At 49.1% G+C, this 116,101-nt stretch overlaps 3 protein-coding genes across 12 annotated transcripts; 2 read left to right on the top strand and 1 right to left on the bottom strand.

Annotated features, from left to right (window-relative positions):
* The first annotated feature begins 16,509 nt into the window (after positions 1–16,509).
* LOC144726205 (serine/threonine-protein kinase Sgk1-like) lies at positions 16,510–70,513 on the top strand. Of its 10 annotated transcripts, none has more exons than XM_078604703.1 (16): positions 16,510–16,666; positions 25,809–25,892; positions 27,294–27,366; positions 35,504–35,579; positions 40,408–40,495; positions 43,094–43,140; positions 46,467–46,524; positions 47,464–47,547; positions 52,136–52,267; positions 55,198–55,310; positions 56,688–56,724; positions 58,697–58,783; positions 60,204–60,299; positions 63,121–63,276; positions 64,231–64,320; positions 66,026–70,513. In XM_078604703.1, the coding sequence occupies exons 1-16, from the start codon at positions 16,604–16,606 to the stop codon at positions 66,194–66,196; spliced, it is 1,455 nt and encodes a 484-aa protein (XP_078460829.1). In that variant the 5' UTR covers positions 16,510–16,603; the 3' UTR covers positions 66,197–70,513. The 10 variants fall into 10 exon arrangements, with proteins under 10 accessions (XP_078460829.1, XP_078460836.1, XP_078460838.1 ...); XM_078604710.1 differs by lacking the exon at positions 16,510–16,666 and adding an exon at positions 24,262–24,369; XM_078604712.1 differs by lacking the exons at positions 16,510–16,666; positions 25,809–25,892 and adding an exon at positions 26,705–26,760.
* A 3,975-nt stretch (positions 70,514–74,488) lies between these two features.
* LOC144726203 (endoplasmic reticulum-Golgi intermediate compartment protein 3-like) lies at positions 74,489–97,645 on the top strand. Its single transcript, XM_078604701.1, has 13 exons — positions 74,489–74,719; positions 77,095–77,165; positions 79,317–79,404; positions 81,133–81,252; positions 83,498–83,600; positions 84,241–84,406; positions 85,664–85,721; positions 86,959–86,990; positions 88,053–88,149; positions 94,461–94,525; positions 94,991–95,127; positions 95,376–95,431; positions 96,757–97,645. Exons 1-13 carry the CDS (start codon positions 74,638–74,640, stop codon positions 96,834–96,836), a joined length of 1,155 nt encoding a protein of 384 aa, XP_078460827.1. The 5' UTR covers positions 74,489–74,637; the 3' UTR covers positions 96,837–97,645.
* On the bottom strand, positions 97,347–106,482 carry LOC144726204 (fatty acid-binding protein, heart-like). The gene is made up of 4 exons (XM_078604702.1): positions 106,329–106,482; positions 102,383–102,555; positions 99,604–99,708; positions 97,347–98,781 (listed from the first exon to the last, which is right to left on the bottom strand). Exons 1-4 carry the CDS (start codon positions 106,399–106,401, stop codon positions 98,728–98,730), a joined length of 405 nt encoding a protein of 134 aa, XP_078460828.1. The 5' UTR covers positions 106,402–106,482; the 3' UTR covers positions 97,347–98,727.
* Positions 106,483–116,101: the final 9,619 nt, after the last annotated feature.

Below are 116,101 nucleotides of genomic sequence, written 5' to 3'. Positions count from 1 at the left end.
TGGTCAAATATAAGGAATGTGCCTTGTGCCAACGACCATTCACTTCTCCGGCTTCATAATTATCTTGCCCCAGTCCGTTGGTTAGTGTTTTAAGGCTCGTCTGAAAACACATTTATTTTTATCTTACATATCCGTCTGTGTAGGGTTATTTTACTCTTAGTTTTAATGTTAAGGGTTTTTACTGGGATTGTGTTGTAAAGTGCTGTGAGGCCTTGTGTGAGTGGCACTGTATACAACTCAGTTTTAGATATCTACAGTGTGGGTGGTGGCTATTGAAGTCACCCTCGTTACAAGCCAGGTGGGTGGCTGCTGGCAGTGGTAGTGATGGCCATTCCTAATTCGAGGGACTATATACATCATATATTGTCGATGTGTCGTTACTTGTGGTGGATTTGAGAGCATAGTCCTTAATGCCTTGACTGATGAAGGTGGCGAGGCGGCCATGTTTCATGTGGTAGATTGCTGCAACTCATGTGTAACCATTTATGCTGCAACTTGTGATGCGATGACGACGCCAGGGTTATTTCCCTGAGTTTTATGCTCAGGAAGTCACATTTAGGTCTTCATTGTTTAGTTGGTTCACTCGAAAATTTTGTCCAATCAGCTTCTGGCCCTTAAAAGGGTATTTTTTGGCATTTAGCTCTACTGATCAAATCTGAATTCGAATGAACTCATTCTATTTGGCCGAGGTCACGGTATTGGTTGTGTTTCAGGATATACGATACAAAACATTACAGAAGGCACAGATATCAACAACAGCGGGGCATGTTAGTCAAAGCCATTCTGACTTTAAATGGAAAACATAGAGGAAACGTGTAATGGGAAACGTTTAGGGCAATGGTCATTCCTCATGACAGGGTGGAATATCGCAACAAGATGATGCAGATGGCATGTGTGTGAAACTCTTGAAGGAGCTGCCCTACAAATCGGCACCATCGAATGCATCCTACGGACCTTCACGTAAAGTTGGCCTTCCAATCTGCATGTGTTCTCCTCCCAACACGAACATTAACAAACACAGCTGTTCTCCAAAACATCCCAAGTTGATTGAAATGGCTCTTAAAGATGCCTTCCTGGGTCAAGATTCAAATAGCAATTCCATGCGGACTGGCTCAAGGTGGACATGGGGATAATGGAAAGAAGTATGTTCTATTAAATGTGGGGAATCACCTTCCGGCAACAGGTAAACAAATGAGACACACCACTGACATCACCTGGCCCTGGCCAGAACCCGCTGCAGGGAATCACACGGCTCACCCTGTTCGCGACGTCCCTTCTACAGTGTCCCTGGACAATTACACAAAATGAGCACAAATTGAGCATTGCATTAACATTGGAACAATTCATATATAAACCTTGCAACGTAAACAATTAAAGTAAAATAATTATTTTTTATTTTTCTACCTACGTGGCTTTACCGAAAGAACCAAAGAGTATGGATTCATGCAGTCACGAAAGCTTCAAATGAAAATGAAAGTAATTGTTGGCATTTAATAAGTATTACTGGATCAGCAACTGCTGATGACACAGTTTGCTTGTGTGGCATTGGGATGTGTAAAACATGTTTTGTTGTGGAGAGAGATGAGGGAAGGATGCAGGATGTCCGCTTATTTATGTTACTATTTATATTTTCCACAGAGACAGTCGTGACTATTTGTGGAATGCATTATATCGATGTATGTATGTATGTTGAACGTCTTTCACAGCATATGTAGCCAACTGTGCAAATCTATGCCTATAATACAGTATATATTTTCTTCCCACAAACTTAGGTTACCCATTGTAAAATACTGTCTTCAGCTATCTCACTGCAATTATTCAAGCTGTTGCTGTTTTTACATAACAATGCCTTCGAAAGAACAAGAAATGATAGGCAAATATTTAAATAAATAGGAAACCTCTTGTACATTTTTTTTATATTCTTAAAGGCCACTGCCAAAGACAATAGCCGACCCTAAATACGTTTGTGGTAGAGGCGGGTGAATCATCATCATCATCAACATCACGACGGCAGTGTTTTTGTAACGTGTTTGAAAACTGTAACCACCGAGCAGACTGGCTGCGTAAAGATGTCAGTGCAGTATTTGAGGTGGGAGGGGCAGTGTTGAACCAAGCCCTCTAAGCTGAAGGGCATTGGTTTTTTTTTGGCCTGCCTTGTGTTCCAGATGAGTTGCGTAAGAAGCGCTTCTGCCACACGCGCGCACGCCGCCCCGTGCCGACGCGTGCAGCGGTGGGAGCGAGCAGGCACACTCGGGTTCCCCTCGTTCCAATTTGGTCGGGACCAGATGGTGCCAAAACCATCGATGTGCCCACCCACCCACCCACCCGTTGGCCGGCCCCGCATGCCCGCATACCTGCGCCCAGTCAGACGGCCAGCAGCGCCAGCATGCTCGTGACGCTCAAGAGCGGTGCGTTGACCTCTGCCGCGTGCGAATTGGTCTCAGCTGGTTTTTTTTGTTTAATGGGACACGGGATTCCATTCTTAATACAGTAAGTCGACCCCCCCCCCCGTCGCCCTCGTGATCTTCGTAAGAGGCTGTAGAGATGCGACTTATTCAGCGGACGCCCTGCGGCAATTCAAGGAGAAATCCGGCACGGATGGCCACGTACGGTGCGAAAGAAGTTCAACATACAGTGTACATACATAGGTTATGTGATAGGGAGACACCGTTGGTTTCGGTTCGCACGCCGCTGGATTCGCGATCCTGAGTTCGATGTCTGGACTAGGCCGTAGTAACAATCAACACGATTCTCAACGGGAACGTTTCTTAAATCCCTCTTTCTCAGCGGTGTGTCCACCAGTGTAAGTGGGTACACCAGGAGTGGCATAAGGAGTGTGGGGCAGACAGGGGGTGCCTTGCCAAAGCTACGAGTTGGGGCCCCCTTGTCAACCACCATTAGAGATGCTTTCAACAACAGTGTAAAAGAAAAAAATACGTATTTAAGACGCGGTTATTAATTTATTTGCATGAAAATGCTTCATAATGTGATTAGGGAAGAGAAGCCGCGATATCTAATAGACCAGGTGCGACCGTGCGAGACAAATCAAAAAATGGGGCCCCACCTGACCTATTGCCGTACCCCCTGAGCTGATAATGTCGTCACTACGCCAATGGCGGTACACTTCGTTAAGTCGATCGGCCGGCCGTGTGTGGTGGGGTAATGTGTGGGTACGCCCACCTCTTCCAACACGTCTGGTCAGCGTGAAAGAGTACAGCAAAAATACTCTGGAGCTCGTGAATAGCGAAACTTACGTGTGTCTCCAGGAAGTGGCAATCTGGCAGTGCCAATATACAATAATCTTGCTCGGAGATTGTGTGTTTTGCTGACCGTACAGCTCACGGATAATAAAGTTCGCTAAGTTTAGCTCCAATAAAAACCATTACAAGCCTTGCAGCAAAGGTATGTTTTATAGGAGCAAGCCAATCTGGTTTATGATCTTCAAATCACCTTGACACTTTAATTATTCAAAAGCCACTAAATTTATGAGATCAAATGCTGAGGTTTTTTTTTTCTGGGCAAGCAAAACATGTCTTACCTAATGACGTTTTTATACGCCCCATAGAAGAACTCGCTCAGCCAATGTCTTGCTCAACCTCCATAGCTATCGGCCCTGCTGTGTGCCCAAATCCGCATTTACAATCTCTTTGCCAAGGCCGTGGCATGCTATTCAGAGGTAGTATATAGCCACACGGTTCATGACCCAGCTTTCATTTTTCACACAGTTGTGGGGGCGGGGGGCCCCCCAAATCTTCATCCTCTGGCATGGCTCCTGGTGGCACTGCCCACCCACCCACAGGCCCCATGAGCGACACCCCATCTTCCCAGGTACCCGAGAGCTTTGGACCCACTCGGCTGATGAGAGAATACAAATACGTTGGCGTGATTGACACTGAAAAATTTGCACAGGATCAACAGGCAAATGCCCAAACGTGGTGATGACGTGGAGATCGTCGTGCGTAATTTGACACTTGTAACGCGGGTGTTTAAGACTCAGTGACATCATAATCGACGTGATTCCTGTGCAAAGGAGATGCTAAAACAATAACGTGATGTAATTTCAGATAATTTTCTCAAGAGTGGGATATTTCGTGAGTATGGAACCTCGTTGAATAGCCTGGCTGTAGGTTTGAGCCATCAGATACTGGAAGCATGATGAAGAGCCGACACCTCGAGAATGTGCAGACTTCAAAACACTGGGAGGTGTGCTGCTCACAAATGGCAGGAAGTCCCGACTCCCATTCTGCCTTGCATGCGTGTCATGTGACCACCGCATTACATGTACAGCAGTGTCGTGCGTTGAGGTCAATGGCTGGAGAGGCACTGGCTCGTGTCAGAGCCAGATTTACACACGGGGGCGTGGCCTCACGGAGGGGGCGTAGCCACGCTGAGGGGGCATTGCCTCACGGAGGGGGCGTGGCCTCACTGAGGGGGCGTGTTAGACACGTCCCCCTCAGTGAGGCAGATGTGATAGCTGCCTCCCCTGGTGCTTTTTCATTGCAGTTTCATGACGAGACCAGCGAGCCTAAATATCTTTATACACATACGTGAAATAAGTTGCCTAGAGTATGGAAGGCGAGGACATGAAATGAAGGGGTCTACAAACATTACATTGGTGACATACTGAGATAGTTACAGGCACGTGCTTATTGCCCGCGCTCCATTCAGTCACTGAGGGGTTGCGCAATCAGAGGGGAGGCTGAGCTCGTCGCTGCCTCACCTCTCGTCTCTTCCTGTATTTGCAGCGGAGCTCCGCAAATTTGGCGATTTTGACTATAAAAATGATTGGAATCGTACGGCAATGACATTTATAACACAGATCAGTGGGAAAATCTTAATATTTATTTAATTTGATTATTCTTTTTTTTTCGTAACAGCTATTTTCATTGGAGTATGACAGGCGAGGTTCTTCCTCCCCTGCCTCCCCTGACCGCACGTCCCTGATGTACAGGCAATCCTCGACTTACGCACCTTTGTGGTACGCCATTTAGGAATGACACGCGATTTGTATTTAGACCTTTTGTTGACATACGCGAGGCAATTTTGGGAATAACATCATCCGCAGCGTGACACATGCCACCCGAGCCTGGCACCGCGTCTCAATGGCGTTGCCAGCAGCCAGTGCGGTACGATAACTCGCGTGCTATGCTGTACAGCATCGCTTCCCTTTGTCTCGCGTCTCTCATTGTGATCGTGCGCTGTAAAGTTGTCTCGTGTTGTTGTGTACATGTACACGTGTTGCGTGTGTGTGTACACGTGTTCCTTGTGCGTGTGTGTACACGTTTTATCTGTGCGTGTACACATGTACACACACGCAGAACATGTGTACACACACGCGCGGAGCACGTGCACACTCGTGTATTCATAGAGGCTAGGTGAATATAGGCAATTATGTCTGCGAGTCTGAATGAAATCCCCTAACCGCCTCCTTTACCATTATTTCTTATGGGAAAATTGCTTTTGACGTCACGCAATTTTGACATACAAGCACTTTTTCAGGAACGCATCTATCGCTTATGTCGAAGAGTACCTGTACAATGTTCTCAGCCTTGTCCAGACCACCAACTCAATGGAGTTGTACGAGTGGCCCGTCTTGTTGTTTAAGGCCACCAGATAAAAAAAGAGTTGAAAATGTGTCCGTTCCCACAAGCAGCAGTGAAACAGACAACCGTAGACTTAGTTTTACAATCATTAGGCCTCATCACATCACTGCCACTATGCCTATTGAGTGCCCATACATGGAGAGGGCTTACCTCGGACACCCTATAGGAACCCCCCTTAGCACTTATCCAATTGGCAACACTTTCCGCAAATGATGAGAAACTCATGAACACAGGATCACCTCACCCAGCAGTGCCGAGAAATCCCGTAACTCTGTCCGAAGCCGCTCAGCGAGCACACAGCGAGCAGCCCAGATGGAGCCTGGAACTTCGGAAACTCACTGCTGTGCATTGTCCGAGGCGAAGTTGGTGGAGACTGGCAATTACATGCCTGTGTGTTCCACTGGTTGGATAGTTCACTTTGTGCGGGATCCTGCTTGGCAACACATTCATTCACGTGTATGTTTTACTTGTAGGAACCTCCTGGTTCCACCAGCCCACAGGGGATTATTGTGTCCGTCCGTCCGTCGTGCATCCAAACATGGGAGGGGTGGGGCTGGGTGGAGAGGGGAGGGTGTGGAGGGGCTGGGTGGGGAGGGAGGGGCTGGGTGGGGAGGGGAGGATGGGGAGGGGCTGGGTGGGGAGAGTGGGGCTGGGTGGTGGGTGGGAGGGGTGGGGCTGGGTGGGGAGGGGCTGGTCACCCCGTGGTGCCCTTATAAAACTCAACGTTTAACCTACTCACGCCGGCTTGTGCCCACCCTCATAGTCGGGCATTTTTGCGGCATACACCACGCCGCCGTTGACCCTGGCCATTGACCGAGCAACCCAACGTTCGTACCAGCTCCCTCCGCAGGAATGTGTTTTCGAGAGTGGGCTTGTGTGTGTGTGTGTGTGCTTGGTTTCACCAGGCTGGATTGTGTGAGGAGCTCAAAGGTCCTTGAAATATCCGGAAACTGTCTCTCATCGGTGTGCTCTTCTGACAAGCGAGGCTGCGTTGACTGGGTCATGTAGCCCGCATGCCCAGCCACCGCATGCCCAAGCAGCATCTGATTGGCCAGATTGAGGGGGCTAAACGGGTGCGGCACGATCTCGAGAAGAGGTGGGCTTATGTGGTACAAAAGGATGTGGAGATGAGTGGACTTGCTGAAGACTGGTACCAGCGGTGTCAAGATCAGCCTTCATGGATATGGAGGCAGTCGCCCTCTAACAACAGCGGAGGGAAGAGTGCTCACAACAACGAGCAGAGCCCTGGGTGACTAAAGTGCAGCTAATTGGCACAGTAGGGGGCACAGCTGGTGCATCTGCCAATCATCTCAGTCAGTCAATCCATAGGACCTGGGTCTGTCCCATTCCTCTAAATTCAAAATGTAATTCTGTAGAACTGCTTTTTTATCTTTAGTTTGTTGTCCTTCCCCCCTACCTCCGATTAGCATGGTTGGCTACGTACGGTGCTAAAGAAGTTCAACATACGTACATACATTACCTCCAACGAGCAAGGCTTTGACATCATGGGACCTCCTTTGCCAGTACCAAAATATGAGAATAGGTTTTCACCTTTTTTCTGGCAACAAAACAGGTGTTAAGATGTTAAAACACCAAACTGAAACCTTTTACAACGAATCATGTCTGCATTAACCACAATACTTGTGGTCAGAATGCAAACCAAAAACATACTCTGATAATATATGCATTGTCTATTGAAACTGATTGGTCCGCACCAACCTATTGAGACACACTGAGCAAAACCTTGCACATTCCATGGGCCAATAATCAAAACAGGGTGACCTTTGAATTTAGAGAGAAATAAAAAAGAACACGTGACAAAGTCTGTCTCTATGCTGGCGTGAACCTACGGCTGCGCGTGAGCTGTAGAACACAGCGTTTTCTGTAGTGAGCAAATTCTCTCGCATCTGCGGTGGATTCCTGTGGCCCTGGAAACCCCATTTGACCCTTTGGGCTTGCCCACTCTGAAACATTTTTGGATGTTTTTCACTAATGATATCCTAACCGTGTCATCATCGTGATGAGAACAAATACATGTCCTAGAACTCGGCAGAGCATCGCACCATATCAGGGAATGGTCTGGGAAAATAACAACACAAAACTGCCAGTCTCACCGAGCATCTGTTACTTAATGCTAGATGGCATTCCTTCACGTTTTGAAGAGTGAATGTCCGTACATCGTTTCATGTGGAAGGAAATCTCACATTTACAGTCCATTTTTTTCGTGACTTGCTATCCACGATTATGTCCTCTGCACATGAGCACCTTTCAGTTATCCATGATGTTGTGGATAATAGGGAAAAGCAAATGGAGTTTTGGGCAGGTGCCAAATTAATCTCGAGATTAGACTTTGCGCCGACCGTGAGATATAGCAGAACGAAGGCAGTTATGGCGAGAGGTGTGATCTCATTTTATTTCAGTTTTCATTTGTTTGGTAAGCCCTGTGAGCCATTCGGCTCTTGAATCGGGTGCAACCGCAGCAAACAAAAAACAAAAACATGAACAAGAAAACATCTTAAAGTGACTCTGTGACTATGTGAAACAGAAAATCAAAAAAAGACAGCAAAATATTGCAGAAAAAAGCACCGTACACCAACGCTGTGTGTAAAAATCCCACAGCATTAGCTGTGATGACCTCAGTGGTTAAACTCGCCCCCTGCCATAGCAATGTGGAATTGCCACCGCTGGCTCAGAGCTGAAAATAGGATATGAGCACTGTCCCAGTGCTCATTGGAACAGAAATTAACTTGGACTCTTTGTGCGTTTCGTGAAGATGCACAGATGCGCAGGAGGAAGTCGGTGAACCACCCTTTCATGAAGGTGAATAACAATCATCTTCATTAAAGGCACCATCTTATTCAAAGATAATTTCTATGAAATGCATTTTAAACAAAGTTTACATAGGCTGAACGGGCACATGTATTTCCCTTGTAGGGTAAATGGTGCCAATGACAATATTGAGGTCGATCATGTTTACGATGCAACAAAATGTTGATGACAATGCATACTTGATGTACTCACAAACCCATACGCACACACACACAACAACAGCAACAACAACCAGTATTTTCCACTGAGTGGCAGTGATATCACCACAGTGCTTGTGCTAGTGTAGTGTGGTTCAAGGAGGCTTGGACGACGTAGTCGGAGGCACACTTATTTATTCAACACAGTTGTATCTACAGGCCGAGATATACAACACTCGGAGGGGTATCGGCCCCTCCACCCGTCTAACTGGGAGATCGACAACCTATGTTACAGCTAGCCTATTCCTAGGTCCTCCACTATCGGGCTAGGGGAGGCTAGCTAACCCAGCCCTGGTTAAGCTGGGATTACGGCACCCTGAGTTCCCAGACCGGCTCTTACAAGAGCATCGGCTCTGGGCTCTTGGGGCCACGCCACTGGCTGGCCTTGGTCGGTCCTGAGAAGGACAGCGATCCAAGGGAGGCCCAGGGCTTATCTAGCAGGTCTTCTTGCTTCTCTGGTTAAAGCTGAACACTGAACCCCGAGCCCTCTGGCTCACCGCCTTATATAGCAATTCCCCCCTGAGGGGTGGGGCCGTGGGGGATCCCAGCGCCGTATTAGCCCCCCAGGCTAAACGGCGCGGACGTCGATGTAAGCACCTGCTCGCGTACAGACATAGCCACGCCCAGTGTGTTTGTTTCGCATCCGTATCAACTCTATAACACCCCCTCCGTAACACCTCTACATCACCCCCCCCCCCCCTGTACAGCCCGCAGCCGTCCCGGCTGCAACAAAATCACACTAAAGATGCATGCCCCCCAAATCCGTGTGTGCCTCACAAAACTTTCAACAATAACAACAATAACAACAACAACAAAAACAACCCGACGCACCCCCCCGAATAAATACCCCATCCCGTAAAACCAACATATATACAAGTACCCAGGACGCCCCCCGCAAGTGCCCCCCAACGGCCGACCTCACAAAAGTCTGCGCGTTTTGGCGCGCGTTCTTGCGGCAGGCCCGTCACAAGGGGCAGCCCCGGCTTGCCCAGTGGCGGGTGTCAACAGTCCGGGTGTGAGAGTGTCTGGCTTCGCTGCTGAGCGACCCCCGACCCCCCCTGAAGGGGTTGGCGGTCGTGAGCACGTCACTCTTGGTGCACCTGGAGGTGGAACAGTCGGTGTCAAGTCAGGCGAAAGCAGCGAAGTCGGACTCCGGGAGTCGGTGGACCCCTCACATGTTTGGCCACGCGTGTGTGAAGTAGGAACATGAGCCGCAACGAACGGTTTCAATCTGGAGGGGTGCAAGAACCACCGACGCTTCCCCCATTTGACACGCACACATTGTGGCCGCAAAACCTGCACCACTTCCACGGGCCCCCGCCACGGCCGCACAAGCTTAGACGAGGTCGCCAGTGGTACTTGGGGACAGTGCAACCACGCCTTGTCACCCGGTTTCCACTGAAGCACATGCGCCCGACCCAGCCTGAGCCTCTCATTAGCCTTCTGGCGAAGTTCCGAATTCTGCATGGCCGCCTCCCGTGCCTCTGTCAATTTAGCGATGTTGAATTTAACATGTTCGGTCAATTTAGATTTACCATGCGGCGTGGAGATCTGCAGCTGAGTCAGAACAGGTGGGTTAGGCTCGCGGCCGTACATTAGGAAGAAGGGCGAAAATCCGGTCGCCGCATGGGGAGCCATTCTGTATTCCGCCAAAACCCCCGGAATCTGAAGGTCCCAATCGGTCTGGGATTCGGAGACCTGTTGGGACAGCATGGACGTGATAGTCCGATGCAGACGCTCCACCATCCCGTCAGTTTGCGGATGATATGGGGAGGTACGAATCTTTTTCGTTCCCAGGAGCTCGCATACTTCGTGGAGAAGCTTTCCCGAAAAAATTTTACCCTGGTCGGTCAGCAGCCGCTCCGGAGCACCTTTGTCGAGGACGTAGCCCTGGACAAAGGCCTCCGCGATGGCTGCTGCCGACTGGTTGGCGAGGAGCCAGGCCATAGGCCATCGCGTAAAATATTCTACCCCGGTTAACAGGTATCTATTTCCCCTAGGTGTAGCGGGAAATGGGCCCAGAATATCCAATGCGACGAGCTCATTAACCCGGGAAACTGTGATAGACTGTAACGGTGGGTTAGATCCCCTCGCTGGTGGCTTCCTTTGCGCGCACTACATGAACCTAAAAGATCATCCACATCCCTTGCCATGCCCGGCCATGAAAAATCCAGCTGGAGCATGGCAAGAGTTTTGTGAGTGCCCAGGTGAAGGAGTCGTTCGTGCGCAGCCCACACCACTCTACCCCTCAATGCGGAAGGCACAACCAGCCGGTGTCGACGGGATTTCCCGTCCCAGTGCACCAAAAGACCCTGGATCAACCCCCATGAGTCGACATTTCCCCACCCCCCCCCGCACAACTCCCCCGATACGACGGCGCAAAGCGAGGAGAGAGGTGTCCTCCATTTGGAGGCGTCCCCACTCCGCAACAGACAACCCCAGCAAGGAATCCCTCCCTTGTTGCTCAATAGGGCCCGCAGTCGACCGGATCAGATATCACATTCGGAGGCCTGCAACGCCCCGAACCCAGGAGGCATGCGCACTCGGAGGTGGTTGGTAACCGTGACAGAGCGTCTGCATTCGTGTGGCGAACGCCTTTACGATACGTAGTGTCAAAATTGAAATCCTGGAGAATCTCCAACCATCGAGACAATTGTCCTGATGGCTGTTCAACTCGCAAGGCATACTGCAGTGCTGCATGATCTGTGCGGACGGTGAAATGACGACCGTACAGATATGGGCGATACTGTTGAATGAAGTTAACGATTGCCAATAGTTCCCGACGGGTAACACAGTATCTTTGTTCCGCCGGAGACAACACCCGACTGCCGTACGCTACCACACGTTCTACGCCGTCAACAACCTGCGAAAGCACGCCCCCAATGCCCGTGTTGCTTGCGTCCGTATCGAGCAAAAAGGGTTTTGTGAAGTCTGGATAATTCAATGGCAGAGCCCCCACTAGAGCGTCCCGGAGGGAGCGAAAAGCAGCCTCCTCCTCCTGTCCCCAGTGAAACCTGACCCCCTTCGATGTTAAGGCATGTAAGGGCTTTGCAATTGTCGCGAAATCAGCGACAAAGCATCGGTAGTATGACGCGAATCCAACGAAACTCCTGACCTCCCCCACGGAGGTGGGAGTCGGCCAGGAGCTGACACATTGCGTTTTGGCGGGATCAGTAGCAATACCTGAGCGTCCGACAATGTGACCCAAATACCGCACCGATTCGCGTAGCAAATGACATTTCTGGGGTTTGAATTTCAAATTAGCAGCCCGCATTTTTAGGAAAACCGCACGCAACCTCTGGAGGTGTTCATCGAATGTTTTACTGAAGACGATGACATCGTCTAAATAAATCAAACATGAATCCCATTGCAACCCAGCCAAGACCAATTCCATTAATCGCTGAAAAGTTGCCGGCGCTGAGTGGAGCCCCATCGGCAAGCGGTTAAATTGGAAAAGGCCGTGCGGCGTACGGAAAGCAGTTTTAGGTTTAGATTCGTCATCCAGATAAAGCTGCCAGAATCCTGAAAGCAAATCCAATGTGGAGAAGAATCGCGCCCCTGCCAAGGCATCAAGCGATTCATCCATCCGAGGAAGCGGGTATGCGTCGGCTACAGAAATTTTGTTCAGCCGACGAAAATCGACACAAAAGCGCAATGGGACGTCATGTTTTTTTAACTAAGACAATCGGCGCACCCCAAGGGCTGGTAGAAGGGGATATAATATCGGCGGCTAACATGTCATCAACGGCCGATTTGACATGGTCCTTTTCGGCGGGACTCAACTGAAAAGGATTTTGGCGTATTGGCGCGCTGTCACCCGTGTCAATATGGTATCACAGCAGTTTAGTACAACCCAGATCGTATTTGTGTTGACTAAAAACGTCGGAAAACTCGCGCAGGAGGATTCGAAGCCTCTCACGCTGTGAGTCGGACAGGTCCGATGATCCCGCACAAAGCGCATCGAGCCACCCTTCATCACGGTCCGCATGTGGTTGCGACGGAGGAGCAGTGCTCACGTGACTAATGACGGGTTCCTCACTGGGTACCGGCGTCGCGTGCGCAAGCACGGTCCCTTGAGGAACCACAGTCATACGCGAATCCACATTGAGGACCGCGATGAAAGGGTCCCCATCCCCTTTCACAATGGTCTGGGCCGTTATTAAGTCAGGTCCGTTAACCCCAGCTCTAGATGGTCCCAACAGAACCCCCTGGTCCCCAATCCCCTTAGCAAATGGTCGACGCAGCCTAAGAGGCACGAGCATCTGAGCTCCCGGCGGTACGCGTACCGTCCTCGCAACCAGCGCCGGTACCGTCGCAAATGCCGTCCGACCCATAGAGGGGGAGGGCAGGAACGTAACACGTCGGCCCGACGGGAGTTCAATGCAACCCTGGTCGACTAGGATACGAATCGGCATTTTGGCCAGGAAATCCGTCCCCAACAGGCACGGAACAGCCAGCGAGGAGGAGACCAATATTGGGCCGGAAAATTTGATGTCCCCAATACAAATTTGCGCGCGGATCTGTCCAATAATGCCCAGTGAGCCCCCGTTAGCAGCGTAGCATGGAACATCAACGGGGAGCAAGGGACGGCTTTGAACGGGGAGAATGTTATAAATCAATTCGAAAACAATAGTTGCCGATGCTCCCGTATCAACTAGGATCCGCACCTCAACCCCGTCAATATGCCCCACAACGACCAACGACCCCGACGACGCGGCAACAACGCGATGGGCCAACTCGGACCACTGGCCCGGTTGGAATGCACTCCCCACAGTGGCACGTTTCGGCGCGACGACAGGCAATTTACGACCCCCGTCCGTTGCGGTGCGTGAGTGTGTGACAGGTGTGTGCGTAGGCCAAACATGTGGGGTGCAACAACTCAACCGGAGTTTGCTGGTGAAGCTTGGGTAGAGGCGCGACGTCATGCTGAGGCATCACCCCGCGCTGTCGAGGAGCCCGGCATCCTGAAGCCACATGGCCCCGGAGGCCACAATTGTAGCAGCGCGTGAGTGCTCCAGATGACTTGGGCTGATCCTGGCGGCTCGGTCCGTCCCGAGCTGGTCGTACTCCGGATCTCCACTCCGTCGGGCGATCGACGGCGCAGATTTCTTCCGATGGGAGGGTGGTTGCAGCCATGGTATGGCTGGCCGCCGCCTTGCTGGCCTTGCGACGCTGGGACAGCAAGTTCGCGTGGATGTGTCGCGCGGCCCGCAGGGAACACATGTCCGTGTCGTCTTGCGCCAAGACGACAATGTCCAACTCGTCTGCCAACAGCAGGATTTTCTCCGTCACCATGGCGTCCACCCCTTCCTCATCCATCCGCGGGAAAGCCGTTTTCGCCAGGGCCAGGAGAGCTGTACGGTACGCCAGGGGCGACTCCTTGGTGCCCCGCTGGCGATCGTAGAACAGCTGCCTGCAGTCCGAAGGTGGTCCATAGACTGCAGCCAGGAGTTGAAGCGCCATCTGCAGCGTGGCGCGCTTCGCTCTCGGCGCCGAGGTGAGGGTAGCGAGGGCATCACTGTCGAGCATCGCCGGCAGCGCATGGAGTGCTTCGTCATCCGTCCATTGTGCCATCTCTTGGTGAGCGAGAAAGCGTCTTTGGAAGCCACCCCAGTCACCGTCTTCGCCCACGAACTCCTTGAGAGGTGGTAAACGCTGTTGTAACGCGGCGTCCGCAGTCGAGGATCGCTCTCTGTCGTTCCCGTCACTCCGTACGGTTTTGGCGGGAAGGGCGTGTGGCATCGGCGGTCGCTCTGTTGGTGACGCCCTGGCCGCTCCTGACGACGTGGCGGCTTCTGTTTGCCGAACGTCAGTCACGTGACGTAGCCCGGCCCCGCCCTCAGCATTCACTGTGCCCATGGCGGAAAATTCGAATTCGGGCCCGTGGAAATGGCGGGAACCGGCGCTGCATGTCGGCTGTCATCGCTCCTTGCAGCTCCTCCAGCCCCCAGTCGAGTAATTTCTTCCAATGTGGCGGCTGCTGCGTAAAGTAGTTCCGCCAGTCGTGAATGAGCCAGCCGCAGTCCGTCAGCCGATGGCCCCCATCCGTCCTGACGTTGCGGTGTGGGTGGACTTGGCCCTGGCTGCTCGGAGTCGCCTTCAGCCATCTCGGGCTCAAAGTCGGCCGTGGTTTCCTCCGCCCCCAGTTCCCTGGTACGAGCCGTTCGTCTCGTGTCCATCCTTTTAGAAGACCACTTCTGACGCCAGATGTAGTGTGGTTCAAGGAGGCTTGGACGACGTAGTCGGAGGCACACTTATTTATTCAACACAGTTGTATCTACAGGCCGAGATATACAACACTCGAAGGGGTATCGGCCCCTCCACCCGTCTAACTGGGAGATCGACAACCTATGTTACAGCTAGCCTATTCCTAGGTCCTCCACTATCGGGCTAGGGGAGGCTAGCTAACCCAGCCCTGGTTAAGCTGGGATTACGGCACCCTGAGTTCCCAGACCGGCTCTTACAAGAGCATCGGCTCTGGGCTCTTGGGGCCACGCCACTGGCTGGCCTTGGTCGGTCCTGAGAAGGACAGCGATCCAAGGGAGGCCCAGGGCTTATCTAGCAGGTCTTCTTGCTTCTCTGGTTAAAGCTGAACACTCAACCCCGAGCCCTCTGGCTCACCGCCTTATATAGCAACTCCCCCCTGAGGGGTGGGGCCGTGGGGGATCCCAGCGCCGTATTAGCCCCCCAGGCTAAACGGCGCGGACGTCGATGTAAGCACCTGCTCGCGTACAGACATAGCCACGCCCAGTGTGTTTGTTTCGCATCCGTATCAACTCTATAACACCCCCTCCGTAACACCTCTACACTAGTATAGTGGTGTCAAGTATAGAGTAGAGAGGACATTATATCCTGAAGCCTCATGAGAATGACAGCAAATCCCATGAGCACGTTTGCCAGGTGTGGAAACTCCTCCAACCTTCTTTACACTGCCGAACGACTCATGGAGAGTTGAGAAGACGGGGTGTTTGATGACACAAAGTACCCAAGTAGGTGCTTTGTTGTAATCGTGCTGACGTTAAGGCACTAACTCTTCTACATTCAGATGCAGAGGCTCCAACGCCTCAGAGTGAGCAGCAATTAAAAGGTTATCAGCGTACGTAACATGGCTGACCAGTAAGGACCGTTGCCGCACTAGGCAAATAAATTGACCACGCATTTTATCAATCTACGATGGAATTCACTTGTATATCCTTGTTACACTTTTCAAACTACGTAATTAAAAAAATGACGAAGAAGGCTAGGGACAGAGAACACCCCTGTACCACCACGATGTGAACAGGTATTTCCTTGAATGCTGTGCCCATGTAACTTTACCTAGGTTTGCCCACTATCATGAAGGTCTTTCTTGACCGTAAGCAGTGCACAGGGATTCTGAAAGCTTGAAGAAAAATGCAAGGTTCAGGCATCTGGATGTCCAGGTTAATGAGACAGTCGAGGAGTCCCTAGCAGGCAGAGAAGCTAACGGTGGAGTGGCAACCAAAGAAAGAAGCGTGCTTGAGAGGACATCGACAACAGAGATGGAGCAGTGAAATCTGCTCATGTGCAGGAACTAAATGGATTGTTTGTGAGACCGCGAGGGTTGGCATTGGCTTTTGGAGGCCTTCATCCCACAGCGGGTAGATCACGGCTCACGCCACTGGAGGTGGCGCATCACAATAAACGTTACGTCTAGTTTGTTTTACTGTTGTCAATTCAGTGTCAAGTTCAGCAGCAAGTTTTACATAAAAGAGATGGGCGGGCGCCATGGAGAGCGGGCGGAGCACGCCGCACGCTCACCGATAAGGCAACGGTATGGTTACCTCGGCCGGCCAAAGGTCGCTCCTCAACATCACCATGGGGGGGAGGGGGGGTGAATGACAGAGCGGCCCCTTTTGCACCTGCGACCCACCGCCACCTCCTCCGCGACCTCGGGGAGGCGGACCGACACCGCGGCGCACACCACCGCCGCCGGCCGCCGCGACAACAGGCGCCATGGGCCTCGCTGCCGAAATCCACAGCACAGAGGAGGTGTGCGAAGGCAGCAAGCGCTACACGGTAGGTCTCCGTGGGGTCTCACTGGCGGTCGGCGCTTGAGATGATGATGATGCGAGGTGAGGTGAGCCGCGTTGGTTTTCCACGCTCCTTGTTTTGCAGCTCAGATTTCTCACCGAGTGTATTTTGTACGCGACTTTACCGAAAAAACCTAAAAGTGTATTTTGTACTCTTAGGTTTTTTCGGTAAAGTCACGTAGGTAAAAATACATATGAATCCTTGCAGTCACGAAAGCTTCAAATCTAGAATTAAGTGTATTTTGGGCTGCCGGTTGGCTGGAGTGGGCACGTGACCAGCAGCCACAGCCACAGCAAAAGGAATATTGGATGTGGTGGTGGTGTGCCGGGCGTGGAAATATTTTACGGGTTGCTGATCCAGGACAGACACGGCTGAAAAGTTGCCCCTGACTTGTCTTCTCGAAAGTTGGCCCTGACTTGTCTTCTCAAAAGGTGCCTGTGACCTGTGTCATATAGTTGTGGGGTTGCATGCAGTGAGTGCAAAAAAACCGTCTTACGTATGTTTGTTTGTCGAACTTCTTTTGCACCGTACGCTAATCGGAGTCAGTTTAATGCTTATGGATGTGTCGTTACGCGAATGAGGTTAGCATGCTGATTCTTTTATTCATATGTTTGACCCAATAATTTGCCTAGTTGAGCTCATCGGCCCAAGTGCTGGCTTGCTTATCTGCTTTTTTCTATTGACAATAGCTCAGCACGTGTCATACGATGGATGGGTCGAGCATTGATGGGGGGGGGGGTGATAACATACATGTGAGCATCGCTCTGGCTGAAACCCAGCACACACATCATTGATTTTCATTCACCTAAGATTTTGGCAGAAAGGGCCCTCGAAGTAAATTGATGGTCGTTAAATCCCCAAACCTCAACGACGCTCGTCATATTGAATTTTCTTGTGAATGTTGGCCGAATCGGAGGCCGTGAATCCCCAGCACTGTGTTGGGGTCCAACGAGATCCTGCAATGTGACCCAGGTTTGAGTCCATCTCTGACAAAGCAAGATGCTCGACCATGTCAGCCCCGTCATCACTATATGCGTACTCAATAACCACCGCGTTAATGCCACGTGTTTAACTTAATTCAATCTTGCCCTACTCACCCTACAGAACACGATTGAGCAATTGCCGAGGTGGGTAATAAAATATCACAATAATAGTAACATTTAATAATAGTAACATAACGTAATTTACAACCATCTGTCAATCTACTGCTGGATGAATGCCTCCCCCACACTCTGTCATTCATGGCCGTTTGACCATACTTCACCACGCTGGTTCATGCAGGTTGGTGATGGGCGGGGGGAGTTTTAGGAAGCCCAGGACCAGTTCAGGTATCACCACTGATGTTTAGCCGTGGGTTCAAAGTACGGTGATCTAACCACTACACCACCGCTTACCTCCTCAAAACAAGGTCATAATTATCCGACTACTTGCAATTCGCAAGATCATAACAGCAGGCCACCAGAATGACCCAGGGTATATCATTTACGCTTGCTCTCCCTTTGACCGAGCTGACTCTAAACAACGTAACTTGTGTGTAACCACAAACATTCCTTCGTGCGAAGCCGCACACTCTTGTCTGCCGTGGGTGACCGCGGGCACGAGGTCGATGTTTTTTTGGGCTCGGCAACTCTAAATGCCAAGAGTTCAAAGTGTCACGTCTCGAGGCAGGCCAAGAATTAGGTTCAGTTACTTAGTCAGCAACCCACCTATAATCAATCATCTGTCTCATGCAGAACTGCAACATTGCCAATTATTTACATTACACAACTTTAGCACACTTAAATGTACGAAGTAAAAATTATAGCAGACTGAAAAATGCAAATGTCATAAACATTTTAGCATTCACAATTCACGGCCTGATTTCAAATCAAGTGAGAGGCCACCAATAATGATATTATTTGAATAGATTTGGTGTTCGTGCTGTTCTCATAGACCAAGGCAATCATCATGGTCTGCCTTCCCAACCGAGTAATTGCAGGTCATTGTTCAAACGTGGACCATGACGCTGGCACAAAAATGGCCTACTCCCTTTTGAGGCACATCGCAGGATCTGTTAACACCCACTGTGAGGCAGCCGGCGTGTATCTTACTGCTCGTGAATGTGCAAATAATAACCAGGGAGGCCTGCCGGGTTTGAACTGGGAACCTCTGCAGCAATCGGCGAATGCGCTTTTCCTGGGTCATTTCACGTTGAAATGAAGAGTCCGCTAACGATGACTTCATTGCCTGTATCGACTGTTCGACGAGAGAGTTTAGCCAAATGGGTGGAATAACACTTCAACAATTCAGATGCAGCAATAGCCCCCCCCCCGGTTTACGGTCAGGGATGCGTTCTTAAAAGGTGCGAAGACGAATATCGAAACGCCGTCAATCAAAGCAATCACCAACATATTGCACGTCAATAAGATATTGTACTCTACGACACGGTCTATTTCTTCATGCGCGATACGGAGTAGTTTATGTACATGGAGGGGCTTGGGAGTGAAGGCTGAGAGACGACGGGTAATGGCGTGGGGATCGAGGCGACACAAATCGGCTGGCGGTGTTAATAACAAAGTGACGCCGCATCTGCGAAATGCCTTTTTGGTGTTCTCTGGTCTGACACCGGTGAGACGAGGCCCTAGGGAAGGCCGCTGCCTCTGGTGTAGGCACAACCAGGTTCAAAGACAATGCATTTAGTATCAGGGCATGTTTGATTGCATGCTCACCGCAAGTACGTGTGGTTAATGCCAACCTGATTTCTATTCGGTGCTTGAACATCTTAACACCGGAAACGGTAAATCTGTTCTTATTTTTACACGCTTTCTATTAACTCACTCTGTCTGTTGTTGTCGTATCCTCAAATCTTGTAACTCAAATTTAACCCACTTCCCAATGTGGTATCGACTGCACACTTGGTATACTTGTGTCATACTGATGACAATACTATATTCTATCATAAACATTTTTTTAACAATCTTTTTAGTGTTATGTTTCGGCTTGTGTCTAATTGTCCACGCTCAACTGACGTTGGCTGTAAATCACCACGGTCCCTTACGTTGTGGCAAGCTTCGGGGCCATTGGAGTTCTTCCATTACGAGTACGGTACATTTCATTAAAGTGTGTTTTAAAAAAAGTTTTTTTTAATATTACTTTATTTCATACTTTGATACTGACAAAAAGGGTCCCATTATTGAGATGAACATTATTTCTCAACAGTCACCCTCTTTGATAATTGTTTTTTTTACCCTTTTATCTGGCAACAAAATTGACACCTTTTTTACAATGAGTCATGTTTGCATAGACCACAATACCTGCAGTCGTAATGCAAACAAAAACATAACTCTGATAATGTATGCACTGTCCTTGAAGTTGATTGGTCCACACCCGAGACAGCTTTCCTTAGAGCCTAGTCTCACATGGTGTTGGACCAGATGACGCCAAAAGGCGCACAACTCAAAGACAATACACCATCAATGCAATACTCATAATGATCTTGCAGCTTTTGGATTCCCTCACAGGAGGCAACTTTTGTTTCAATGCTATCCACGCAAACTTCCCCTTCAATGCAGGGCACGGGTTTGAAAGTGGCTGGGTGCCAGCATCTGGAGAATGGGCAGGACGCAGCGACGGTTCGTCACTGTGGCGGCGCTCGATGGCAATTTGTGCCCTTGGCGACTTGTGCGGTGCACGAGGCCTTGGTGGGGGGGGGGCATTGTCATGCAGGAGCTGGTTGCCGCTCTCCGCCGATTGACCCGTGGAGCCGTAATAGAGGTGTTTTTGGGGTTAAATCACGTAAATATAAATGTGTCGTGAGAACCCGCCACCACCCGGCACAGCCAATTAGTAGGGCTTGTCACGTACATAAACAAAGCATGGCAATTCGTTACTAGTACAGCACACCGGTGTGTTGGAGAGTAAACCCACAACATTTACAATTTTAGTACCGCGACGTTTCACCGGTAATTACAAGCAGTCGTATCAGGTGACATCCATATTTTTGGAGACATCCTCCTATCTTGGTCTTAAATAGAGGGACGAAGCGAGCCTGCGACATGGAGCTGCCACCATCCCCTTGCGTAGCATGAAGTAACCACGTGTGTGTGGCTAAAGCACAGCAAGTTGGCACAGTAGGGGGCATAGGTGGTGCATCAGCCAGCCATCTCGGTCATCTCGGTCAGTCGACCCGTGGCACCTGGGTCAGCCCCGTGTCCTCCTGCCAGCGGGCGTTCGACACCTCACGTGGCCTCAACGTGCACATAGCCTGGCACAAGCGTCGTGGTGACGTCACCGCCACTTAGTGGCAAATGGCTGTTGTTGTTGGTGTGTGTGCTACACACTTTCGGCAACCGGTGCACGCAATCTTGCGTGGCAGGTGCCCTCCCTTGAATCTCTTGAGAGTTCGAGAAGTTTGACGTTTCCACTTCAGCGGCTGCCGTTTGAGACTCGGGGTCGCACATGACTAAGTAGCCATTGCACACACCAGCAACATCCGACTCCGGACTGTGAAACGACTGTGAAACACAGCGGTGATCGCCTTGCACTCTAGAATGGTGCGAACACGTAACTATTCATATTCTTGATGTTCCATCTCAAGGGGTTCACCAGGCAAAACATTTTCTCCAAAAATAATTTATCTCAGGTCTCGTCGCTGGGAATAAGTCGCCTCTTCAACGTGTCCCAGCCTGCGGCCCAACAGGTCAGGAAGTTATCAGAAGCTCTCTGTCACATCTCTGTATTTAGTCATCGAACAAAGACGGCCACTGCATCGCGCACTTTCAGATGTGCTTCTGCGGCCGTCTGGAACGCTCTTCGTTCTGATATTAGGAAGCCACTGTGAGCTATGCACGTCTAAATCTCAGATTGAAAACTAATTTCTTTAGAACTGATTTTTGTGTTTTGTTTATTTTCCTTCCTCCGCACCTCCGATTAGCATGGTTGGCTACGTACGGTGCGAAAGAAGTTCAGCGCACATACAGGACATACATAACCTCCTCTTAGCATTGTTGACGAGTAGCGTGTGGTTATGGTGAGCAGACCGCACCGCTGGTGAGTAGCGTGTGGTGCTGGTGAGTAGCGTGTGGTGCTGGTGAGTAACGTGTGGTGCTAGTGAGTAACGTGTGGCGCTGGTGAGTAATGTGGTGCTGGTGAGTAGCGTGTGGTGCTGGTGAGTAACGTGTGGTGCTGGTGAGTAACGTGTGGTGCTGGTGAGTAGCGTGTGGTGCTGGTGAGTAACGTGTGGTGCTGGTGAGTAACGTGTGGTGATGGTGAGTAGCGTGTGGTGCTGGTGAGTAACGTGTGGTGCTGGTGAGTAACGTGTGGTGATGGTGAGTAACGTGTGGTGCTGGTGAGTAACGTGTGGTGCTGGTGAGTAACGTGTGGTGCTGGTGAGTAACGTGTGGTGCTGGTGAGTAACGTTTGGTGGTGGTGAGTAACGTGTGGTGATGGTGAGTAACGTGTGGTGCTGGTGAGTAACGTGTGGTGCTGGTGAGTAACGTGTGGTGCTGGTGAGTAACGTGTGGTGATGGTGAGTAACGTGTGGTGCTGGTGAGTATCGTGTGGTTCTGGTGAGTAACGTGTGGTGCTGGTGAGTAACGTGTGGTGCTGGTGAGTAACGTGTGGTGGTGGTGAGTATCGTGTGGTTCTGGTGAGTAACGTGTGGTGCTGGTGAGTAACGTGTGGTGCTGGTGAGTAACGTGTGGTGGTGGTGAGTAGCGTGTGGTGCTGGTGAGTAACGTGTGGTGCTGGTGAGTAGCGTGTGGTTCTGGTGAGTAGCGTGTGGTGCTGGTGAGTAACGTGTGGTGCTGGTGAGTAGCGTGTGGTTCTGGTGAGTAACGTGTGGTGATGGTGTGTAACGTGTGGTGCTGGTGAGTAGCGTGTGGTTCTGGTGAGTAATGTGTGGTGCTGGTGAGTAACGTGTGGTGCTGGTGAGTAACGTGTGGTGCTGGTGAGTAACGTGTGGTGATGGTGAGTAGTGTGTGGTTCTGGTGAGTAACGTGTGGTGCTGGTGAGTAACGTGTGGTACTGGTGAGTAATGTGTGGTGCTGGTGAGTAATGTGTGGTGCTGGTGAGTAACGTGTGGTGCTGGTGAGTAACGTGTGGTACTGGTGAGTAATGTGTGGTGCTGGTGAGTAACGTGTGGTGCTGGTGAGTAACGTGTGGTACTGGTGAGTAATGTGTGGTGCTGGTGAGTAACGTGTGGTGCTGGTGAGTAACGTGTGGTGGTGGTGAGTAACGTGTGGTGCTGGTGAGTAATGTGTGGTGCTGGTGAGTAACGTGTGGTGCTGGTGAGTAACGTGTGGTGCTGGTGAGTAACGTGTGGTGCTGGTGAGTAACGTGTGGTGCTGGTGAGTAGCGTGTGGTGCTGGTGAGTAACGTGTGGTACTGGTGAGTAATGTGTGGTGCTGGTGAGTAGCGTGTGGTGCTGGTGAGTAACGTGTGGTGCTGGTGAGTAGCGTGTGGTGCTGGTGAGTAACGTGTGGTACTGGTGAGTAATGTGTGGTGCTGGTGAGTAATGTGTGGTGCTGGTGAGTAACGTGTGGTGCTGGTGAGTAACGTGTGGTGCTGGTGAGTAACGTGTGGTGCTGGTGAGTAGCGTGTGGTGCTGGTGAGTAGCGTGTGGTGCTGGTGAGTAGCGTGTGGTGCTGGTGAGTAACGTGTGGTGCTGGTGAGTAACGTGTGGTGCTGGTGAGTAGCGTGTGGTGCTGGTGAGTAACGTGTGGTGCTGGTGAGTAGCGTGTGGTGCTGGTGAGTAACGTGTGGTGCTGGTGAGTAACGTGTGGTGCTGGTGAGTAGCGTGTGGTGCTGGTGAGTAACGTGTGGTGCTGGTGAGCGGTCGCCGCTTCTGTGTGGGAGCCTTGCAGGCACCTGCTGCTCAAAGTGCACCTAGCCTGGCACCACAGGCGCCGCTGTGACGTCACCATCCACTTCGTGGCGAATGGCTGCTCCATGATTGAGTGACATGGCGTGTGTGTGTGTGGGCACTAAACTGTCCTCTTCGTGAGCTCTGCGAGACGATTGACGCTGTAAACATGGCGGAGGGCGGCCGTAAAACTTTGCCACGGGCCCTACCTGGGCCCTGGGTCGTCGTGACACCAGAAAAGCACCTGGCGGCAGGAACTTGAGCTTCTATTCGTGCGGCTAAGTTGCCATTACAGCCACTCACTGGGTGAAACGGTGTACATCGATTCATATTTGCCAGGCGGTAATTACCACAGCACTCCTCCCACCTTTTAAGTGCTTGTGTGAGTTGCAAAACCTCATTACATTGGAAGTTTCCCAGGAGCTGCAGTGAAAATGAATCTGTAACGACACTTCACCATTCACGACGGGGGTGTATATAAAAGGGATCTATATATAAAAGGGAGATTTGTGATAATGTGTGTCTGTTCAAAATGTTTAGCGTACTTCCCGACATGCAACAAACTTTAAATTTGCCATGTGGGTACTTTCCAGACTGTACACCATGCAAAAATAATAAAAAATACACTTTGGGGGGGGGGGGGGCGCAAAAATGCATATATTTTGCACGGCAAGTGAGCTGTGACGTCACATCTGTCATGTGACCCGTGTTCGGAAGCGTCACGCAGTGTGGCTGCTGATGTCACGCACCCCTCCCCAACCCTCCGCGAGTGAAATACAAATGTGTTGCAGGTCTAAGGCGTCTTTCGCGCAGCATTGCTGCTTTATTATTTCAGTCGTTTACTGCGGTACGCACCCTGAAAGTTGTATGTGTCTGCAGCAAGCGCGTGTATGTGTACCTATGGCTTTATTTTGGTGATTTCGAAAAGTGTATTGGTTTAGCCATGTTTGTTTGTTGTAGTACAGAGTTAGACTGGTTGCCTTAATCTAAGTTGTCTTGTGGTTGTTGTTGGTTGTTTGGCTTGCATCCCACTGGGATTTTTGAACACAGCGTTGGTGTACGGTGATTTTTTTCTGCAATATTTTGCTGTCTTTTCTTGGATTTTCTGTTTGCACTTAGTCACATATTCACTTTAAGATGTTTTTTTGTTCATGTTTTTGTTTGTTGCGGTTGCACCCGATTCAAGAGCCGAATGGCTCGCAGGGCTATACCTAATAAATGAACTTGAACTTGTGTGGGGGGAGCGGTAGTGTAGTGGTTAGCGCGCTATGCTACGAACCCGGTGACTCGAGTTCGATTCCCGCTCACAGCCACCACCGGTGACGATTATTTTAACCACTCCTGGGCCTCCCCTAGGTCGACTCAGCCTCAAACGAGTACAGTAAAACCTTGGATTGCGAGTAACTTGGTCTGCGAGTGTTTTGCAAGACGAGCAAAAAATTTAAATGAACAGTAATTTGATAAACGAGCGAGGTCTTGCAATACGAGTAGTACGTGTATACGCTTTGTCTGCCGAGCGTCACGTGATCACAACTGATATACGAGTGCTTTGGATTACAAACACGTTTCCGGAATGAATTATGCTCGCAATCCAAGGTTTTACTGTAACTGGTGCGGTGTGTGAACATCGCCACTGGGGAGACAAAGGCGGCCGGGCGTGGTGAATCCAAGTCCCGGGCGAAGCCGGGTAGTAAAGCTCGTTTGTTATAATTATTTTTCAACTTGTGTTACCCGAGTTGCATTCCTGGCCTTTAGACATTGTCAACGTTGGCATCTGGGACTTAAAACCCTGCCTGCATCTCCCTTTTGTCGTGAGATCAACATAAAATGAGTGACAGGTCCGCAGAACTGGAGAGACATAGGGTGGATGGGGTGGGATGGTGTTGGCCTGACCCGTCGCGATGTGGACAACGCTTACGGGCGAGAGCTGTAGAAACTGCACGTGTGTGTGGTGCGTGTGTGTGTGGGGAGCGGTAGTGTAATGGTTAGCGCTGTGCTACGAACCCAGCGACCTGCGTTCGATTCCCACTCACGGTCAATACCAAAAACGATTATCTGAACTGGTCCTGGACCTTCCCTAGGTCGACTCAACCTCAAATGAGTCATTGTTGCGGTGTGTAAGCATCGCCGCTGGGGAGACAAAGGCAGCTGGGCGTGGTGCTGACCACCCACCCCCTCGTGTGCCGTGCCGGCTTTCATAGGTGCTACTCGCTAACAGCAATTGCCCCAACAGTCTGTTAAGGCTACACGTGGGATCTTTGTCTTTGCGTGTGCGTGTGGTGGCAGGCGTTCAAAGTGGTGGTGACACAAGAGGGCTCCTCCTGGTCTGTCCTCCACAAGCACACGGAGTTCAGCCACCTCCACACCGTGGTACGCGCCGCGCCGCCCTACACGGTAGCGGTGTCCAGAGAGTCTTGCTTTGAATGGCATTGGAAGACAGCGACAGGGCCGTGGGTGGTGCCGCAGGTCATAAAGGTTGTTCAAGCTTAAATAAAATCAGGCCTGGGGCAGGGTATGTGTTGGCTATCATAAAGGGATGATGACGATGGTAAGTACAAAAGAATACGGAGTTGCAGCCGTTGAATGGAAGACATCGAAGGGGGCGTACACTGAGGAGACGGAGCGATTCAATCATTTAATGTGCAGGTGGATTATTGTATTTCCGGATTGAGGGTTGTTGGCGGTCACTTTCTAGTTTCAGTTTCATTCATTTGGTATAGCCCTGTGAGCCATTCGGCTCTTGAATCGGGTGCAACCGCAACAAACAAAAAACATGAACAAGAAAACATCTTAAAGTGACTATGTGCAAACAGAAAAATCCAAAAACAGCAATAAAATCTTCCAGAAAAAGCACCGTACACCAACGCTGTGTGCAAAAATCCCAGTGGGATGCAAGTCAAACAACAACAACAACAACAACCACAAGACAACTTAGATTAAAGCCATCACTGCTAGGCCTTCATCCATCAGCGGATTGCTCATGGTTGATGATATACAGTATGCGGCCACCAGGCAGGTGGATCAATCCAAAGCATCGATTCTGTGTTCAATCGATTCCGAAGTTGGATAGACGTCATGGGAGCGATCCAGGTGTTATGGATTTCGTTGGTGGCGATGGCTGGCGGACGCACCACCTGTGCTCCCCACACCGCGCCCACCTCACTGTGCATGAGCGACTCTCATTAGCACCGGGTCAAGGGAGCGAATCAGCCGCCGGAGGGTGAACTTCACATCACTGGTCAGTCCTCTGGGTTGGTGAATTTAGCAAGGATAGCGTGGACGTGGGAACATAGAAGTACAATGCAGCAGTGTATTTTGCTGCTGCACTGACCTATGCAGCCTACAGCATGGGCCCCGCAGCTTTGAACACCGGCTGTGCCTGGTAGTTGGCTCACCCAAGGCTCAAGAAGCCCTGCTGAGCTTCTGAAATACGACGGGAGTATGCACATTGCGGGTGCTGAGAACAATTTGTGGCCAACGAAGAGCAATGCGACTCGCTGGACAGATGAACACAAAACTACACGGTGTTGTCAGTACCAGTGTCAGCACTTCGTTTCGATGCTGACATCTCAAAGAAGCCCGCCAAGATGCCCGATGTTTATATTATTGCTACCTGCAGACCGGTATAATCGTGCCAATGTGGATAACGGTGAACTTCAGTCTTTGGCGCTGTTCAATATGCCACGTGTTTACTCAGGCACTGTACGGCTTCGTCTTTGTCCATTGCCTTGTTTCAGTATTGATTGTCTTCTCCCTCTCTTCCCGACACAGCTGAAGAAGCAGTTTCCAGAGCTGAATGTGAAACTTCCATCGAAAAGCATCTTTGGGAACACTCTGGACGGAGGTGAGGAGACCTCATCTGTCTTACGCGTGCGTGTGTGTGGTTAGGATATTTGTTCGACTGTCTGCTGTGGCGATATACTAACTACACTAAACTTTAGATTTTTCCAGGTAAGGCCCACTGAGCTATTTAGCTCTTTTACAAAAGCGCCACAAATGATAACTCAACGAAGTAGCTTATCATCACGTGTAAAATGTAAGCAGCCAAATACTCTAAACGCATGTTTCTAAATGTGGAGGGGGGCAAACTTTAAATATACAGGCGTCAGAGTCGGATCGAACCCACGATCTCCTGTATACCAGGCGAGGTGGTCAACATCTCGCCACCTGTTATTCAACAACTCTGAGGATGGATTGGTGGAGGGATTTTCCACCAAGATCTTTCTAATCATGCACGAGACACCAAACCTGCAGAGGCAGCAAGGTGTGTGTAGAAGACAGTGCAGTACAGCAAATAGGTTCCAAACTGTATAAGTTGAGTGTTCTCCCCTTGTGTTTCTTCCCACGTACGGCAAAAAATCGTTAAGAAAGGAGTCATCCAGCCTTCGCCAAAGCAGAACTCTCAAGAACAAGTCTTGAGACTCCATCGATTTCATTGTTTGAGCAAGAATTATCGTTGCCAGCGCAGCTTTGCTAATTAAGGCATCCAGATGACAACGAGGGCTGAGTCGTGCCAACACTGAACTCACCGAATTCGACCGTCGTAGGATCGCATTCCTCATTAGTCCGAAGGACACACGTAAACACACGCAATATGACGATTGTCGCATCTAAACGACGGAGCGGTAGTTTTATTGTGGCTGATGGCTTGTATAAAATTAACTTTTTTTATGTGGGGAGATAAATATGGGAAAGAACTGTGATTGATTTTCTTGTTGTTATCCTCCGTAAACCATATTTATTTTAAATGTAATATCACCTCCACTGAAGGGAGTATTTGAAAATATTTGTACACTAAAATAAAATGCAACTACAATAAAAACACATTCCTGCGGAGGAAGCTGGTAGGAACGTTGGGTTGCTCGGTCAATGGCCAGGGTCAATGGCGGCGTGGTGTATTCCGCAAATATGCCCGACTGTGAGGGCGGGCACAAGCCGGCGTGAGTAGTTTAAACATTGAGTTTTATAAGGGCACCACGCGGTGACCAGCCCCTCCCCACCCAGCCCCTCCCCACCCAGCCCCACCCCTCCCACCCAGCCCCTCCCCACCCTCCCCACCCAGCCCCTCCCCACCCTCCTCTCCCCACCCAGCCCCTCCCTCCCCACCCAGCCCTTCCATGCACGACAGACACAATAATCCCCTGTGGGCTGGTGTTCCTACCAGTATAATGGTTTAAGTAAGAGCCACAAGAAAATCGTGAGTCTTGCACTCCCTCCTCAACACACCGAGGCCCTGTAGCATGCCGGATCACCGCCGGCAAGGCATTCCAGATCCTTGGGGGGCAGCGCTTGAGAAGACCCAACCTCCCCAGCGTCCAGCGCAAGAGCCGAGGCTGGGAGGGTACTAGGGTCCTCCTCTGAAGACCATAATGAGATACTGAATGTCGATACTGGTCCAGAATGTGTTTGTGTTGAACTAATGCTGCTGCAAACATGGACTCCCAGAAGGCCTTGCAGCTAATGGCTTGTGTCAAAAGATAGTTTGTTTTCTTGTAGAGAGACAAACGTGGGAAGGAGTCGTTATTTACATTGTTCGATCACGGCCCATGATCAGCATCAGCCTCCACCAGAGTAGCGTTGCTTCTGCCATTTCTGGAGCCTCGGCGCAATGAGTGCAGTGGGATGAGAATTCTGCTGATAAGAGACAGAGCATCGTCGGATGTGTAATTTGAGCCTGCGGAGACTGAAATTGTGCCCACATCTCACAGTGGACAACTGTAAAAACGATGAGGGGAGTTGTTAGAGAGAGAGAGGGACAGAGAGTTGTTAGTTATTGACGAGAGGGGGAGCAGAGATATTTTTTTATCATCGCGTTCATCTTTCATCGATTTATCAGGGTCACGTTTGGTACCTGCGGTGGCACTCGTGAGGTGTGCTGGAGTGAGTGTGGTCGTGGCGATGTTCGTCATTAGTGCAGTGACTGAGAGGCCAAGATGCTGTTTCACGCGGGGATGAGAGCCCTACATTGGAAGTTCTACCAACAACCGATGGTTGCAATGACAACGATTTGTTTTTGATAGAGCACCTTGACGTCTTGGAGCACGTGACAACACGATAAGCGAATTGCTGTGTGCAATCCCAATTGATGGTGATGATGGTGGTGGTGGTGAGGCTTTCAAAGTGTTAACGGAGTCAAAACGCTGCTTTTCATGAGCCCATTGGAAGCCCACTAGTCGATACAGAAGACCTCATGCTTCATAGATTAAAACCAAGACTTAGATTTTTTCCTCAAGGTAGGTCCGCACCTGATGAGTGATCAGTTGCACAACCAGTTGCTCACATCGGAGACAGGCTCCAACCTTCAAGCAGCGATTTTGTCGTGAGGTATTTCACCATCGCTCTCATTTTTAAATAGCGACTGGCCATGATGATCCTGATGTTGGGGGCGGGGGGGTGGAGATTGGCTTAGACACCTCCTCAACTGCTCGCTCAGGTGTGGGACAAAGCAGTTGAGGGCGATTAGGCCGAACGATTTTCGTGAGCGACTTTCTCGCGGTCCTGGGCCTGGCTGTTATCACAACATGCAGCCACCCACACAAGAGACCCGCCGCATCACAGGGCGACAAGTGTTTTTACACGCTTTTATTTAACTCTGTTGTTGTTGTTGTCGTATCCTCAAATCTTGTAACTAAAATTTAACCCACTTCCCAATGTGGTATTGACTGCAAACTTGGTATACTTATGTCATACTGATGACAAGACTATATTCTATCATAATAAAATAAATAAAAATGCTTTTTTACACGCTTTTCTATTAACTCACTCTGTTGTTGTTGTTGTTGTCATATCCTAAAATCTTGTAACTCAATTTTAACCCACTTCCCAATGTGGTATCGACTGCAAACTTGGTACTGTATACTTATGTCATACTGATGACAATACTATATTCTATCAAAAATATATATTTTAAACATTCTTTTTTATATGTTATGTTTCGTCTTGGGTCTAATTGTCCACGCTCAACTGACGTTGGCTGTAAATCACCACGACCCCTTATGTTACGGCAAGCTTTGTGGCCACTTCCTGGAGTCGTGGAGTTCTGCCATTACTCGTACGGTACATTTTATTAAAGCGTGTTTTAAAAAAAGCATTTTTAAATATAACTTATTTTTCTCCAGTACCTAAATAGCGCACGGTACGTATCGCACAATGCTCCCCGGAGAAGCTCCAACGCCAATTCGCGTGCAGCAAATGTATTTGTTCACAGTGCCACTCAGGGGGGGGGGGGCTGTCTACGGACAGACACAGGAGCACAGGTAACCTGGCATTGTATGCAGATAGGCAGAGGAGTCAACATTATTGGGCTGGAAACCCTCCAGCAGTGTTTGTAGGAAATGCTCGGGGTCAGCTGCTCCCCGTGAGGGCCCCCCGCTGCAGGGCACGTCGCACGCAGCCCGCTACGCGTGGTGACCCATGGGGGGGGGGCGGCACTATTTAATGCGAGCCTCGTTTGGGAACAGCTAATGATTAACGCACCGTGCGTTGGCCTGTCTGGGGAGCGCCAGGGCCATTGGCGGATTGAGCCGGGGGGGTTGGCGTTGGCCGTGGTGTTGTGCTGTGTCGGGTGGCTGGGGAGGGGAGGGGAGGGTGCTGTTTTTAATCGCATTGCGCCATGCCATTATTGCATGATCCTGATAACAGAGCTCTTAGAAATCTGCACATTCCACTCTGCTCTACTTTGCCGCTCGGAGCGGAGCAGTTCGCAGCTTCTTCTTCTGTTTTAATCTCCACGGGTGTCGACAAAACTTCGCCGCGTCTCTGTTCCACCGGACAGCTCGCTGAGAACGTCTCGTGCTCCTTGGGCACAGCGAGTCGATCTCGTGCACGGCCACTGCTCTCGGTAAGTCTCCGGGGCGGGTGGGGGGAGGAGGGTGACCGGGGTTCACGTTTGCTACTGAGCGTTTTGTACTTTCAGTCAGTGCAGCTGAGCAAGGGCGACCGGCGCAGTTACGTAAGGCAAATATCTCACCGTGCTCGTGACTTGCTGTTGGACCTATTTACTCAGTTGGCGGACAATTTGTTTGTAGCCCGAGTTCAACAAACCTATTTACATTTAAGTATTTTTTTTATTTTCTTTTGGCGTACGTTGACGAAAAAGGTAATGAGGAACCGATTGGATTGGTGGCTTAGAAGGCTGATGGTGTCACCAGGAGAGGTGCCGAACGAGCGCCGCCAATCCGACATTCGAATCGAAGTTCCACACATTCGGTTCAGCAGGAGTTCAAAATAAAAAATAAATTCTCGTTCGTTTGTCTAGGGCTTCGCAACACGTGTGCCACGGCAATTACGATGTTTTGCTTAATTCAGGCTCTGTATTAGCTCGGGGGGGGGGGGAGTGATTTTTGTCAATTGGCGTATGGATGACAAGTAAGATGTTTCGATTTAAAGCTTTCGTGACTGCAGGGATTCATCTTCTTGGTTCTTTCGGTAAAGTCACGTAGAAGGGAAATAATAAAATAATAAAAATAAAACATCATAAAATGTAATTCTCGCAATAATTTTATTTTATTAATATTATTATTTCTCACAAGAATTTTTTTTATTTTTTTATTTTATTATTTCCCTTCTATGTGACTTTACCGAAAGAAACAAGAAGAAGTAAGATGTATTTTTTGCATTTGCACAGCAATAAGGAATGGCTTCCACGGCATGTGGAAGTGGCTGCAGAATTCGATCTGTATTCTTTTCCACGTTTGTTCTCCGTTTCTGCTGACTGAAGGAGTTTTCGATGTTTCTTCCCCCGATGATTGACGGGATGAATCAGGACGTATCGTGCAAAACAAAAGCACAGACTGCGCGGTAAGACAGCAGGATGTTCAATTAATTAGCTTTTTTTCTTTTGACCCCTTCCTGAGATGAACGATTGGCCGTGCTTAAGAATCTATAATAAGCGATAGAACCTTAATCATTATCGCCCGGGTCATCGCAATTTGCTCAGCAGTGACGTGAAGGTAAATAATTGCATGACGGAATTTGTTACGTTGCAAAAATACCTTAGTTGAGTAAAATATGTAACGCAATGTATAGGTTCAAGAGGTGTACGTGCATTGCTATTCGTCGTGACCCATTGGCTTTGAACACTGGGTCAGGCTTCTTCTCCTGCTGGATAGCATTTCATAGCAAAGGTTTTTGTTGGGTTAGATGGTATATAAATGTGTCACTAACGTGCATCTCCTGCGATCATTCTCTCGTGTTCATTCTCTATTATATGTAAGGCAAGGCTACCCATTATCTTTCCCATTACCTAGTTTCCACGACGATTTACCCATCAATTTGATCATTTCTAACCCAATAGCAGGGAGGCGTGACGAAAGGCCCCGTGTTGCTGCCAGGATTACCTTCAGTGGATGGTGGACATCATACAGTTGTGGGAAACTTGCAATAAATAAAATATTTAAATGAACCATGTTGACATCACTCCCATTTCATTGAAGCAAATCACTCTCGTCGTCTCTTTTGAACGGATAATCGCATTTGCTTCCCCCCCCCACTACAAGCGTCACCCACAATCTTCCGTTGCATTGGCAGATACCAGAAGCTTCCTGTGGGTTGTTCTTTTCTTCTTAAAACAGTCAAGCAACTGTGGGCGAGCCACACCGTTCATTCATTTCAGTTTAATCTATTTGGTATAGCCCTGTGAGTCATTAGGCTCTTGAATCGGGTGCAACCGCAACAAACAAAAACTAAAAAAACTATTCATAACTTGTCCATGATTGTATTTTTCTAAACACACGTTACTCAGATAGATTAATGCTGCCTACTGCTTCCGTGTTAATGGATACAACAACAAAAACAACAACCCCAAGATCTTGTAAAGGGTTTCCCCTTCCTGCCTCTGCCATCTCGTCTTGCTCTGCTCTCCTCGCCCACATCTTGTGCTCCGCTCACTTCAGGGCCTCTGATACCTTCGACCGACTTGTGCTCTCGGGGGTGCACCCACCGCTTAGACAAGCCACGGACGCTCCCTTCTCTGCCGGTGGCTCTCTGCCCCTGGTCCAATGAACTTGATCCTCATTTCACTCTTCTCTCTCATAAATATAATAACGAACTACTTATTTACCCACACCTCCGATCAGCTGGCTGCGTCGGGTGTGAAAGGAGTTCAACATAATGCATACTGAGGATAGCTGCAATAAGCACAAAGATGATTGTTTTCAGGAGGGTCCTGCGTTGGGGTGTTTGGTCAACACCAATAACATTGCGTAGTCTGAGTTGTGGGAGGACAAGCCAGAGAACCCGGAGGGAGCCGACGCAGAACAGGGGGAGAACAAACTCCACGCAGAAATCGCCCGAGTCAGGAATCGAACGTGGGCCCTCCTTGCTGTGAGTGCGTGAGTGTGACCACTGCAAGCCCTTTGTTTATCGCTCCACGAAGAACGTTGAACTCCGTTCGTGTCGTACGTAGCCAACTGCGCTAATCGGCGGTGCGGGGAAAAACGCCAAATGTTTTTGCCCATCAGCCTCTGGGCTTCTCAGGCCAACGTTATTATCCGGCAGCATTTGTTTAAACAAACAAACTCTGGCCCGGTTTTGACCTTCTGGGTGTCATCAGCAAAGTCAGACTCGTTAATCAAATGCTGCTCGTTAGCCAGATGTTGGCAATAGTATTCTGTTTATAATACAGAGCCCCAGTCAACGTATGCTATAATCATTTTGTTGCACAGCATCTTGAGTATATCGTCATCATGGTCAGCAGTAGCCATTATCTACTGCTGAATGGAGGCCCCCTCGTAGCCCTGCTCGAAAAGCATTGCATCGTGTGTTGTTTCATTCTAGACGTTTCAACAAAGATCACAATTTGCCCTTGAGGCCTTTGCGATGTAGCGTGCTGCTCTTGCGGAGTGTTGAGCTTGAGGCAGGGTTCAATCAAATGAACCTTCATTTTACGTACCAATATCGCCCCTCAATAAAGTAGCACATCGGTGCGCGGGGAGGGGGGGGCACACGGAGCAACAGGAACGAGAAAAGAAACGCGTCACGACCTCAGCGGCCAGCACCGACCGAGCGGAGTAAAATCACAACCGTGCACAACGAGTAGCATAAGAAAAACAAGTCGTCAAATTAAATACATTTTCAGTACAGAAACAGGGGCCCACTTCAATGCTTAGATTGTATGGGAAGGCGAGGTTCAGTCGACGCGTCTTGCGCGGATCGCGTAATCACGGGACGCTCGGCACGTTTCGGACGTCCGGTGACGGCGTGCCAGATGGTTTGGGGGCTGCTCTCAAGAAGGCTTCGCCCCCCAACCGCCCCCAGCATCGTCTTCGGTTGAACGATCCTGGGCTGCGTAAATTCCTCGCCTGTGCTGAGGTCCCCAGCTCCCAGTTTCCACCGTGACTGGCGATGGCAGAGCTCAGCTGGTTTTCCGGTTCCGACCGCAGTTCAGGCCTCGTCTCTCGCGGGTCACGGGAACTCCCTGCCACGTGTTCCCCCCCACCTCCCCCCCCTCGTGTGTGCGGCCGGTTTCAGCTGGGTCCTGGTAACGTCCCGCGCTCCTGTCACGCACACACACCTGGGCGACACGTGGGGGGTGGGGGGGGCAGGGGATGGGTAACAGGTGTAGCGAGTGTCGCGCTCCACAGACAGCAGCAGCAGCAAATATTGAGGTTCATCTGTGTGTTACTGTCAACAAGTTTTTTTGCTGAACTTGACTTTGCGAAACATTGTTCGGTGGACTCCCGATAAGTTCGAGGGAGGGGAGCTGGTCTGGAGAGCGGGGTGGGGGGCGGGCGGGCGGGGGGGGGCTGGTCATGGTGACAGTGGGAGGGGACGCGGATTGTGATGAAGCTCGCTCTGAATCGCCGGGTGTTTTGGGGGCTCTCTTCGGTTAGTTAAGGCTCTACCCCCGACGCAGCAGTAACTTTACCTGTAAAATCACAGGCTCACTCGCACGCAGCAGTTGTGATACGAGTTTATGACCGCCGTTGAAGGCGGCGACGGTGGTGCCGTGTGACGCTGGGCGCGTATTTGTCTCGTTCCAGTTTTCATTAAGCAGAGGAGGAACGGACTCAACAGCTTCATCCAGAGGGTAGTGTCGGACCCGCACGTCTGTCAACAGTGAGTACGCGGCACCCCACCTGCTCCCATCACACCGACACCCCCTCGGGACCCGTTTGTGCGGCGCGTTTAAGCCGACGAACCACCCCGTTTTGGCAAAATAATTGCCGCTTTTGTGAAAAGTCTGGTGGCGTATCCGGCAGGTTACATACAGCCTTGCAACGATAGTTCAGTGTTAACATGCAATTGTATTGGGGGACTGACTGTGTGTTGTCTTGCCCAAGCTTGGGTGAACTTATGAAAGGTTTACTTACATACTTGATCTATTTTACGTATTTATTTTGAGTGATTTTCTTTCCTTTCCTATACTTTACACTCCTATCGTGTCTTTGTATTGTTTGTTGTTGTTGTTGTTGTTGTAACTTTCTGACCCAACTCCTACTGGACATCTGTGGAATAAAGAGCTTCACAGCTCTTCAGATTTATCCAGGATAAATCAAGATTATGATTCCAACGCTGAGGTTGCGGTTCGGCCTCTTTGTTGGGGACCGGATTCCTCCGTGCCTCAGCAGGCACCGTGGAATACGCCCAAGTAGGCAAGGCTGGACCTCAGATAGATACAGCGGCCCCAAAACACGAGGGCCTTTTCTTGCACCTGGAGGCATGGGCACGGCCAGGCTTCATGTAAACGGTGGCCTGGGCAAGTCTTGAACTTGGTGAGTAATCCTCCGGTAATAACCCCGTCATTTATTAAGCACCACGTCGATTCGCTCGTCTAACGCTTTCCCATTATTGGCCACAACTACTAATTGAGGCGAACGCCTCCAATCGGTTCGTTCCACACGAGGCTGATGATGCCCTACCTAAATAAACACGCACGAGAGGAAATGTAGTTGCTTTATATGTTTCAGGAGATATGGATGCGACCGTAACAAAGCCCCGACTTGGTGATGGGTAAAAGAGGCCAAAATGAAGTGAGATCCGGAACCCATTGAGTTATACCCCAACGTCATGACGAACAATTGCAGAATTCGGATAGAATCGGTGAACAAAAGATCCAAAACGCAAAAAAAAATTGTCAATCTCCCTTGTTTTTGGACCGGAAAGCGTGTGAGCATGTGTCCAAGCCAGTAGTGTAGCGTTTAGCACGCTGCGCTATGAACCCGGCAGCCCGAGTTCGATTCCCGCTCACCGCCGGTACAAGTGACGATTATCTGAACCGGTACTGGGCCTCTTCTAGGTCGACTCAGCCTCAAATGGGTATCCGGCGTGGTGTGTAAAACATCGTCACTGGGGAGACAAAGATGGCCGGGCGTGGTGTTGGCCGCCCACCCCCCTCTCGTGTGCCGTGCCGGCCTTCATAGGTGCTCGCTAACAGCACTTGCCCCAACAGTCTGTTAAGGCTATACGGGAGAGGGGGGATCTTTGTCTTTGTGCGCCCCTTGTGTGCCGCCCAGTTGGGCCGTTGCCGGCAGTGGTGGCGATCTCAGGCATGGAAGCACCCAGGCTCGGGCCACCCGACACCCACCGAGAGCGCCACAAACACGGGACGCTCCTCACAATGGGGCCCCATTGTCCCGCGAGATGGGTCTAGACCGGCTCGGGCTCGGACTGGCCGTGGTTATGGCGTTAATTAGCGTCGGTTTGTAATAACATTCCACGCTCACCCCAGACACGGCCGAGGGGGGCAGAGGTTTGCTCTGCTCCTGTTTTCATGTGTGCGTATGTAATTATACACACATGTACGTATACACACACGCGCGTGCACACATGCACGCACACACGCGCGCGCGCACATGCACACACAGGCATACGCATCTCGAACTGGGTGGCTCCTCTAGCAATCTCCAGAAGTTCAAGACTGGGTCTCTGATCGTTTTGTCACCCGTTCCCGCAATTTATAGAGCTACAAATTAGCCATGGGCCCTGGCACGGATTTAATTTCGTCACTCATCTCCAAACCCGACCGTCTTTACCTGTATTGTGGCCATTGCTCCACGACTTCTACTGGAGGCACACTCGTGAATGCCGCCAGGCAATGTGATTGCGGCCGGAACTTGAAAATGTCATTTTTGGAATGACTCTAAATTCAAGTTAAGAAGCGCCAATTTATAGTAATAGGTTTTTACCCTTTCAACTGGTACAAAAACTGACACCTTTATACAAGGCATCATGTTTGCAATAACCACAACACAAGCAGTCAAAATGCAAACAAAAAGAAACAACTCTGATAAAGGACAGAGCATATCATTATCAGAGTTGTTTCTTTTTGTTTGCATTTTGACTGCTTGTGTTGTGGTTATTGCAAACATGATGCCTTGTATAAAGGTGTCAGTTTTGTACCAGCTGAAAGGGTAAAAACCTATTACTATATTTTGCCACTGGTAAAGGAGATGTTTCATAGAGTAAAGCGCCAATTTGTAAAACCTCGCCGGTATGCCATTTTAAGACACCTTGTGGGAGTTCCTCTCACTGCTGCCATACGTCATGTGGTTGTTGCGGATTGGCTTCCTAGATTTCACATTGTACATAGTTCTTGTTGTTTATTATTTTGTTATTTAATAATGATCATGTTTATAAAGTGTCCATGACTGCTTTCTACACGGCTCCTGTAAACCATCCCTTCCCATTTAACTGGCTGCCGTATCGTCTGCTTTGGCTCAGCCGCCATTGAAACAGAGCTCCTTGGCTCACTCACTCACTGACTCATACAAAGCAGTAACATCGCGGCTTACGCCTCCCCCTTTTACACTGTTTCGCAGATACGTCGTCGCTTTGTTGTGAACACCGCTAGCCGGTTTGCGTCGCCTCAACCCCACGCTCACGTCACTCACAGGACAGCATCAGCGGTCCTCTCTCATAATCCTTCGCCTCCACCACCAACCACGACTACTACCCTGGCAATCGCTTTGATTGACGTTGTTTCAATATCTGTCGTCGCAACTTTCAGAAACGCATCCCCGACGTAAGCCGGGGGTGTTACTGAGCTATCAAATTCCCCAGCCACCGTCCCATGGTTCAATGCTGGGGGGACAATCGAGCTAGAAAGATTCTGCTGAGACCTGCGTGGTTAAAAGATTGGTACTGGGGCGTTTGTTTCAAACCGACTAATGATTATGATGAGCATGACAATCAATGCCCCACGTGTTGCCCATTATGGTCCCAGTTGACTTAGATAGGCCTAAACTAGTTTGAGAATTTCAGACACAACTGGTTTTGTGTAGAGACAAACCAGTTCATATAGGACTCGTCACAATATTTGTCCTGGTTGGGATTTGAATCGAGTAGGCCGGGTTCGAAGCACAATGTGCAAACTCTTCCCACACAACACAAGCGAGGAAATGCCCACACAAAGATACAGATCCCCTCTATAGCCTAAACAGACTGTTGGGGCAAGTGCTGTTAGCGATCACCTCTGAAGCCCGGCACGGCTCACAAGGGGGGTGGGTGGCCAGCACCACTCCCGGCCGCCTTTGTCTCCCAAGTGGCGATGTTGACACAACGCACCAGGTACTCATTTGAGACTTTGTCGACCTCGGGGAGGCCCAGGACCGGTTCAGATAATCGTCACTGATGTTGGTTATGAGCGGTAATGGAACTCAGGCTGCCGGGTTGATAGCGCAGTGCGCTAACCGCTAAGCCACCACTCCCCACACAACAGCAACACACAAACACGGGCCGACGAGCGTGTAAACGATCAGGACTTGCTTCGCCATATTGCCTGCGCAGTTCACGGGAACCGCCATGAACCCGCCGACCCTGCCCGGCATGGCCCTCTGCCCTCGCTGAGTCAGCCCACGCTCTTAACCCCCCCCCCACATGCACCTCCCGTGCCTGCCCACCCACCCACCCCGGTGTTGGTGGCGGCTGCCCTCCCACCACCCGTGGGTGGCCCACGCCGGTCACAACTCCGCGCCGTGCCCTCACTACTCCACGCGGAGAGGGCCCAGCAGCAGCCAGGGCGAGATCCGTGGCCAGCCTCGCGCCGAATGTCTGCGGCTGGTTCGCGTTGAGTTTGCTCAACTTCATTGCGGAGGAGGGAAGGACGTTGCCTGCCTCGTTATTTTGTTAATTCGTGTTCTCCGCAGCGACGCTGGTGAATATTCGCGATGTATTTTCGTTTGTTGCGTATCTTTGAACCCGTTGGTGATTCTCACACTCGCCGTCCCTTAGCTTGTCTCCCAGTTATGTTCATTTAAACACAGAGAAACTTTTGTTAGAGATCAAAACATGTGATTTTAAAAAAGTATATAAGCAATGGCTGATAATGCTTTCTTCTACATTTTAACCGATACTTTGTGTGCACGTGTGTCCGTGTGTACCCATGTGTACCCATGTGTGTATGTGCCAGCGGGTGTTCCAACACTTCACGTGACCTTTAAAGTGCACATAGCCTGGCACAAGAGCCGTTGTGACGTCGCCACCACATAATGGTGGCAAATGGCGGTTGTTGTTGCTGAGCACGTAGTGGTGGTGGTAGTGGTGGTGGTTAGTGTATTGTGCGACAAACCCAGCTACCTGAGTTTGATTCCTGGTCACGGCTAACATCAATGGTGCTCACTAACAGCATTTGCTCCATCAGTCTATCTGGCTGTGCGGAATGTCTTTGTCTTTGCCTGTGTGCAAGTGAGCGTGTGTGCGGTACGAACCTGGCGACCCGAGTTCCATTCCCGCTCACGGCCAACACCAGTGACGATTATTTGAACCGGTGCTGGTGGCAGTGTATAAACAACACCGCTTGGGAGACAAAGGCGGCCGGGCGTGGTGCTGGCCACCCACCCCCTCGTGTGCCATGCCGGCCTTCATAGGTGCTACTACTTGCTAACAGCACTTGCCCCAACAGTCTGTTAAGGCTACACGGGGGGGGGATCTTTTCCTTTGTGCACAGCCCCGACGTGCAAGCCTTCTTACAAATGGACCACCGCGGCAAGAAGCGCTCCCAGCCGGCTGCGCAGACCAACTCAAACCACAATCTGGTGAGTGTCCATCGTGCTCACGTGCGCTTGCGTGCAGGCTGCAAGCCACTGCACGCTGCCGTCCCACCTGGGAAGGGGGGACGGCGCTGGCTGCTTCGCGTGTGGTTGGTTACTAGGCGACGTCAGGTGCGAAAGATGGATATTCGTGGATGACGCAGGGGCGAGGGCGATGATAACACTGGTCAACACACTTTTTCTGGCATAAGGTATTCCAACGGTTTTACGGTAATTTTGGGGTGCTGATTCCAAATCTGGCATCAGTTTTTGTCTATCACATCAGGTTTTTGAGATGTAAAATATTGCATTTTCAATAAAAACTGCAGAAGAAAAATATTAAATAAATGTGGATATCTACATAAGCTGATATTATAAACACACTATCCAAAAAATACAGCACCATATTTTAACACTAAAGCAGTCACTGACTCGCAACAACTTGTAATCATAAGTGACAGAGTTAATTTCGGGTAAAATCAATGAAAATGGGGTATGCCGATAGCATAAAAATGAGATGTGATAGAGCAAATCTGAGATCAGATTTGGAACCAGCACCCTGAAATTAGTCTAAAACAGCTGCAAAAGGCCAGGCCAGAAAAAAATGTTTTTTTTGTTGACCAGTGTTATGATGTATGCGCCGCGGTGGTGAGATGTTAACTCCCTCTCCTGGTATGCAGAAGGTTGTCGGTTCGATCTTGATCCTGATGATGCCTTTATATTTGGAGTTTGCATGTGTCTCTCCCCATGGTCACGTGGATATTTCTTCAGGTCCTCTGGTTTTTTCCTCTACATTTAGAAACATGCGTTTAGAGTATGTGGCTGCTATTTCCACATCAAATGCCACTTCGTTGAACTGTCATTTGTGGCCGGATCACTTCTAAAAAAAGCTCAGTGGGCCTTACCTTGTAAAATAAAAAAGAGTTTAGTTTTTGTTTAAAATAAAAAAATAGTGTAGTTTAGAGACCCATACCGGACGTCTTTAGGAGATAGTACAAAGTAAGATTTACTTTTTTATTTAATAAGCTACCCCTGGAGTTTGGTGCTTTATTCCTGTTGGCGTTGATTTTCTGTGGGCACGTGAGTTTCCTCCACACACATACGGTGATTAGTGGTGTCTGTAAGTCATGCACGTTTTCATTCTCATTCACGGCGACTGGAGCATAATAGACAATCGAACAGGCCTCATGCGGGGCAGTGTCCTGCGTTGTTTTCTTTGTCTAGTTTGGCCAAGGGCACGTTCGATATTTTAAGAGTCGCAGCACGAGCGTACGGCTTCAGCTCGTTTCCGTCCTCCCTCCCACCCACTCAAGGACATTAAATTGTTGATTCTCGGAGAAAGCTTTTATCAACATTTTAGTGCCTTTAAAGCACGTGCTTAACTAACCCTAACGCCTCCACCCAGCATGTGCACTGTACTCTCGTGATGCTGATGAAGTTAAATTAATTCCTCGTCGATTTTCCACCCTCTGCGTGAACCCTGCTGGATGACACTTCACTACACTTGTCACTGCAGGCGAGGCTGGACGGTTGGGCCAATGGGATGATTTGAAAGAGGTGGTCGACCGAATGTTTTTGTTTTAAGTCCCATCCTTCTGAGACGTGGTGCCCTACGTAGATCACACTTTTGTGGAATTCTGGCATTAGGCTGCATTGGCTGCATTGGCTGCATTGGCTGCATTGGCTGCATTGTCTGCATTGGCTGGGTCGCGTAGCCCACATGCCCAGCCATCGGATGCCTGAACAGTTTCTGTTTTTCTGGACAAGAGGCGGTTAAACACGGGCTAGGGAAGAGGTGGGCTGGTGTAGTGCAGGAGGACGTGGAGCTTAGTGGACATGCCGATAACCGGTACCAGCGGTGTCAGGATCGGCCTCTGGAGGAGGCTCGTGAAAGATGCTACTGGGCAGTTGGAGGCAGTCGCCCTCCAGCAACAACGGGAGGTGGAGGAGCGACGCTCACAATGAAAGGCGCGCCAGGCGGCTAAAACGCAGAAGGTTCACACAAGTGGGGTGCGTCCGCCAGTCATCGCAGTTAGGGAACCCACAACACCTGTCCTCCTTATCGCCCTTTCAAGTGAACCTTTGGTAGTTCACGGTGACATTAGAGTGCACACAGAGGTATGGCACCAACATGTTGCATAAGAATTTGTAGGAACGGCTGCTGTAGAAATTGAACAATATTTCTGGGAGTCAGAACAAGAAGCGTACGCGAATCGGGCCATCCCCCTCTGTGTGAGAAGAGTTTCATACGGAGCATTTTAAATCGGAGGTTTTACATCCATCGCTATCGTTTATTGTCAAGTAGCCTGTCGAGATAGAGGTGTTCATACGCGGCATTTAAACACAACCGATGGGATAACGGTACGCTCTCACTCAAGAACTGAAATCTAAATTCAGGAAAACGAACTTTGTCTCTACAGAGTGTTAGGAGCCAGGGTCACAGTGAACAGGTTTCGGTGACAGCCCATTTAGATGACCTCTAAACTTGTAAACATGCACTGCTCAGCACTGCCCGTACGTGTCTGGATATTTCCCTCCCACAAAGTGTGCCAGGTGTGCGTGGGGGGAAAAAAACCTGAATGACTTTTTTTCTTTTTTTTGCAGAATAATGACTCTGACACGATCAACCTCGGTCCGTCTGCAAACCCACAGTGAGTGTTTACCAGTTGGACAAAAATATAATGTGAACTCAACACGAACCCAATAAACGTGGACACCAACTGGCCAGCATGAAAACACTCAATCCAGTGGAACATTCACCCCGCTGACACAAACACTCACCACACTCACACAAACACTGACCACACTCACACAAACACTCACCACACTCACACAAACACTCAACACGCTCACACAAACACTCACCACGCTCACACAAACACTCACCACACTCACACAAACACTCACCACACAAACACTCACCACACTCACACAAACACTCACCACACTCACACAAACACTCACCACACTCACACAAACACTCACCACACTCACACAAACACTCACCACACTCACACAAACACTCACCACACTCACACAAACACTCACCACACTCACACAAACACTCACCACACTCACACAAACACTCACCACACTCACACAAACACTCACCACACTCACACAAACACTAACCACACTCACACAAACACTCACCACACTCACACAAACACTCACCACACTCACACAAACACTCACCACACTCACACAAACACTCACCACACTCACACAGACACTCACCACACTGACACAAACACTCACCACACAAACACTCACCACACTCACACAAACACTCACCACACTCACACAAACACTCGCCACACTCACACAAACACTCGCCACACTCACACAAACACTCACGACACTCACACAAACACTCACCACTCTCACACAAACACTCACCACACTCACACAAACACTCACCACACTCACACAAACACTCGCCACACTCACACAAACACTCGCCACACTCACACAAACACTCGCCACACTCACACAAACACTCACCACACTCACACAAACACTCACCACACTCACACAAACACTCACCACAATCACACAAACACTCACCACACTCGCACAAACACTCACCACACTCACACAAACACTCACCACACAAACACTCACCACACTCACACAAACACTCACCACACTCACACAAACACTCACCACACTCACACAAACACTCACCACACTCACACAAACACTCACCACACTCACACAAACACTCACCACACTCACACAAACACTCACCACACTCACACAAGCACTCACCACACTGACACAAACACTCACCACACTCACACAAACACTTACCACACTCACACAAACACTCACCACACTCGCACAAACACTCACCACACTCACACAAACACTCACCACACAAACACTCACCACACTCACACAAACACTCACCACACTCACACAAACACTCACCACACTCACACAAACACTCACCACACTCACACAAACACTCACCACACTCACACAAACACTCACCACACTCACACAAACACTCACCACACTCACACAAACACTCACCACACTCACACAAACACTCACCACACTCACACAAACACTAACCACACTCACACAAACACTCACCACACTCACACAAACACTCACCACACTCACACAAACACTCACCACACTCACACAAACACTCACCACACTCACACAGACACTCACCACACTCACACAAACACTCACCACACTCACACAAACACTCACCACACTCACACAAACACTCGCCACACTCACACAAACACTCACGACACTCACACAAACACTCACCACTCTCACACAAACACTCACCACACTCACACAAACACTCGCCACACTCACACAAACACTCGCCACACTCACACAAACACTCGCCACACTCACACAAACACTCGCCACACTCACACAAACACTCACCACACTGACACAAACACTCACCACACTCACACAAACACTCACCACACTCACACAAACACTCACCACACTGACACAAACACTCACCACACTCACACAAACACTCCCCACACTCGCACAAACACTCGCCACACTCACACAAACACTCACCACACTCACACAAACACTGACCACACTCACACAAACACTCACCACACTCACACAAACACTCGCCACACTCACACAAACACTCACCACACTCACACAAACACTGACCACACTCACACAAACACTCACCACACTCACACAAACACTCGCCACACTCACACAAACACTCACCACACTCACACAAACACTGACCACACTCACACAAACACTGACCACACTCACACAAACACTCACCACTCTCACACAAACACTCACCACACTCACACAAACACTCACCACACTCACACAAACACTCGCCACACTCACACAAACACTCGCCACACTCACACAAACACTCGCCACACTCACACAAACACTCACCACACTCACACAAACACTCGCCACACTCACACAAACACTCGCCACACTCACACAAACACTCGCCACACTCACACAAACACTCACCACACTCACACAAACACTCACCACACTCACACAGACACTCACCACACTCACACAAACACTCACCACACTCACACAAACACTCACCACACTCACACAAACACTCGCCACACTCACACAAACACTCACGACACTCACACAAACACTCACCACTCTCACACAAACACTCACCACACTCACACAAACACTCGCCACACTCACACAAACACTCGCCACACTCACACAAACACTCGCCACACTCACACAAACACTCGCCACACTCACACAAACACTCACCACACTCACACAAACACTCACCACACTCACATAAACACTCACCACACTCACACAAAGACTCACCACAATCACACAAACACTCACCACACACACACAAACACTCACCATACTCACACAAACACTCACCACACTCACACAAACACTCACCACTCTCACACAAACACTCACGACACTCACACAAACACTCGCCACACTCACACAAACACTCACCATACTCACACAAACACTCGCCACACTCACACAAACACTCACCACACTCACACAAACACTCACCACGCTGAACACTAAAGGCTTCTAGAGCTATGCACGTTGACATTTAGATTGAAAACTCGTTTATTGTTAAACTGATTTTGTATTTAATTTGTGGTCTTTCCCCGACACCTCCGATTAGCACGTTTGGCTACGTACGGTGCAAACGAAGTTCAACATACATAGACTCACACAGAGATTCGTAGACTCACATAGAGACCCACAGATTCACACAGAGACCCATTTCTTCTTAACTTATTTTTGTGTTCAGTTATCCTTCCCCCGCACCTGCGATTAGCACGCTTGGCTTTGTATGGTGCGAAATACGTTCCACACACTTACATACGACGAGAAAACACGAAGGCAACAGCCTTGTTGAACACAGCGGCCAGTTTTATTGGCGTGCCTTCTGACAAAGATGCTGATGCCCCTTGATTTGTTCACCTTGCAGAGCCAAAACCACGGACTTTGATTTCTTGAAAGTGATTGGGAAAGGCAGCTTTGGCAAGGTGAGTGCCACGTTTTGCGCGTCGCCGCTGTCAAGCATCGCAACAGGGACTCGAAAAGTGTGGGGATGCACCATTGGAACCTCATTTGCCAGAAGAAAAAATATGATCATTGTTTTTTTTTACCCTTTCATCTGGCAACAAAATTGACACCAGATAAAAGGGTAAAAAAACAATTATCATATTTTTGACTGGCAAATGAGGTTCCAATGGTGTAAATGCTTACCCCGAGCTCTCATACTCTGATGGTGCATTGTCTTTGAGTTGTGCGCCTTTTGGCGTCATCTGGTCCAACCCATGTGAGACTAGGCTCTAAGGAAAGCTGTCTCGGGTGTGGACCAATCAACTTCAAGGACAGTGCACATTATCAGAGTTATGTCTTTTGTTTGTATTATGACTGCAGGTATTGTGGTCTATGCAAACATGACTCCTCGTAAAAAAGGTGTCAATTTTGTTGCCAGATATGTGGGGATGCATTCAACTCCCACGCGAGCCGTCTCAGACTCATGGAGTCAGGAGTGAAGTTAAACGAGCTGCTAATCAGTGTCCATCCAATAGAGAATTATCGCCTCACCTAGGAAAAAGGCTTCTTTGACTCGGGGCAATTCGCCGCCGTATTCACGTCAGTCTTGCGCCGTGTCCGGCCGTCGTTTCTCTCTCGTTGAGTTGTCGTGTTGCCACGTCGTGCGCCGTGTATGTCACTTCTTACTCAAGCAACCCTCATCAGCTGAGACGAACACAGCACGAGGACAGAATGAAGAACTGCTGCGTTCGTCTCACCTGATGACGGTTGCTTGTGTTGCGATCGAAACGTCGTGTCTGTTAATTTTCTTACCCACGTGACTTTACCGAAAGAAGCAAAGAGTACGGATTCGTGCAGTCACGAAAGCTTCAAATCAAGATGGTTTCACTTTTGCCTCACGCGGTTGCGTTGTCATTCAGGTGCTGCTCGCAAAACACAAAACCGATGGGAAATTTTACGCGGTTAAAGTCCTGCAGAAGTCGGCCATCCTCAAGCGCAGAGAGGTGAGAGCACGCGCACGCGCACATACAAAGATACCCCATATAGCCTTAACAGACTGTAGGGGCAAGTGCTGTTAGCGAGCACCTGTGAAGGCCGCAACGGTACACGACGGGGTGGGTGGCCAGCACCACGCCCGGCCGCCTTTGTCTCCCCAGTGGCAATGTTTACACACCGCACCAGGTACTCATTTGAGGCCGAGTCGACCTAGGGGAGGCCCGGGACCGGTTCAGATAATCGTCACTGGTGTTGGCCGTGAGCGCACATACACACACGCACACACACACACGCGCACACGCACACGCACACACACGCACACACGCACTCACACACACGCACAAACACACACCCACACATACACACACGCACACACACACACGCGCACACGCACACACACACACACGCGCACACGCACACACACACGCACACACGCACTCACACACACGCACACACACACCCACACACACACACGCACACACGCACCCACACACACACACGCGCACGCACACACGCACACGCCCACACGCACACACACACGCGCACACACACACACACGCACTCACACACGCACACGCACACACACACACACACACCCACACATACACACACGCACACACGCGCACACGCACACACACACGCGCACACGCACACACACGCACACACGCACACACACACACCCAACAACAACAACAACAACAACCGCCATTCGCCACTAAGTGGCGGTGACGTCACCACGACGCTTGTGCCAGGCCATGTGCACCTTGAGGCCACGTGACGTGTCGAACGCCCGCTGGCAGGAGGTCACGGGGCAGACCCAGGTGCCACGGGTCGACTGACCGAGATGACCGAGATGACTGGCTGATGCACCACCTGTGCCCCCTACTGTACCAACTTGCTGTGCTTTAGCCACCCGGCGCTCCGCTCGTTGTTGTGAGCGTCGCTCCTCCGCCCTCCGTTGTTGTTGGAGGGCGACTGCCTCCAACTGCCCAGTAGCGTCCTTCACGAGCCTCCTCCACAGAGGCCGATCTTGACACCGCTGGTACCAGTTATCGGCAAGTCCACTCAGCTCCACGTCCTCCTGTACCACATCACTCCATCTCTTCTCTAGCCCGTGCTGCGCCCGTTTAGCCCCCTCGATCCGGCCGAACAAAAGCTGTTTAGGCATGCGGTGGCTGGGCATGCGGGCTACATGACCCAGCCAACGCAGCCTTGCCTGCCGGAGGAGCTCACTGATGGGACTTTGCCCAGATCTTTCAAGGACTTGTGAGCTCCTCACACAATCCAGCCTGGTTAAACCCAGGATGGATCGTAGGCAGGCCAGCCTAAATGTTTCCAACCGGCGAAGATGCTCCACTAGGGGGGTCCACGTTTCGCAAGCGTAGAGAAGGGAGGGAATGACCGTGGCCGAGAAGACCTGAAGCTTCGTGCGGAGCGACAGACCAGGTAGCTTCCACACAGCGTTACGCAACTGATGAAAAGATATTGCCGCTCGACTGATTCGGAGTGAGACCTCTGCTGATAAACTGGAGCCGGTCATAAGCACACTGCCCAGGTATGGGAAACTCTCCACTCTCTCCACAACTGCCCCATCACCAATTGGGAGTTGTGGGGGTGGAGTGTCCGATGGTACAAAATACCCAGGCAGGTGCTTAGTTTTGGTGGGGCTGATGGTAAGGCCCCACCTCTTAGTGGCACGCTCCAGTCTCAGCAGCAGCGTCTCCAACTCCTATTCTGAATGAGCAGCTATTACCAAATCATCGGCATACATAACGTGGTTGACCAATAGGGAGCCATCCCTTGATCGCACCCGGGCGTCGATCAGCCTCCCATTATATCTGTACCAAATGGAAATTCCCCCGGTACAGCTATTGAAGGCTTCACGAACTACGCAGTCGAAATAGATGTTAAATAATGTGGGAGCCAGAGGACATCCCTGTCGCACCCCAAGGTGTACAGGGAAAGGCTCCGACTCCCGGCCACGTAGTTTTACCCGGGCCCGCTCACCATCATGAAGGTCCTTAATGATCGTCAGCAGAGGGTCAGGGACTCCGAAAGCACGAAGAACAACCCAGAGCCCAGTCCTACTGATGGTATCATAGGCCTTGACCAGGTCAATAAAGCAGAGATGTAGGTCTTTTTGGAATTCCCTACACCTCTGCAGTAGCAGACGGACAGAAAATATGGCATCTGTGCAGGACCGCCCTTTCCTGAAACCGCATTGGGGCTCCGCAAGCCTCTCCTCAGCGTGCCTAGCAAGGCGATGTTGAATAATCCTTGCCAGGACCTTACCCGGCACACTGAGGAGTGAGATGCCCCTGTAGTTGTTACAGTCAGTACGGTCCCCCTTCTTAAAGAGGGGGACCACCAGGGCATCCTTCCAGTCCTGCGGAACCCGTCCAGTGGTCCAGACTGTTGTTATGATGTCATATAGGGCAGTCTGTGCACAAACGCCACCCTCCCTCAGCATTTCGCTTGGGAGATCATCTCTGCCCGGTGCCTTCCCTGGTCTCAGACTCCGGATCGCCCTCAGTACTTCCTCAACAGCTGGTACCTCAGCCAGCCACTCACAGGGGGTGACCTCCTCCAATATTTGAGGCACCGCAGCCTCAGCAGGGTTATCCCCACTTTGTGCCATGATGTTTTCCTGGCTGAGAGATTTTCCCTCCCCCAGGACCTCACAGAAATGCTCAGCAAATCTGCAAACCTGTTCCTGGGGGTCGGAGATTGGATCACCGTTTTTTCCTCTAATGATGGTAATAGGTGTGGCGCTGCAGGTTACTTTTTTGATGGAGTTAAATAGTGATTTGTGATCGCGGGCCACTGAGGCAGACTCCATCTCTTCAGCAACCCGCGACCACCACCCATCCTTACAGTGCCTTACGGCTCTCCGAACCTCCGAGCGAAGGCTGCGGTAAACCTCCTCATTCTCTGACGTGGGATGCTGTAGGCGATGAGAGTCGGCCTGTCGCTTTTTCTCAATTAACCTGAACACCTCCTCTGTCAGCCAGGGTTTCTGGGGAGGTCTGGACCGCGTACCCAAAGCAGCCATTGCAGCTGCATGAGTCACAGTCTTAAACCTCGCCCATTTACCCTCGACATCAGGTGGAGTGGGGGACGATGCCAACCCCAGCTGCAAGCGATGATGAAATTCTCGCTTGCAACTTTCATCAGCTAACTGAGACCAGGCCACTTTTGGTTGGAATGGGATCCTGGGTGTACACCCACCACCGGAGTGGAAGAATGGCAGGCGCATCTTACAGATGACTAGTCGATGGTCAGAGGGCAGATCAGCTCCACGGTAGGTCCTGGTGTCAAGGACATGGGCTCGCATCCGCTGGTCCGTCACTATGTAGTCCAGCAGATGTTCTTGCTTGGACCCGGCATGTATCCATGATGTTGTGTGGATGCGCCGATGCCGGAAGAGCGTGTTGGTAATTACAAGCCCATGGGCTGCACAAAAATCTAGCAGCCTCCTACCGTTATTATTGAGCTGATCTGGCCCATGCCTTCCAATCACTCCAGACCAGGTGCCAGCATCATGACCAACTCGGGCATTGAAGTCACCCAACAAGATGACTCTGTCCCGAGTGGCCACTTTAGCCAGCACCTGTGACAGGAGGTCATAGAAAGCGTCTGACTCATCGGCTTTGCCTGCATCCCTCCACGAATGTTCGTCTTCGGTGGGGGCATAAGTAACCACGACCACCACTCCTCGCCTCTGATTGATGGGAAGGCGAGCCCAAAGTATCCTGGGGCTTACAGCTTCCCACACCTCACCGCCACGCTCCCACGCCCCCTTCATTCTTTTGTTCAGAAGAAGAGCCACACCCTGTTGTTTGGCAGTCTCCTGCCCCGAGTAGAGGACTGTCCACCCCTCATGGTGGCAGGATCCAGAACCGGTCCACCGGACCTCCTGAATGCCACAGAGATCCAGGCGGTACCGGTCCAGCTCCCGACAGAGGAGTGGCAGCCTCTCCTCCGCAGTGAGCGTTCGAACATTCCACGTGGCCATCCGCAATGGTTTTTCGTTGTTTCTGGAGGAGCCCCGAGGGTGAAAATTCAATCTCCTGGCTCCGCCAAATGGGGTTTGACCAGGAGACGTCATAAAAGCCTGACCCCCCGGGGCCTCCGGCACAAGCTTATTAGTTACAGGTTTATGTTTAATTCGTAGTTTAGTGGTGGTTAATTGAAGGTGGAGGGGTTACCAGCCCCTCGCACCCGTCCAGAGCCCCCGTTTAGCCACTGTGGTGGTCACAGACGCCATGAGGGGAGAGGCCAATGGGCATTGGACCTCCCCCCACAGCACTGCCCACGACAGTGTTGCCCGTCCGGCACCGCGAGGAGGTAGGAGGTTGTTTTGCCGGACCACACACACACACACACTCGCACACACACACACACTCGCACACACACACACTCGCACGCACACACACACTCGCACACACACACACACTCGCACACACACACACACTCGCACACACACACACTCGCACACACACACGCACAGTCGGTGTCGTTCACAACCCACGACCCCGTGCCCAACCACCGCGAGGTCGCCGCTGACGGTCTCCTCGACGCCTCGTGCCTTCGCAGCAAAAGCACATCATGGCGGAGCGCAACGTGCTGCTGAAGAACGTGAAGCATCCCTTCCTGGTGGGGCTACATTTCTCCTTTCAGACGGCCGACAAGCTCTACTTCATCCTCGACTACGTCAACGGTGGAGAGGTATGTGTGTGCGCTCGCGCGTCCACCCACCCGCTGGCTCGCTCACGCGTCACGCGCACAGATTCTGACGCTCACACACTCACGTTAGCGCACAACGCCGCCGCCTACCTGCGGGAATGAACCACTTGTGTGCAGTGTCGCATTACACGCACGCGCGCGCGCATTTGAGTGCCGTCAATTGCGCACACGAAGCACAAGCTCACTCCAACACGTGTGCCCACCTGGAGCCCTCACTCACTCGCACAGCTGCAAGACACACGCTCGCCCTCGCGTTCGTGCCCTTTGTATATGTAGTGACAGAGAAAGGTCACTACTGTGTCGGCCCGTACGAAGGCTGGGGGCCCCAAGGGGGTGCCTGGGGGGTCACGTGGTGGAGGGATCCGGACCCTCCCAGAGGTGGGGGAAGTGAGGCGTGTCCTGGGAAGGGAGGCGTGGCCTGAAGAGAGCCAGCCACGCCGGGGCGGAGCCAGCCACGCCAAACCAAATATAAGCGTGGTGTGAACGCAGAGCGAGGCTGCTGTTGTACTGGACTACAAGGTGAAGACATCATTGGTCGTCAAGTCCCGAGTCGTCGTCCTGGGCCAGGCAGGCCGTTGCCTGCCTGGTCCAGTCTGTGTCGTGTTCCAGAGTGTTAGTGAGTTGAGGAAGGTGGTCACCACCTCATGTAGAGTGTTATATTATTTACCGTTTAATAAATAGTGTTGCCTCCAAGTTGCGTGTGTGTGCACCTAATTTGAACCTACTACATATACAAGCAATCGTTGTTGTCTCTATCCCCAGTTGTGTTCCGGTAAGTGCAATCGGTGTTGCGTCACGCACAGCAGTGCGGCCCTCCGTGCGAGAGAGCGGCCCACTGAAGTGGATTTCACAGAGCCACCCTTGGCATCCCTTCTTCAAGTGACTTCTGGTCCAAACGCCGAGTAGATGGGGTGGCGCTGCTCACTCGCATTGTGTATGAGAGCGAGGTTCTCATGCACAAATGATAACGTAATAACCCTGAGAGCCGGGTAATTGGTGACCGAACGGAGCGTGCGCCCGTGCTGTGACGTGACGGCTGCCCACCGCACGCTGCTCACCCAGGTGGGTGGAGATCACCACCGGGGTACCAGGGCTCAGGGAGACACCAGGGTTGTAGAGTTTATTGAAACATGCGGCTTGGACAGGTTTCCATTGCACTGTTAATCCGTGAATGTGCTGGTGTCAACCTCCTTTCATATCCTCTGTTATGTACCTGAATCCACACCTGTCAACCCCTTATCAGCGCCCCTACCTTATTACTGACTAATTCAGACCTTATTGGTCACCCCGTGCCCCTTATAAATCTCAAAGTTCATCCTACAAAGTCCCATCACGAGGGAAACACAAACAAATAGACAACATTTTTTGCTCGTATTGAAACGGCTGTACGCCGTATGGACCTGAAAACTCAACTCAATTTCCCTGTACGAGAATACGGGGCAAATCATATGTGTTGACAGGTATGTGAATTGTTTTGTTAAAACAAAAAATAGTAAAAAAAAAACATTACAACAGTGGTGTAGGAGGGGGGCTGGCACAACTCAAGATCCTGGGCTCTGGGCTCCATTCCAGGCACCTTGACCGAACCAGTTTGCACGATGCAGGGAGGAGTTGGATGGTTTAAACCTTCTTATCAGGCTGCAAAACATCCAATCGGCTAAATTAACTTTCTCACTTTTCCCAAACTAGTTTACCATGCACTGTAGTGGAGCATCCCTGGGTAGTACATTTGCCAATAGCAATACAAACGCCGGCAACATTTGTTTAATCCGCCTCCAGGAATTTGCCCGCCAACACACATTCTTCCGATTAACATTGACCAGGCTAAGAGCAACAGGTCAATAGACTAAAACATGTTCATTTTTACGTGGCCAAATGGAAAGGAAGGTGATTTATGAATGAATCTAGTTCACCTCCGCTGGGTAAAGTTGACATACCTTTTGAAGTGATGTGGCACACATTCTTGCAAGGCCAACATTCTTTGACAGAAAGAGATGCCATTGGAAGTGGCTCTAGAAATAGATTCGCAGTTGTTGCCATCGTCGGAGTCATTGCGTGCCATGAGCCTGCTGACGATGGGAATTCTGCAACGTTCCTCTGCCTCAGGAAACGAATTTTACGTGGCACAGTCGGAACACAAATGGTAACAAAATCCAAACAGAATCACTGCAAGAAACAAACAGCATGGGCCCGTTTGTGCGTGGACATCTGCACGTGCATGCCTGGGCCCCTGTGGGAGTGGTGGCACACTGGTTAGCGCACTGCGATAACAATCCCCGTGGCCCGAGTTTGATTCCCGGCCAAGGCTCACATCATTGCCGAATGATACCTCGTGCTCCCCCACTTAGCTTGATATCAGTAGCTAGTGTGGTGGGAAAACAAGGAGCACTGGGGAAATAAAAGCAGCCAGGCATGGTGCAGGCCATGCAAGTCCCCTCATGTGCCATTTCAGCTTTAATAGGTGCTCACTAACAGCACTTGCCCCACCAGTCTGTTAAGGCTATAGGGGGATCTTTGTCTGTGGACTGTGTGTTCCTGAATGTCTCTATGACTGTGCGTGCGTCCACATGTCTGCTTGTGTGGGCCTAGGTGAGCAGTGGTGCAGCGGTTAGCGCACTGCGCTCACGGCCAACATTAGTGACGATTATCTGAACCGGTCCTGGGCATCTCCTAGGTCGACTTAGCCTCAAATGAGTACCCGGTGCAGTGTGTAAGCATCACCACTGGGGAGACAAAGGGGGCCAGGCGTCGTGCTTGCCACCCACCTCCTCGTGTGCCATCCCGGCCTTCAGACAGCACTTGCCCCAACAGTCTGTTATAGACATTATGGGTGACCTTTGTGCTTGTGTACCTGTATGACTATATAACTGTGTGTGCGTGTGTGTGAACCTGCTCGTGTCTGCGGCAACCAGCTGTTCCTGCACCTGCAGAGGGAGAGATGCTTCTCGGAGCAGCGGGCTCGCTTCTACGCAGCGGAGATCGCCAGCGCCATCGGCCACTTGCACTCCCTCAACATCGTCTACAGGTGCTTGCCGCGTGCACGCTGCTGCTGCTGCGCCGTGGACGTCCAGCGTGACTTGCAGGGTGGTTACATTGCAGCGGGCGAGTGCGACACCTGCAGTGGCGTCTTCTACGAGGGGCAGTAGCTAATGGTGCGGGGTGGGGGAGCGGCGTCACGGTGGTGGTCGGCACACCACGCTACTAAGCAGACAACCCTCTGAGTTTGATTCTGGGCCGCGTCTAACATCGGTCGCGAGTGATTTCTGAACCGATGCTGCCAAACATTTCACCAGCATCAGCCTCAATTAGTATTTGTGCCAATAATGGGCCAGAGTGAGACGAGCAAATCAAGGCATTTTGACAAGTAACGGGGTTACTACCAGAGGATTACTCGCTAAGTTAAGAGTATTCGCCCAGGCCACCGTTCGCAGGAAGCCTGGCCGTGGCCGTGCCTCCAGGCTGTCAAGAAAGCGCCGTCAGGCTTTGGGGCCGCTCTGTCTGCGGTCCGGCCTCCAGCCTCGCCTACTTGCGCCCATTGCACGGTGCCGGCTGAGACACGGAGGAATCCGCTCCCCGACAAAGAGGATGGACTGCAGCCTCAGAATGGTCATCTTGATGTATCCCGGAAAAATCCGATGAGCTATGAAGCTCTTTTTCACAGATGTCCAGTCGGGGAGCAGGGTTCGAAAATTACAACAAACAATACAAAAACACGCTAATAGTGCAAAGTAGAGTTAAGGCAAGCAAGTCACTAAACATAAATACGTAATTAAACTTCTATTTACAACGTAAAAAGTACACATTGCATGAGTACATACACTCCTTCCAATTTTTCAATACTAAATGGAATCTAGGGCAAGGTAGCAAAACAACAACACCAACAACAGTCGCAGAACACACCAAGACAACAACGCACAGTAGTCGCCCCTCCCTACTCCGTACTGACCAGGGTGGTGAAGTACGGACCAACATTGCCCATGACCGGCATAGCAGTGGACTGACAAAGAGCTGTAGATTATTCCGCTATGATTTACGTACGAATGACCCACACCTGGACTGCTGAAACATGAATTGTGCGCTGTTCGGAGGCCTGCCGCTGGCATGGAGGTGATGGAGACGCGAAAACGAACTGCACACAGACACAGAGATCACAGTAACACCACGCAAAGCTGATGAGAGAACTCCTGGCAACATTGACTTATACAGCGTGCAACTACTCTCAGATTAACCACACACACACACACGTAACAATACAACATGCAAACCCAAACATAGAAAGAGAAAACTCTTTCTAGCAAGTGACAAAATAAATGCTGAAGCCTTGATGAATGTGCACCTTTGTTTTGACCGTTTCATGTTTTTATATTAAATAAATCGCATCTGACACCCTTGACTTCCGCAGAGACCTGAAGCCAGAGAACATCCTCCTCGACTCAAAGGTATGTTTTCAGTTTTTTTTATTTTATTATAAGAGAAGATGAGCAAGTGTTGAGAATGATCTATTAAATGGACAAATCGCTTCAGGACCAATTAAACTTCACTCGGACACATTGGATCATCGTCATTGCTATCCCATCCCTCCCAGGATTTGTTAAGGATGGGACAGAGCCTGCCAAAGGAATGTGCAATTTCCACTTTGAGCTGTGGAGCGCCATGGTGGTGAGATGTTAACTACCTCACCTGGTACACAGGAGGTTGTTCCATGTATATTTGGTGTTTGCATATTTTCCGTGGGTGCATGGATTTTTCTCCAGGTCCTCCGGTTTTCCCTGATATAAATATCCACGTGAAAAGCCACTTCATTGGGCTAATATTTGTGGCCAGACGCTTCTGAAAAAAGCTAAACAGCTCAGTCGTGGGCCTTACCTGTTAAAATTTTAATCGTAAAAATTGTTCGTGTATGTGGATAAGCACTACCCAGTGTCTCACAGTGGTGCGAGGCAGGACAGCAAACACGTTACAGACATATCCTCTACTCAACAAGCCGATAACTCATTGAGGCTTAAGAGCCTCGCTTTCAATGGGAACCCGGGCCACAAAGGCGACTGCGTGCGATGGAGGGATGACAGCTGCTTGACAACAAATGTCAGCAGATGTCCTTAAGCGTGACTCGTAAGCGCGGCTAACAAATTACCGAAAAACCCAAAACAGAACCTAGAATGCGAAGTAATAGTGACGTGCGGTGGAAGCTGACCAAGGGCAATTTCTATTTAGCAAACACACCCCCAGTTTCCTCATTGAGTGTTTCCATTGCGCGGTGAGGGCGCCACCATTCGCCGAGACTTTGCCGGGGCTGGGCCGTTGCGTCTAAATTGAAAATGTATTTATTTATCAACGGCTTTTTGGTGTCTAGTTTTACGTCCTTCCCCCGCACCTCCGATTAGCAGCGGCTGGTTGACTACGTACGGTGGTGTGAAAGAAGTTATACATACAGTCGATCATCGATTATTATTATCCGGCGCGAGATTATCCGGCTTCCAACATTATCCGGCGGTCCCGGGCCAATCAGGCGAATACTGCCAAAAACCGCTCCAAAGGTTGTACCAATCCTGTGATCGGCACTACGTGCATGTCAAAAAAGTAGTTGTGCTTGATTTCAGGGTCCAATTATGTATGCACACCCTATCATCAATCCGGTCTTCAAGATTTGAGTGGCAAGTACAGTACAGTGATTATTACAGTAACTTTTTACAGGAGGATATTTGTTCTCGTAAAAAAATTTACGTTTATTTATTTCACGTTGTAAACACGTTTAAAACACTAAAATAACGTATACACAACAACTAAAGACATAATGGTATTCAAGAATTTGCAAAGATAAGCTATTTTAAATAATAAGTAGTGATTACCTGGCATTTTTTTAAATCTCGCGCTCCCTTTACCCCCAAAGGGGCCGTCCATAAATGACGTCACGTACCTGGGGGGTGGGGGTCAGAAATTTGTGACGATGGGGGGGGGGGGGGTGAGAAATGTGACGTCACATGAAAATGCGCAACTTTAAATAAATATAGACAACACGTTCTACTTAATTAAATAGACTTTTTCATAAATGTTTTCTCCTACAACATCAGAGTGCAGCGCCACATTAAATACGCACTACAATGACAATAGTTTAAAGCAATTTGAAGCATGTTTTATTTTTCGGGGGGGGGGGGTGGCAGAGCTTTGTGACGTCATATTTCAGGGGGGGGGGGTCTGACTTTGTGACGCCGTGTGACGAGGGGAGGGGGGGGTAAAAAAATCGTTCAAAATCGCGTGACGTCATTTATGGACGTCCCCAAAGCCGCCGGATCAATGATAATTGACTGTACCTCTGGTACCACAGCGCCGCGTGTCTGCTGGCCGGGATGATGCGTGCCTACGGTTGAGCTTCAGGCTCATGGCTCCGTGCTGTCTCCCTGTGCTGCTCAGGGCCACATCGTGCTCACGGACTTTGGGCTGTGCAAAGAGGGCATCGAGCCCAAGGACACCACCTCCACCTTCTGTGGCACCCCGGAGGTGAATGGCAGGGCCTCACCCCCCCCCCCCCCACTCTGTACAGTCTCCGTTGTTTCTCCTAGAACACGGCGGTAATTGTCGTTGCCTTCATGAAGAACAACGCGTTGTGTAAAATAAAAAAATCGCGTTTTAATAAATAATGTGGGGTAAAGCACAAATATAAATGTGTATTACTTTAGCATAAATACATGTTAATTTTGATTCATATTTACTTTTTTTCTGACTTTATGTGAACGAAAAGACACAAATTCGCCCGTTTTCTCATTGAAAATAGGTAAAATTCGAAATATCACTGTCCTGGTCACAAAAGCAAAGTTTGTGGGGAATAATAGCCATTTTCTGTACTTTTGAGGCATAAGCAATTACGAAATAACACTTACTACCCAGGAACAAAATACAAAAATTGTTACACATTGTAATCGTCACTTGTGTTGTTGGCCGTGAGCGGGAATTGCACTCGGATCGCCGGATTCGTAGCGCAGTTCATGAACCACTGCACCACTGCTCCCCACGCACACAACACACTGAGCATCACACGCTGTGCCGTACCAGAATCAGATGTCCAGCAGGGGCGGGTCGGAAAGTTACAACGATACTAAAACCAACAGGAGTGCAAAGTGTAGGAGATGTAAGAAAGTCACTAAAAGTAAACAAATAAAAATAAAATCTATGAGTACAAATCGAAAAGGTTTATCAATTCCTGCCGATTTCTCAACAATATATGCAAGCTTGGGCAAGGCAGTAAAACAACAACAACAGTCCCAGACCACGGCAAGATAACAACACACCACAGCAGTAGTCGTCCCTTAATAAAACGGCACATTGACATTGACCCATCGATACTGCACTGGTAAGGATCAAAGTTCAAAATCACATTTGTAAATGTGGCTGTATCCAGCACCAATCTTCTGCTTCAGGAAAAACAAATTTTGAAGGAAGATATACGATGTTCAGGGAGGAAACAAAACTTTAGTGCTGTAACCACAAAGGCCTTGTCACCTGTTCCAATTCTCATTCTTTGGATAGTTAAAAGGCAATTGTATGGATGTCTTAGCTTTCTTTACATGCCAGATAAAACCATACGCCACACACCATGTACGACACCATTAGGGATGTGCTCCTGATTTTCAGATGAATATGAAAAGTTGGAAAAATCTGGCCCAGATATGAAGTTTTGCACGATCCATAAAATAAATATCGTGTCGATTTGACCCGAAGACCATTTTTCCGTCACCTGGCATCGGGTGAGGTCCACCGTTGTTAGCACGCAGACATGTTACACAAGTATACTGAATAAATCATCCAAAAATATCGGAAATTGTTCCTTAAAATCCGAATGCATCCCTCGGACACTGCACGTCGGCAGTGGCATTTTCTGGCGCAGCGTGTGATTTATTTCTGGGCCTGGTGATGGTTGCAGTACCTCGCCCCGGAGGTCCTCCAGAAGCTGCCGTACGACCGCACGGTGGACTGGTGGTGCCTGGGCTCGGTGCTGTACGAGATGATCCATGGCCTGGTGAGAACTACCCGCATCGTCGCCCTCCGCACCCTCGCAACCTCAACCAGTTCGTCTTCTTGGTTCTTTCGGTAAAGTCACGTAGAAGGGAAGTAATAAAATAATACAAATAAAACATAATAAAATACAATTCTCACGACGTTTCGGCCACAACGCAAGCAGCCGTCATCAGGTGAAGAACAGGCCTGTCGGAAAGACGCTGTCGTGAGAATTGTATTTTATTATGTTTTATTTTTATTATTTTATTATTTCCCTTCTACGTGACTTTACCGAAAGAACTAAGAGTATGAATCCTTGCAGTCACGAAAGCTTCAAATCGAAACTCAACCAGTTTGTTTAGGGGCACCACGGTGCCGAGATGTTAACTCCCTCGCCTGGTATGCCGGAGGTCGTGGGTTGGATCCCGACCCTGACGATGCCTGTTTATTTGGAGTTTGCGTGTTCTCTCCTTGGCCGCGTGGATTTTTCATCCGGGTCCTCCAGTTTTTCCCTCCACATTTAGAATGAACATCACGTGTTTAGAGTATTTGGCTGCTATGAATGATTTGTGGCCAGGTCGCTTCTGAAAAAGAGCTCGATGGGCCTTACCTGGTAGAATAAAAATCTTTTTAGTCTAGTTTTGTTTTATCGACAATTATGTAATGCATACAATGTCCATCATTGGCCCCGATAAATTATGATGCTTAATATCGGGTTTAATTGTCATTGGTTATTCCTGTGGGGGTCATGAAACCTATTGGGGAAGCCGAGTCAGGTGACATGGTGGCTCTGACTTCCTGGATCTCCTCCTAAAGATGCTTTACGCTTGCTCAAGCAAAACACTGCGCATCTCATGAATAGGCTTGATTGTCGAGGGAGAGCTGACACAATCAAAACCGGGCGGTAGAGGGTTTATCACTCAGATTCGGTGAGATCACCGCCTGGCCTAACCCAGCAATCACCGGTGTATCAACTACGTCCCGTGCACGCGAGTCGAGTCCTCACAATGCACAGGCGTCACTACAAACTTCGTGCTGGCCTCAGAGAGGCATTTTAGCACGTAGCGATGGCAGTGCTGAAAATGAATGATAATGAGGCTGATGATTACAGCACAGAAATCGGGTCGAGGCTCAAAAGAAAGCCATCCCTTGGTTTGGACCAATCAGTTTCAAGGACAATGCATATATGATCATAGTGTGTTTTTGTTTGCATTTTGACTGCAAGTATTGAGGTGAATGCAGACATGAATCCTTGTTAAAAGGTTTCAGTTTTGTTGCCAGAAAAAAGGGGAAAACCCCTATTATTATATTTTGGTACTGGCAAAAGAGGTCTAATTAAGCACAGAAATCATTCTGGTATCACATTTTATCCGCGCAATGAGTCCCTCAGAGCAAGGTTTGCATTTCCTGTACAATCACTGCAAGTGCTCAACGCAATGCTTTTTGTCATATCTGAATTGCATATTCATCATCTTCACAATATTCCACTGTTCCTTCACAACACGTGGCTGAATGCACAACCTCGTAAACACATTTTCAGACATGTTGTGCTTTTGAATCAGTGGCCGTGATATTTAAAAGTCATTAAGTTTAAAGCCACTGGGAGTAATTGAATGTTATCTGTTTACGTAATCAAATATAATATCAAGCGGCCACACCATGTCAATAAAAACGTGTTGTTCACTTTATTCAAACATTACACCATTTTTTTTACATCTTTGTGTGCACCACTGGTGACGAGGCTGAAGCCATACAACCCTTGAGACAGGAGAACCCGGCTCCACCGCGGATGGCAGTGCAGAGTTTAGCACAGACTAGAGCCAGCCATCATAGTCCCCCTGAGTCACGAGAAGACTCGCCAAAGAGTTCCTTCTGTTTAACACCAAGCTCCTTATTCCTTGCCTGGTGCACTCTCTCTCTCTGTCTCTCACCACTGCTCATTATTCTCTTCTCCTCTCTGTCATACACGGGGGGGGGGGGGGGGGGTCCCGATACACGTCGGGGTTAGGCACCGGAAAGTTGCGACGTTTCCAAAAATGACGTATAACGGGGACTTTTCCCCCATAGGGATACATGTTAATAGGTGGGGATAGGGACCGTACAATGCGTAAACATTGCCTTTGCAACGCAAAGTGGGGAAGTTTCTCCCATTAGAAGCAATGGAATAAGGTAGGGATAGGGACCGCAACTTGGGGAAATGTTGTGTTTCATACCTAGCAATCGCAATACATGCTGTACATGTACAGAAAAGCAGGTACTGTACATGCTATATTGTACAAGACGTACTGTACACAAACACACGCATTTATAACCAATTCTGAGTTCAAGAACCTTCAAACAGCATTGAGACTTGTCAAACAATCTTAAACGGCATTTAAAAAAATATTTTACCATAACCGCTAAAGCTACGTATCATACATGCATTGAACGTATCTTAACGTATCATATTGTCTTGTACTCACCAAGATTCTGTCCGTCGTCTGCGTACTTGAACGATGTTAGGTTGTTGATGGCTACATTAATTTAGTTATCGGAAGAGGAGGATGGCGATGATAAAGTGCAGTATCGTACCTCGTACGCTGCTGCGTTTGCCTGCCGCGCGAAATTTAAAATATTTTACAATTTTGTCGTATCGCTCTCACCATCGTAAGATCGAAATATCCTAAGTCGGGGACTATCTGTATATAGCGGGGACCTCCCTTGTACCACCCTTTTCTCCGCGTGCATAACTCCTCCGCCTACTTTCGGCCGCTCGCATCCCTCCGCTGCTTCTCTCCAAGTCCCAGACCCTTCGTCTAACGTCCCCTCCATCCCTGCCGTGCCCCCCCCCCCCCTCCCCGTAGCCCCCATTCTATAGCCGCAACACTGCGGAGATGTACGACAGCATCCTGCACCGGCCGGTGCGCTTCCGACCGGGTCTGGCAGCGCCCGCCCGCGACGTCCTGGACCGTCTCCTGCACAAGGAGAAGCACCTGCGCCTGGGCGCCGTCGCAGACTTTGTACGTCCTGCTCACCAGCTCCTCGCCAGCGCCTACGCCTCACCACCATCTACACCTCACCAGCTACACCTCACCAGCATCTACACCTCACCAGCACCTACACCTCACCATCTACACCTCACCACCTACAACTCACCAGCTACACCTCACCACCACCTACACCTCACCAGCTTCTACACCTCACCATCTACACCTCACCACCTACACCTCACCACCTACACCTCACCATCTACACCTCACCACCTACACCTCACCATCTACACCTCACCACCTACACCTCACCATCTACACCTCACCATCTACGCCTCACCACCATCTACACCTCACCAGCATCTACACCTCACCATCTACACCTCACCATCTACACCTCACCAGCATCTACACCTCACCAGCACCTACACCTCACCATCTACACCTCACCATCTACACCTCACCACCACCTACACCTCACCAGCACCAACACCTCACCATCTACACCTCACCATCTACACCTCACCATCTACACCTCACCATCTACACCTCACCATCTACACCTCACCATCTACACCTCACCATCTACACCTCAGCAGCATCTACACCTCAACATCTACGCCTCACCATCTACACCTCACCATCTACACCTCAGCAGCATCTACACCTCAACATCTACGCCTCACCATCTACACCTCGCCAATACATTATCACAACATCCTCCTCTCGCCATTACCATCTTTCTACCACATCCTTACTTCCACTTCACCACCACCACCTCCATTCATGACATCTACCGCTGCACCAACACCTCTTCTCATTAGATCCTCAATACCTCTTCCACATCATCACCACCACCACCGCCTAATCACCTGGGTATTCTTACCGACTATCCCGCCGTTTGCTGGCTCTGACGTTGCTGCTGCTGCGGCTTGCCCTCAATGCCCATTCTCTCTCTCTCTCTCGTTTTCTTTGTCGATGCAGCTGGAGATCAAGAACCACGCGTTTTTCTCCTCCATCAACTGGGACGACCTCTACGCCAGGCGCATCACGCCCCCCTACAATCCGGACGTGGTATGTGTCCCAGCACAAGCGAGCGAGAAAAACGTCAGGCTAGCCGTTTTTTTTTATCGAGCCGGACCAGGTCTCGGGCTGAATAAGAGAACAACTCCATGCGTGTGGAAGCTGTCGCTGCCCCCTCCCCAACTGTGCCCACCGTGGTCCACAGAATATTTACAGCTCTAGATTTGAAGTTTTTGTGACTGCAAGGATTCATACTCTTGGTTTTCTCGGTAAAAATGTAATTAAAAAACAACTAAATTAAATCACGACGTTTCGGAGGCAACACAAGCTTCCGTCTTCAGGTGGAACCGTCACAGCAAAATTATTTAGTTGTTTTTTCATTAAATTTTTTACCTACGTGACTTTACCGAAAAAACCAAGAGTATTTACAGCTCCTCCGCAGCTTGGTGACAGCGACAGCCTTAGAATGTTTTTTTTGTCACTGTAACTCTGCAGCATCGTATTAAACTCGGCGTTAGCGTGCACTGCTTTCGCGATGAACACCTCGGAAGGTGTCACGAGGTAATGGCGAGTACTTTTTTTCCCCTCATTGGCTTTCTGGAATCTGACCCCGAGACAAGTGTCCCAGCTCCATTACAACAATCTGACCTCTCAGCAGTTTCTCGGTCAGAGTATGGTGGGGGGGGGGGAGTCTTCATCCGCAGAAACCAAAGCTCTCGTGCGCAGTCCGTCATGGTTCGGCCCTCAGTCTCCTGCTGTTTGCAACCTCCATGTCTCCTATCGGTCACCTTATGGAGCGCATTGGTGTTAAATAATACAAACTATAAAACTCAACTATTATTATATTACCAGGTAAGACCGACTGAGCTGTATAGCTCTTTCTCAGAAGCGAGCTGGCTATTACAAATGATAACTCACCGAAGTGGCTTATCACGTGCAAATGTTTTCGCAGCCAAATACTCTGAACGCATGTTTCTAAATGTGGATGGAAAAATCGGAAATCCCGGAGAAAAATCCACGTGATTACGGGGAGAGAGAGTCCAAATATACAGGCGGTTTGGGTCGGGATCGAACCTACGTCCTCCTGTTTTCCCGGCGAGGTAATTAACATATTGCCACCGTGATGCCCAATATCATAATTTATACTAGTGTAATAATATCTATAAATCTCTTTATTCATCCAGGCAAATATCGTTGTGTCTTAAGACTTTTCATGATGGTCCTCCATTGAGATGTTTGGCCTCTGGGAAGAAACGGTAGTACCCAGAAAGAACCCATGCAGACGAGAGGTGATAAAACACTCTTAAATCTGCACAGACGCATTCAAGTACTAGTTGCTAAACTGCCACATCGGCATTCCTCTAAGTTATTTATGTCATACTTGGCAACTTGCGCGGTAGAGTTTTGGAATGTGCGTTATATGTATAAATACTGGTGTCATCTTCCCAATAAATGCCAAGGAGGAGGGAATTGGAAGTGAGCATGTTGGTCTCGTGTGTAAAGATGCAAGAGATGACGATGGACGGAGGGTCGCAGCTGGTGAATATCTTTGCGCGTCTTGACGCCCAGCCATAGCCGCCAGGCCTTCGGGTTCACGACTCTGTCTGCTTATCCACCTGGAGCAAAACAACAAACGGCCTCTCCTCTGTGGTTCTTTTGTGATCGCGCTGTTTCGTTTAACTTCTTAGAGATTGTTTTCATTATTTTCAACTCGTAACGTGACGGTGCGCGCATTTGTGCTGCCCACGTGGTTCAGGCGGGCCCATCGGATCTGCGCCACTTCGACCCGGAGTTTGTGCGGGAACCGGTGCCCAACTCCGTGGGACGGTCGCCCGACCCAGCCATCGTCAGCAGCAGCGTCGTGGCCGCTGGGGACGCCTTCCTGGGCTTCTCATACGCCCCGTCGGCTGATGACACCTTCCTCTGACGAACGAACTAACGATGGCAGCTGCCTCCGTGTGACGAAGCTTCGATACTATTTAGCGAAGGGCGCTTTCCCCACCCAACGGTGATGTCTCGCTATAACAGGGCGAAGCTTCCAAAATACTCTCCTGTAACGGACAATGCGTTCCTTCAGTATGCAGCACCTCGCTAGCAGAGGACGCTTTGCTATAATGGGCTGCAGCCGCCCATGATAGACAGTGCCTCTTGATAGCAAGCGGTACTGCTGTAATTGACACCCAGCTGTAATGAACAATGATCCACGTTTGTCTCCTGCCATGACCCCTCGCCCACCTGCTGTCAGATCACACCTTGCTATACCATCACCCCACTTCTTTCGCGAGCGCATCGGCCAACATAGCCTCCCTTTGACACATCTGCCAATGCCTCTCTCTAGCTACCAGATGAGGGTGAATAATGAACAAAAACGTTCTATTTTGATTGATTCACATCGTGATTTCAAATGTAGTAGATGAACAACACCCAATCGACAGTGATGACATGGCATTATGAGCCTGCTTTTTAGTGTTTACTTCTAGTAGCTAAGATATATCAGTAATTGACTTATGTACACCTTAACAATCTTCTTGAACGTGATTCACTCCCAATCGCACGGTCATTTGTCTCGTGAAGCGTGAACGGGAGAGAGGTCTGCGCGGAAGAGTGAGCGTTCTGACGCTGGCCAGGATGGCTCGGTTATGATTGGAGCCATAGATCCCCACCCCATGTAACCCGAGGTGCGGGTAGTGGTGAATCAAATATTGCTGTCTCCGAGGGACAATGCGTTTAAACGTGTTCTAAAGAACAAAGCGAGAGGTCGAATAAGACCGTGTCATTTCCGTGACGAGTTTCAAGCCGGAAGAATGGTGACCGGCAATGCATTCGCACGGCCACGAGTGGTAAGCAGAGTTGGCCCTGGGTCTGGCCAACTTTGTTCAGCTCTGTTCGGCTGCATTCAGCTTGGCACCGTGTTACAGGCCACCGTCAGGTAGGAGACTTGCAGGCCATGACATCAACACCCCTGCCGATCACTAAACCAATGTTTTATTGCAACACTGGAGAAAGTTCTAATACATATTGATTTGTATTTACAAGCAAACCTCATCGATTTGCACTAATGCCTGGGGCCTTTGCAAATATTAGGAAGCTGACCTTTTTTTTTTCAAGTGGTTGAATGTTTGTTTTACACTTGAATGCACCCAGACATATGGACATGTTAGCACTGTGACTGATGAAGTCTTAACACACCACAAACAAAGTGCATTCTTTTACAAAATGTAATATTGTGTAATATGCAAATGCAAGGGGATAAATGGCTATATTTTATATTTAGCATTTTATATTTTCTTATATCTACACAGATACGTAACATTACTGTAAAGTGAAAAAATGCAAAGTCAGATTTCACAGTAGTTGGTATGTGAATCCATGAGGTTTGCCTGTAAATCATAATCTATGTGCCTTTTACGGTAAATGTATAACATCACACCCACTTTCCAACCACTACCTCTCCCAAGTGCACCCAACAATATTCCTGCGAACAAGAATGCGCTCCCCTTCCCAGATTAGACGTCATCACCATCATGTATTACTTTACGTGCGCTTCACAACCGTCTCACGTGTTGTGAAGCGCATGCGATTTAGGCCTCGGGGGATAGGGTAAGGGAGAGGAGGAGGAGGATTTTGATCAGAGTTTAGCCGCATGGTGGAATGTACCGAAACTGATCACGGCGCTCCATAGGAAAACTCTGCGTCTCGTCAAATCTGCTGGCTATTGTATGCTTCACAGAGCAGTCCAAGGTGAGATGATCAACCATCTCTCCAGCTGAGGGTACTGACCCATGAGTCGTTAGAACTGGACGACACAACCCATTGTAAACGGGGGCTGGTGTCGTCATGCAAAGGCAAAATGACGTGGCACCTTGTATTTGCTGTTCTTGGCATGGACTACTGGTGTCACGTCAACATGGACATCCGTTCACAATTGGCAAGAGTCGAGTGTGACCTACGGGCGTCACGGTGACGAGATGTTCACTACCTCGCCTGATTTTCAGGTCGTGGTTTCGATCCCGACGCTGACGTCTGCATATTTGGAGTTTGCATGTGTCTCCCCGTGGTCGCGTGGATTTTTAACCGGACCCTCCGGTTTTTCCCTCCACATTTAGAAACATGCTTTTATAGTATTTGGCTGCTGTAAATTTCCACGTGATAAGCCACTTCATTGAGATATCATTTGTGGCCTGGCCGCATGTGAAAAAAAAACATGTTGCTCATTTGGCCTTACCTGGTGAAATACAAAATAGTTATTTTTTTAGTTAAAGTAGGGCTCAGGTGAGGGGTAGAATTAGGGCTAAGGCTAGAAGCTACCATTGTGCCGAATGGCCATCCCAAATTTGGATCTGACCGAATATTGAATGCTCGAAAATGTTTCAAGCCAAGTGCCTGTTATCTATGTTTGTCTGCACCTTGGCATCATCTGAATGTATCACTGCCCTTTTTCTCACGCTTATAATTCTTCTGATATTTAATTTCGCACCTCATGTGAACGCATATATTGGCTCTATGTCAGTATTCAATCATTGCGTGTCTATATTTGATGTTTCTCGCAATTTACACCTCTACCCATCTCTCTTCACCAATGTAACTCTCTTGTCTGTTATCTATTTTATCTGCATCTCTCACCGTGACTTCTCGCAAGTTTATGTATCTAATATATCACCGCATGTGCCTGCAGCTCTCTACTCTCATTACATCGCCTCGACTTTACTATTCGGTTTGAATCCTGATGCATTCGAACATCTAATTCAGGTATTTAGTATTCAACGGGATATAAAAAAGTGGCAATTGGTGCACGCCTAGGTGTAGCTTCAGAGATGGTGAAATCTATGGATAAGGGCTATAGTTATTATAGTCAGGACTAGTAGCTACTGTTGGAATTATAGTTAGTGAGGTTGGTCCATTCAATATAACTTTAGCACGATGATTAAGGTTAAGACTAGTATTGAAGCCAAGCTCGTGGTCAGAGATATATTTGACAGGTTAGGGTAATGATCAGAGTAAGGACTAGAGGTCAGGGTTGATGTTATAGTTTTCGCGCGGGCTAACGACCACAACTCATACATCATTTTCCACAGCATAATTTTTATTTGTATCTCAGGCATCGCGTTCGCTGGCTCCAAGTCAGGAATCCATAGCCTATCGTATCTACTGAATGATCGTTTTCATGATTTCATTTGGCTCTACCCAGCGGGTCTTTACTGAGTTGACTCAGTCTGATATGGGCACCTGCTGTGTGTCAGGATGATTAGGCCAGAAATATAATGGCAGATGGTGGACTACCCCATTCAAGATTCTGAAAAAGAACCCTAGGTTTTAGCCTTTCTTGCAATGAAACATGTGTTAGGATGTTGCAAACACCAAATATATACATTTTGCAAGGCATCAGGTTTGTATTAACCACACAAACTTGTGGTAAAACATGCAAATAAACATGCTCTGATAATTATGCATCGAAATGCAATCGGTTTCAAAGACTGCGTATATTATCAGAGAATGTTTGCATGTTTTTCCACAAGTGGATGTGGTTATTGCAGAATTGACGCCTGGCAAACAGGTATCTATTTGGTGTTTGAACATCCTAGCACCTCTTTTATTGCCAGAAAGGGTCATACCTAATCCTGTTTTTCATCATCTTGGACACTGGCAAAATGGTCCGATAGATACCCACTCAAGACTCGTGGCATGGACCCGTTGCAAGATTCAATGCAAGGGGCCAAATTTTGCTGAATCTCTTTGAATGTGTACATGATTTTGAAGTTGGGGATGTTTCATGTCTTACAATATTTCACGTGAATATCCTAACAAACAAAAAAACACTTTGCAAAGATTAAAAATGATGATAGGATGATGTAGGTTTTAGACTATGTGTATTTTGTTAATTATTTTGATTGGTTTATTCATACAGAAATGATATCACTTATTCCAGTCTCATTCATCAGCCCACTTTAACCTTTGCATGAGAATTCGATTTCCTGTTTGGCTTTTGTAAACGTGGGTATGGATATGGCATTCAGGTGTAAGAGTAGAAGCGGTACGTTGAAGCAAGGGGCATTATTAACGAGCTCTGGAGGTTATTTGGGAATTTTAGAAGGCCAACAATTATAACAAATGACCTTTATATAGTTACGGGTAAAAACAAGAATTATTTCATATTTGTTGCTGATAATTGTGGCAAAAAATATTGAGGCGCACACTGTGCCGGGAGCTGTCAATGACAAAAAATAAAAACATTTTAAAAAAGTAACCCGTGGTTGTGGCTTTTGTGGTGTTGGCCATATCGAGTGTGTTTCCTCATTGTCACGAGGTAGCAACTGGGAGTATGCATGCGTAGGGCTGGACCAGCTCGGGACACATTAGTCCAAGGGTTGGGCTGGTTTACTTTTCAAAACGAAGATATGATCGTGTGGCCAAAGCCATTGACACCACCACACTTTGCTTTCTACCCTCCGACAGAATCCCACAGAGGGTATTTTTTCAATGATGATTAAGTGGCTCTATCAAATGGTAATGGGCTGCCAATGAGTTATGGGAGTGTTGCAGTGGCATTTATTTATCCTTTCGCGAGAATGAGGTAAAACGTTCAGGCCAGGGTCACCTTAGGCATATCAACATTAAAGTACACCATTGGATACAGCGAAGTCAAAAGCGGTTATTGTGTCTTTGGTTACACTCATTCTCGCCGTACACATTTTGAATGTCTACAAATTGTTCACGGCTAACGCAGAGATCAAGCAAAGGCAGCAACAGCAGCAGCATCCAGCCGCTTACACCAACTCGAGGCGTCACTCCTGGCGCTTCCACAAGTGGCGTTTCCTTCCCCATGCCGAGCTGCTGACAGGAGTAGCTGCCAATTGTAGACAGAAGATTTGTGGCCATCCTATTGTATACATGTGTCAGTTTTTGTACCAGTTGAAAGGGTAAAAACCTATTACTATATTTTGCCACTGGTAATAGAGGTCTCATAGTGCATCCTATTGGACTTCACCCACGAAGCATCCTCACAGTCAAACAACCACGCCCATGATCAACACAGCATGGAAAGGCCCGCATCCATCATTGGATTAAGGGCAGTACATTTCTTTTAATAATTAAGAAATGTACTGTGGTGGTTTTTTGTATATTGTATTATCATATACTGTATAGGGGTTAGCAACCGGCGGCTCAGTCCAAAGCCATTAAAAAAACCAATACAACTAAGTCTTAAACATAATTTAACGTAAAGATAATGTATTAAATACGACAGGGGAATGGATTACCATGTACAACAGTCAAAACTGTATTGTTAAAGAATGAACTAAAGGGTGGGGGGAAATAAATCGACGCAGTATAATCCATCACATATTTAGTTTAAGTCAGAATTTGTTTGTCATCTGCTGTATACCTGCGAGATTTGGGGCCGTCAATAAATGACGTTACGCGATTTTGGACGAGTTTTGACCCCCCCCCCCCCCCACGGTGTCACAAAAAGTCAGACCCCCCCCCCTCAAATATGACGTCACAAAGCTCTGCCCCCCCCCCCCTAAAAAAATAAAACATGCTTCAAATCGCTTTAAACTATTGTCATTGTAGTGCGTATTTAATGTGGCGCTGCACTCTGATGTTGTAGGAGAAAACATCAAAAAGTCTAATTAAGTAGAACGTGTTGTCTATATTTATTTAAAGTTGCGCATTTTGATGTAACGTCACATTTCAACCTCCCTCCCCCCTCGTCACACATCGTCACAAATGTCTGACCCCCCCCCCCCCCCCAGGTGCGTGACGTCAAACATGTTTTTTTATTTCACCAGGTAAGGCCAATTGAGCTGAATAGCTCTTTTTTGAGTAGCCACCAGGCCACAAACGATAGCTCAGCGAAGCAGCTGATCACGTGGAAACGAATCGCAGACAAGTCATCTCAACGCGTGTTTCTCAAAGTGGAGGGAAATCCGCAGGGCCCGGAGAAAAATCCACGCGACCACGGGGAGAGCATCCCAACTCCAAATATACAGGAGCAGGCGTCAGCGTCGGGGTCGAACCATGACCTCCTGCATACCGGGCAATGGAGTTAACATCTCTCTTTTTGAAAGGTTGGCGACCCCTAATATATGTTTATATATAAACGAGAGGGCAGCCCGTCCTCCGTACACCAACACCAACAACATCAATCGCCACTAAGTGGCGGCGACGTCACCGCGACGCTTGTGCCAGGCTAGGTGCACTTTAAGGCCACGTTAAGTGTCGAACGCCCCAAGGTCACGGGACAGACCCAGGTGCCATGGGTTGACTGGCTGAGATGACTGGCCGATGCACATTCTGTGTCCCCTACTGAGCCTCCACGACACCACTTGTGGACACTACCACGCCATTTAATTGCACCACTTGACACGATACCGCCACAACTGCACTAAACTCACTATCACGTGCTCACTTACCTCGCACATTCACTCATTCCTTCATTCACTCGTGAATCTCTCATTTACTCACATTTCTCTGATGAAGTCACTCGTACCACTCATTCATTTACTCAATCACGCCTCTCATTCATTCTCACCCATTCGATAATTTCTGCCTCGTTCACTTTCCTTCATTCATTCAGTCACGTATCCTTAATACCGGTAGGAACCTCCTGGTTACACCAGCCCACAGGGGATTATTGTGTCCGTCCGTCCGTCGTGCAGGGAGGGGCTTGGTGGGGAGGGAGGGGCTGGGTGGGGAGGGGAGGGTGGGGAGGGGCTGGGTGGGGAGGGTGGGGAGGGGCTGGGTGGGGAAGGTGGGGAGTTGCTGGGTGGGGAGGGTGGGGAAGGGCTGGGTGGGGAGGGTGGGGCTGGGAGGGGGGGTGGGAGGGGTGGGGGCTGGGTGGGGAGGGGCTGGTCACCCCGTGGTGCCCTTATAAAACTCAACGTGTAACCTACTCACGTCGGCTTGTGCCCGCCCTCACAGTCGGGCATATTTGCGGAATACACCACGCCGCCGTTGACCCTGGCCATTGACCGAGCAACCCAACGTTCCTACCAGCTCCCTCCGCAGGAATGTGTTTTACTCACTAATTCTCTCACGTACACAGGTTTTGTCTTCTGACGAACAGCAAAACATTGGATTTTACACAGCACATTAGCGAGTTAAGGTCCAGATGTAGAATTATAACAGCGCATATAAGGAACACTGTGAGAGACAAAACGTTTTCGATGTCAATTTATCTCATTCCTTCCAAATTAAATCTTTTATTACTCATCTCATTCATCGCTCAATCACCCACACCGCTAATTGTCAATACTTAATTAAATATACCTTTTAATAAATGTTTTCTCCTACAACATCAGAGTGCAGCGGCACATTAAATACGCACTACAATGACAATAGTTTAAAGCGATTTGAAGCATGTTTTATTTTATTTGGGGGGGGGCAGAGCTTTGTGACGTCATATTTGGGGAGGGGGTCTGACTTTTTGTGACGCCGTGTGACGAGGGGAGGGGGTCACAAATCATCCAAAATCGCGTGACGTCATTTATGGACGGCCCCTATAGGGTTTAAATGCGCTCTTCTAGAACCTAGTGCTGGTGACGTTCCAGATGGTTCGTAGCAAGGACCTTCTTCTTCTAGATGCGGGATCCTCGTTTGTACGAAAGCCACTTAAATTAGCCACCTTTTTAAAAATATTTATTTTGTTATACTTTCGAATGCCGTAGTTTCTTGCTTTCATTTAGTTTTTTACCCCAAAAAAACCTCGCGTCTTTACGTATCACTTATTTACCTTAACACAACAACATATATTCGAAAGTAAAAAATGAAATTAAAATTAATAAAAAAGAAAAACTATTTTATTGTTTTTCTTTTTTTATTGTTTTTTTTTATTAATTTTAATTTCATTTTTTACCTACGTGACTTTACCGAAAGAACTAAGAGTATGAATCCTTGCAGTCACGAAAGCTTCAAATCTAGAATATATTCGAAAGTTGGGGTGGGTGGGGGGGTGAGAGAGCCGTGCACCCCAACAGAGAGCGAAGCCCCCCCACTCCACCCCCCGACTCACCCCCCGACTCACACCCCCCCCCACTCCCCCCGACTCCCCCCCCCCACTCCACCCCCCGACTCACCCCCCGACTCACACCCCCCCCCACTCTTCTCGACTCCCCCCCCCGACCCCCCCCCCCCACTCCCCCCCACTCCCCCCGACTCCCCCCCTACTCCCCCCCCGACCCCCCTCACTCCCCCCGACTCCCCCCCCCCCCACACTCCACCCCCACTCCCCCCCCCACTCCCGCGTGTGGCAGTGGCGGTGGTGGTGGTGTCTTCAAGGCGCCTCGGGCTCGCGAGGTATTCGTGGTGAGGCACGGGCTCTGAGGTAAAGACCAAGAGAGAGCCGGGCGGCTCTCGGGGGGAACCCTCGCCATGCTGTCGCGGCTGCGCCACCTGGACGCGTACGCGAAGCCGCTCGAGGATTTCCGCGTGAAGACGAGCGGCGGGGCCGCGGGTGAGTCCGCGGAGCCTACGGGCTCGCCTGAGCGCGCTGCCCGCGAGGGCGCCTCCTGGGCGGCGGCGCAGGGACGCCCCGGAACCTGGGTCATCGTGCTTTTCATTTTTTTTTTTAATTTTGAATTAAATGCTTTCACCTGCATCGCGGATGTCGTGAGATGGACCATCTCGTTTGCAAGGGTGTCCAGGGTATCCACCGACACGTACAAACGACGTCGTGACACGTATACTAACATTTGACATCTCAAGCCAAAGTGGTTTCCTGTTCGCTTTGAGACGTTACAATGAGCGTTGATGCAGCGCCTAATTCCCGTACAGAAGCCACGCAGAGCCACCTGGCCAGTGTAATTTAGGTATCAATTAAAAGTGTAATGAAATAACAAAGTATTTTACATGACCGTGTCAACAGCGGTGAGCAGAGGGGCGACGCTCACAACAACGAGCAGAGCACCGGGCGATTAAAACGCAGCAAGTTGGCACAGTGGGGAGAGCACATATATAAGGTTTCTCAGACAGGGGCCATCCACTTAGTACGAAAGCAAAAAATCTGTCAAAACTTGACCCCTTCCCCGCTCCCTGTACGCACGCGGACTTTTTACTCCCCCCCCCGAATCCTATAGAACGGCCGGTATTTAATCCACGCAGAAACGATCAAGAATGAGTAATATTAACGTTTCGATTTAAAGCTTTCGTGACTGCATGGATTCATATGCTTGGTTATTTCGGTAAAGTCACGTAGAAGGGAAATAATAAAATAATAATAATTAAACATAAGATACAATTCTCACGACGTTTCGGCCACAACACAAGCAGCCGTCCTCAGGTGAGGAACAGGGCTGTCGGAAATACATTGTCCTAATGAACACTGCTAAGCTTGGCAGCGTATTTTTTTAAACCTCTTTGTCAAGGCTCTCTCCTCCTCCGATCCAGCTTAAAAATAATAATATTAACGTGTTTAAGCAAACAGATAGTTCACCGCCGGCTGCATTAAATATGTTAGTTGCGTAACTTGGCCACTTAATTTTCTGAGCTGCGAGATAGCTGCAGTCAGGGGCACGGTGGCACACGAGTGACACCTCTCCCACAGTCCCACCGCTACCGGCAGGACTTGTGTGACAGCTGGAGACACTGAACTGGGGCTCATTTGAAGGCCAATGTAGACAAATTGTTATCGAGGCTTCACCTCCCACCCCCGTTTCCTATGCGCACATTGTCAGTAGACCCCCCCCCCATACGCAAGGGTACGCATTTGGGTTAACCCCCCTCCATGCGTACGTACTCAATGGATGGCCCCAACTGCGGGAGGAAGTCGGCCGTGCATCATCCGTGGATCGACTCGACTCAGAGCCACTATTGTGTTGGGGCTTTAAACAGGAGATGAATACAGATGAATAAAGCCTCAACGCCCAATGTGAGCTGGATGTCACTGACTTTTGACGGCCCTTTCTCGATCCACTACTCGATGAAGACCTCCACACGCGCTGCGTGTCAGTCGTGGGGGTGCTTTTGACCACACTTCACCACACTGGACAATACGAGTTGATTAGATGGAGCAACACACATGTGAGTGACCATGATTGATGACGATGGTTTGAAGACAAATTCAGTTAGCGGTGGATGGATCATGGCTGATGATATTAAGTTTAGAGTTAGGGGGACCTGGACATAACTCAGATTTGAACTGGGACCCATGTCTAAATAAGAGGGTCCCTGTCTGTACACCAGCATTGGTTTAAGCAAGATTGCTGACGAGACAATGTCAGAACGGCTCCAGGGTTTGGTTGTGCTGAGTCAATGCTGCTGAAAGGATGCACTACTCCCACAGGCCGATGGAATGGGTGAATCGTCTTTTTTGTGTGGATTGTCAAATTTGGAAGGAGGCATGTTCTGTTTATTTTTTTGTTACATGATTGACCTTAAAACATTAACAATTCTTGTATATTAAATAGGATGGTTCACTGTTGGATAGTTTGATATATTGTTAACATGAGATAAAGGGGAATCCTGCTATTTCAGGTTTCTCATAGGGTTTTTCAGCAGCTGCAGGGATCAATGAGTTAATTGGCCCTGCCTGATGCGTACCGATATTGTGATTTTCATGGCAGTGGGGAGCGGTGGCGCTGTGGTTTGCACAATGAGCTCGGCCACCCGAGTTTGATTCCCGTCCACGGCCAACATCAGTGATGAATATCTGAAGGAATACCTTGTACAGTGTGTAAACATCATGACTTGGGAGAGGAAGGTGGCTAGGCAATTTTACTGGCCACACCGCCTCCTCGTGTGCTGCGTTAGCCTCTATAGGTGCTAGCTAACAGCACTTGCGGCAACAGCCTGTGCCGGCTACACAGGGAATCTTTGTCTCTGTGTTGGCAGTAACGTTGGTGAGTGCCGTCATCATCCTGCTGCTGTTCGTGTCGGAGCTTCAGTTCTACATGAGCAAGGAGGTGAGACGTGCAGGACAACTGCCCAGGTGTCATCATATCTCCTTGACTCTTCGCGTTCTTAGATCCCTCACAGCTCCTTTCACGCATGTTCCACTATGCTGTGGTTTCAGTATGACTACAGTATTTTCCTTGCATAAAGTAAACTAGCAAATCCAACTGAATGGTAGGGTGAGCGGCTTGCAATGAAAAGTTTGAGTTCAAATCCTGGTTGTGGATTGAGTCAATAAAATGAGTCCCAGTTTGTTTGGGGGAAATTAAATCAAGAACAGTGGTTGTGTTATGAATATATGTGTCCCTGCCAAACGTCCACAAATGGCTCAGGGCTGTAAACAGAATATGATCACCTTAATGCAGCTCATTTGAGCAGGAAATCATGTTTCTACTTTGAACCAATTTATCCTAGCACGAAGGGTTTTCAGTCACCAGTTTCGTATGAAGACACTTTTACCATGACTACAACTAGCTGTTACAATCTGTGCATCCTGAATGTATAACAGGCAGTATAGTACTATAGTATAGTACTGTAACATCAAGCAGGGATAGCCCACCCAGTACACAGGCCTAATATACAGAAAATTCTGGGGAGTTGAAATTCACACTGAGCCGGGACAAGGTTTTAGGCGAATTAAAAAACATTCTAGAATACCTTTTAAATGTAAGAATATAGTGTATATATATAATAAAGTTAATTGAATACGAAAATAAAATATATGATACAACACACTAGAACCTGTTAAATTGTATATAGTGTGGAAAACATCGCATTAAAGTGGTATCAAATGCATTTAAAGTAATACATTAGTACAGGAATTTCCTGTAATGCACAATGGATGCGTTCCTGGGAAATTGTACATAACTCTAAATTACTTAAAGCCAACTCTAATTTCCCATAGACACAATGTTAAAATCAGGGGTTGCGTTCCTAGCTGACATTTCTAGAAAAAAAATTGTGTGACTATCTTAAAGTGTAAAAAAAATGCATATCATTATAAGTTTAAATACATTTTAACGAATAATAAATACAAATAATTAGTTACAACTTATCAGAGTCGCTTGAAGAACTTTGCTGTCCAAGACCTCTTTGAGTGAACAGCGGTTGAGTTAAGCAGACGAAGGGGCAGGATCACCTGCCTCCTCATCCGACGATGAAGCTGGAGCCACAGGAACGCAGAGCATTTAAAACCTGTTCAAAGACAGCTGGCCAGCATTTTTATTCCTCTGCTGGTACAGCTCCCTGTAGTCGTGATGGCCACTGTTTAATGTCCTGTTAACTCTGGAGCTGCATCCTCTGTTTGGGTCATCCTCTCTGAGGATGTCCATTGCTGCTTCCCAATGAATAAAAACCTCTTGATTTTTTTTTTAAGTTAATATTCATGGGTAGGGGTGGGATTGTTTCATCGGTCTCTTCCTCAAATCGTTGTTGTTCCAGCTGCATTAGGTCCTCATTTGACAGCTCCCTCACTATTGGACTCGAGCAACTCTACTATGTTCGACTCCTCCACACTGTCGAGTCCAACTTCTGTCCTCCATGAGGAGGTAAATCCCTCCACTGGGTGGAGGGATTTTCGGTGTTACGCACTATACTTGTTCAGTACGGTATTATATTGAAAAAAAGTCTGATTTCATAGCGTGTGTTCCTGCAAAAAAATGCTATTTTTTTAAAGAACGCTTTTGCAAAACACACATGTAAGGAAATATATTCCAGAATTAATCAACAACGTTTTTCCCAAACGTCGCATACTGCGGTAACTTATAGCAGGGGATTCCTGTAGTGGGGGAGGGGTGGTGGGGGATGTCCGGGTGGAGTGATAGGGGAGGGTTTTGGGGAATAGGGGAGGAGTGGTCTCGTACAAGGGGATGGGGGGAGAGCGGCATATCCTTTAATCGACGTACATCACGACAGTATACAGCATACCATAACACACTACACACAATATATTACTTAGCCACGCTTATATTGTACAGTTCACAGGGTTGCTGTTGTGTTTTTTTTGTTAAGAGATGTTAATTGAAATCCCAGCTCCGCCAGACTTTTCCGCTAGCTGACCCAGGGCTCTCCCTGTTCGTTCAGCTACCCGGGGTTTACGCTCCGTGTTCGGGCCTCCTATTGACTTGTGTTGTGCTTGTCCACTGCCTTGCGGCTGCCTGCAGGTTTATCCGGAGTTGTTCGTGGACACGACGCGTGGGGAGAAGCTCCGAATTAATATGGACGTCACGTTTCCACACATGGCCTGTGCCTGTACGCATCTCCTCGGCTACTTTGTCCATTCACGCATGCGTGCTCACTCAAGGCCACACGCAGTCTTTCACTCCCACTGACTGCATCCACCAGGTTGGAGAGTGGCGTTTTGAACTAAAACTAAACTATATTTTATTTTAGCAGGTAAAGTCCATTGAGCTTATACAGCTCTATTTCAGAAGCGACTTGGCCACAGATGACAGAACAACCAATTGCACTATCGTGTAGAAATTTATAGCAGCCAAATACTCTAAACGCATGTTTCTAAATATGGAGGGAAACTCCAGGGGACCCGGAGAAAAATCCACACAACCACACGGGGAGAACGTAGAAACTGAAAATATACAGCAGCAGGCGTTGGGGTCGGGATCGAGCCCACGACCTCCTGTATACCAGGCGGGGTAGTTAACGTCTCCTAGCCTCCGTGAGTTCTGGAGATTAGGTACTTCATAGATTAACATCCTGTAAAACGTATGCTCCTCGTCACCAAGCCATTCACCACCAAAGCCATCATTTATCCATCAGTCATTTGGCCAAAGCCCTTAATGCCACACTACACTTTGCTACCAACGCTTCTCTTCAGCAGTTATAGCAGATGCTGCACAGTAGACATGCCACGCACAAGATATGCTGTGACAGTATCCCACCATCTGGCTTTAGGTCTTATCTTCCCCATGGTACCGATGCCTAATGTACAATTGGAAAGTAAAATATTCTCCTTTGCGTGACTGCGGCAACGAGCACCAAACCATGTACCATACAACTTGACGCTGCCTCAGATATACATTTTAAGGCAGTGTATCTGCAATTCACCAACTCTCAGCAAGAGCGATTGAATGACTCAATTACAACTCCATCTCAGTAGTTGCTCTTCATTGGCCATACGATCATCATAATCATCATCTCCGTTGGTTGCTAGGCTCATGGAGGCTACTCCAATGCCTGCCTCGGCCATCGGCCCTCCCCCCATCACATCTCCAGCACTCATCGTGCCACGCTCTCTTCCGGACTTGTGCGTGGCTCCTCATCCTGGCTCGTCGCAAAGTCCCCCAGCGTCTGTCTCGGGACACCTGCGCTCAAATGCCAACATCTCTTTTTCAAGCTGCTGATGGTCCAGCTCTGATCTATACAGTAACAAAAACTGTACTTCAACCTAAAATGCGCTTTTCTTTATGCTCACACTCACCTCTATTCTCTTCAGTAGCGGTGTTCATAGCCCATAAAAAAAAACCTGCCTTAGCAAAGCAAGACACCTCTTGACCTCCTCACAGTTCCCTGCATTATTCAAAGCGACACATTTGCGTATCAACCTGCCCTGTCTCACTATATCGTAACATTAAACTAAACTTTAAACTAAACTTGTTTATTTTAGAAGGTAAGGCCTACTGAGCTATATAGCTCTGTTTCAGAAGTGACCTGGCCACAAATGTACGTAGCTGCAAAATGCTCTGAACACGTGTTTCGAATTGTGTATGGAAAAACCGGAGTACCTGGAGAAAAATCCACATGACCACAGGGAGAACATGCAAACTCAATAAACACAGGCGTCAGAGTTGGGATCGAATCCACGACTTCCTGTATACCAGGTTAAGTAGTTAACATCTCGCCACCGTAGCGCCCACATATTATCAACACGGCCACACGCCAGCCTGCCAGGCAGAGACCATGAGACGGCTGATATTGTCATTTGACAAGGAAACGTTCCATTTGTGTTTGTGACATTCGCAGTCTTGAGCATCGACTCGATGGATGTGTCCGGGGAGCAGCAGATTGACGTCTCGCACAATGTGTACAAGCAGCGGCTGAGCCCAGATGGCCAGCCTGTCGCTCAAGGTGCAGAGAAACACGGTGAGCTACCCCCACCACCTAGACAGCCCCTCACAGTTCAGAGAGACACGGTGAGTCACCCCCACCACCTAGACAGCCCCTCACTGTGCAGAGAGACGCAGTGAGCCACCTCACCACCCAGACAGCCCCTCACAGTGCAGAGAGACGCAGTGAGCCACCTCACCACCCAGACAACCCCTCACTGTGCAGAGAGACGCAGTGAGCCACCTCACCACCCAGACAGCCCCTCACTGTGCAGAGAGACGCAGTGAGCCACCTCACCACCCAGACAGCCCCTCACTGTGCAGAGAGACGCAGTGAGCCACCCTCACCACCCAGACAGCCCCTCACAGTGCAGAACGACACGGTAAGCCACCCTCACCACCCAGACAGCCCCTCACAGTGCAGAGAGATAGGGTGAGTCACCCCCACCACCCAGACAGCCCCTCACTGTGCAGATAGACACGGTGAGTCACCCCCACCACCCAGACAGCCCCTCACAGTGCAGAGAGACACGATGAGTCACCCCACCACCCAGACAGCCCCTCAGTGCAGAGAGACACGGTGAGACACCCTCACCACCCAGACAGCCCCTCACTGTGCAGAGAGACACGGTGAGTCACCCTCACTACCCAGACAGCCCCTCACTGTGCAGAGAGACACGATGAGTCACCCCACCACCCAGACAGCCCCTCAGTGCAGAGAGACACGGTGAGACACCCTCACCACCCAGACAGCCCCTCACTGTGCAGAGAGACACAGTGAGCCACCCTCACCACCCAGACAGCCCCTCACAGTGCAGAGAGACGCAGTGAGCCATCTCACCACCCAGACAGCCCCTCACTGTGCAGAGAGACACGGTGAGCTACTCCCACCACCCAGGCAGTGAGCCTCCATCACCACCGCAGAGGAGTCTTCTGTACAGGGCAAGAGTCCCGCGTTTTGGACTGCCCTCCCTAATCTGCAGGTAACCGTGGTAGCGATTCAACCAATTACCCTCTGATTTAATGTGTCAGGGTGGCCAGTAGTCACTTGCCAATCAGACTCATCCTGGTCTCATAAGTTCTCATCTTGTCAAAAAAATGTTTTTGAAATATGTCATGTTTACCACACTGCTTTGACCCCTAGCGCGCCATGAGTTCACTTCCTGACCGCACACGACACCAATGGAAACTGTTGTAATCAAATGGTGACTATATCGTGATGTGGTTTGGTCAACATTTTTAATCGTGTTTCATTTGGAAGATTTCTAGAGATTAAACATCTCATTGGCAAAGGGTGTCCAGGGTGTCGATATAGCAAATAGGTAATAACACGTACTAACACTTTTAATCGATAACTTTATTGGAATGCATTCAGTGAATCACACCCAGTCAAATAAATACATAATTAAGCGGTGTACACCGCTGGTTCATGTACAATGCACTCGAGCTGTAACAGCTCTAAATGTTGTGGGAGTGAGATTTTTTTTATTGAAAGTGTAAATCAGTTGAGGCTGGCGGCACATTGTAGGGTGTGTGTGTCTGTCTGGGAGACGGTTCCACGTTGGAGCAGCTGCGTCCGAGCGAGAGCGCTTCTCCTGATCTGTGATTTTTGGACTGAAGAGCATAGGTTTTTTTTTATAATCGTGGTTCTTTCGGTAAAGTCACGTAGAAGGGAAATAATAAAATAATATAAATATAAAACAATACAAATTCTCACGACGTTTCGAATCCTGGATTTCACACCTGATGGTGATTGCTTGTGTTGCAGTCGAAACGTTGTGAGAATTTTTATTGTTTTATATTTTTATTATTTTATTATTTCCCTTCTATGTGACTTTACCGAAAGAACCAAGAATATGAATCCCTGCAGTCACGAAAGCTTTAAATCAATAGCATAGGTTTTCTTTTCTTTTAACAAAACGCGAGCCCGTTACAGCCCGTCGCGCAGCTCGCAAATCCGGCAATCGAAGGTCGCGGAGAATCATCCCGACGCAACTGAGACTAGGCCGGAGTCACTACAAACACATTGTGCTTGCCACCAATGAACCAGAATACCGTGCTGATCTCCACGACGCCACTGGAGATATGCAACGTTGAAATCATCAAGTTTGAAAACGAATTCTTTTAAACTGCTTTTGGTGTTTAGTTTGCTGTCCTTCCCCCGCTCCTCCAATACGTACACACGAGTCGTATGTAGTGTCGACGAGCACAGTGCACATGAACAACGGGGAGACGGCTTGGCGTGATCGTCGACGGTTCCATCGTGTTTGTCGATACTGCAGAGGTGGGGGGCAAGCTGGAGGAGGCGCCGCCGCCAGTGGAGACGGGCGAACTGGACCCGGATCGGTGCGAGAGCTGCTACGGGGCCGAGACACCAGCCATGCTGTGAGGGCACCACCTTCACCGCACTCGCCTCATCACCACTCGCCCCCCTGTTGGGCATTTGCTGTTAGCGAGTGGCACCTATGAAGGCCGGCACGGTACAGGAGGGGGGTGGGTGGGCGGCACCACGCTCGACCGCCTTTGTCTCCCCAGTGGAGTGGCGATGTTTACACATTGCACCAGGTACTCATTTGAGGTTAAGTCGACCTAGGGGAGGCCCACCACTGGTTCAGATAATCGTAACTGTAGACCGTGAGCGGGGAATCGAACACGGGTTGCCAGGTTCATAGTGCAGCACGCTATAACCGCTCACCTCATCAGCACTCACCTTGGCACTACGCCTCACCGAGATGGAATCGAACAGTCGACCACTGGATTGCATTGTGCTGACCGGTAGACCATGGCAGCTCCTCAGGTGAGCTTTGTCTCTTCTATGCGTATTCTTGTGGGAACACGCACACGTTTGCATGTGCGTGTGGGGGAGTGGTGGCACAGTGGCTGGCACAACTTTGCTACAGACCCACCGAGCCAAGTTCCAGATTCCCGCTCACTACCAACAACCCGGCCGAGGGCCTCCCCATAGACTGATGTTGCTGGGGCTCCACATGGGGGTGGGGTGGGCTGTGTGCGGCTGTGTGTGCAGCTGCTGCAACTCGTGCGACGACGTGCGGGAGGCGTACCGACTCAAGGGCTGGGCCTTCAAGAACCCGGACTCCATCGAGCAGTGCCGCCGCGAGGGCTTCACGGACAAGATGAAGGAGCAGGCTGGGGAGGGCTGCCGCATCTACGGCTTCCTGGAGGTCAACAAGGTCAGCTACCCAGGGCATCGGATGTCTCACTTAAAATTAGTCGAGTGGCACTTTTTCTTTTCATCAGCTACGTGATGCTGCGTGGAAGTGACCTGGTCTGTCACTCCACACGAAGCTTCGGGTCTTCTTGACCACAGTTATGCCTTGCCTTTAGGCTTGCGAAATGTGAACCTCTGTAATGGAACATCTGCGCTGGTTTGGAACATTCAGGCTGGCCTGCCTACGGATGGATATTCCTGGGTTTAACGAGGCTGTATTGTGTGAAGAGCTCACAAATCCTTGAATGATCTGGACACATTCCCATCAGTGAGCAGGCAAGGGTGCATTGGCTGAATCACGCAGCCTGCATGCCCAGCCACCGTATGCCCAAGCAGCTTTAGCAGCTTTTGTTTGGCCGGATAGAGGGGGCTAAACGAGTGCAGCTTTGGCTAAGAAGGAGGCTTGTGAAGGATGCTACTGGGCAGTTGGAGGCAGTCGCCCTCCAACAACAACAAGGAGCGGAGCGCCAGGCGGCTAAAGCTCAGCAAATTGGCACAGTGGTCAGCCAACTCATGGCCCCTGGGTCTGTACCCATCACCGGCTAGTGAGCCTTTGACGCTTCATGTGGCCCCAAAGTGCACCTAGCGTGGCATAAGCGCCTTGGTGATGTCACCACCACTTAGTCACACTCGGCTTGTTGATGCCCAACTCACAAACTAACACTTTGTGAAAGACCCAACGCAGACGATCCCTGGTTTTGATCTTCCACAAAGCTCATGGTCCACCCTAAACTGCATCTGCGTAAACTATGGCAGATGTAGGCACAGATGGAAAATTCAAAACTGTTCAATGTGCGACTGGTCATCCAGAACAGACCATGCATCATATAACGACACAGTGCCTGGTCCACAAATACAAAGGAGATATGACAATGATACACTCTGCTGCTCCTGCCACAGTTATCTGGCTTGAGCACATCAATGTGATATTGTAGATGTTGCTATTCATCTAAATCAGCCATACGAAAGAAGAAGAAGTGGTGGTGAATGGCCGTTGTTGTGTTGTGGTGACCTGCATTGTGGTGATTGAACACAGCTCAAACGGTCAATCTGCTCAGCCGAGGCCCTCCAGCCACTCGCTCTACCTCTGAGTCAAAATTGGATTAAGTCCTTAATTTTTTTGCGTGGCTTCTTAGGCCTCCACTGCAATGGAAAGTTTACGTAGAACCTTCGGTCCACGGCAAGTGATGTTAACAACTGCGCAACATCTTATCCACAGGTTGCCGGGAACTTCCACTTTGCTCCGGGAAAGAGTTTCCAGCAGGCTCACGTACATGGTGAGACACCCCCCCCCACCACCCCCACCTACCCGTCACCATCGCTGCATCCATCCACTCTGTATCTTACACGTAATTTAAATATGCAAATGTATTACATAAATCATTAGTATTTAAATCCGGCCAGGTGGCTCAACGGCAGAGAAATTGGATCGCAATTGGAAGGTTTCCAGTACATATACTTGTTGGGGCGGTTAGGCACAGCTTATCATGCCTCCTCAGTTAATAAACTAAGTACAACATTGGTGGTGAAGTCATATGTAGAGACTCGCCCCCCCCCCCCGCCATAGGAATATGGAATTTTCACAACTGTGATGGGCTGTAAATGGGAGATGAGCATCGTCACCTTGTGAGCTGTGCAGGAAATCACTTTTTTCACTTTGACAAACCTCTTTTTATCTTGTTTCACAGTGTCTCACTCTCGTGTAACAAACTCAGGAAACAGAATGTTTTAGCCTTCTTTGTTTACCCATCAGCAGTTCACCAGCATGGGTTCAAGAAAGCCTGGCTCTGCTGGCGAGACACTGAAAGTCAAAACGGGGCCCGAGTTTGCTTGTGTTGAACCAATGCTGCTGAAATTGTGCACTTCCAGAAGGGCCACATTGCTTCTGGAATGTGTAAACATTTTTGTTTTATGTCGAGAGAGATAGGGGAAGGAGGAAAATTGTTTGCTTATCTATTTTATTTCTTGCGTGCTTATGTTGCGTCTTTCATTCGAGTTGCATTGTAAGTTGTGATGCATTGCCATTACAAACCTAAACACATTCCTGGGGAGGGAGCTGGTAGGAACGTTGGGTTGCTCGGTCAATGGCCAGGGTCAACGGCGGCGTGGTGTATTCCGCAAATATGCCCGACTGAGAGGGCGGGCACAAGCCGGCGTGAGTAGGTTAAACGTTGATTTTTATAAGGGCACCACGCGGTGACCAGCCCCTCCCCACCCAGCCCTACCCCTCCCACTCCCCACCCAGCCCCACCCTCCCCACCCAGCCCCTCCCCACCCTCCCCACCCAGCCCCTCCCCACCCTCCCCTACCCAGCCTCCCCACCCAGCCCCTCCCCACCCTCCCCTCCCCACCCAGCCCATCCCTCCCCTCCCAGCCCCTCCCTGCACGACGGACGGACGGATGGACACAATAATCCCCTGTGGGCTGGTGTAACCAGGAGGTTCCTACCAGTATTAAAGTCTCTGTGTCAGTTGCTTTAATGGTAATGATGCCCTTGTGTTCCCCTTCTTTCAGTCCATGACCTGCAGACGTTTGGCTCTGAGAAGGTAAGTTGTGGCGAGGTTTGGGTTGGCGTTTTCCCATTAATGTCCAAACTTACCTTGAATCAAGTAAGAGAGCAGGGTTGGAGCCAGGCCTGCATGAACATTACCTCTTGACCAGCATGGTGGTAGTGTGTCCCCACTCTCTGCTGCCAACCTCTTGAATTCTAGACACTAGAGTGGTTAATGTTGGTGTTTTTGCATCAACGGTAACCGCGTAAAATGAAATAAAACAAACCTCAGTAGATTGACACGCATTTACAAAAAATGTCTGCCAATAAACGATATTTTTACCTATTCAACTGAGAAATTATCGGGCTTTCCATGGTCCTACAAGGAAGCACAGGCCAATTACATTCTAGAACTCTCTCTTGTGCAGGCCCTGCTTCCAGCAGTTGTGTGAGCAAGCAAGCGCTGGGAGGGTTGCAACGTTTACTTTCCAACCGAGAAGCAAGGTTGAACGTACCGTGCCGTGACGTGAGCCGCTGTGCCGTTTGTACGTTCACGTGTCACCAATCGGTGCCTTTATTGTGAACAATTCCACTGGAAATGGTGATCCCACATTTGACTTTGAGCACTGGTAACTCTTGAGAGTTCTTGCCTGTTTACCGGTTACCGTTTACAAACAACCCTGACGTACACCGTACTCAATTTAACACGTAGGCTTTCGCGACCAATATTATTCATAATATAAGTTTTTGGGTCAGATCGCGTTATTTATAAATGTGTCGTAACCCTCCACCACCCGACACGGGCCAAACAGTAAAAAATGTGTCACGTTTTCAAAGGACAAATTAATTGACTTCTTTAGCCCACCGGTGTGCTGAAGAGAAAATCAACAGCATTTTAAAATTTGAGTAGTCCGACGTTTCGCTGATAATTACAATCAGCTTCATCGGGCAAGAATGGTGAAGCCGTACTATTAATCGTGGCGGCATACCAGCTTCAAACCACAAACCTCTGCAGCGAGCCGTGAACGCAATGCCGCTGTGTGTTAACCGCGTTGCTCAATCACAGCTTTTCACTGTTTGTAACTTAACTCCCGTCGTCACCGCTTCTCCCATGCAGTTCAACCTGACGCATCACATCAAGCATCTGTCCTTCGGCCAAGAGTATCCGGGCATAATCAACCCCCTTGATGGGACGAACGCGGCTGCGGTGGAAGGTGGGTTACACATGGAAGGTAGTTGACTTGTAACGGGAGGAATAAGGTTTGGGTTGGAGCCAGGCCTACATGAACATAGCTTATCGATCAGCGTGGTGTTGGTGTGTACCCGCTCTCTGCTGCCTACCTCTTGAGATCTAGACACTCGAGTAATGGTTCATGCTGGCGGCGAGTAGTGGGATGGTCAGGTTCCAGTGGCAAGTTCAAGATGTCATAGCGAAAGCTATTTCTACTACCGCACCTTTCTACCAACGGTTCTATGCTCGGTCAGATTTCGCAGCTATTGCACAGTAAACGCACGACACGCAATATCTGCCTCTAACAGTATCCCACAAAATGGTTTTAGGTCTTCTCTTCCCTTTGCTTGTCGGACTCGTAGAGATCACTCCGGTGCCTGTCTCCACAGTCGGCACTACTCCCATCCTGTCTATTCATATTTATAGCACTCACCCACATATGTAGTGGGTTCACAAGCAACAAAGACGGTGTAGTCGAGGCACACTATTTATTATAACTTTACACCCGGCACAGGGCAACGTATACAACACTCGAAGGGGTAACGGCCCCTTCACCCGTACTGGACTGGGATACACCCCTCGGCTATCTGCCCAACTGTTCTGCTCCTCCGCTAAGTGTGCTAGGGGAGGCTATCTGACCTGGCCCTGGTCAAGGCACAGGTCACGACACCCAGCCAGACAGAGCCTGCTCTTAGAAGAACATCGGCTCTGAGGCTCTGGGGCCGCCCCACTGGCTTGCTCTGCTCGGTCCGGAGAAGGATGGCGAGTCAGAGGAGTTCCAGGGCCTATCTGCCGGTCTTCAGTCTTCACTGGCTCTTCGCTCCTTAGCTCCCCAACACTACTCCTCGAGCTCTCTCGCTCCCCGCCTTTTATACCAACTTGCCACCGAGGGGTGGGGCTGTGTGGGATCCCAGCATCCCCCCCACAGCCCCCCAGGGTGGTAACCGTTTGCGGACGTGGATGTGGACACCCCTGTGTGCTTGTCCGTTTCCCTCCCGTAACACCCCTACACATACATAGACTTTCTTCCCAACCTCCCAGTTTGCCTACTTTATCCTCCTCCATCATGCACGCTTGTCCCAACCAAGCACAGCGGCCTTGCCTCAATGTATCGAAAACACCTGGCTGCAACGTTCTCTTCTCGAACCTCCAAGTTGCTTATCCTACCTTGCCACGAAATCCCCAGTATCCTTCTCGGAACAAACCTGTGCTCAAATGCCCATTTCTCGTACGGAACGCCCTTGCCTATAAAAGTCTGGCATTCACCAGCATTGGTTTAAGGAAGCCCGGCTCTCCTGATGAGACAATGGGTGTCAACACAGGTCACAAGTGTGCTTATATTGGACCAAAGGTGCTGACATTATGCACTTCTAAAAGGCCCTGTTCTCTCGAGAAACGGTGCCTTAACGCGGCGAGAGAGTTTGTGTACGTCTGAGAAGCTGATCGCTATACCGTCGAGAGCCTAGTGCTCTCAGAAGGGTCACCCAAGGCGGGAAGACTTCAGTGGAGACGTCAGACAAAACCCGTTTCGAAAGGTCCCCACATGACCTTTTCAAATAAATGGTGATCCAAGAAAGCAACGGGAAACTACTTGGATTATTTCTCCCTTGAAAACTTCAATGATGACAAGCAAAATCAACAAAGGCCCTGAGTATCGGCGTCCTTTAAATAGGACAGGGGTGCTAAGAATCTCCGAGCTTGTGTCAAAGAACCCTTTCAAAGTAGCAACTTGGAACGTTAAAAGTTTACTTCAAGCAGGAAAACTAGCCAATGTCATACAAGAAATGGATCGACTTAAAATCAACATAATCGGTCTAAGCGAAACTAAATGGCCTGGAACAAAAAAGTTTATATCGAGCGAACACCACATCTTCTGCTCCGGAGGAGAAGAAAACACCAAACAAACATACGGTGTCGCCTTTATAGTACACAAGAAATTAGCGAATAAAGTCAACAACTTAACCCCAGTATCAGAACGAATAGCACTACTACAATTAGCAGGCAACAAAGTCAACGTGAACATTCTACAGGTTTATGCTCCAACAGCAGATAAACAAGATCATGAAATCGAATCGTTCTATGAGCAACTAACCAACACGCTGAAGCCGCTGAAGAAGCAAGACATCACTATAATCCTCGGCGATTTCAACGCCAAGGTTGGCCACGGTCGAATGCAGAACATTGTCGGAGAACACGGACTAGGAACAAGGAATGAACGAGGCGACAGACTGGTTCAATTCTGCCAAGAAGAACGTTTCAGTATTGCTAACACGTGGTTCCAATTACCACCTCGACGACTGTACACGTGGACCTCGCCGCAAGACTCCGACAACAACATCGTCAGGAACCAAATCGATTATATCCTAATTAACATCAGGTTTAAGTCCAGTGTGATTACAGCAAAAACCTACCCTGGAGCCGATATATCGTCAGATCATAACCCAGTAACAGCTACAATAAGACTCAAATTGCGATCAATACAATGTACAAAGACGAGACGAGCAGACCTGGAGAAACTGAAGAACAGCGCCGATAAAAGACAAGTACAGCAACATCTCAACGATAGCATCCGCTCAATAACAACAGAAACAGCAGATGTTCAGGAGTACTGGCGCTCGTTCAAACAATGCATCACAGAAACAACAGAAGTCATGCTGGGACATCAGCCACCGAAAAAGAAACAACGATGGATGACACATTGTATTCTCGATCTAATGAGCCAACGAAGAATGTACAAAAACAACAACTTGGAGAAGTACAAACAAATGCAACAGAAGATCAGAGAAGCAATCCGACAGGCAAAAGAAAAGTGGCTGGAAGAACAATGCGCCGAGATTGAAGAACTAATTAAAAAACATGACAATTTTACTCTGCACAAGAAGCTCAAAGAAGCTGGTAACATCTACAGACCAGCCCCAACAGCTACCTTGTATGCGGACAACAACCAACCAATCCTAAATAAACAAGAAAAAATGGACACCTGGACAAACTATATACACAAGCTCTATGGCGCCATGAGAACACCTGCAGAAAAAGACCAACAGATGTTGAAAGACGCTCTACACATTTTAACATCAGAAGTAGAACATGCAATCAAAACAGCTAAGTCCAGCAAAGCGTGCGGGCCCGACACAATCCATGTAGAATTGCTCAAACTATTAGACAGTAACAACATACGACAACTGACTAATTGGTACAATCAAATATACAATGGCAATAAAATTCCATCCGACTGGCTACAATCCATCTTTGTGGCCATACCAAAGAAAGCAACAAGCCGGAAATGCGAGGACTACAGACTGATAAGCTTGATGAGCCACGTGCTGAAAGTCTTCCTGAAGGTGATCCAACAGCGCATACGCTCCACATGCGAAAATGCATTGAAGAACACACAGTTTGGCTTCTGCAAAGGACTAGGCACAAGAGAAGCAATCTTCTGTCTACAGATACTACTACAGCGATGCTACGAACATCAGAAAGAAGTGTACATCTGCTTCATAGATTACGAGAAAGCCTTTGACTCAGTCGACCACGACCGACTAGCAGCTCTATTAAAACAACTGGGACTAGATAAAAACGACATCAACTTCATCATTGCTCTTTATTGGAAGCAAACAGCCCAACTCCGATATGACAACGAATTGACAGACCAAACACCAATCCAAAAAGGTGTACGACAAGGCTGCCCACTTTCACCCAGTCTTTTCAACATCTACTCGGAGCAGATTTTTGATCGAACACTAGCAGATAAAAACATTGGTATTAAAGTCAATGGACAATACATCAACAACATCAGGTATGCCGACGACACTGCACTGCTGGCCGATTCGGAACAAGACCTACAACAAATCTTGGACGAGGTTGCCACAGAGAGTCAAATATGGGGCTTACGAATTAATAAAAAGAAAAACAAAGGTTATGACGGTCAGCCGAACTACAAGCGAAATAACAATCAAGCTTGGCAGCGAAAAATTGGAACAAGTACACCGATTTAAATACCTTGGTGTAATCATTGACGATCAGTTGAACCATGAAGTCGAAATCAAGAGCAGAATTGAACAAGCAAGGCAAGCATTTATTAAATGGAAAACACTCCTTGCAGACCGCAACTTGAGTACATCACTGAAACTGCGCACACTGAAATGCTACATCTGGTCAATTTTGCTGTACGGAGTAGAGACGTGGACACTGACAATAACAGCAACAAAAAGGCTCGAAGCTTTCGAGATGTGGCTGTATCGAAGAATGCTGAAAATCCCATGGACAGCCAAAACCACCAATACACAAGTTCTGCAAGATATGGGCACTGACAGGCAACTGCTGAAGACCATCATTAGCAGGAAGTGTTACTACCTAGGCCACATTGCCCGAAACGACCACAAATACCAGCTATTAAAGCAAATCCTGGAAGGAAAAATCGAAGGGAAAAAACGACCAGGACGGCCAAAAACGACATGGCTCAGTAACATCAAAACATGGCTACAATTAACAACAGCACAAACTCTACACGCCGTGCTAGACCGGGACCAATATCATCGTGAAGTCGCACACGCCGTTAGGCAGCACTAAAGAAGAAGAAGAAAAGGCCCTGACCGATGGGAAGTGGAAAAAATACTTTTTTATATATATAATGTGCGGGGATATGCAAAGGAGGTGCATTCTCTGTTTATGTTTATATGAGCTGCTTTGGGGCCAGGGGTCTGAGTACAAAAAAGCGTACACAGTTCTAGAAATTAAATGAGCTAAGACTCCATACGGCATTTACGCCACATTAATCGTGGGGAGGTTGAGACCACCTATAAGTCTACCATTACTCACGCACAAAGACACACGCGCGCGCTTTGACAAACACAAACACACAAGGACACACACAAGGACTTCCCTCTGACCTTAACAGACCGTAGGGGGCAAGTGCTGTTAGCGAGTAGCACCTATGAAGGCCAGAACGGCACATGAGGGTTTGGGTGGCCAGCACCATGCTCGGCTGAATTTGTCTCCCTAGTTTTTGGCCTTTAGGTCTGTGCTCCGCAACTGTGTAAACATCTATATGACCTGATGTCATCGCTAAATGTCCTCGGCGGACTTCTGCACGGACGCGTTCCGATCCTCGGCCTTGCACTCCCGTCATTATTCTAGACCAGCTGCCATCATTCCGTCTCGCCGTGACTTGTCTTGCCCGAGCCCACTGACCTTGACAAATATTTTGTACGATGTGATTCACCTGCGTGCGTTGTTTGGTCCACGTGTGCCCCTCTCTCGGTGTAGTTCCAAGCATGTCTCTCGATGCTTTGCACACTTTTCAGTTTTAGTTTTCCGTGTTTCGTCCATGACCATGCTGTTTCTGAACCATGTCATACGAGGGAGTACCTATTGATTCAAAGCATTCTTCAATATGTACACTGCTCTGTTACTTTGCATTATCAGTTCAGCTTTATAGACGCACTTCAATATGCTCTGCATGTCTTTGTGACGCGTCGGACTCTCCAACAGCAACGCATGGCAGAGCAGCGATGCTCACAACGGAACGCAGAAAGTTAGCAAAGTCAACTTCGTTAACCCCATAACACCTGGGGGTCTGTTCTGGGATCTCCTGTCAGTGAGCCTTCCACACATCGTGTGATAGCCTCAATGGGTTTAACCTGTTGCAAGCATCGTGGCAATGTGGTGGGCTGTTGTATGTATGTATACAAATGTGTGTATGGGAGCGGTGGTGTAGCGGTTAGCGCGCTGCGCTATGAACCTGGCGACCCGGGTTCGATTCCTGCTCACGGCCAACTCCAGTGACGATTATCTGAACCGGTCCTGGGCCTCCCCTAGGTCGACTCGGCCTGAAATGAGTACCTGGTGCGGTGTGTAAACATCGCCACTGGGGAGACAAAGGCGGTCGGGCGTGGTGCTGGCCACCCACCCCCTCGTGTGCCGTTCCGGCCTTCATAGGTGCTTGCTAACAGCACTTGCCCCTACAGTCTGTTAAGGCTATACGGGGGATCTTTGCTTTGTATGGGAGCGCTGGTGCAGAGTGGTTAGCACACTGTGCTATGAGATTACATCCCAGCCGTGGCTGACTCCCAACAGTAAGGGGCGTCTGAACCAGTAATTTGCATCTCCTAGGTTGACTTAACCCTAAATGAGTATATTGTGCCATGTGTATATATGAACATTGGGGAGACGTTAAAGGCATCTTTGCATGGTCCTGGCCACATCACCCATCCCCATTGTGCACTGTGCCAATGTTATTATGAACTAACTCGGCACATGCCTCGACAAACTATTGTGTGTTTGTGCGCTCTGCAGGCTCCATGATGTTTCAGTATTTCGTGAAGATTGTTCCAACTGTGTATGTGCGAGTGAATGGGGAGGTGAGTCATGCCACGTATCCTGGATATTCAAAATACATTCGCAAACCATACACATCGCTTCCATCTCACCCGACATGTATGTATTTTTTTCACTTCTCATCGGCCACACGGCCTTTTTGGGAGCGCATAATTTCAACCTAACATCCCTCCCTTACGTGGGGAAGATCAAGAGTGGTCGTCCTATGGGTAAACTTGCCCCTGCCAGAGGAATATGTAACATCCACCACTGGTTCTGCACGGTTATGAAATGCTCATTTGAGCAGAAAATAACTTTGACCATCTCATAATGAACATTTGGTTTTAAAACTCGCCTTATTTCTAATTAACAATGCCTGATTGTCTTCATGGGGTGATGCTGTTAGTAATCTCTGGAGCACTAGGTGGTGATGGGTGGATGCTATGGTGATTTGTGTGGCACGGTAGGTGGTGATGGGTGATGCTGTGGTGATGTGTGTGGCACTGTAGGTGGTGCGGACGAATCAGTTCTCGGTGACGCAGCATGTGAAGGCCATTGGCAGTGGATCGGTGGAGTCGGGGCTGCCCGGCGTGTTCGTCCAATATGAGCTCTCGCCCATGATGGTTCGGCTCACCGAGAAGCACCGGTAAGGAGCCGGGGCGACATCAACATCGCTGCCATCACCGTCGTCAGAAGTGATTTTAAACAAAAAACATTTCGCCTGAAAAATGAATCCCCTGAGATGGAACGTCGTCTAACTTGCAATGGTGCACAGAGGTGTCAGTTGGCACTTATGGAGACGTGACGGCACGTGATGATGCACGCGTACATGTGGACATTCCCCGATGTGGGAAGGAGGTGAATTGTCTGATGAACTGTTATGTGCCGTTGTAGGTCGTTTCTGCACTTCCTGACTGGCGTCTGTGCCATCGTGGGGGGCGTTTTTACAGGTGCTGCTCACTCCCCCTTCAAACCCTCACAATAGCCCCCCCCCCCTCAAACACTCACAATAGCCCCACTCAAAACAAAGATTTTTTTTTACGTAATTTTTCGTTACTTAGTTGCTGCGAACAGGTGCAAAGTGTCACGCGGCCAGAAACAAAACAAATCGTCCTATCAAAGTTGCAGCAGGGTGACGAGCCGATGCAGGTCTCGGATTGAGCAAGGCTATTGTGAGAGATTAGGGGAACCAGATGGTGGCCGATTGAATGCCAAAGGGGAGCGGTGCGAGGGAAGAGGCAGAAAGAAGAGAAGTGAGGTGACCTGCGGTGTGGCGGGTTTGGTGGGTAAGAAAATGAGCGAGTCAGTGGGTCGGTGACGGAAGGATTGAGGGAGTGAGTGGGTGAATGAGGGAGTGGGTGGGTGGTTGGTTGATTGGTTGAGGGAGGGAGTGAGTAGGTTGGTGAGGGAGTGAGTGAGTAGGTGGGTGAGGGAGTATGCTGTTGCAACCTGCATATTACGGTGGGTGAACAAAGTACGGATGAGATGAAACAGTCGACTGAGTCCTCAACGTAAGTGGCGGAATCAATGAGTGAATTTCACATGAACGGTCACCATAGCAATGCAGAGTGATATGAAAGTGACTGCCAGAGAGCAACTGACCTGGAGTGAGTTCGTGGTCTGCACACCAACAAAGCAAGTTGCACATTGTTCTGTTAAAATATCATCACAACATTCAAACGAATGTTTTGGAAAACCCAAAGGTGCAGCCCTGTAGTTACTCGCTCGGACAACTGCTTGGACAAGGGCCTCCCAATTCGAGCAAACGCTGCCGGGTGTTTAGTCTACTACTCGAAGGCCTACCCCACACTTTACCCCATTGTTTCAACTGCTGTGCCGGGAGACGGCATTTTACCATCAACGTCTGCATCACGAGTCGAGCGCAATAACCGTGGCACCACGGCACTTCTACGTTAAGGTGTCTTACTCTTTGTTTTTTTCGGTAAAGTCACGTTGGTAAAAAATTAAAATAAATTCAATCACAACATTTCGGAGGCAATGCAAGCCTCCGTCTTCGAAACGTCGTGATTTAACTTATTTAAATTTTTTACCGACGTGACTTTACCGAAAAAAACAAAGAGTATGAATCCTTGCAGTCACGAAAATTTCAAATCCAGAGTTAAGGTGTCTGTCTGTAATTTTCAGTTTACGTTTCCTAAGACACCTCCGCCATGATGTGCTATGCGTGCCCAGCATTTCTTACACTCCAGTGGCTCGCACATGAACATCTCGTTTCTGACCTCCGTGTCTCTTCCCCTCCCATCTTCCTACCCAGTGGCTGGGTTGATCGACAGCTTCATCTACCACTCAACACGTGCCATCCAACAGAAGATGGAGCTTGGCAAGGCTTCCTGAATTAGCGCACACCGAGGGCTTTGCCTCGTCAACAATCTGAGCAGCTAAGTCCAACAAGCAGGCCTGCCTTTTCTAAACGTCCCTTTTTTATTTGAATTTATTTTTTTCCTGTGGAAAGGTTGCACTTACGGCCAGAACAGTGCATTTGGTGAATGTCAATAAGCAGTCAGTACACCTCCTCCTCCACGTATAAACCCGCGTCTCCACATAAAACAAGTATAAAATGTACACATTCCATTAGCCACGTGGCCTTTTTGGCAGTGCATTATTTCGGTAGCATTGGCTCCACGCAAAAAGCAAACTCTGGGCGGGTGTTGACACTCTGCGTCCACATCAGCAGGTCAGGCTTTGCCTGCACCAATGCTGGTGAACTACCAGATGTGTTTCGGCAAACGACCCTCTGATATGGGTCCTCGTTCGGCACAACATTGTATAAATACACAATGCCGCAAATGACCATTAGCGCCGTTGTGGAGATCATAAGTAACAATAAATAAGCAGACACGATGATTATAGACTGGCAGGTCTTTATACACCAACATAATTTATTGTAAGCAAGATGTTATATTTCATACCACAATGAATATGGGTAATGATTGTGTGCAGAGCAGAAATAAGTTGGGTATATTTTGTGTTAAATTATGGCCATTTTGTTCAGTAACATTTTTTGGGGTGGTTGGAATTTTAAAAATGCATTCAGTGCAATTTTCCTGCAATGTCGCGTGCAACATTTTCATTCGATGAGTTCTGCATTTGCTTTTGGGCTGCAGCGCCGGGGAATAAAGTTGCATTTGCAGACGCTGTTGAAATCGCTTATTTTCGCATTTGTATTTGCAAACATCACTCCGATCGGTTTGAATTAAATCACAAAACCTTTTTTTTTTTAAAGGAACGGCAATTGTTTAGGGTTGTAAAAAATGTGTTTGTTGTTTTAGCATTTCTGCATGGAACCTGCACGAATAAAAAAGGGGTTACCGATTTGCCACATGCGTTAGACATGTCCAGCAACGAGCTTTTGACATTTTTACCTTTTTAACTGAGCAACGACGGTAGCCGCCGTAGGTAACGGTTAGCGGCACACTGGGACCTGCCACCCAGAGGTCGATGGTTCGACTCCATCTCCTGGCCTGACAGTTGAAACAACGGGAAAAGTTTCGTAAATCTCTCGAAAACCGCTCCTTCCGTTCACCCAGCAATTCGCATTACCAGACGTGTGTGTGTGGCGTGGCACAAGCGTCGTGGTGACGTCACCGCCACGTCGTAGCGAATGGCGGTTGTTGTTGCAGCAACCTGGCTAGTGTGTCTGTTAGTTTAGTGCAGCTATTGGTATCGCATGAAAGCCATCTCGTGTGTTTCCACTCGACTGAAGTTGCCTTGTTGGTGTAAAGTCCTTGGGATCTGGCGGAGGATCGCGAGGTGCTGCGGCTTTGACAGCTTCAGGGCGTTGTCTCGATCTTGATTTCTGTTCATGCTACTCAGCAGGATTCCTCAAGTTTGCGCTTGGCTGCGTACGAGTGCTTTGCTAACTAGTCACAATTACTAAACTCGCAATTCGCCTCCTCATATCCATAAAAAGCTTACAGGCAAGAACCCTGTTTGGTTACAATTTTGTTTTATCTGGAGGGACGTGTAAGAAGCATATTGTACCCTTATTTAATATTTTCCGGAATGACACGTGATTATTTTGTTATGTAACATGTTAACGGTGTCCCAATCAAGAGCACCCGGAGCAAACTCTCGCGTGAGAGAGAGCGAGGGGGGGGGGGGTAACACTCCGTTTACATCGGTCGCCCAAAACTCTGCTCCTATATTTGAATGTTTGCGTGAAGCAGGCTACAGCTATTTGGATAGGTCGGGCAGGTGTCTTGTTGGTGATGGGCTGCTGCAGCAGCTATGCTGCCCTGTGGTAGGTGCGCGTAGCCACCACGTTGCCCATGGTGCATGTCTGTAACGAGAAATACAACACCTCAATATTTAAAAAAACGTATGTTACGTAGTGTTATTTATGAAAAGTGCATTCCGAAAAACCGCAAATTTTGTCATGCGCGCAGGTTTTATTTTATTTTTCTCAGGGTTCCGGGACGCCAGACAAGCGGGAAGGCAACCAAAAGGGGTGCCAACAATCGCCCAAGTTCTGGGGTCCTATATTGGGATATTCTTGGTTCTTTCAGTAAAGTCACATAGAAAACAAAAATCTAAATTAAAAGCAAAAAACCCACGACGTTTCGATCGCAACACAAGCGGTCTTCTTGCTTTTGATTTTTGTTTTCTATCTACGTGACTTTACCGAAAGAACCAAGAATATGAATTCCTGCAGTAACGAAAGTTTTAAGTCTAAACCTATATTGGGATGTTAATAAGTATGCATTATTTTCGACTATAACCTGAGTTTAACTCCATCACACATTCATAAATGTAAGTATGTATCTCAGGAATGTGCATGAGTAGGCAGGTAGGTAGATTTGTGGGGAGATGGGTGTGGGTAGGTTTGTGTGGGTTTGTGGGTGGGTTTGTGCGTGTGTCTGGGTTTGTGGGTGGGTATGTGCGTGTGTCTGTGTGTGGGTGGGTTTGTGGGTGGGTGTGTGTCTGTGGGTTTGTGGGTGGGTGGGTATGTGGGTGTGTGTCTGTGGGTTTGTGGGTGGGTATGTGGGTGTGCGTGTGTCTGTATGTGGGTTTGTGGGTGGATATGTGTGTGGGTTTGTGGGTGTGTATCTGTGGGTTTATGTGCGTGTGTCTGTGTGTAAGTTTGTGGATGTGAATATGGTACCAGGATAAGCTTGTCAGGCCCTGAGACCTCTCTCACAAGGCGCGTCTCCTTGCCATCCCACTTCTGCACCTGCACGAGTTTCCCCTCCTCCACGGTGACCACACTCTGGGGGAGGCACGCAGCACACACGCAAATATCCCCCACGGGCCTCGAGTGCCTGGCACGGGAGCGGTGCGTGATGGTGGGCAGGCGCGACCGCTCTGCGTGTCTGGAGGCTCCGCGAGGAATCCAAGTTTTTGCGTTCCCCAGCCACACCGTGAGTTGGGCGAACCCCTCCCCGACCCCCCTGTCTGGCTTCTTTCTCTTCACACGCTTACCTCCGGCACACCGATGCTATGCAGGAGGGCGTGGGTTCGATCCCGACCCTGACGCCTGTAATATTTCGAGTTTGCATATTCTTCCTGTGGTCGTATGGATTTTTCTCTGGGTCCTCCAGTTTTTCCCTACGTGACTTTACCGAAAAACCCCAAAAAGTATGGATCCTTGCAGTCACGAAAACTTCAAATCTAGAATTAAAAATCAACGTGCATTTCGAGGATAGTATTTGGCTGCTTTACATTTTCACGTGATAAGCCACTTCGTTGAGCTATCATTTGCGGTCAGGTCGCTTCTGAAAGAGAGCTGTGTACCTCAGTGGGCCTTACCTGATAAAAATAAATAAAAATAAAAATTGGCCACTGACTTTAACCGTGAACGAGAATTTAAATTCAAACGCGAGTCGCCAGGGTTGGAGCTCGGCGCGCAAACCACGGTGCCACCAGCACTCAAATGGACCAGGATATTCTCATTTGTGAGAGTCACTTGGGTCATCAACATTACAAAAGAGCATGTGTGTTGTGTACGTGTCATTTATACGTTCGCTTTGTGTTTTAACTGTTGTATACGTGTCTGTTGTATACGTGCCATTAGGCGTCATTACATGTTCGCTGTGTGTGTGAACTGACACCCTGGACACTGTTGCGAACGAGACATGTCCATCCCAAGGGATTCATTTTCCGGGTTGAAATTGTTTCAATAAATGATTACGGTGGGTGCCCCCATCTCCGCTGCTATGTGAACAGAGGCCGGAGGAGCATGGTGAATTTGACAGACGTGCCCCATTTGGACTGCAGGACCGGATAGATGGCATTCAAGTGGTGATTTCAGGATTTCAAGCCTAATGCGTGTTACGTGTTGAACTTCTTTCGCACCGTATGTCGCTAACCGTGCTAATCGGAGTTGCGGTGGAAGGACAACAAACTAAACACAAAAAGCAGTTCTTAAAGACATTAATTTCAATCTCGATGACTTAAAAGTGCATAGCTTCCGGTGGCTTCTCAATAAAAAAAGAATTCCCCACGCTGTACTCGCCACTGAGGCGATCGTCCCCCTAGTGATGTCATTCCATTTCCATCCCTGGGGACGACGCAATGAGTGAAGAGAAGAAATTGTTCATTTATTCAAAGCAACTCCTCACATTCATAAAAGCCCTCTCCTTTTTCAGTGGCCATAATTTTCATCCTTCAAACGTTCCCCAATCCTGCTCCCTTTGGTGCCTTGCCGAACATCGTTGGCTGGCTCATATTTGAGATGGCCAATGATTGGAAATTGCCCACAGTCGAGCCGCCTTCGCTGTCGAAGCGAACCGTGGGACTGAGGTCAGCGTCAGAGGTCGCAATCGGGTACCCGATACCCGTACCCTACCCGGTACCCGGCCGGGTACGGGTACAGGTAGGCCGTGAGTCACTGGTGAGTAACCGTTTGTCACTCATTTCGGGTAGGGTATGTGTAGGGAACGGGTACCGGCCGGGTACGTGTACCCATTTGCGACCCTGGTGCGGCCGGGTACGGGTAAGGAATCAAAACCCGTTTGCGACCTCTGGTCAGCGTTGCAGGCAGAGCAATGTGGGGAGGGTGTGAGAGTGCATGAGGAAGGCTCGTGAAGGACGCTGCTACTGGGAAGTTGGAGGCAGTCGCGCTCCAACGACAACGGAGGGCACTGGAGCGACGCTCACAACGAGTGGAGTGCCAGGCGGTTAAAATACATCAATTTAACACGTAGGCTTTCGCGACCAATATTATTCATAATCAACGTTTTTGGGTTTAGATCGCGTTATTTATAAATGTGTCGTAACCCTCCACCACCCGACACGGCCAATCAGTAAAAAAGTGTCACGTTGACAAAAGACAAATTAGTTCACTGCTTTAGCCCACCGGTGTGTTGAAGCGCGAAACCACAAGATTTACAATTTGAGTACGACGTTTCGCTGGTAATTGCATCCAGCATCATCGGGCAATTCGCCATTCTGGCGAATTTTCGCCATTCTGGCGAATTGCCTGATGATGCTGGATGCAATTACCAGCGAAACGTCGTACTCAAATTGTAAATTTTGTGGTTTCGCGCTTCAACACACCGGTGGGCTAAAGCAGTGAACTAATTTGTCTTTTGTCAACGTGACACTTTTTTACTGATTGGTCGTGTCGGGTGGTGGAGGGTTACGACACATTTATAAATAACGCGATCTAAACCCAAAAACGTTGATTATGAAAAATACTTCAAGTTGGCACATCTGCCCGCCATCTCAGTCTACCCATTGCACCTGGGTCTGTCCCGTGACCTGTCAGCGGGCGTTCGACACTTCACGTGGCCTCAAAGTGCACCTAGCCTGGCACAGGCGCCGTGGTGACGTCTCCGCCACTTCAGTGGCGAATGGCGGCAGTCGTCGACGATATTCTGACACTACAATATCATCAGCACTGGCAACGTGTCGTGGGCCCATGTGCAGCACACAGAACCCACCTGCACCCTCCTGTCATCAGCCGTGGTCTCCTCGAACGGCTCCCCAAGGCGGATCTCCACCTCCGTGTTCTTGAAGGTGCTCAGAGTCTTCAAGCAGACGCGGTCACCGCTGCCGCTGATGATGGTCGTGGGTTTGCTCATCCCGGCCACGTGGCGGGTAGCAAACCCCACACCTGCACGCAAACGGGTGTGGGGTTAAGCGGGCAAATCGCGAGAGAAGCCACGCGCGAGTAAGGTGGAGGCTGCCGTGGTGTTTAGCACACGGAACTTGCAATTCACGGAGTTCAAAGGGTTTGATTGTATGTATGTTAAACTTCTTTAGCACCGTATGTAGCCAACCACGCTAATCAGAGGTGTGGGGAAGAACACCAAACTAGACACAACAACAAGCAGCTCGAAAGAAATGAGTTTTCAATTTATAGATTGAAAATGTCGAAATTGGAAACTAAACTTTGTATCTCTCGCCGCGGCAATTAAAACAACGGAGCAAGTTTCTCAAATCCCCTCCCGCCCCCCTACACCGCGTCTGTTCACCCATCACTACAAATGGATTCACCAGATCACGTGTGGTGGAGTATGACGTCACAAAGCTCTGCCCCCCCCCTCCCAAAAAATAAAACATGCTTCAAATCGCTTTAAACTATTGTCATTATAGTGCGTATTTAATGTGCCGCTGCACTCTGATGTTGTAGGAGAAAACATTTATTAAAAAGTATATTTAATTAAGTAGAACGTGATGTCTATATTTATTTAAAGTTGCGCATTTTGATGGGACGTCACATTTCTCAAACCCCCCCCCCCCCTATCGTCACAAATGTCTGACCCCACCCCCCAGGTGCGTGACGTCATTTATGGACGGCCCCTTTTTTAACACCGTCTGTTCCACGTGGAAAAGAAGACCAAACACCCCCAAAGGGGTTCGCGCGAGTGTACGAGGCCCTTCTGCCAGCAGGTTGCACGAGCGAGCAGTTGCAGGGCTGCGGTGAAGCGGCGTCTCAGGGTAGCGCGCGTTCGATGGCCACGTTTGTTTGTTGTAGTACGGAGTTAGACTGATGGCCTTAATCTACGTTGTATTGTGGTTGTTGTTGTTGGTGTTTGACTTGCATCCCACTGGGAATTTTGCACACAGCGTTGGTGTACGGTGGTTCTTATGCAATATTTTGCTGTTTCTTGGATTTTCTGTTTGCACTCAGTCACATAGTCACTTTAAGATGTTTTCTTGTTCATGTTTTTGTTTGTTGCGGTTGCACCTGATTCACGAGCCGAATGGCTCACAGGGCGATACCTAATAAATTAAACTGAAATGAAAACAGAAACTGAAAACTGACGCCATCCTAATGCAGCGGCTTGCCCCGGGATAATAGTTATCAATGATGGGTGTAGTAACCGCAACGATTGTCATCATCTACTTCACCACCAGGTACGCATTACACGATCCTCCCTGACGACATTCGCATGAGTACAGGCCATTGTGCAGTCGACAGGGTCCCATTGTGGCCAAATTACAAATTTGTGGGTGACAGTCCGTGGCAGGGAGTCGGCTTCAGAGTGTCGTGTGCTCATCATTACACACATGTTTCACCACGTACCAGCACATGCGCTGCGATATGTAGTCCAAATATAATCGTGAGCGTCGTCGGGGAGAATACAAGTAGGATAAACAATCAAACAATTCGTCTCCATCGTTTGCTGCCCTTCCCGGTTAGCACGGTTGGGTACGTATGATCCTAAAGAAGTTGGACATTAATACAAACATAAATATCTGTTCCTCCGAATAAATACAAATCTTGTATTTTGACATCCCAATCGGTCACTTCATTATTATTCCTCCTAGATCGTTGAAATGAGCACACTTTATTCCATGGATACTCAGGCTGCTTGGTGATCCAACACTCACCTCTATCTTGTTCAACCACCATTCTGCACGATTACAGCAACACACACAGACACACCTAAGTCACCTAACCACCAACTCACCCATTCATTCACGCTCACCCGCCCATCCACTCAACCACCACACTGATTCACCTTGGGATGTTCCTCTTGTTTTCGCTCTTCCCAAGCGTCTATCATAACCTTGCTCCATGCCAGGAATGTGTGTTAAGTCGCATCATCGATTGCAGCGAGTGGCCGACGGTATCGCAGCCTTCACACGGGTCACCTGTTGAGTGTCGTCTCATCCGCACGACTAAGACCATCACTTCGGCCTCTTGTCATATTCGATTTCAAGTAGGTGTGTAAATCCCGTCGATAAAAAAGGTCCCGTAAAGGGGTGAAAGAATAGTGGAACCCAGCACACGAGGAGTACCGACATCACGTGGATGAACTCTCAAGTGCGTGGTGTGACGTGCCCGCAAAAAGTGTTCACCGCAATAAAACATCACCGCTGTTGTGCTCTCGGAACCCCATGCCGAAGACTGGATGAGCCGAAGTGAAACAGAAACAACGCTCTCACGGTTGCCTGGTTTCAGGATACTGGGTTGATGGGAAGTAATCAGAACAGGCGAGGTGAGGGTGAGCAACGCAACGGGGCATGTCTCGTGGCTAACACATTCCTGCGGAGGGAGCTGGTAGGAACGTTGGGTTGCTCGGTCAATGGCCAGGGTCAACGGCGGCGTGGTGTATTCCGCAAATATGGCCGACTGTGAGGGCGGGCACAAGCCGGCGTGAGTAGGTTAAACCTTGAGTTTTATAAGGGCACCACGGGGTGACCAGCCCCTCCCCACCCAGCCCTACCCCTCCCACCCTCCACCCAGCCCCACCCTCCCCACCCAGCCCCTCCCCACCCCCTCGCCACCCAGCCCCTCCCCACCCTCCCCTCTCCACCCAGCCCCAACCCTCCCATTTTTGGATGCACGACGAACGGACACAATAATCCCCTGTGGGCTGGTGTAACCAGGTGGTTCCTACCAGTATTAACGTCATGTAATATTGACGGAGTGCACGCTGTTCACACGCATCGCGTCCACAGTCCAGCCGGGCTTGAAACTCTGACTGATTGCATCCTAAACAGTTGCCCGATGGAACAAAAAAAATCGTTGCCCCTGCTGAAACCTGGAAAAAACCAGGTCAGGTCTCGAGTTTTTTCTTGTCCAAATATCCATGCGCTCTCTGCAACAATTCAATTCCTGGGGCCGTTATCCAGAAGCCAAAGCCGACCAGCAGTCACCCACGTTCCACAATCATCGAAGCGGGAGATCGTCGCATGAACCGGACGTCCCTAACAGAGGGGCCATTTCCACTCCGCTCGATGGAGCGCGACCCATGCCTCTGCATTCTCGGCCCACTCTCAGAATCAGTCGCCACTGCTCCCCAAGCTCTCGCGTGGCTCACAAACGTGAACCGGGACGCGTATTTGACACCCACTTGCCGCATGCTAGAATAATAATAATAATGATAACAACACATTACACCTGTGATAGGCTTCAGTGCCGGATTAAGCTAGTGCGGGGCCTGTAGCATCTGTTATAAAGGGGCCCTAAATAAATAAAAATATTAAAACACGAATTTTTTTACATGCACAGTAAAGTAATTGTATTTTTTTATTTGCTATACAGCCGGATAATACGACAAATCGCTAACCATAAACAGCCAGTCGTTCATAAAAGTTGAAGGTGGTATAGTACTATAGTAATAGAGCAAGTGCAGAATCACTGAACCGGAATTGATATCTTGAAAGCATTTAGCGCGGGGCCCTTTAAAGTGCGGGGCCCGTAGCTACCACATGTGTAGCTACTACACGTGAGTAGCTACTTGTGCTACTACTACATATGTAGCTACTACACATGTAGCTACTTTTGCTACGAGGATAATCCGGCACTGATAGGCGCGTGCCTTGCAACTGCTCGGGCCACGGACCGACATGGATAACCGAACGCTTCAGAGACGGTTTTTTATTTATAAAAAAAAATAATCAAGCCCAGAACCCCACGACGACAGCTCTTACCGATTGCCTTCATGTATTCGTCGAAGTTTCGGCTTTCGTCGAGATCCCACGTCCCGAAGAATTGCTCAGCCATCGTCTCACGAGCAACGGAGATGACCGAGGAGATATGAGGGAAGAAGACGAGCAGAGTGATGACACTGCAAGGTCTGCGGCATGATTCTGCGATTTATATTCGTGTGTTGTGCCCTCCCTCCCTCCCACATATGATACCACAACCCCCCTTATTGGCCAACACATGGTGAAAATGCCAGCACTATGGACACCACCCACAGGCATCAATGTATTCCAGTGCGTCACTCAAAAACTCAAAAACACGAAGGGCACATACCACAGACACACACCACCACCAGCCATCATCATCCTCACCACAATAACACGCCTCACAGTCAACACTCAATTCTCACCAAACACCAACACCACCACCAAACGCCCACAACAAACCAATACCAATCACCCGGCAATTCGCCACGGCACTTGTGCCAGGCCAGGTGCACTTTGAGGCTGCCAAGTGAAGTGTCGACGGGTCGCTGCTGACAGGAGCAGGTCTCGGGTCAGACCCAGCAGGTGCCATGGGTCGGCTGACTGAGATGACCGGTAGATGCAGCACCAGCTGTACCCCCCTACTGTGCCAGGCTAGGTGCAGGAGGTCTCGGGTCAGACCCAGCAGGTGCCATGGGTCGGCTGACTGAGATGACCGGTAGATGCAGCACCAGCTGTACCCCCCTACTGTGCCAGGCTAGGTGCAGGAGGTCTCGGGTCAGACCCAGCAGGTGCCATGGGTTGGCTGACTGAGATGACCGGTAGATGCAGCACCAGCTGTACCCCCCTACTGTGCCAGGCTAGGTGCAGGAGGTCTCGGGTCAGACCCAGCAGGTGCCATGGGTTGGCTGACTGAGATGACCGGTAGATGCACCACCAGCGGTACCCCCCTACTGTGCCAGGCTAGGTGCAGGTGGTCTCGGGTCAGACCCAGCAGGTGCCATGGGTTGGCTGACTGAGATGACCGGTAGATGCAGCACCAGCTGTACCCCCCTACTGTGCCAGGCTAGGTGCAGGAGGTCTCGGGTCAGACCCAGCAGGTGCCATGGGTTGGCTGACTGAGATGACCGGTAGATGCAGCACCAGCTGTACCCCCCGACTATGCCAGGCTAGGTGCAGGAGGTCTCGGGTCAGACCCAGCAGGTGCCATGGGTTGGCTGACTGAGATGACCGGTAGATGCACCACCAGCGGTACCCCCCTACTGTGCCAGGCTAGGTGCAGGAGGTCTCGGGTCAGACCCAGCAGGTGCCATGGGTTGGCTGACTGAGATGACCGGTAGATGCACCAGCTAACACGAACCATTGCCTCCAACCACTTTGTTGACACACTTACTGGAGCACAGGCCGAAAATCTCAATGCGCTCAGCAGCCAGTAACAAACAGCACAATTAAGGTTGTAATAGACACGAATGAACGCGTCTCTGGAATTGAGCAAGGTTATTATCCTGACCTTGAAAGGCAATTCCAGAGTGGATCACTGCAAGGGAAGAGCTGATTAGCTTCCAGAGTTCTGATCCGCATTGTAAGTTACAGGTCATTCACCTTCTCAGGGGCCGTCCATAAATGACGTCACGCACCTGGGGGGGGGGGTCAGACATTTGTGACGATGTGTGACGAGGGGGGGGGGGGGAGGTTGAGAAATGTGACGTCACATCAAAATGCGCAACTTTAAATAAATATAGACAACACGTTCTACTTAATTAAATAGACTTCTTAATACATGTTTTCTCCTACAACATCAGAGTGCAGCGCCACATTAAATACGCACTACAATGACAATAGTTTAAAGCGATTCGAAGCATGTTTTATATTTTTTGGGGGGGCAGAGCTTTGTGACGTCATATTTGAGGGGGGGTTCTGACTTTTTGTGACGCCGTGTGACGAGGGGGGGGGGGTAAAAAATCGTCCAAAATCGCGTTACGTCATTTATGGACGGCCCCTCATGACTGAAACTCCACGTAAATAAATGTTTATTTTTTACATATCCATCGGCCACACGACCTCGTGCATAATAGCAGAATGTGTTCCAACACAAGAAAAATTCGGACCAACTTCGACATTCAATGGGTCGGGCTTGCTTCAACCAATGCTGGCAAACAGTTTAGAGGCAACGACCCCTTCTGTTGGATATGGGTCAGAGTTGAGAGGTGGGTGGTGTGGGTGATGGGAGTTGTGGGTGGGAGTTGGTGTTGGCAGTGATGACATAGCTTCATATTCATCGAGTATAATCGAAGGCAGATGGAGGCAAGAGGTCACAGGGCCAGACGTGAACTGGGTTTTAATTCGGAATGTCGAATAACACGACGGCCATTTTCGTCTGTGCCACACAGTCCACTCACTCATTGTGCAGGAAAGCGTCATTTGTGTCTCATACTGGCATGAGAGGTACGTTTGTAAATTTCCATTTAAAGCTTTCGTGACTGCAGGGATTCATCTGCTTGGTTCTTTCGGTAAAGTCACGTAGAAGGGAAATAATAAAATAATAAAAATAAAACATAATAAAATACAATTCTCACGACGTTTCGGCCACAACGCAAGCAGCCGTCCTCAGGTGAAGAACAGGTCTGTCGGAAAGACAGCGTCTGAAGGAGCACCACCAAGCTTGGCAGCGTATATTTAATCTGGATTAGAGGAGGAAGGGCGCCTTGACAAAGGAATTTGCATATCAACAGATGAATTTAGCATATTTATGAAAAATGCAGATATGGGATTAGTCACTACTTGTGGAATGCGTACGAGGTGGGGGGGGGGTCTCAAAGTCATATTATGCCCGTGCATTATGTAGGATTAGCAGCAACAAAGGGAGGGAGAAGGGTTAGCAGTAATAAAGGGAAGGAGTTTGAATAGTAAGAAGCTGCAGCAGCCATGAGCAAGGTTGTAATAGACGGGAGTGTCAACACATTTCTTCAATCGAGGAAGGATATTGTAGGAGCTTTGGTCAAAACGGTTATCGCGATCCAAAGATGGGTAGTGAAAGGGGTTTTGTTTGTGGATCTCGGGACAAATTAGAACGGGCAATCTCGATTTGAAGCTTTCGTGACTGCAGGAATCCACACTCTTTGGTTTTTTCGGTAAAGTCACGTGGGTAGAAAATAACAGATCACGACGTTTCGATCGCAACACAAGCGGCCGTCGTCGGGTGAGGCAATCACAGCAGGGAAACAGCTGAAGGTCATCAGGTGAGACAATCACAGCAGGGAAACAGTTGAAGGTCATCAGGTGAGGCAATCACAACAGGGAAACAGCTGAAGGTCATCAGGTGAGGCAATCACAGCAGGGAAACAGCTGAAGGTCATCAGGTGAGGCAATCACAACAGGGAAACAGCTGAAGGTCATCAGGTGAGGCAATCACAGCAGGGAAACAGCTGAAGGTCATCAGGTGAGGCAATCACAGCAGGGAAACAGCTGAAGGTGGTCAGGTGAGGCAATCACAGCAGAGAAACAGCTGAAGGTCGTCAGGTGAGGCAATCACAACAGGGAAACAGCTGAAGGTCATCAGGTGAGGCAATCACAGCAGGGAAACAGCTGAAGGTCATCAGGTGAGGCAATCACAGCAGGAAACAGCTGAAGGGCATCAGGTGAGACAATCACAGCAGGGAAACAGCTGAAGGTCATCAGGTGAGGCAATCACAGCAGGGACACAGCTGAAGGTCATCAGGTGAGGCATTCACAGCAGGAAACAGCTGAAGGTCATCAGGTGAGGCAATCACAGCAGGAAACAGCTGAAGGTCATCAGGTGAGGCAATCACAGCAGGGAAACAGCTGAAGGTGGTCAGGTGAGGCAATCACAGCAGAGAAACAGCTGAAGGTCGTCAGGTGAGGCAATCACAGCAGGAAACAGCTGAAGGTCATCAGGCGAGGCAATCACAGCAGGGAAACAGCTGAAGGTGGTCAGGTGAGGCAATCACAGCAGAGAAACAGCTGAAGGTCGTCAGGTGAGGCAATCACAGCAGGAAACAGCTGAAGGTCATCAGGCGAGGCAATCACAGCAGGGAAACAGCTGAAGGTCATCAGGTGAGACAATCACAAGAGGGAAACAGCTGAAGGTCATCAGGTGAGGCAATCACAGCAGGGAAACAGCTGAAGGTCATCAGGTGAGGCAATCACAGCAGGGAAACAGCTGAAGGTGGTCAGGTGAGGCAATCACAGCAGGAAACAGCTGAAGGTCGTCAGGTGAGGCAATCACAGCAGGAAACAGCTGACGGTCATCAGGCGAGGCAATCACAGCAGGGAAACAGCTGAAGGTCATCAGGTGAGGCAATCACAGCAGGGAACAGCTGAAGGTCATCAGGTGAGGCAATCACAGCAGAGACACAGCTGAAGGTCATCAGGTGAGGCAATCACAGCAGAGAAACAGCTGAAGGTCATCAGGTGAGGCAATCACAGCAGAGACACAGCTGAAGGTGGTCAGGTGAGGCAATCACAGCAGGGAAACGGCTTCCGCAGTTTGTGATGGTCTCACCTCATGACGGCCGCTTGTGTTGCGATCGAAACGTCGTGATCTAGAACGGACACTTACATAAGGGGCCGTCCATAAATGACGTCACGCACCTAGGGGGGGGTTAGACATTTGTGACGATGTGTGACGCGGAGGGGGGGGGGTGAGAAATGTGACGTCACATCAAAATGCGCAACTTTAAATGAATATAGACAACACGTTCTACTTAATTAAATAGACTTTTTAATACATGTTTTCTCCTACAAAATCAGAGTGCATCGCCACATTAAATACGCACTACAATGACAATAGTTTAAAGCGATTTGAAGAATGTTTTTTTGGGGAGGTGGGGCAGAGCTATGTGACGTCATATTTGAGGGGGGGGGGGTCTGACTTTTTGTGACGTCGTGTGACGAGGGGGGGGAGTCAAAAATCGTCCAAAATCGCGTGACGTCATTTATGGGCGGCTCCTACGCATATCAAACGGTGCATAAAGCGCGAGCCGCGATTGGCTCAGGGCGGATGGGCGGTACATTAGGCCTCGCCCATTTCCTCCGGAAACGGTTGGCGGTCACATGACCCGTAGCACGCGGTGCGCCGAGAGACGGAGGATTCGTGCTGTTTACGGAGCTCGGATTTGTTTTATCTTTAATCGATAGCCATCCGCAGTTCTTCTTGTGCAATCCCTCGCAGTTGAGGACGATTGTCTTCCATCAGTATCTTACCTGTTGCGTCCGCATTTGGCTGACGAGGGCCTACCCGGGAGTGATGGCCTCGCATTTCGGGCACATTGTTTCCGAGAGGGATGGGCGGCCCGAGTTTGTTGATTCGGTCTGTGACACACTGTGTCTGCTGCTGGGGACTAGTGCCCGGCAGGTATGATGGAAACAACCACAACCAGTCAAGGCTTTACCTGGTTAATAACGTCCTTCCAATGATTGCTCAATTTGTATCCATCTTCTCGGTTGACGTTACGTCTGTGTTTATATATCTCGATGGCTTCATGAACAAATCTCTGATGATAGCCAGTGGATTTGCAGAGTACTTTCGTCTTGGAAAATTTTATTTCGTGTGTGCCCACTTTCTTACTTCCCCCCCCCCCCCGTGTCCCCAGCTTCCCACTTCTAGCCCCGCCTACTCCCCCCCCCCCCCAGCCTCACATCTTCTCCCCCGAGCGCTCACGCAGCCCCCTTCCCCTACCCCACACCCTCCCCCCCCTCGCTCCCCTTTCTTACCTATATAACCTCTTGCCACGGCAGCTCTCTCGCCTACTTGCTGTGGTTGTTCCACCTGATGAGGATTGCTTGTGTTGCGATCGAAACGTCGTGATTTATTTTACTTTATTTCTACCTACGTGACTTTACTGAAAGAACCGAAGAGTATGGATTCCTGCAGTCACGAAAGCTTCAAATCAAGATTGGCACAACAATATTTTCTCACCTGTCAATTACGATTGCTAATCTCTCAAAGGACACATCTAAGCCTGGTTTTCCGTTCTTCGCCAAAGTCGCCTGTAATTCCAAACAATTATTACGGTTGCCATACAAAGCACAAATTTGTCCAAAGCTGGAATACTCTTGTGGAGCACCCAGTTCCTACTTGCCTGCATGTGGCCTACACAGTGGCGAGATGTTAACTACCTTGCCTGGTATACAGGAGATCGTGGGTGCGATCCTGACATCTGTATATTTGGAGTTTGCATGTTCTCCCTGTGGTCGCGTTCATTTTTTTCTCTGGGTCCTCTGGGTTTTCCCTCCCAACGTTTAAAATCAAAATCACGCGTCTAGATGATGTGGCTGCTAAAAATGCCCACATGATGTGTAGCCGGTGCGAGCTTACTTGTGATCAATCACACGTATACTTGCGCACTCTGCAGCGTTTGGGAACCTAGGAAACTATCTTGTCTTAAATCTCATAGCTGTAATAGCTACGGGTAGCCGTTGCGCGTTTTTATTTGAGGTGAAGGCAACAGTGATCAGGGATTGGACCCCGAGCCCCACGTGCACAGTAGAGTACGATGCGCTTTTGCGGCCGTCTGGAACGCTCTTCTGATATTAGGAAGCCACTGGAGCTATGAACTTTTAAATCATCTCGATTGACAAATATAATTTTTTTAGAACTGTTGTTTGGATTTAGTTTCTTGCTTGTGTTGCAATCGAAACGTCGTGATTTAATTTATTTTATTTTATACCTACGTGACTTTACCGAAAGAATTTAGGTTTATTTAATGATAATGTAATGTTTAATTGTATTTAATGAGAAGGTGGCGCTGCAATTCCATCAGCCTTCTTGTTCTTCATCTGTTTAAGGGCTTCGTCAAGGGTCAGAGGAATTCTGAGCTCATCTCTAACGAGGTGCTGCAGGATGGAATTGAGAATACTCTTGTCAACGAGTCTTGATTCAGATCTTCAAAATGACCCCTTCAGCGACCATAAGATAAACCTTAGGTCTTAAGGGGGCTTGTCACAGAGTCTTTGAACCCATCAATTACTTTGGCAACAATTAAAAACACGCGCACATCGTGCACATCAGCGAGATGTTGGATCTCCTTTGCGCTTCTCCCACAATGTGTTCACATACAACAACAAAATAACACGTGTAACGACAATAGAGCCAGCATTCGGTGTGAGTGGACTAGTGGCCACGGCAGGTAATGACAGAGGAGTCAGCCTGCAGTGCGAATACACTAGTGGCCACTGGAGGTAATTACGGGTATCAGTTGTGAGTGGGAAGGGACTGGTGGCTACGGGAGATAATGACAGGGGAGTCAGTTGTGAGTGTGAAGGGACTGGTGGCCACGGGAGGTAATGGCAGAGGTATCAGTTGTGAGTGCGAAGGGACTGGTGGCCACGGGAGGTAATGACAGGGGAGTCAGTTGTGAGTGTGAAGGGACTTGTGGCCACGGGAGGTAATGGCAGAGGTATCAGTTGTGAGTGCGAAGGGACTGGTGGCCACGGGAGGTAATGACGGGGGAGTCAGTTGTGAGTGCGAAGGGACTGGTGGCTACGGGAAAGTTTTAGAAGGGAGCGTGGTCAGGTGACGGAAGAGGAGGGTGGAGTCTGCCGGTGGAGCGAGCGTTCAGTCAGCGAGAATGATCGAGAAGGGGGGCGTGGCCTCGTGTAGGTATAAAAGGGGGAGATGCGTGGGAGACTCGGGGCTGTTGCGGTGGGGGTCTCCGCCTGATGTCAAGTGATCGTGTCTTCAATAAAGTTCCATCTCAAGAGAAGTGTGTCTAGTTGTCATTACACTTGTACAGGCAGTCCCCAGGTTACACTTGTACAGGCAGTCCCCAGGTTACACTTGTACAGGCAGTCCCCAGGTTACACTTTTACAGGCAGAGGCAGTCCCCAGGTTACACTTGTACAGGCAGTCCCCAGGTTACGGAAGGGTTCGGTTCCCGAGAACAATCCATAGCCCGAATTTTCCATGTCGGAAACTGAAGAATATTCCCCCCAAATCAATATAAAATCCCATAGCCGTAAAAAGGTGTGCCTCCCCTACCGTTTTCTCTGTCCTGCATGGCGCTGCCATCCGTTTTCTATCGCTACCTGTTCCGTATCGCTGTACATACGCTCCGCACTACCCGTAATTCTTTCATTTAATCGAATATCTACCCGAACACTCCCAATTATTAAACTAATGGAGCATATACTGTGTCCAATTGTTTATAAATACCACGAAACATTTTTATATGAATTGTGAACAGAAAGCAGTCACTTCCGAATGTTCGTTGACCGTGCACTAGGCTAGGGCGCTAGGCCGAGACTTCTCCGTTTGCTGTATGCTGAGACCACAAGCAACCGAAATGTAATTGTGAGGTACAGTAAATAACTTATGAAATGAACTTAAAATAAAATAAAAACTAGCAATAGGAGCACGCGGAGAAAAAGTTCTAAGCATAGAAAGCAAACAATTGCGTAACGCTACAAAAAATTAAATTTACAGCACCTTAATCCTGGTGAATGTCGGGCTCGGTGAAGGTGGCCTTCTGGTGGAGGGTAATGCGGGGCTTATGCTTCACTCCACGGTATTCATCCACAACCTCACCGCGCTGCACGATTAGCGCGTCCGTCCGTCGTGCATCCAAAAATGGGAGGGGTGGGGCTGGGTGGAGAGGGGAGGGGCTGGGTGGGGAGGGGAGGGTGGGGCTGGGTGGGGAGGGGCTGGTCACCCCGGGGTGCCCTTATAAAACTCAACGTTTAACCTACTCACGCCGGCTTGTGCCCGCCCAGTCGGGTATATTTGCGGAATACACCACGCCGCCGTTGACCCTGACCATTGACCGAGCAACCCAACGTTCCTACCAGCTCCCTGCGCAGGAATGTGTTTTAAGAATGCAAAAACAGGATACTTGTTAACTTGACTGAGTTTATTTTGAAAATTTTGAAGAAAGCCGATGGAATTTTAATGGGCAACCTGTTACCATGTTTCAAGACTCAAGAATCATGGCCAGTTTCTGTGTATGATTTAATATAGCAGTGTTATTTATGTACGCAGTGCATTGTGGCAGGAATGGAGAAAAAAATGTTTTGTAAAAAACACGGAATCTCATTACATGAAGTATCTTCTCTTATAAACATTAATGGGCTTTACAGGGTTGTATCTGGATAATTTGTTGGCCATAGCTTTGTAGTGGATCTCAGAGCCGCTGTTACTCACCGATATAATTTTTGCCTAAATGGTCAAAATTTCAGCCTTCGTGTAAAAAAAGTGAATTCGTCCATTGTCTTTGGGCTTAGTATGTTGAATGTCAAACAAAACTTAGGGCATTTTACAATAACAAATCTACAAACTAAGCTGTCGTTTTAACCAAAATTGGCTAAAGTTGCATAGCTTTCATTTAGTAGTGGATTGAAAAAAGCTGTTAATTTAATTCTCACTGCACGCTCGTCGCAACCGAGATATAATTACCGTGCGTTATTATGAGAAGCTGTCGCTTCACCCAATTGCCAATTTCCGCTCACGCTATTGACACGTGTCGCAATGCGAACCCATTTGATTGAATCCGGAGGCATTGGTTGTCCCCCTCTAGACACAGAACCCAACACTGCCTCCCACATTCCTCTGCCTCACGACTCTGGTTCTTCAAATCGTTTCCACCCCACCCGTTTAATACGGGGGTTGGGGGGGGGGCAATCGATTGCCAGGGTTCTTTTGCACTTGTGGCTGGCTGGTGGACATGGCGTGGTGGCGGGGTTCGGCAATAGGGCATTGGACACGTGTTGGAGAGGCTAGAATCATGGAGGCCGCCCTGGTTATTACTGCGTTTGTGCATTCGCCATTAACGATTCTCCAC

The sequence above is a fragment of the Lampetra planeri genome, chromosome 23 (assembly GCF_965212315.1).
Source record: "Lampetra planeri chromosome 23, kcLamPlan1.2.h2, whole genome shotgun sequence".
Lineage (NCBI taxonomy): Eukaryota > Metazoa > Chordata > Hyperoartia > Petromyzontiformes > Petromyzontidae > Lampetra > Lampetra planeri.
Note: the sequence above shows the minus strand (reverse complement) of the source record. Positions and strands in the feature narration are given on the sequence as shown.

Bases quoted from the DNA above. Each gene is read 5' to 3' on its own strand.
- LOC144726203 (XM_078604701.1), top strand. From the start codon at position 74,638: ATGCTGTCGCGGCTGCGCCACCTGGACGCGTACGCGAAGCCGCTCGAG. The intron at 79,405-81,132 runs GTACGCATCTCC...TGACATTCGCAG, and splicing joins TCCACACATGGCCTGTGCCT to TCTTGAGCATCGACTCGATG. The intron at 95,432-96,756 runs GTGCTGCTCACT...CTTCCTACCCAG, and splicing joins CGTGGGGGGCGTTTTTACAG to TGGCTGGGTTGATCGACAGC.
- LOC144726205 (XM_078604703.1), top strand. From the start codon at position 16,604: ATGGGCCTCGCTGCCGAAATCCACAGCACAGAGGAGGTGTGCGAAGGC. The intron at 16,667-25,808 runs GTAGGTCTCCGT...GTGTGGTGGCAG, and splicing joins AAGGCAGCAAGCGCTACACG to GCGTTCAAAGTGGTGGTGAC. The intron at 60,300-63,120 runs GTGAGAACTACC...CCCTCCCCGTAG, and splicing joins ACGAGATGATCCATGGCCTG to CCCCCATTCTATAGCCGCAA.
- LOC144726204 (XM_078604702.1), bottom strand. From the start codon at position 106,401: ATGGCTGAGCAATTCTTCGGGACGTGGGATCTCGACGAAAGCCGAAAC. The intron at 99,709-102,382 runs GTGGGTTCTGTG...TGCCTCCCCCAG, and splicing joins CTGATGACAGGAGGGTGCAG to AGTGTGGTCACCGTGGAGGA. The intron at 98,782-99,603 runs GTACCATATTCA...TTCTCGTTACAG, and splicing joins GGCCTGACAAGCTTATCCTG to ACATGCACCATGGGCAACGT.